General features: G+C 38.5%; 1 long non-coding RNA gene across 1 annotated transcript; it reads left to right on the plus strand.

Moving 5' to 3' along the window:
* Positions 1-28,932: 28,932 nt before the first annotated feature.
* LOC134484409 (uncharacterized) lies at positions 28,933-118,299 on the plus strand. Its single transcript, XR_015647447.1, has 11 exons — positions 28,933-29,000; positions 34,760-34,865; positions 35,559-35,614; positions 48,040-48,368; positions 49,748-49,923; positions 72,543-72,734; positions 73,365-73,939; positions 80,716-80,867; positions 82,919-83,020; positions 83,762-83,965; positions 118,120-118,299. It is a non-coding gene; the product is annotated as an uncharacterized LOC134484409 (long non-coding RNA).
* Positions 118,300-144,179: the final 25,880 nt, after the last annotated feature.

Consider the following 144,179-nt stretch of genomic DNA (forward strand, 5'->3'; position numbering starts at 1 on the left):
ATTGAAAAACAAATAAAAATATTAAGAGCAGTACGGGAAAAGGTCTAGTAACATATAAATGCAAACCTATCAGAATTAAACCAAAATTCTCACCAGATACTATGAAAGCCAGAAGATCCTGGATAGATGTCATACAGACACTAAGAGAACAAAAATGCCATCCCAGACCACTGTATCCAGCAAAAATATCAATTAACATAGATGGAGACACCAAGATATTCTATGACAAAACAAAATTTACACAATATCTTTTTACAAATCCAGTCCTACAAAGGACACTAACTGGCAAACCCCAAAACAAGGAGGAAAGTAAAATCATAGATAAAGCAAGAAATTAATCTTTTCACAACAAAATAAAGAGAAGGGAAGCACACAAACATTAACTAACTTCCAATTGTGAAAATAATATAAAGTGACCATCGCTATTCCTTAATATCTCTCAACAACAGTGGACTCAATTCCCCACTAAATATACACAGATTGACACACTGGTTATGTAATGAGGACCCAGCGTTTTGCACTAGAGGAAACACACTTCAGAGACAAAGACAGACACTACCTCAGAGTAAAATGCTGGAAAAAAAACTTTTCAAGCAAATGATCTGAAGAAGCAAGCTGGAGTAGCCATTATAATATTATATAAAATTGACTTTCAACCAAAAGTCATCAAAAAGCATAAGGAAGGACACTTTATATTCATCAAAGGGAAAATCAACCATGATAAACTCGAAATCATAAATATCTATGCTCCAAAAACAATGGAACCTACCTACAGGAAAGAAACCTTACTAAAATTAAAAGAACATATGGCACCGCAAATAATAAAAGTAAGAGATTTCAACACCTCATTTTCACCATTGGACAGATCACAGAAAGAGAAATAAACAGAGACATAGACAGAATAACAGAAGGTATAAACCAAATGGACTTAAGAGATATTTAGAGAATATTCTATCCAAACAAAAGGATATAAATTCTTCTCACCACTTCATGGCACTTTCTCCAACATTGATCATATAATCAGTCAAAAAGCAGGCCTCAAAGGATACAGAAATATGGAAATAATTTCATGCACTCTACCAGACTACCATGGGCTAAGGTTGTTATTCAATAACAATCGTGAAAGTACACCAACATATACATGGAAGTTGAATAATGCTTTACTGAATGATAACTTGGTCAAGGAAAAATTAAAGGAAGAAATTAAAGACTTCTTATAATTCAATGTAAATGAAGGTACATTATACCCAAACTCTTGGAACACAATGAAAGCTGTGCTAAGAGGAAAACCCATAGCTCTGAGTGCCTGCAGAAAGAAACAGGAGAGAGCATACATCAGCAGATTGACAGCATACCTAAAACCTCTAGAACAAAAAGAAGCAAATTCATGCAGGAGAAGTAGAAGGCAGGAAATAATGAAACGCCGTGCTGAAATCAACTAAGTAGAAAAAGAAGTGACTAATCAAGGAATGAAAAGAACCAATACCTGATTCTCTGAGAAAATCAACAGGATACATTAACCCATAGCCAGAATAACCGGATTATACAAAGAGTATGTCCAAATTAACAAAATCAAATATTAAAAAGGGAGACATAACAGCAGAATCAGAGTAAACTAAAAAAAATCATTGTACTACAAAAACCTAGGTTCAACAAAACTTGAAAATCTGGAGAAAAAGGACTATTTTCTAGACAAATACAAGGTACCAAACCAAAATCAGGAAAAGTAAATCATTTGAACAACCCATAATTTCCAAAGGAATACAAGCAATCACCAAAACTCTCTCAATCAAAAAGGGTCCAGGATCAGATGGGTTTATTGCAGATATCCATCCAAAATTCATTAAAAATTTCATAACAATACTGTCCAAACTATTCCATAAAATTGAAACAGATGTAGTACTATCAAATTGCTTTCATGAAGCCACAATTACTCTTATCACTAAAACACAGAAAGACCCAACAAAGAGAACTTCAGACCAATTTCTCTTATCAATATCGATACAAAAATACTCAATAAAATTCTTACAAAAATAAACCTACAACACATTAAACAATCATCCACTACGATTAAGTAGGATTCATCCCAGGCTTGCAGGGATGCTTTCATATACAGAAAACAAACAACATAATCCACTATATAAGAAACTCAAAGATATAAACCACATGATCCTTTCATTCGATGCTGAGAAAGATTTTGACAAAATTCAACACCACTTCAGGATAAAAGTCCTGGAAAGTACAGGAATTTAAGTCCCATACCTAAACATATATGGTAAACCCGTAGCTAACATTAAACTAATGGAGAGAAACTTAAAGCAATCACACTGAAATCAGGGACTAGACAAGGCTGCTCATTCTCTCACAACTTATTCAATATAGTACTAGACATCTTAGCCAGAGCTGTCAGACACTGAAGGAGGTCAAAGGTATATAGATTGGAAAGGATTAAGTCACATAGCACTGTATGTAGATGATATGATAGCATACTTAGTGACCCCAAAAGTTCCACAAGAGAATTCCTAAACCTGATAAACAATTTCAGCAAAGTGGCTGGGTATAAAAATAACTCTGTATAAAAGCTAAACAAGCGGAGAAAGAAACTAGGGATATGACACCCTTCACAATGGCCCCAAATAATATAAAATATCTCGGGATGACTTTATCCAAGCAAGAAAAGATATGAGCATATGAGCAGAATCTCAAGTCTCTGCAGAAACTGAAGGAGATTTCAGAAGATGGAAAGTTCTCCCATGTCCATGGACTGGCAGGATTACTACAGTAAAAATGACCATTGCACCAAAAGCAATCTACAGATTCAGTCCAATCCCCATCAAAATTCCAATCCAATTCTTCATAGAGTTAGACAGAAAAATTCATAAAATCATCTGGAATAACAAAAAACACATAATAGCTAAAACTGTCCTCAACAATAAAACGACTTCCCTGGGAATCACTATCCCTGAACTCAAGCAGTATTATAGAACAGTAGTGATAAAAACTGTATGGCATTGAGAGAGAGGCAGGCAGATTAACCAGTGGAATAGAATTGAAGACCCAGAAATGAATCTATACACCCATGATCACTTAATTTTTGAGAAAGGAGTCAAAACCATCCAATGGAAAAAAGGACAGCATTTTCAGCAAATAGTGCTCGTTCAACTGGAGGTCAGCATGTAGAAGAAGGCAAATTGATACATTCTTATTGCCCTTTAGAAAGCTTATCTCCAACTGGATCAAGGACCTCCACATCAAACCAGATACACTCAAACTAACAGAAGTAAAAGTGGGGAAGCATCTCGAACACATGGGCACTGGAGAAAATTTCCTTAACAAAACACCAATGGCTCATGTTCTAAGATCAAGAATTGACATATGCAATCTCATAAATCTGCAAAGCTTCTGTATGGCAGAAGACACTGTTGTTAGGACAAAATGGCAACCAACAGATTGGAAAAATATCTTTACCAATCCTACAACAAATAGAGGGCTAATATCCAAAATATACAAAGAAATCATGAAGTTAGACTAAACGGAGACAATTAACCCTATTGAAAAATTGGGTTCAGAGCAAAACAAAGAATTCACAGCTGAAGAATTTAGAATGGCAGGGAAACACTTAAAGAAATGTTCAACATCTTTAGGTTAACGGGAAATGCAAATCAAAACAACCCTGAAATTCCACCTCACACCACTCAGAATAGCTAAGATGAAATCTCAGGTGATAAAAGGTTCTGGCAAGGATCTGGAGAAAGAGGAACACTCCTCCATGGTTGGTTGTATTGAAGAGTGGTCCAACCATTCTGCAAATCAGTCTGTAGGTTCCTCAGAAATTGGACATTGAACTACCTGAGAACCCAGCTATGCCTCTCTTGGGCATATAACCAAAAGATGCACCAACATATGTCAAAGACATATGCTCCAGTATGCTCATAGCAGGCTTATTTATAATAGTCAGAAGCTGGAAAGAACCCAGATGACATCAACAGAGGAATGGATACAGAAAATGTGGGACATATACACAATGGAATATTACTCAGCTATCAAAAATAATAACTTTATGAAATCCATAGGCAAATGGATGGAACTAGAAAATATCCTGAGTGAGGTAACCCAATCACATAAAAACACACATGGGACCCGCGGATCCCGGCCCGCAGCAGCTCTCTGCTCCCAGACCCGGTGAGAGAGAAACCTAACCGCCTGGTCAGGTGGGCACTCCTGAGGCTGCAGAGCGGAAGAGACCACCAACACTGCTCACCCCTGCCCACATCCCTGGCCCAAGAGGAAACTGTATAAGGCCTCTGGGCTCCCGTGGGGGAGGGCCCAGAAGCGGCAGGACCCCGCCGGACCCTGAAGGAAACAGACCGGATAAACAGTTCTCTGCACCCAAATCCCTTGGGAGGGAGAGCTAAACCTTCAGAGAGGCGGACAAGCCTGGGAAACCAGAAGAGACTGCTCCCTGCACACACATCTCGGACGCCAGAGGAAAAAGCCAAAGACCATCTGGAACCCTGGTGCACTGAAGCTCCCAGAAGGGGCGGCACAGGTCTTCCTGGTTGCTGCCGCTGCAGAGAGCCCCTGGGCAGCACCCCACGAGCAAACCTGAGCCTCGGGACTACAGGTAAGACCAAATTTTCTGCTGCAAGAAAGCTGCCTGGTGAGCTTGGGACACATGGAAGCAGAATTTCTCTAGGACCCAGCACGTTCTGTGTTTACCCGAAGTCCCCCACCCGCGGCCTGGTGACCTCAAGACACAGGCCCACAGGAACAGCTGAAGACCTGTAGAGAGGAAAAACTACACGCCAGAAAGCAGAACACTCTGTCCCCATAACTGACTGAAAGAAAGGAAAACAGGTCTACAGCACACCTGACACACAGGCTTATAGGACAGTCTAGCCACTGTCAGAAACAGCAGAACAAAGTAACACTAGAGATAATCTGATGGCGAGAGGCAAGCGCAGGAACCCAAGCAACAGAAACCAAGACTACATGCCATCATCGGAGCCCAATTCTCCCACCAAAACAAACATGGAATATCCAAACACACCAGAAAAGCAAGATCTAGTTTCAAAATCATATTTGATCATGATGCTGGAGGACTTCAAGAAAGACATGAACACACTTAGGGAAGCACAGGAAAACATTAATAAACAAGTAAAAGCCTACAGAGAGGAATCACAAAAATCCCTGAAAGAATTCCAGGAAAACACAATCAAACAGTTGAAGGAATTAAAAATGGAAATAGAAGCAATCAAGAAAGAACACATGGAAACAACCCTGGATATAGAAAACCAAAAGAAGAGACAAGGAGCTGTAGATACAAGCTTCACCAACAGAATACAAGAGATGGAAGAGAGAATCTCAGGAGCAGAAGATTCCATAGAAATCATTGACTCAACTGTCAAAGATAATGTAAAGCGGAAAAAGCTACTGGTCCAAAACATACAGGAAATCCAGGACTCAATGAGAAGATCAAACCTAAGGATAATAGGTATAGAAGAGAGTGAAGACTCCCAGCTCAAAGGACCAGTAAATATCTTCAACAAAATCATAGAAGAAAACTTCCCTAACCTAAAAAAAAAGATACCCATAGACATACAAGAAGCCTACAGAACTCCAAATAGATTGGACCAGAAAAGAAACACCTCCCGTCACATAATTGTCAAAACACCAAACGCACAAAATAAAGAAAGAATATTAAAAGCAGTAAGGGAAAAAGGTCAAGTAACATATAAAGGGAGACCTATCAGAATCACACCAGACTTCTCGCCAGAAACTATGAAGGCCAGAAGATCCTGGACTGATGTCATACAGACACTAAGAGAACACAAATGCCAGCCCAGGTTACTGTATCCAGCAAAACTCTCAATTAACATTGATGGAGAAACCAAGATATTCCATGACAAAACCAAATTTACACAATATCTTTCTACAAATCCAGCACTACAAAGGATAATAAATGGTAAAGCCCAACATAAGGAGGCAAGCTATACCCTAGAAGAAGCAAGAAACTAATCGTCTTGGCAACAAAACAAAGAGAATGAAAGCACACAAACATAACCTCACATCCAAATATGAATATAACGGGAAGCAATAATCACTATTCCTTAATATCTCTCAATATCAATGGCCTCAACTCCCCAATAAAAAGACATAGATTAACAAACTGGATACGCAACGAGGACCCTGCATTCTGCTGCCTACAGGAAACACACCTCAGAGACAAAGACAGACACTACCTCAGAGTGAAAGGCTGGAAAACAACTTTCCAAGCAAATGGTCAGAAGAAGCAAGCTGGAGTAGCCATTCTAATATCAAATAAAATCAATTTCCAACTAAAAGTCATCAAAAAAGATAAGGAAGGACACTTCATATTCATCAAAGGAAAAATCAACCAAGATGAACTCTCAATCCTAAATATCTATGCCCCAAATACAAGGGCACCTACATACGTAAAAGAAACCTTACTAAAGCTCAAAACACACATTGCACCTCACACAATAATAGTGGGAGATTTCAACACCCCACTCTCATCAATGGACAGATCATGGAAACAGAAATTAAACAGTGATGTAGACAGACTAAGAGAAGTCATGAGCCAAATGGACTTAACGGATATTTATAGAACATTCTATCCTAAAGCAAAAGGATATACCTTCTTCTCAGCTCCTCATGGTACTTTCTCCAAAATTGACCATATAATTGGTCAAAAAACGGGCCTCAACAGGTACAGAAAGATAGAAATAATCCCATGCGTGGTATCGGACCACCACGGCCTAAAACTGGTCTTCAATATTAATAAGGGAAGAATGCCCACATATACGTGGAAATTGAACAATGCTCTACTCAATGATAACCTGGTCAAGGAAGAAATAAAGAAAGAAATTAAGAACTTTTTAGAATTTAATGAAAATGAAGATACAACATACTCAAACTTATGGGACACAATGAAAGCTGTGCTAAGAGGAAAACTCATAGCGCTGACTGCCTGCAGAAAGAAACAGGAAAGAGCATATGTCAGCAGCTTGACAGCACACCTAAAAGCTCTAGAACAAAAAGAAGCAAATACACCCAGGAGGAGTAGAAGGCAGGAAATAATCAAACTCAGAGCTGAAATCAACCAAGTAGAAACAAAAAGGACCATAGAAAGAATCAACAGAACCAAAAGTTGGTTCTTTGAGAAAATCAACAAGATAGATAAACCCTTAGCCAGACTAACGAGAGGACACAGAGAGTGTGTCCAAATTAACAAAATCAGAAATGAAAAGGGAGACATAACTACAGATTCGGAGGAAATTCAAAAAATCATCAGATCTTACTATAAAAACCTATATTCAACAAAATTTGAAAATCTTCAGGAAATGGACAATTTCCTAGACAGATACCAGGTATCGAAGTTAAATCAGGAACAGATAAACCAGTTAAACAACCCCATAACTCCTAAGGAAATAGAAGCAGTCATTAAAGGTCTCCCAACCAAAAAGAGCCCAGGTCCAGACGGGTTTAGTGCAGAATTCTATCAAACCTTCATAGAAGACCTCATACCAATATTATCCAAACTATTCCACAAAATTGAAACAGATGGAGCCCTACCGAATTCCTTCTACGAAGCCACAATTACTCTTATACCTAAACCACACAAAGACACAACAAAGAAAGAGAACTTCAGACCAATTTCCCTTATGAATATCGACGCAAAAATACTCAATAAAATTCTGGCAAACCGAATTCAAGAGCACATCAAAACAATCATCCACCATGATCAAGTAGGCTTCATCCCAGGCATGCAGGGATGGTTTAATATACGGAAAACCATCAATGTGATCCATTATATAAACAAACTGAAAGAACAGAACCACATGATCATTTCATTAGATGCTGAGAAAGCATTTGACAAAATTCAACACCCCTTCATGATAAAAGTCCTAGAAAGAATAGGAATTCAAGGCCCATACCTAAACATAGTAAAAGCCATATACAGCAAACCAGTTGCTAACATTAAACTAAATGGAGAGAAGCTTGAAGCAATCCCACTAAAATCAGGGACTAGACAAGGCTGCCCACTCTCTCCCTACTTATTCAATATAGTTCTTGAAGTTCTAGCCAGAGCAATCAGACAACAAAAGGAGATCAAGGGGATACAGATCGGAAAAGAAGAGGTCAAAATATCACTATTTGCAGATGACATGATAGTATATTTAAGTGATCCCAAAAGTTCCACCAGAGAACTACTAAAGCTGATAAACAACTTCAGCAAAGTGGCTGGGTATAAAATTAACTCAAATAAATCAGTTGCCTTCCTCTATACAAAAGAGAAACAAGCCGAGAAAGAAATTAGGGAAACGACACCCTTCATAATAGACCCAAATAATATAAAGTACCTCGGTGTGACTTTAACCAAGCAAGTAAAAGATCTGTACAATAAGAACTTCAAGACACTGAAGAAAGAAATTGAAGAAGACCTCAGAAGATGGAAAGATCTCCCATGCTCATGGATTGGCAGGATTAATATAGTAAAAATGGCCATTTTACCAAAAGCAATCTACAGATTCAATGCAATCCCCATCAAAATACCAATCCAATTCTTCAAAGAGTTAGACAGAACAATTTGCAAATTCATCTGGAATAACAAAAAACCCAGGATAGCTAAAGCTATCCTCAACAATAAAAGGACTTCAGGGGGAATCACTATCCCTGAACTCAAGCAGTATTACAGAGCAATAGTGATAAAAACTGCATGGTATTGGTACAGAGACAGACAGATAGACCAATGGAATAGAATTGAAGACCCAGAAATGAACCCACACACCTATGGTCACTTGATTTTTGACAAAGGAGCCAAAACCATCCAATGGAAAAAAGATAGCATTTTCAGCAAATGGTGCTGGTTCAACTGGAGGGCAACATGTAGAAGAATGCAGATCGATCCATGCTTATCACCCTGTACAAAGCTTAAGTCCAAGTGGATCAAGGACCTCCACATCAAACCAGACACACTCAAACTAATAGAAGAAAAACTAGGGAAGCATCTGGAACACATGGGCACTGGAAAAAATTTCCTGAACAAAACACCAATGGCTTATGCTCTAAGATCAAGAATCGACAAATGGGATCTCATAAAACTGCAAAGCTTCTGTAAGGCAAAGGACACTGTGGTTAGGACAAAACGGCAACCAACAGATTGGGAAAAGATCTTTACCAATCCTACAACAGATAGAGGCCTTATATCCAAAATTAACAAAGAACTCAAGAAGTTAGACCGCAGGGAAACAAATAACCCTATTAAAAAATGGGGTTCAGAGCTAAACAAAGAATTCACAGCTGAGGAATGCCGAATGGCGGAGAAACACCTAAAGAAATGTTCAACATCTTTAGTCATAAGGGAAATGCTAATCAAAACAACCCTGAGATTTCACCTCACACCAGTGCGATTGGCTAAGATCAAAAACTCAGGTGACAGCAGATGCTGGCGAGGATGTGGAGAAAGAGGAACACTCCTCCATTGTTGGTGGGATTGCAGACTGGTAAAACCATTCTGGAAATCAGTCTGGAGGTTCCTCAGAAAATTGGACATTGAACTGCCTGAGGATCCAGCTATACCTCTCTTGGGCATATACCCAAAAGATGCCTCAACATATAAAAGAGACACGTGCTCCACTATGTTCATCGCAGCCTTATTTATAATAGCCAGAAAATGGAAAGAACCCAGATGCCCTTCAACAGAGGAATGGATACAGAAAATGTGGTACATCTACACAATGGAATATTACTCAGCTATCAAAAACAACGAGTTTATGAAATTCGTAGGCAAATGGTTGGAACTGGAAAATATCATCCTGAGTGAGCTAACCCAATCACAGAAATACATACATGGTATGCACTCATTGATAAGTGGCTATTAGCCCAAATGCTTGAATTACCCTAGATCCCTAGAACAAACGAAACTCAAGACGGATGATCAAAATGTGAATGCTTCACTCCTTCTTTAAATGAGGAAAAAGAATACCCTTGGCAGGGAAGGGAGAGGCAAAGATTAAAACAGAGACTGAACGAACACCCATTCAGAGCCTGCCCCACATGTGGCCCATACATATACAGCCACCCAATTAGACAAGATGGATGAAGCAAAGAAGTGCAGACCGACAGGAGCCGGATGTAGATCGCTCCTGAGAGACACAGCCAGAATACAGCAAATATAGAGGCGAATGCCAGCAGCAAACCACTGAACTGAGAATAGGTCCCCTATTGAAGGAATCAGAGAAAGAACTGGAAGAGCTTGAAGGGACTCGAGACCCCAAAAGTACAACAATGCCAAGCAACCAGAGCTTTCAGGGACTAAGCCACTACCTAAAGACTATACATGGACTGACCCTGGACTCTGACCCCATAGGTAGCAATGAATATCCTAGTAAGAGCACCAGTGGAAGGGGAAGCTCTGGGTCCTGCTAAGACTGAACCCCCAGTGAACTAGTCTATGGGGGGAGGGCGGCAATGGGGGGAGGGTTGGGAGGGGAACACCCATAAGGAAGGGGAGGGGGGAGGGGGATGTTTACCCGGAAACCGGGAAAGGGAATAACACTTGAAATGTATATAAGAAATACTCAAGTTAATAAAAAAAAAAATAAAAAAAAAAAGTCCTAGAAAGAATAGGAATTCAAGGCCCATACCTAAACATAGTAAAAGCCATATACAGCAAACCAGTTGCTAACATTAAACTAAATGGAGAGAAACTTGAAGCAATCCCACTAAAATCAGGGACTAGACAAGGCTGCCCACTCTCTCCCTACTTATTCAATATAGTTCTTGAAGTTCTAGCCAGAGCAATCAGACAACAAAAGGAGATCAAAGGGATACAGATCGGAAAAGAAGAGGTCAAAATATCACTATTTGCAGATGACATGATAGTATATTTAAGTGATCCCAAAAGTTCCACCAGAGAACTACTAAAGCTGATAAACAACTTCAGCAAAGTGGCTGGGTATAAAATTAACTCAAATAAATCAGTTGCCTTCCTCTATACAAAAGAGAAACAAGCCGAGAAAGAAATTAGGGAAACGACACCCTTCATAATAGACCCAAATAATATAAAGTACCTCGGTGTGACTTTAACCAAGCAAGTAAAAGATCTGTACAATAAGAACTTCAAGACACTGAGGAAAGAAATTGAAGAAGACCTCAGAAGATGGAAAGATCTCCCATGCTCATGGATTGGCAGGATTAATATAGTAAAAATGGCCATTTTACCAAAAGCAATCTACAGATTCAATGCAATCCACATCAAAATACCAATCCAATTCTTCAAAGAGTTAGACAGAACAATTTGCAAATTCATCTGGAATAACAAAAAACCCAGGATAGCTAAAGCTATCCTCAACAATAAAAGGACTTCAGGGGGAATCACTATCCCTGAACTCAAGCAGTATTACAGAGCAATAGTGATAAAAACTGCATGGTATTGGTACAGAGACAGACAGATAGACCAATGGAATAGAATTGAAGACCCAGAAATGAACCCACACACCTATGGTCACTTGATTTTTGACAAAGGAGCCAAAACCATCCAATGGAAAAAAGATAGCATTTTCAGCAAATGGTGCTGGTTCAACTGGAGGGCAACATGTAGAAGAATGCAGATCGATCCATGCTTATCACCCTGTACAAAGCTTAAGTCCAAGTGGATCAAGGACCTCCACATCAAACCAGACACACTCAAACTAATAGAAGAAAAACTAGGGAAGCATCTGGAACACATGGGCACTGGAAAAAATTTCCTGAACAAAACACCAATGGCTTATGCTCTAAGATCAAGAATCGACAAATGGGATCTCATAAAACTGCAAAGCTTCTGTAAGGCAAAGGACACTGTGGTTAGGACAAAACGGCAACCAACAGATTGGGAAAAGATCTTTACCAATCCTACAACAGATAGAGGCCTTATATCCAAAATTAACAAAGAACTCAAGAAGTTAGACCGCAGGGAAACAAATAACCCTATTAAAAAATGGGGTTCAGAGCTAAACAAAGAATTCACAGCTGAGGAATGCCGAATGGCGGAGAAACACCTAAAGAAATGTTCAACATCTTTAGTCATAAGGGAAATGCTAATCAAAACAACCCTGAGATTTCACCTCACACCAGTGCGATTGGCTAAGATCAAAAACTCAGGTGACAGCAGATGCTGGCGAGGATGTGGAGAAAGAGGAACACTCCTCCATTGTTGGTGGGATTGCAGACTGGTAAAACCATTCTGGAAATCAGTCTGGAGGTTCCTCAGAAAATTGGACATTGAACTGCCTGAGGATCCAGCTATACCTCTCTTGGGCATATACCCAAAAGATGCCTCAACATATAAAAGAGACACGTGCTCCACTATGTTCATCGCAGCCTTATTTATAATAGCCAGAAAATGGAAAGAACCCAGATGCCCTTCAACAGAGGAATGGATACAGAAAATGTGGTACATCTACACAATGGAATATTACTCAGCTATCAAAAACAACGAGTTTATGAAATTCGTAGGCAAATGGTTGGAACTGGAAAATATCATCCTGAGTGAGCTAACCCAATCACAGAAAGACATACATAGTATGCACTCATTGATAAGTGGCTATTAGCCCAAATGCTTGAATTACCCTAGATCCCTAGAACAAACGAAACTCAAGACGGATGATCAAAATGTGAATGCTTCACTCCTTCTTTAAATGAGGAAAAAGAATACCCTTGGCAGGGAAGGGAGAGGCAAAGATTAAAACAGAGACTGAATGAACACCCATTCAGAGCCTGCCCCACATGTGGCCCATACATATACAGCCACCCAATTAGACAAGATGGATGAAGCAAAGAAGTGCAGACCGACAGGAGCCGGATGTAGATCGCTCCTGAGAGACACAGCCAGAATACAGCAAATATAGAGGCGAATGCCAGCAGCAAACCACTGAACTGAGAATAGGTCCCCTATTGAAGGAATCAGAGAAAGAACTGGAAGAGCTTGAAGGGACTCGAGACCCCAAAAGTACAACAATGCCAAGCAACCAGAGCTTCCAGGGACTAAGCCACTACCTAAAGACTATACATGGACTGACCCTGGACTCTGACCCCATAGGTAGCAATGAATATCCTAGTAAGAGCACCAGTGGAAGGGGAAGCTCTGGGTCCTGCTAAGACTAAACCCCCAGTGAACTAGTCTATGGGGGGAGGGCGGCAATGGGGGGAGGGTTGGGAGGGGAACACCCATAAGGAAGGGGAGGGGGGAGGGGGATGTTTGCCCGGAAACCGGGAAAGGGAATGACACTCGAAATGTATATAAGAAATACTCAAGTTAATAAAAAAAAAAAAAAAAAAAAAAAAAAAAAAAACCACACACATGGTATGCACTAATTGGTACGTGGCTATTAGCCCAAATGCTCGAATTATCCTAGATGCGCAGAACACATGAATATCAAGAAGGATTACCAAAATGAGGATTCTTCACTCATTCTTTAAAAGTGTAACAAGAATACACTTGTCAGGGAATAGGGAGGCAAAGTTTAGAACAGAGGCTGAAGGAACACCCATTCAGAGCCTGCCCCACATGTGCCCCATACATATACAGTCACCCAATTAGATAAGATGGATAAAGCAAGGAAATGCAGGCTGACAGGGACGGATGTAGATCTCTACTGAGAGGCACAGCCAGAATACTGCAAATACATAGGCGAATGCCAGCAGTAAACTACTGAACTGAGAACAGGACCCCCGTTGAAGGAGTCAGAGAAAGGACTGGAAGAGCTTGAAGGGGCTCGTGACCCCTTATGAACAACAATGCCAACCAACCAGAGCTTCCAGGTACTAAGTCACTACCTAAAGTCTATACATGGACTGACCTAGAGATGGGCTCCAACCTCATAGGTAGCAATGAATATCATAGAAAGAGCACCAATGGAATGGGAAGCACTTGGTCCTGCTAAAACTGAACCCCCAGTGAACTTGATTGTTGTGGGGAAGGCGGCAATGGGGAGGGTGGGGAGGGGAGTACCCATAAAGAATGGGAGGGAGGGATTAGGGGGATGTTTGCCCGGAAATCGTGAAAGGGAACAACATTCGAAATGTAAATAAGAAGTACTCAAGTTAATGAAAAAATTAAACAATTAAAGTATATTATGTACATAGAGAATGTATTATTATATAGGGATGCTTCATAAAGTGACCTTAATTAATTTTGTTAGCTACAACAGATCTGCGAATTAGGTGAGATTAATGGGAGCACATTATTTGATTTGACCTTAGTAAATTTAAATTAAAGTGGCTATTTTGAAAAATATTAAGCATTATTTACATGTACAGGCTCAGCAATGAACATCTATAAATAAAAAAAAAACTATATATCAAGAAAAAATAATTAAATTCAACTACATATCTGAAAAAAATATTCACAATTGAAGAAACTCAAATCAATAAGAATCCAATGGCAAATATGTATGATCTTTACACATTATGGAAATGCAAAACAAAATTATTTTGAGATTTTTTTCATCCTTTTCAGAAAACTTAGGTTAATAACACATGAGCCAACTTATCTATACTGTGTTATGGAGAGAGGGTAACATTACTATTCTCCTGATGGGAAGGAAACTTCTGTAACAACTTTTGAAATCAGTATGATGTTTCTTCAGGAATATGGAAATGGATGCGCCTAATGATATGACTCGAGGACATATGTCCAAATGTTGATTCATCCTAGGTTATAAACCCTTGATTATTTGGAAATATTCAAGTTGTTCATTAACAAATGAAGGGATAAAAAACATGTAGTGTTTTACAGATTGGAAAAAGGAAAGCATGTAATTTTCAGGACAAGGAATGGATATTGTGAAAGTCTTCATAGATGAGGTAATCCAACATCCCCCTTCTCTGGGATATGATGTCTCCACAGGACCAATTGCCTCCCTTCCCATATATGGCTGATGATGCTGCTGTCTTCTCCATGTGCTCTACAATCTATGTAGCAGAAGCCAGTGACTGACCCAAGTATATTCTAGTTCGTAGTAAATTTCCTGAGCTTCTGAAGGGTAAATGTAATGATTCTGTTGTTCTTCATATTAGGCTCCAATCCCCTTCAGATCCTTCAGGCATTCCCCTAACTCTTCTTTTCTGGCTCTCAGGTTCTGTCAAATGGTCAGGTGATGGCAGAGCCCCTCAGAGGACAGACCTATTACGATCTTAACTGCAAGCACATGTTGAAATCAGGAATAGGGCCAGGATTTACAGTCTGTGGATGAAATTGTTCTTATGGTGGGGTGGTCTCTAAAGGGCCTTTCCTTCAGTCTTTGCTCTGTTTTTGTGTTTGCGTTTTTTGAGGCCTTGGATATTTATAGGATAAAGATTTTGAACTGTGTGGGCAGCACCATTCCTTCACTGGGGGGCATGCCTAGCTACAGGAGGCAGTCTCTAGTGGTTCTATCACTTTGCTGCTTGGTATTTCAACTACCATCATCCCATTAGGTTTATCGGAACCTCTTGCATCCCTGGCACCTGGGACTTTCCTGGGGATACCCAAGTTCACCACCCACCACTGATGCTTATTGTCATACATTCCACTTTTTTTCTGGAATTTTCTCTTGTCTCTTTTCATTGTTGCAACTCCCCCCACTTTGTCTATCATTCTCTACCTCTAAATAAGTCCCTCCGTCCCTCTGCCTTCCATGATTATTTTGTTCTCCCTTCTAAATTGGTTACAAGCATCCACAATTTGGCCTTCTAACATGTTACCCTTCATGTGATAAATGCTCTGTATAGTGGGCAATCTGAGCTTCGGGCTAACATCCACTTGTCACTAAGTTCATCCCATGTTATGTCCTTTTTGATCTCTGTTACTTCACTAATTTCCAGCTCCATCCCTTTGCCTACAAAGTTCTTGGTGTCCTCATTTTTAATACCTGAGTAGTGTTCCTTTGTTTAAATATAGCACACTTTCTCTATTTATTCCTCAGTGGAGTGGAGGTAAATCACACTTGTTTCCAGCATTCGACTATTGTAAGTAAGGCTGCTGTGAACCTGTTCAACCACAAGTCTTTGTTGTATGTGGATCAAGTTTGTGTATATGTGTTGAAGTGAGTGGTAAAGCCCGGTCTTCAGGTAAAGCTATTTGCAATTTTCTCTGAACCTCCACATTGATATATAAAGTGGCTATCAGCTACTAATCCCACCAGCAGTGGTGGAGTGATCCACTTTGTCTACATCCTAGCCTACTCTGCTACTGGATCTGTTTTTTATCTTAGCTATTCTGATTCGTGTAATGTAGAACCATTGGTTCATTTTGATTTGCCTTTTTCTGATAACTATGGATGTTGAACATTTCTTGATGTGTTTCTCAGCTATTTAGATACCTCAGTTGAGAATTCTTGGTTTGGCTCTCTAACCAATTTTAAAACTTTGATATTTGTCTGTCTGGGGCAGTAAGGAAGGGGATATCAATGTGGAGGGGACAACCACTATAAAAGGTGATGGAAGAGGTTAGAGGTGATGGTCAGGAAAGATAAAAACAATTGAAAAGCAAATAAATACCCAATTTAATAAAAATGGAAAAAAGGAACCTTCCACTTCTAAAATCTTACTATTAATAAATATAGCTTTTGAGATTTTAAAAAATTCATTTCCTATGGAAATTAAAATTGCATATGCACAAGGAAGGCAAGTGCTCATAACTATGTGAGCTGGTTATCTGGAGCCTGAGAATTATACTTGTTTTCTAGATCTATCTTTTAGAATATTTTAGGAGTGTTTTTTTAAATCATTTCTATAAAATATCTGAGACTGACACTTCTATGTTGAATATGTCCAATTGTTTTACAAAGATACAGAAAAGTTACTTAATCTTTTCACAAAAAATTGTCACATATATTTCAACACTGACTCAATATGAATTAGGGTGGATAGTATAAGATATTATTAACTTATTTTTTCCATATTAAAGCAAATTCTGTACCTAGTTATTTATTGGCTCTTTTTATTTGTTTTATTGTATGAAATATCAAAATCTACATTTGCATCCCATTATCATTTACATAAAATATTAATTACATTGAATGTAATATGGCCCAGATGCAGTGGAAAATGGGAGAAATATGAGGTAGGCTGAGAAGCGTACAATCTCCTCTTTGTGAAGCTTGGCATTTATCAAAATCAGAAAAGTAGAGTGACTGAAAGTCACATGTAAAAACGAAGTAATTACAAATAGTGTATATGTTGTGAAAATGATAAGGAAGCTTCATATTTAAGATTTTTAGTATTTAAAGGGGAAAGTTACTTTAGATTGCTTTTATTGGATGTCTTTCTGAGGAGATTATTAGGTCTTTATAACAAATGCCCAAAGTACGATAAACTGCTATGTTTATTATTTTAAATTAGTAACACCTGGATTAGACAAATGTTGGAAGAAGTTTCATCCACTATACTCCTGTCTGTTTAGAGATTGGATATGCCAAAATGAAAAGGGTTACCTTCTGTTACTTATTGAATTTTATTTAATTAAATGAGTGTTTTCAAAAAGAAATATTAAAGAATATAACCATAACTGAACAGATTTTTGTCACAGATTATTGTTGTGTTCTCAGTATAGAGTAATTTCATTAGTCATGCAATATTGTTAGTTTATCTGAGTCATTCATCAGATTAAATCATCCAATAACCTTCAGCATGTTCAAGTCAACAAAATCCATATGGTAACCTGTACCAAATTTCAACTTTATTTTCTTTTCTGCTCTATTACACTTTATTGCCATTTTTTCTAGTATTTACCATGGATTTATAAATAAACCTGCTTATGTAATCCACTCAGAGTCACTTGTAAATATTCTTCAACAACTTTCCCTCAATATGAAAGTTCAGGTCTTTTACACTTTTTGTTTAAAATCGCATGAAGCACTTCCTTGTATGAGATCTTCTTCTACAACTCTGCTTTCTATTCCAGAAGTATTCCTCTTATGATTCCTGTCACATAGACAGCTTTCAGTTTTAGGACTGAGTAGAACTAACACATTGTAACAACTTTGTTTTTCTTGTCTAAAGTTTCAATGGAACAAACTGTTGGTACATTATTTACTAGGGGAAAAATAGATCATTTTGTGGTTGGGGATTTAGCTTATTGGTAGAGCACTGCCCTAGCAAGCACAAGGCACTGGGTTCGGTACCCAGCTCAAAAAAAAAAAAAAAAAAAGATCATTTTATTATCTCATATAATGAGCACTTATAAAATGATTGATGTTGAAAATAGTACTGAAATAAGAGAAGGGGATAGTGATCACATTTGTGACAGAGAAATAATAGTTACCTCTATGAGAGCAATGTTAGTAAAGCTTAAAAGAGAATCATCATTAATAATTGTCATGATAGCATATGAGGATTTACTAAGACTTAAATATAGTGATAGGATTTGAGGTAGAATGCAGAGCAGGGTGGAAAGTGACTGAAGATTTGAACATGGATAAAGAGTTTGATGTTATGCATTTAAGGAACAAAGACAAAATGATGAAAGAAGTTGACAGATTAATGCAAAGGAGGTTAAGTATTTCATGTCTGTTATCGACCTGTGTGGAAGTGTCAAATAGACATTTTATTTTAAAGATTATGGCTGATAAATCTCCCTTTAGGTATTAAAATGTGATCACAATTCACATTTTAAATTTTATTATTTTAAAATTAAAAGATATTTTTACCATTCAATACTAATTATTTCGTGACTGATTATTTTGAGTACGTGCTTTGTCTACTTATCATCTGTAATCTTTCATCAATGTAACTATCCATGTATGAATGTATGTATGTATGTATCTATATATCTATATATCTTTCTATCTATCACTCTGATCTATCACATATAGAAATCATTTGATATAGTTTCTACCTCACATAGGTCTAATAGTATCCTGAAATTATATCACATGCTGGAAAAGCTAATTAGTTATGTCTCATGCTAAAACATATATACAGTCACATAACTAAAATAAATATTTGTGATTTTATGAAAAAGATAAAACATTTGATAGTAAAAAAATTAATGACCCATATTGAATCTATTTTCTGAGCAGTACTTTAAAATGAATCTAAATTAATGAAGCAGCTTTTAAAATTCTTGAGTCCTGATAAATATATGAGAAAAATTTCATAAAATTAGAAAAGAGAGTACATTTGTATGTTACATATATATACACATATACACATACAAATATATATATATATATGTATATATATATATATACACTCATGTGGCCACATACACATATATACATAAACATATATATAAACATGTATACAAAATATAAACATATGTCCTTATGTACACATACAAATATATACAAATATACACATACATACATACATACATACATACATACATACATACATACACACATACATACATGCTTTTATAAAGCAAAATACTTGGTTTTAAAAGAATTTGACTAGGCATGATGTTTATGGTTTAGCCAAGTAAGAGAAAAATGATGTTTTTGCTAAATGGCTCTGTCTGAGGAATCATTTCTGCTGGTTTAACATGATGATGGTTCTACCAATCTGAATTCTATGTATTTGGGGATTGAAATGATGCCCTTTGCTTCTCTAACTCACTCATACACTTTCTACAAAAATAAGTAATCCCTTATCACCACAACTAGATGGCATGTGCCTTTAGCCACACATAATAGGAAAATAAACGGAGGAGCTTCATGTCCTACAAACATTATTTTATAAACTTGCTTGAAATCATAGTTTTGATAATTATCATCTTGACCAAAGGAACCATCAGAAATACACATTCACCTTTTTTTAACTAACTGTACTTTCTTTCATACAAAAGTAAGAATAAGTAACTGCAAATGAGGTGCTTTTAAGAGTTTGCAGTACCATTACAGCTCACAGGTTGTTTTTAAACTTTTTATATTGGAAACATATTAAAAGGATCTACTCTGTCTTGATTTTTCTCCTCTGAGCGCATACTGGAATTCCCATTTCAATATTAGCTGCAATAGTTGTAAATGATTGGAATAGTCGCTATCCCTCTGAGGAGAAAATGATGTACAGGACTAATCAGCTACAATAATATGTTTATAGCAGCAGGAAACCTTTCAAACATCTTATATTTTTCAAAGAGAAATCTGGCTATATAGACTATGACAAACAAATAAAGCAAAAGCAACAATGTTTGTGCATCTTGAGTCACTACTAATCTTCAATTCCCTGAGAGAAGCACAGCATAGAACTTCTATCTGTCTAGGCTACTGACAGAAGCCTTGGCTGTTCTACTATGTTGTGCCACTGCTGCTCTTCCCAGTTTGTTATGACAACTCTACAGACCTGAACTACTAGTATATTCATGAAATGTTTGCTAATGGAACAAGCTGCCTATTCCAACTTGAGAACTGAAATTCTGGGATTTCCTCCGATGAACCTTTCTAAACAGGGCCAGCACCCCCACTGCCCATTGCCCCACATCCTTTCTTTTACCTCTGGTGCCTGGTGGGCTACAAGGGAGGTTAAAGCTTTTAAGAGTCATCAGCTAATATTTATATTTGGAAAATATATAATTTTAGTTTGAAGAGCTATCAGCTGTGGGCTCTTCTTGGGCTGTAATATTACTCAGGCATGTGAGGTATGCTGAATGAAGGGACCCTCAGGATGCCAAGTTAATATCAAAGGACAGGTATTTTCTGGTCCTGCATATATCAGTGTATATAAAGTTTTTATCAACAGTGGTAAGAAGCAGGAGGTTTGGGGTCTGGAAGGAGAGAGAAGGAATATGTTTACTATGTTTAAAATGCATGGCTTCTCAGCTCTATGAATTCAAAGAGATCTGGGTCATTGAGGGAGTGACATACACACACCAGAGATGCTGAGCACTATACCAAAAATGGTAAAGTGCTATGTTTTGTGCTGTATATATTTTAATACCAAACCAAACCAAAGAAAACAAAAAGCAAATAAAGAATCATGAGTGTGTATAAAGATCTGCTAGAAGAACTTTGTCTGAGGCCCTCAATATTCAACACTAAATAAATAATGTAAAATAAATGATGAACACTCACTCATGGAGCTGGCCACGAAGTAATATTGGCAATACTATTGTGAAACAGCATTGAAACCCATGGCAAGTGTTCATTGCACAATATGTGGAAAATATTTGCATGCTTTTTTTTTCAGTGGGAACCAAGCTCTGGTTACATGTGTTCATGCATTTGTGTGAATCTTCAGCTTCCTGAGGTCCAGGCTCACTGACCATTGATTTCCTGCTGCAAGGACAGCACTGACAGCAGTGAATCATAATAAGCTGTTGTCCAGTGAATGAAGAAGGAAGTTAGGGACTAAATACCAATCAAAGAGTACACATGGAGGCATCCATGTCTCATATATAGAAGATGAAGGCATTGTCCAGAATCAATAGGATGAAAAGCCTTTGTCCTGTGAAGTCTAGTTTCTCTAGTGTAGGGAATGCCAGAGTGTTGAAGTGTGAGTGGGAAGGCAGTATTTGTAGCAAACTCACAGAAACATGGAAGGGTGGATGGGAGAGAGGGGAACCAGGAAAGTGTATAACATTTGATTTATAAATACTTAAAATATCCCATTAAAAATGAAGACAGTGGGGGAGAAAGGAAGAGGAGCCTATCCTCAAAGGAATGAAAGAGCTTCTAGATGGTGGTTTAAGTTAGAAGATTCAAGAATCTTTGTTATGTACAAAAGGTAAGGGTCAGCAGACTATAGTGATTCATGTTTTTTTTAAAAAGTTATTGAAATAATATTTCCATTTTTTATATGAACACACAGTCATTGGAAAGAAAAATAGACAGCTGGTATTGGGTTTATTGGTTCAGGAATCATTGGCATATCTTCCAACATAGCTTAAACCACTCTCAGAAATATTTTTATGGGATAAGACAGGAATAGAGAGTATTGATTCAGTGTTGGGATACAAGTATCTTCCATGTATTTTCAGTCACATACAAACATCTTTTTAAACTGTGAAAATATAAAATTATTAATTGATTGAATGAAATCATACGGTTTTAATTACTTACATGAAGCAGTTCTGTCTGTGTATATGACTTTCACAATTAGAATAATTTTAGGAGATGAATTCATTTAAGAAATTTTTAAAAGTGCTGTGGTATAGTGGTGGAATACAGCATCTAAAGTCTTATTGTCTGGGATGGAATACTGGCTCTCCATTATCTAATCATAAAGCAAATAAGAATGTAAAGAGACAAGTGCCTCTGAAAAAACACTCACTATAAAATATAAAATGCCCGTATACATTCAAAAGAATACTATAAATATTTTAGATCTTCTAAAAGGACATAAGGATGATCATTTTAGACTGGGTTCATATTGCAATACAACATAGTATATTTAAAATTTAAAGCTCACACGTGTGAAGTTTTGTTTGGTCAGAACTGTTTTCCAGCTAGCATGCTTTAATTTTCTACCTGACATACTGCTTTAATTCTAATCGATTGATTTTTATTGGAACATTTTATGTTGCCAAATATTTGTCTTCTCTGTGATAGCAACAACAATTTGTGTGCAGGTGTATTTGTCAAACATGTAGAACCAGAATAAATCTGATTCGTCATGGTGAATGGAATTACAATAGGAAAAGTTTAGATGATATATATTGATATTAAGTACATGCATAAAGGAAACTCTGTAGTACATATATTTTTGCAAATTTGTTTGTAAATATTTTGAGATAAATATGTAGAAGCATGTTATTTGAGAAAATGAGAATACCCAATTGGTAAAATGCAAGAAAATATAAGATACTTATTCTGAATTGCAAGGTAATGCAAAATCAAAATTAACAAGAGTAATTTAATGGGATGGCTATTCTTTATGCAATATTTCTATGTCACAGAATTATTCCCTTACATTAGTACTGACCAAACTGAATTTTATTTCTTGTATGACAGTTAAAAAATAAGAAATAACACAAATGTTATCCTTTTAAATTATTTTAAAACTTAGTTACCATTAGATACATATCTCCTTTAATTAGGGTAGAATGACTTTTTTCTAAAATGCTTTTGCTAACTTGAGACATTCAAAAATGAATTTTGCTTTCTTTTTCCAAAAGCCAATACCAGTGTACATGAAGAAAGTCCATCAGTAGTGAGAAAGATAATTGCTGAAGTTATTCAATAATGATTTCCTTTGGTAAGTGAAATTATATCCAAGTGTTAGAGAATTAATCTAACTATTGTCATTTCCATCAGTAGATGTAGAAGAAACAATGATATAAACAAATGGAATTCCCTGCTACAGTAAACTCATTAAAGGTAAACCATACCTGCAAGCTATAGAAACTTTTCCAAGCAATTCCAATTGAAATTCTTACACAAATTCTTTTTATAATAAATGTAGTAAGCAAAATACTCCCATACAAACAGTAATATCTTTGGAGTAAAGTTCACATTAAATACAAACTTTCACTCTAGATATAGAGTCTTATTAATTAATCTATTATTACTTTGGAAGGAATAAAAGAGAATATGGATTGTGTTGGGTAGCAGGCAGCAATCAGAAGTCTCAACCTCTTTGTGGTAATCTAATAGATATGAATTTCATTTCTTCCATGAATATTTCAACAAGATTCTTCCCTTTTAATATTCCCAGTCTTTTGAATTGTTTCAACATATCACGGATCCCATAATTGTTGGATTAAAAAGGGTTCACTGTGTCATGATAGTAAACTTAGTCTTAGAAATTCCCTGTTAGTTGCTACCTCTGAATAAGGACGTTTGAATCAGATCATGCAACTTGACTCCACAGAGATGTCATCCTTCTCTAATTAGCATTTGCCCACTTTTGTCCAAAATACCATGTCTTAGCCAGAGTTTCTATTGCTGTTATGAAATACCGTGACCAAAATGGAAAACAGAAAGTTGGGAAAGAAAGTTTATTTTAGTTTACATCTTCTTTTTTAAAATTTTATTTAATAGAAATTTACAATCCAGATCTCATCCCTCTCCCAGCCCATACTCTGACTGTTCTACATCCCATACCTACACCCCACATGCCCATCCGAATGATGCTGACTCCCACACTGCCCCCAATCTCCCAGCCCTCTCCACTCTCTGGGAACTCAAGTCTTTTGAATATTAAGTGCATCTTGTGTTGTGTCCAGAACCAGCACTCCAGGCTTAGAGGCCTCATATTAGCTGGTGCATGATGCCTCATTGATGACTCAGTGTCTGAAAAAAAAAACTGGGGTCCAGCTTAGTTAACATTTCTGGTCCTCCTGCAGGGTTGCTCTCCTCCTCAGCTTCCTCCAGCTTTTCCCCAGTTCGACCACAGTGCTTAGCAGCTTCTGTACATTAGCTGAGTGTAATTATCTGCATCTGATTCTTTCAGCTGCTTGTTGGGTCTTTCAGAAGGCAGTCATAACAGGTCCCTTTTGTGAACATGACAAAGCATGAGTAATAGTGTCAGGGCTTGGGGGCCTTTATTTAATCTGGTTCCCAGATATGGCTGGTCACTGGAATTCCTTTTACTCAGGCTCTTCTCTGGTTTTGCCCTGAAGGTCTTTCAGACAGGAACACATATGGGTCAGAGTATTTATTTATGCATGGCAACCTTATCCCTCACTTGATGCTCTCTCTTCCTCATGGAGGTAGTCTCTACAATTCCCTCTACCCACTCCCGGACATTTCACTGAGTCCGGATAGTCTCTTACCTCTCAGGTCTCTGGAATATTCTAGAGCCACCACCCACAGCCAACATTTTAGCTCCTGAAGTTGCCTCTTTTCATTCATTCTGCTGACACTCAGGGTTTCAGTCCTACTCCCCACCAATAACTTTGTCCCTCTGTCCCTACTGTCTCCTTTCTCACCCAGGTCTCTCACACTTCCCTCCTGTAGTTCATTTCTTCTCTCTCTCAAGTGGGATTGAGATTCTGCACTTTGGCTGTTCAGCTTGTTAAACTTTTATTTTTCCTTTTAGAAAAATTGGATATTTTTGTTTATGTTTCCAATATTATTCACTTTCCAAGTTTTCCAGTCGTAAGCGTCCTATCCCTTCCCCCACCAGTTCTTCTATAAAGGTGTGCCCCCTCACCAACCACTCCCTTTCCCATCACCCCCTGACATTCCCCTACGCTGGGGGTCCAGCTTTGGTAGGCCTAAGAGCTTCTCCTCCCATTGATGTCCAACAAGGCTACATATGCACCTGCAGCCATAGTTCTGTCCATGTACAGTCTTTGAATATTGTTTTAGTACCAGAAAGCTATGGGTCATTGGTATCGTTGTTCTTATGGGATTGAAAGCCCATTCAGTCCTGGTAATCCTTTCTCCAAATTTACTAACAAGAGATTCGTTTACATTCCACTGGTTTGCCAATACCTTCATTTCTATAATTGGCATGCTCTATCTGTGTCTCTCAGTAAAGATCTATATCGGTTTCCTGGCAGCATGCACTTCTTAGCGTCTCCAATCTTATGTAGTTTGTGGCAGATCTATCTATCTATCTATCTATCTATCTATCTATCTATCTATCTATCTATCTACCTATCTCTTTCTATCTCTATCTCTATCTATAATATATATATATTTATATTTATATATATACATATACATATACATATATACATACACACATTAACACACACACACATATATATATATGTACATATATATGTATGTACATATATATATATATATATATATATATAATTTCGTGGCTCCTACAACTATGTGTTAGGTTGGAACTTTAGGATAGATTCTGTGCAACTAGTTCAAAAATGTAGAATCAGCAAAGGCCAATGCCAATCAGACTCCCTCTTGTTATTTTGAACCTATTGAAGTTGAGGTTTCTCTGGACATCAAGCCATTCCTCTTCCTGCCCATCCTCCTGAGTCTTGTGCTTGGCCTGAATAAAGAATCATGGTAAAACCTCCAAAACCCTTAAGTCTGTCCCTGGGAACAGGAAGGTAGATATTATAGAACTGATATCTAATTGGACTAGACATCCACATTCTATCGTCCATGATGTCCTTTGCTTTACTGCTATCTCCTATTTTTGGATAAAATAAGGATTTTGGACTCATTATTTCAAGTAGGTACAAAAAATTTACACTGTTATATTCACTCTATAGATTGGCATGCTTTATTGCTTATTAATTGCAAAAAATGGAATTGTAAAACATAATTTTTGAGTACACATTCAGGAATGACATATATATATATATATATATATATATTCTATAAGAAAAGTAAAATATGAAAATGAAATACAATATTCAGTCAATTAAAGGTCTGTAGGGAAAATACTGGCCTTTGGGAAACAAAGAAAACCTAGGAAATTGAAGTGTATGTCACAGGAACAGACCTGAGTGTAGAATTGTTATCCAGAATAAACTCCTCCACTCCATGTTCCTAGACCTTTTCTACCCATGCCAAGTGCCCGATTAACTTTCTCCATTCAGAGCATGAAACCATTAATGAAGGAAAAAAAGTCACTATGTTTAGAGTGATGGAGTACATAAAGGTTTCCCCTGAGTCACAGGAGAGATACCTGGAAAAGGCACTCCCAAATCTGGACAAGGAAAGGAAAGCTGTTCAGCAGGTAGGCCATGGCAGTTCTCAGAGACATCATCATTAGGCCCTGTCTGAAAAATATCTTGTACCTGGAGATACCTATCTTCTGTGATGTCACAATTGCTGTCGTGACTGCAACTGCCTCTCATATATTCCTTCAGTACCTCTAGGTTTTACTAATTGACTTCTAATTCATAATGAACAGCCATTTGGGAGGGAGAACAAAGAGGATGAAAAGATCAGATATGTGGGGAATGAAGGAAGCTGGCCATCTGTCTTGGTATAAAAAAGGAAGGAATACATGGTCCTCGGTATAGCTCAGTGAGTACCTGGTAGGGATTTAGTGGGAATGCTAAAGAGATAGCCTAGATCTGAGCCTCCAACCTATGGGAATCAGGATATGGGAGCCTCTCAGAAGCATCTGGACTTCCCTGTTTTTATGGTTCCGAAATCTGAGAGTTTATATCATTAATTTCTTTATTCTAAAAGTCAAATGTTGGTAAGGGCACAGTTGCTTTCCTGAGAGCTCATAGCCTTTACTCTTTTTGATAAGAAGAAAAATGTCCTAAGGAAAAAAGGAGAGACAGGTATTTTGTCCTACCTCAGAGTAAACTCCTCTATGTTTTGGATATCTATAGTGCAGTCTGGGAAGCAGCAGTGCTATTAGTTGAGATTTCATCATCTCAGTCTTTCCACTAATATTTCCACTGACTACCACTTTACTTCTCTGTGTCACTAGGTATGATTAACTGTCAGTTTTCTCTTCCTTTATTCCTTTGGATTTTTTTTAATGTTTTAGCAATTTGTATTGCTTTTTTAACTTGATTTTTCTATATTTACATTTAATGTTATTTCGTTTCCCATTTTCCTGCCCATAAGATTCCTACCCGTACCCTTCCCCTTCTTCTCTAACACCACTGACTGTGCCTTCACATTCCCTTGAACTGGGAGACAAACCTAGAGAGGACCAATAGCTTCTGCTTCCATTCGTGATGAACAAGGTCCTCTGCCACATGCAGTTAGAGCAATAGCTCTGTACATGTACATTCATTGAATATTGGTCTAGTACCAGAAAGCTCTGGGTCATTGACATTTTTGTTCTTATGGGATTGAAAGCTCCTTTACCTCTTGAAATCCTTTCTCAAAATTTGCCAACAAGAGGTCTGTTTTAGTTCACTGATTTCCCACTAGCATTAATTTCTGTAGTTGGTATGATCTATCTGTGTCTCTCAGGAAATTATACACATATATATACATTATATATATATATATACACATATATATACATATATATACACATATATACATATATATACATACATATATACACATATATATACATACATATATATATATACATATATATATATATATATATATATGGTTGCTGGCAGAAGGCACTTTTTAGCTACATCAATCTCATCTATTTTGGTGGCTGACTTATATATATATACTTTTGGTGGATCCTAAACGTATGTTGTTAGGTGGAATTGTAACATGGATTCTGAGCAACTAGGTCAAGAATGTAGACTTCAGAAATGACAGTGCCAAATAGACTCCCTCAAGTTCTTATGAACCTATTGAAGTTGAGGTTTCACTGGTCCTCAAGCCATCCTTCTTTCTGCCCATCCTCCAGTATCGTATGTTTGGCCTTCAGAGAGAATCACGGTAAAACATCCAACCCTCAATTCTAGCAATAGGAACACAGGAAAGTAGATAGTGTAGTACTGCTATCAAATAGGACTAGAGAATTCTATAGTCATTATGTCATTTGCTTTGCTGAAAATGGAATTGGAAACAGAATTTTTGAGTGCACATACAGGAATATTAATAAAGTCTCATCGTGGAATGTACAATGAGAAAGTGAAATACAATATTCATTCAATTAAGGTCTGTAGGCAAAATATTGTCCTTTGGGATATAGAGAAAACCTGGGATATTGAACTGTATGTCACAGGAATGAACCTGGGAAAAAATATTATCTAGAAGAATCTCCTCCACTCTATGTTGCTAAATCTTTTCTAGCCATGCTCAGACCCTAACTTTGTCCATTCAGAGCAAGTAACCCCTAATGAAACAAAGAGAAATCTCTACCTTTAGAGAGATGTAGTGTGTAAAGGTTTCCACCCTTAAACAGGAGACTCTCCTGAAAGTGTCACCCTCAAATTTGGTCAATATAAGGAAAGCTGTTTAGCAGGTAGACCATGGCAGTTTTCAGTGACTTCATTAGGCCTCGCTGAAATAACTCTTGTATCCTGGAAAGCCTTAGCTTCTTCTGTGATGTCACAAGTGTCCTGACTGCAACCGCCTCTCAGATATCCCTTCAGGACCTCTAGGGTTCACTAATCGCCCTTTAATGCATTGTATACAGCCATTTGAGAGGGAGAACACAGAGGATGAAGTGATCAGACATGGGGAATATGAAGCTGGCCTTCTGTCTTGGTATGATAAGGGAAGAAATACGTGGTCAATGGGAAATCCCCTTGAGTCTTGGGTAGGGGTTGAGTTGATTCATTGAAGAGATAGCCCTGATCTGAGATTTGAACATATGGAATCAGGAGCTGGGGGCCTCTCAGAAGCATCTCAACTTCCATGCTTGTTATTTTTCTTGGTAGTCAGATAGTTTATATAATTCATTTCTTTATCCCAAAATCCACGTGTTGGCAAGGGCACTATAATTTTTCCTGAGAGCTCATAGCTTTTACCATTTTACCAAGAAGGAAAAGGTCCTAAGGAAGAAAGATAAGGCAAGTATTGTGTCCTCAGTACAGAGAAAACTCCTCCATGCATTGAATTCTAATGATGTAGTTTGTGTCTGGCATTGATATCTGGGAGGGACAAGTGCTTCTTGATGAGACTACATCATATCAGTCTTTCCACTAGTATTACTCTGAATACCATTCCCTGACAGTGACACTTTAAAATTCTGAGTCAATAGTTGTGATTAACTGGAAGATTTCTTTTCTTTTATTTCTTTCATTTTTTTTAAATTTTAAACGAATTGTATTGCTTTTTTAATTGGAAATTTGTAAATTTACATTTAAAATATTATTTCCTTTCCCAGTTTCCTGACTATAATATCCCTTACCAGTCCCCTTACTCTTTTCACTATAACCTCTCTTACTGCCCCTGGACATTCACTTGAACTGGGAGTCAAACGTAGGCAGTACCAAGGATTCTCCTTCCATTGTAACCCAACAAGGCCATCCTCTACAACATATGCATTGGAGAAATAGGTCTGTTCATGTATATTCTTTGAATATTGGTCAACTACCAGAAAGCTCTGTTTAATTGGCATTGTTGTTCATATGGGGTTGAAAGCACCTTCATCTCTTCTAATCCTTTCTCAAAATCTGCAAACAAGTAGTTCATTTTCAGTTCACTGGTTTGACACTAGGGTTCATGTTGTGGTTTGCCCTGAAGTTATCTGTGGTCGAAGCTAATTCCCCGGCCCCAAGGTCAGCTGCATAGTCCTGTACTCAGAATTCAGGTTACTTCACCAGAACCACGACCCCATTGAATTTGTAAAGTATATGTGAGTGGCAGGAACAGGAGAGAAGGAGGGTTATCATGGGAGGAGAAGGAAGAATGTGCGGAAGAGAAGTTTGAAGGAAGAGGAGGAGACTAGAGGAAAAAAGAGAGAAAGGAAGATGACAGATTGAGAAGCCATGGTATGTGAATTTAAGATTCTGCACTGTGTATTTACAGGTCGTTGTTAATGTTCTTAAGGGATGTATGGTACCTGGCTTTGTATGTTTAAGTGGGCTATTATATCTAATCAACTGGATCAAAGATTATTGTGTTGTATGTTTTTTATGTGAGAGTTTGAGTATAGGAAAGTGTGTAATGTCATGAAACACTGCGCAGCAGAAGAGGGATTGTGTTTCTGCCAAGATATCTAGCAGAGAATTTCCGACACTTAGGTTCCAGAGTTAGCAGGGTAGAAGAAAATTTTATTTTTTATTTTTAGATTTTTACATAAACACATTTCTTGTATATAATATGTTCTAGCTCTGTCTCTCAGAAAATATCTATATCTGGTTTCTGGCAGAATGCACTTATTAGATTCATCAATCTTATCCAGTTTTGGTGATATATATATATATATATATATATATATATATATATATATATATATATATATATATATATATTCTCCTTTGTGTGGCTCCTAATGCTACGGGGATAGGTAGAATTTTCACATAGATTCTGTGCAACTAAGTCAAGAATGTAGAATACACAAAGGACAATGCCAAATAAACTCTCTCCTGTACTAATGAACATATTGAGTTGAGGTTTAAATGGACCTCAAGCCATTCCTCTCCCTGTTTTTCCTCCTGTATCTTATTCTTCCTGAAGAATAAATCATGGTAAAATATCCACAACACTCAAGTCTGACCATGGGAACACAGTAAGGTAGATAGTGCATAATTGATATCAAATTGGACTAGAGAACCAAATTCTATAGTCCATGTTCTCCTCTGATTTACTGATGTCTGGTAATTTGGGGAAAAAATAAGGATTTGGGTGTTTATCATTTGAAGTAGGTCCACAATATTTACACTGTTATACTCATTATATAGCTAGGCCACTTTTGTAGCCAAAATTATTACAGAAAATGGATTTGGAAAACAATCATGTACACAATTAAGACAATGAATTAGGGAAGATCCCAGCAGGCAGTACTCAGTGAACCATTGGATTATAAAGAAAATAAAACAGGAAAATATAAAGGACATGTAGCTGGAAAGGGAATGAATCCAGAGAGAGTAGAACAAAGTTAAGGATTGGTGTGATCAAGGTAAATTGCAAACATGTGTGAAGAATAAATAAAAATTCTAAAATAAGAAAAGAAGTTCTGAAAATATATTGAGGATTTTTATATCCTATGGAAGTCATTTTTCCATAAAAGTAGAATAGAGTATCCTAACTTTTGTTAAGTTGCAGAAAAGTCAGTGAAAAAACGTAGTTACACTGGTTTAGTGCATGCTGTCTGCATTATTGAAATATCAAACTGAGGCTCATTAATCTGTACAGTTAACTTATATCACCTGTTCAAATAAAATAAAATGAAACACTGTGTAATGATCCACAAAACCAAACTGCACACTATAGAAGTAAATGCAAACCAAAAAAATGTCCCGTTCCTAACCTCAACAATTTTACTCTTTGAAACTCTGAATAAATATGAATATAAAGGTTCTAACCTGATACATAGCATATATTATGGTGTCTTTGTGACTTATATGGTAAGATTTTTAGAGTTGCACATTGCCATCAATTATGTCATTCATTTTTAAAATCCTAGGACAACAAAATCTAAAATCCTTGGGCTTTGGTCCTGACAGCCAGGGATTGTACTCTGTACATGATCACTTTATATTAATTAGCTAAACTCTGAAAGGCAATTAGGTGCTTCACAAAATTATATTGTTTCATTGCTATGGTTATGATAAGTGTTTCTTGTGAGAATATATATATATATATATATATATATATATATATATATATATATATATTTCTCATGACAAATTTTGCTTTCTCTTCTGGTGTTTTGTGAGCTATTGATGAGCTTAAACCTAGCTTCCTTACCAACCTAGCACTTACAATAGATTATGTTTCAGTGTTGAACATAGACACACTAAAGATAGGGAAAACACTGAAAATAGTATGGGCTTTGTTCACTGTTCCAAAATATCGTTTTCTGACTTCTTCTTCATCATCTTCACCACCACCACTATCACCACCACCACCACCACCACCACCACCACCACCACCACCACCACCACCATCAACATCATCATCACCATCATCATCCAATTTACATGAAATTGAATTTGGAATTTTTTGTTACACCAAAGATGAAATGAGAAGTATTCTGCTTGAAGAAGAGATACTGATGAACACTAACTGCTGTGCAGTCATTTTAATGTCATAAAGACATTGCCAAAGTTGCTTCAGATGATTGAATGAAATGCTAGCATTCTATACAACAGGGTTTGAGAGTCCCTTAGTAATAGAATGGTCTTTTACAGCAAGGTCTTCATTATCAGACTTTGATTTAACCCATCTACCAACAAAATGAAATTGTCCCAGAAATATTATAGTGCCTCTACAGAAAGAGATTTTATCCACTGATACACATCTACTTCTATTTCTTAATTGTCATGTTGACATGGGCATAGGATACAATATGTTCTGATTTACTTATGGCATTTTAGTATTATTTGGGTTAATTTTGAAAATTTCAAAGGAACAAACCTATGCCATGATTGTATCCCATACAATTTTTAATTCGATCTTGAAGAGTTTCAAAAACTGAATGTATATCTTCCATTTAAAAAATTGTAACAACCATCATGTGAAACTCCCACTGAACCTCAGTGGATTGATGTCTCTGGAAGCATTTAAAGACTCTCCTACTGCATTATTGCAACTCTATAGAGGCTTCACTCCCATAGTGGCAGTCCCAGATTGGCTGTAAAAAAATCATTTTCTGTGCCTTGGAAAGGGTTTAAAATTTGTGAAAATGGCGCAGACAGGCCCTAGAAAGTATGTTTTAAAATTATTTTCTTAAAATTAGACTTATTCATGCAATATATTTGAGTTATGACTTGCCTTCCCTCTATTCCCTCCTTCTTCTATTCCTCTCCTGTCATCTGTATCTACATTCTTCCGACTCTCACTAGAAAACAAACAGTCATTTCAGCGATAAAAATAAAATGCAAGTTAATGAACTGGAGTAGAACAAAACAAGCAGATAGAAAAGAACCAGTACAAGGTACAAGAATCAGGTACAGACACAGGGACCCAGACTTCCAATCACACACTCAGGAATTCTATGGAAACATAAAACCAGGAAAATATATACACAAAACATACAGAGTAACAATTAATAGATACATAAACAAATAACATAAGGAAGAAGAAATCATGAAGAAAAAGTCCTGACCCATTATGAGACAAGGAACCTCCAAAGATAAGGGTGAGTTCCCTTAGTGCTTTATACACAGTCTAAACTTAAATTTAATTTTTGTATCCAGTGAGATTCCCTTGGAGAAAAAAAATTAAGTTTTCATTTTCAAATGATTACCCATTGGAGATAACTGCTGGTTTAGAGATAATGTGAAGTGCAGGGCTTGGATTCTTTCAAGGGCTAATTAAGAGATAAGGAGATCTGTGAGTTGCTGTCTTCTGAACATCATGCAGTTGTGACACTCAAGAGGTCACAATCTATCTGAACAGACCCTAAATAATATTGACCCTGCCTATTCAAAGTAACTAAGGACAGTACTGGAGAAAAAAAATGATGTAGCCACTGGTGTCTTATTAGTGGTTAAATGTATAGCTTCACACCCATGTTCACCGAAATGGCTCAGGTTAAATCCAGGGTTTTATGAAACAAATAATAAAGATATGCAAGTGCTATCAGGGTTTAGTCCAAAGAGGGTATGTTGCTTGGGGAGGATGAGGTTGAGAATGTAGAGGGCTTCCATACATGTGTTGTGCATCTACGGAATTGTCAAAGAATAACTTGCTTTCTTAAAACTTCTAATGTAACCACCAAGAAAGTTTGGGAGATATTCTCTCAAGTCTGCTCTATTTGTTTTAAAAATTGGGTCTCATTGCATAGCTCAAATTGACCTAAAACGCCCAGTGTTCTGTCACATGCCTCCCCTGCCCTTATTGGAGGTTTACTATACATGGACAAAATTAAAGGATATATGTAAATCTTCTGTTTATGAAATTTGACAACATAATGCAATATTCTGTTATTTGTTTTTCATTTAACAATATATCTTGAATACATGTACATGGGGAAATTCTTCATGTAACATCAGGCAATTAAGAAATGGTAGTATATTCTTTTGTTTAAATAATAGCCTACCTATGTAATTCAGATTATTTTCATTTTCATTAACTAAAGTTCGTTACTGTAAATCAGCATGAACACTGACTCAGTCACTGTACTCAATGTTGATTATTTACATTGTATTTTGTATAAATTACAAAACACGTTGTTGGAATGATGTCAAGGCTGTTAAGTAATGTAATACTTGTATAAATACTGCCGAATTGCCATCTCATACATTTTGTAATCAATTTTATATGATAGAACCCATAGTATACCATTCAAAATTAATCATGCACATATTTTAAAAACGGTATCAGTCTCTGATTTCTGTCACTTGTTGAATTAGGGTATGGACTGAAGAAACTGAAGGGGAGGGCAGCCTCTATGGGAAGACCAACAGTCTCGAATCATCCCCACCCCTGAGATCTCCCAGACACTTAGCCACCAACCAGGTATCATACACGAGCTGGTTCAAGACCCTGACACATGTATAGCATAGGACTGCCTGGTCTGGCCTAATCCTGGAGCGACGTGAGCCCCCAGGGACCAGGGATGACTGGCAGGATATGGGGAGCATCCTCTTGGAGTAGGGGAGGAGGAAGTGGAATGGGATTAGGAACTGTGGAAGAGGACCTGGAGAGGGAGCAATGGCAGGAATGTAAATAAATAAAATAATTTTTATAATACTTTTAGTCATAAATTCAAATGCTCGTTTCTTTTTAGCATCTACATTGCAATACAATCGTGAAGTTTAGCGTTTTATGCTTACTGAACTGTGTAAGAATTAATCCTTAATTTTCTCTATTCTTATTACTTTGCATCAATTGTGTTTGCATATGTAGGATGCTTACTATTCATAATTTGCGCAGAAAATACATTCATGAATTTTTTTTATTTTAATGATCTGTTATGTGTGAATGTCTGTGTATAAACTTGTGCACATGAACACAGGCACCTGGGGAGACCAGAAGATGTCAGATACCCTGCAGCAGCTTTTACAGCTGGTTGCAAGTGGCTTCATGTGTGTTGGAAACTGAACATGTTTGCTCTAGAGAGTAGTAAGTGCTCTTAACCTGTAAGCTAATACTACAACACTTATTACATAATAAAAACAAACCTATTTATAATTTTCTCATGTATTTCAGGGTATCTTTGAACTTGGGACATCTTGCCACATTCTAGGTGCTGAGACTACATTCAGGCAATTTCCAGCTTTCTTTCCTTTATCTTAGTAAGATGTGTTAGATTAAATATGTTAATATTATGCAGTAAATCCTCCATATGTTTACTTATAGAACCTTGGCTCAGTGTCTGTTTCATTCCTCTGCAATGACTATATTAATTTTAGAGTTCACAGTTCTCTCTTTCTTTACACAATTGATCAGATGTGTTTTTCTTTCATATAGAATGAATAAGAGCCTTTAGTTTTTCTTTGAATAGTTAATGTACTAAGAAAATGTGTTGAAATTCCCATTTTAAGGCAAAGCCAAAACATTATTTCTTTAAAATGTTCCTAGAGATATGTTTTTCTTTTTCTTATTATTATTATTGTTCTCATTAGTCTCATTACTAATATTCTGTGTAAGCTTTTATGTGTTCAAGTCATGTAGTGAATATGGAAATCTTCCAAATATATATGTGTAGGTATCAAATTTAGGTTCTTGTTTTTTCATGGCATAAAATTTTATCTGCTCAGGGACCTCACTAGAACACACTGTAAAACATTAAGGTGACATATAGCTCCAGGCTGCTTTTATATATACAATGTTTCCATCATTTTGTTTTAAAAAATATTTTTGATTATTCTAATATATTTTGTTTTCAATGTCCAGTTGGTAAGTCTAGTATGCTTATTTTATTATTTAAGTAATAATTTAATCATAATTATTATGCACTTGATACCTAGCTAATATGAAATTATCTTATAAAATTGAATAAATGTAATTAGTTCCCTTCAGCATGAACCTTGGTACATAATTTTGTTCATTATTACTATGTATTTGCATAAAACAGAGAATATTTCATTGTCCCAATACTGATGCCAATTTTATACAGTATGACAGCTACCAACTACATGTGACTTTTAATCATTTAAAAGGAGTTAAGATTATATTGTTAAATGATATTTCCATAACATCAAGTAAATAGATTTTTTGCTTCAATTAATTAAACGTGCTACAGCAGGAAAAAATTCAATTTCCTTTTATATGTTAAAATGAAATTTATCTTTACCATTCTCCTGCCTATCAGAAAGCCAATATTCTTATACAGGAAGATTTGCCAAGCACATGGCAGGATAGCCACAAAGGCAGTGCAGTGGCATGAATAGCTTGGTGATAGCCAACAGCTCTCTAATTTTGCTTAAGTCCTGTTCAGTGAACATAGATGGTACTGGTAGTTTATCCACATATATAAGGTTATTGAAGCTGTGGTTATGGGGGAGAATGTACAGCCCCTTACATACTAAAGCCAGTATCATACCTAACAACAATCATAGCCATGTGTCCTTATATACAGAACTAATTACAGTCTCTGCAGCAAAGATCACAGTAAAAATCCCAGCCAATCATATACCCAAAAGATGCCTCAACATATAAAAGAGACACGTGCTCCACTATGTTCATCGCAGCCTTATTTATAATAGCCAGAAAATGGAAAGAACCCAGATGCCCTTCAACAGAGGAATGGATACAGAAAATGTGGTACATCTACACAATGGAATATTACTCAGCTATCAAAAACAACGAGTTTATGAAATTCGTAGGCAAATGGTTAGAACTGGAAAATATCATCCTGAGTGAGCTAACCCAATCACAGAAAGACATACATGGTATGCACTCATTGATAAGTGGCTATTAGCCCAAATGCTTGAATTACCCTTGATCCCTAGAAAAAACGAAACTCAAGATGAAAATATGAATGCTTCACTCCTTCTTTAAATGAGGAAAAAGAATACCCTTGGCTGGGAAGGGAGAGGCAAAGATTAAAACAGAGACTGAAGGAACACCCCTTCAGAGCCTGCCCCACATGTGGCCCATACATATACAGCCACCCAATTGGACAAGATGGATGAAGCAAAGAAGTGCAGACCGACAGGAGCCGGATGTAGATCGCTCCTGAGAGACACAGCCAGAATACAGCAAATACAGAGGCGAATGCCATCAGCAAACCACTGAACTGAGAATAGGTCCCCCGTTGAAGGAATCAGAGAATGAACTGGAAGAGCTTGAAGGGGCTCAAGACCCCAAAAGTACAACAATGTCAAGCAACCAGAGCTTCCAGGGACTAAGCCACTACCTAAAGACTATACATGGACTGACCCTGGACTCTGACCCCATAGGTAGCAATTAATAACCTAGTAAGAGCACCAGTGGAAGGGGAAGCCCTGGGTCCTGCTAAGACTGAACCCCCAGTGAACTAGACTATGGGGGGAGGGAGGCAATGGGGGGAGGGTTGGGAGGGGGACACTCATAAGGAAGGGGAGGGGGGAGGGGGATGTTTGCCCGGAAACCGGGAAAGGGAAAAACACTTGAAATATATATAAGAAATACTCAAGTTAATAAAAAATAAAAATAAAAAAATAAAAAAAACAAAAAAAAATAAAATAAAATGGGGGTAAAGGGGGTAAGAAAAAAAATCCCAGCCAATCAAAAAGCAGGAGAGAAACTTCAAATCCAGTCTCAAGGCTCTATTAACAAAATGTCACTTGATTCAAGGCTGAGGAACATTGCAGAAGAGGGGGCGAGAAGATTGTAAGAGACTAATTTTACTATGAGATGGTGTCTCAAAGTAACACGAGAAATTACACTCATAACCTCTCACTAACATGATCGACTAAACAACACCTGAGGAAGAGAGGGGATGGGGAAGAATGAAAGTTTAGTTTTCTTTCTTTTTCAACTCCTCCTCCTCCCCTCCTCCTCCTCCTCCTCCTCCTCCTCCTCCTCCTCCTCCTCCTTCTCCTCTCCCTTTCCCCGTACCCCTCTCCCTCACCCACCTCCTCTTTCCCCTCCCTGATCTCCCTCCCTCCCTCCCTCCCTCCCTCCCTCTCTCTTTCTCTTTCTCTCTCTCTCTCTCTCTCTCTCTCTCTCTCTCTCTCTCTCTCTCTCTCTCTCCTTGTTGGCTATTTCCTATTTACATTTTGAATGTTATTCCCTTCCCTGTTTTTCAGTCCATAAGCCCCTTAACCTTTCCCCCTACCCTTCTATAAGGGGTTCACATTCCCACCCATGACCTCCCATGCCTCCCCACATTCCCCTACAGTGGGGCTCCAACTTTGGCAGAAACAAGACTTTCTCATTCCATTGTATCCATCAAGGCCTTCCTTTTCTACATCCATTTGGAACCATGGATCAGTCCATGTATAGTGGTTTGGTACCAGGAAGATGTGGTTGGTTAGCATGGTAATTATAATGGGGTTGCAAATCCCTTCAGATCTTTCAATCCTTTCTTTAATTCCTACAACACAGGTCTGGTACTTGATTCACTAGTTTGCAGATGGCATTTGCCTCTGTATTTGACATATACTGTCTATGTCTCTCAGGTGGTATCAATATCCAGTTATTGTCAGCCTGCACTTCTTAGCTTCATCCATCTTATCTAGTTTTTGTGTCTGAATATGCATGGGCTACATGTGGGACAGGCTCTGAAAAGCAGGTCCTTCAATCTCTGTAATAAACTTTGCCTCCTTATCCGCTCCCATGGGTATTTTGGTTCCCCTTTTAAAGAAGGAGTGAAGCATCTGCATTTGGTCATCCTTCTTGAGTTTCATGTGGTCTGTGTATTGCATGATGGGTAATTCAAGCTTTTTGGATAATATCTACTTATCAATGAATGCATACCAAGTGTGTTTTTCTGTGATTGAGTAACCTCACTCAAGATGATATTTTCTAGTTTATAACATTTGCCTATGAATTTCATGAAGTCATTGTTTTGATAGCTGAGTAATATTCTGTACTGCAGATGTACCAATTTTTGTATCCATTCCTCTGTTGAAGTGCATCTGGGTTCTTTCCAGCTTCTGGCTCTTTTAAATAAGTCTGCTATGACCATAGTCGAATATATTTCTCTGTTGTATGTTGGACCAACTTTTGGGTATATGCCCAAGAGAGGTATAGCTGGGTCCTCAGGTCATGGAATGTCCAATTTTCTGTGGAACCTCAAAAGAGTTGTACCAGTCTTCAATCCCACCAACAAAGTGGAGTCTTCCTCTTTATCCACATCCTCACCAGCATCTCCTGTCACATGAGATTTATATCTTAGCCATTCTGACTGATATGAGGTGGAATCTCAGATTTGTTTTGATTTTAATTTCCCTGATGACTAAGGATGTTGAACATTTATTTAGTTGTTTTTTGGCCATTTGATAACCTTCAGCTGAGAATGTTTTGTAATTCACTGTACCCCATTTTCTATAGGGAATTTTTGCTTTCTAGTGCCTTACTTCTTAAGTTCTTTGTATATTTCGGATATTACCAGCTACCAGATATAGGATTGGTAAAAATCTTATCCCAATCTGTTGATTATAGATTTGTCCTAATGACAGTATCTTTTGCTGTACAGAAGCTTTGCTGTTTTATGAGGTCCTATTTGTCAATTCTTGATCTTAAATCATAAGTCACTGGTGTTTTGTCCAGGAAATGTTCTCCAGTGCTCATGATTTCAAGACTCTTTGGGACCTTTTCTTCTATTAGTTTGAGTGTATTTGGTTTGATGTGGAGGTCCTTGATTCACTTGAACTTTAGCTTAGTACATGGTCATAAAAATGGGATAATTTCCATTCTTCTACATGCTGACTTCCAGTTGAACCACCACTCTTTTTGGAAAATGCTATGTTACTTCTTTGGATGGTTTTATCTACTTTGCCAAATATCAAATGATAGGTGTGTGGGTTTATTTCTGGGTCTTCAATTCTATTCCACTGGTCTATCCATCTGTCTCTTTACCAATACCGTGCAGTAATTATCACTATTGCTCTGTTATACTGCTTGAGTTCAAGGGTGATGATTACGCCAGTTCTTTTATTGTGAAGTTCTTTTATTGTTGAGGATAGTTTTAAATATCCTGGCTTTTTCTTATTCCACATGAATTTGCAAATGCTGTTTCTATCTCTATTAAAGAAGTACGTAGGAATTTTGATGGATATTGCATTGAATGTGTACATTGCTTTTGGTAAAATTGTCATCTTTACTATATTAATCCTGTCAATCCATGAGCATGGAAGCTCTTTCTGTCTTCTGAGATTGTCCTCAATTTCCTTCTTCAGATACTTGAACTTCTTATCATACAGATCATTCACTTTCTTGCTTAAATTTACACCAAGATATTTTATATTATTTGGGACTATTGTGAAGTGTGTGATTTCATTTTTTCCTTTCTAAGCCTGTTTATTCATTGAGGAGAGGAAAGCTACTGTTATGTGTGAGTTAATTTTATACCCTGTCAATTTGCTGAAGTTATTTATCAGGTTAAGAAGTTCTCTGGTGGAACTTTTGGGGTCATTTAAGTGTATACTATCATATCATCTGCCAATAGTGATATTTTGATATGTTCCCTTCCAATTTGAATCCCTTTGTCCCCCTTTTGCTGTCTGAATTCTCTGGCTCTGACATGGAGTCCTGTTTTGAATAAGTAGGGAGAGAGTTGGGCAGCCTTGTCTAGTCCCTGATTTAGTGGGATTGCTTCAAGTTTCTTTCCATTTAGTTTGTTGTTAGCTACAGGTTTGCTGTATATTTCTTACACTATGTTTTTATATGAGCCTTCAATTCGTGATTTTTCCAGGACTTTTATCCACAAGGGTAGTTGAATTTTGTCAAATGCTTTCTCACTATCTAATGAAATTACCATGTTCTCCTTATCTTTGAGTTTGTTTACATGTTGGATTACATTTATGAATTATCCTATATTAAACCATCCTTCCATCCCTGGTTTCAAGTCTACTTGATCATGATGGATGATTTTTTTTTGATGTGTTGTAAATTCAGATTGCAAGAATTTTCTTGAGTATTTTATCATCAATATCCATAAGGGAAATTGGTCTGAAGTCCTCTTTCTGTGCTGAGTCTTTTTGTGGGTTAGGTATAAGAGTAATTCTGGATTCATATAAGGAATGTGGTAGTGCGCTGTCTGTTTCAATTTTGTGGAAGAGTTTGGACAGTTTTAGTATGATGTCTTCTAAGATGGTCTGATAGAATTCTACACTGAACCCATCTCGACCTGGGCTCTGTTTGGTTGGGAGACTTTTAATAACTGCTTCTATTTCTTTAGGAGTTATGGGGTTGTTTAGATAGTTTATTTATTCCGGATTTTCTTTGCTACCTGTTATCTGTCTACTAAATTGTCCATTTCCTCCAGATTTTGCAGTTTTGTTGAATATAGGCTTTTATAGTAGAATCTGATGATTTTTTTTAATTACTTCAGATTCTGTTCTTGTGTCTCCGTTTTCCTTTCTGATTTTGTTAATTTGGGTACAATCACTTTGAACTCTGATTAGTTTGGCTAAGGGTTTATCTATCTTATTGCTTTTCTCAAAGAAAAAGTTCCTGCTTTTGTATCGTCCTTTTCATTTCTACTTTGTTGATTTCAGTTCTGAGTTTGATAATTTCCTGCTTTCTACCCCCCTTGGCTTTACTTAGTTCTTTTTGTTCTAGAGCTTTTACATGTGCTATCAAGCTCCTGACATATTCTCTCTCTTGTTTCTTTTCACAAGCACTCAGAGCTATAAGTTTCCCTCTTAGCTCTTCTTTCAATCTATCACATATGTTTGGGAATGTTGTATCTTCATTATTCATTAATTTCTAAGAAGTCTTTAATTTCTTTCTTTATTTCTTCCTTGATCATGTTGTCATGGAGTAAAGCATTTTTAAATTTCAGTGTATATGTGGGCTTTCTGTCAATATTGTTATTGTTGAAGACCAGTCTTAGTGTGTGGTGATCTGATAGAATGCCTGGGATTATTTCTATTTCCCTGTATCTGTTAAGGTCTGTTGAGGGACCAATTATGTGGTCAATTTTGAAGAAAGTTCCCTGAGGTTATGAGAAGAATGTATATTCTTATTTTTTAGGATGGAATGTTCTATAAATATCTGTTAAATCCATATGTTTTATAACTTCTATTACTTTCTCCACATCTCTGTTTAATTTCTGTTTCTAGGATCTCTCCAGTGATGAGGGTGGGGTGTTGCAATCTCCTACTATTATCATGTCAGGTGCAATGTGTGCTTTTAGCTTTAGTAAAATTTCTTTTATGAATCCTCAGGATCTCTCATAAATCATTTTTATCGAACAAATCCAAATGTAAATATAACATTCTGGTTCTTGAGTTGATATTCTGGAAATTTAACTGGAAGAGGCAAGGACTCACTCTCTAACTAGAGAGCTACCTATACAAATAAAGAAACTACTAATGAAAAGGAAGATGCTTTAAAATATTTCAAATTAAAAAATGTAGTCATTTTCTGTGTTGGCTGTGGGAAGGTTGTTTATTTGTTTTTGTTTGTTTGTTTTAATTTAATGTGGAGAAATATTTAAAGTACATCAAAATAAGTGTGAAATGCATCACAATAGAATCCTATGCATTCCAGCATTTTTTTTACAAGAGCAGAGTCCACTGAGAGGTCAAGTATGTACAACACCATTCCTGCTTCATAATTGTCAGAGCTTTAAGTCTAACCCTATCTTCTCTACATTTAGATTTTTATAAATTTTGCTTGATTGGGTCAGATCTAATCTAATAGATCTAATAAGCTCTTATAACTGACTATGTCCCCTGCACTCCTGAGAAAACCATTTATTGTTTTAATTTTTTTTTTGTTCTTGTTTTGGGGAGCTGTGTTTTTCATTAAGATCAATAGAAAATTAATCTACTGATCAATTAGTGAATAGAAAGGAAAATTATGTATTATGGAGAAAAATTTCCCAAAATGCAGTGTACACAAGTGTAAAACTAAATGTTTGTGTGTAGACATGCATACATGCTCATGAACCATGTAGCTTACAAGCATTCCACACCCGATCAACTTAAGTGATTTGGGAAATTAACTTATTCACACAGAAGAAAACTCATGGGGAATACATTTTTTTCTTAGCCATGTTTATAAGTGACCAAATGGTGAAGCAGGATGTAAACAAATACTATTATCCTTCATTGTTTTAATTCATGTACAATCTCTACATGCTCTTATTCTATTGTGTTTCTCTGTGTCTCAGTCTCTGCATGAATATATAGGAACACTTGTGTATGTGGCATAAGAGTGTGTGTGTGTGTGTTGTGTGTGTGTGTGAGTGTGTGTGTCTTATATTGTATTTATGTTCATAGGTGTAATGTTTATTTATTTATAATTTGGAAATACTGAAACCCACATTTGATTTGTGGATCAACTATGTGCAGATCTACTCACATAGCTCAGACATTTCATTATACAGGTGAATAGAGAGAGAGCCTAAGAGGATGGAGATATCTCCTAAACTACTCTTGTCAGAAAAAAAGTGGTTTATCTTTTGGCAAGAAAACCCAAACTTCCACAAAGACATATACACTCCATATAACAGAAAAGGACATCTCATGTGAAAGGAAAAGTTATCAGACTGGGAGAAAAATGAGTTTGCCACATTCCAATATTTGAGGGACATGAGACTGATCTTCAGAAGATATAATGGGAAGGGACAGGCAGAATCCCCAAGGAACCAAACTATGCTAAACACTGGAGCTTCTCATTACATGAGAGGTCAGAGATTAATAAGGATGGTAAACATAATGATAAGAACTTTGCAGTCCATATTCAGTCTCCGTATAAGGCTACAATGTGAAAAAGATGAAAAGTAGTCACCACCAAAGTGCTAACAGAGCTACTTTAGCAGTTACATTGTGAATAACAAAGTGTAACTATACAAGTGTGTGTGTGTGTGTGTGTGTGTGTGTGTGTGTCTTATATGGTATTTATGTCCATAGGTAACATGTTTATTTATTAATAATTTGGAAATACTGAAACCCACATTTGATTTTGGAAGCGAAGAATTATATTTGAAAACAAACAAGGCTGTACTGGAACTGAACAATTTTCCATGTAAGTAAGCACACAGCAGGTGCCATATGCAAAAGTGAGCAAAGAAGAAGGAACTGTATACATACTATGTGTACAGAAATACAGGTAGTTTGGTGGAATTCTAAGATGTTGAGATGAAAGAATAGGACGGAATTCTTATCAAGCCAGGCATCATGTTTGCTCTTAGAATACTCACATTCAAGAGTCTGAGGGACGAAATTAGGAATTTCAGGTTAGCCTAGACTACATATGAAGACAACACATATTTTATTATTTTTTATTTATTTAAATCAATAGTTTGATTGATAGAATATCATAAACAATATTAAGAAAACAGAAATTTCATGCCTACACAGTGATACTCCTGCTAAGATAACATGTTCAATAAAGAGACAGGAACTATTCAGTTACAAATACCAGCTGTCATATTGAAGGTTGTGACATGAGTGGTATGGTGTTGTTTGCTTGATCCTTCTTCACTTTCAAGGCTCATTTTACACACCTTAAAAAGCTTCTCTGACTACCTCGTTACTGTGCAGACATCGAGATGTGCCTTGCCTTTTCTATGTATTAAAACCAGTAATCATTTATTTATCAAATGATTATTTGATTTTACTTTATCTTCAAAAATAATGAGTCTTGAAGAAATGATACCTTTACTGTGTGAGTTTGAATATTCATCATAGCAATCAGAGAATAATCGGGGCCCAACACACACACAGGGTGGTTGGAGAGACTATAACTGTGGCAACAAGTAAGCATAGTAATGAGTGGGTTGATCTGTTTTTCTGCATAACATTGATAACTAGTTAATGATAAGAATGGGTAAAAAAATGAGATAAAGTAAAGGTTTTCTTTACCTTAATTTGAATGATTGCCTATACAGCATGTGAAACTGAACTCAGACCCATGGTAAAGCTTCTGCCTGAGCTTCATTAGCGCCACAACTACAAGTGTGCACCATCTTTGTAAATATTTGGACACTTGGCTCAATGCTTAGCACACTTTGGAAAATCCCCTGGTGTTAAGAAAGAAAGTATTATATATGAAAATCTATGATAATAAATCACTTCTAAGCTTTGATTTTTGTGACTACAGAGAAAGACTTTGACTCTGATGTAAGTGAGTGTCTAAAAGTATTAAAAAATTAATATCTTTCATCTGCAAGAATCCTTCTAATGGCTTACTGCTATCTTCCAGGAGATGAGTTTCAATTGTGTCAATTGCTCTTTGTGGCAGGAAAAGGGCTTGTCTGTCAAATACTTTGAGATTCCTGGAGAATGCTTCATCCTGTTCACCCTCATTCTGCTCCCATATCCTTTGCTATCTACATTAGTCCATCTCTACACACTGCCATGTACTTCTTTCTGGCGAACTTATGTATCCTAGAAATTGTTTACACTGTCTCTGTCATACACAATTTATGGAGAGCCTTGTAAGTGAGATCTGAGTAATCTCTCTGGAGGGATGTGTCACACAGATGTTGTTCTTCACAATTTTAGGTATAACAAAGTGCTGCCTATTGGCAGCCATGGCCTTTGGCCACTGTATGGCCCCACTTCACTATTCAACCCAAATGAGTCATGAGGTATGTGTCCATTTGGCATTTTTTTCATGGGGAATAGGTTGCCTTGTAGGGTTGGGACAAAACTACTTGAGACCCAAATCTAACCACCCACAAGGAGTTGATGAATTCTTGCTCATCTTCCATACCACTGTGACATCCATGCTGAACCCCATCACGTATACCTTAATGAACCAAGAAGTCAAGGCAGCACTGAGAAGAACTCTGGGTCTGATGAAAGTTCTCATAATAAGAAGGTAATTAAAGATCCCAAAGTGCTTTTTAAAAAGGTGCAAAGTCTGTGAAAACAAAACAAAACAAAATCCCTTTGGTCTTTCTTTCTGTCTTGAAACAAACTTTTAGAAACATAACTTTGTTTTAGTGTGTTCCCTTTGTTCCCCACCATGCTTAATTGCAAACAATTGTAATATATGTTTGCTACTAAATTACTTTAGTAGATTAGTCCAGTACTTAAATGTTTTCATCCGGGCAGCGTTTAAACCACATGCTAATGTCTCAGGGTCCTTGAAAATTCTCTGTACCCATTCTTAGCTATTTGGAAATCTTCCACAAATTGTTTGTAAATGATCTCAACTCATTGTGCTACAATTCCATATTCCTCAGTACATGTAAATTCATTGCATTGGACTGGAACTGCTAAGTAGTTCTCGGGACAGTGAATTGTTAGGCTCTGCTTTGTGTAACATTTGGTCAGTCCCTACTTCAGTTCTGGGCACCCAGGCCCTATGATCTTAGAACAGGAGTAGTCTTTCCCCCACTTTTTGATCTATAGGGCAGTGGTAAAGAATTTCAGCCAGATGTTTCTCAACATAAATATCATAGTTTCAGATAAACACACACATACACACATGCACAGACTCACACACAAACACACACACACGCACACACACACACACACAAACAAGCATGCATGAACACATTATACAAGAATTGATGTGGGTTTACAAGTGACAGAATACGAATAGAAAAGCCAGCTAGTGTCAGATAATTTAGATTCAGGTTGCTATTAAACAAGAAAATGAAATAACGTAAAATTAGAATTTGAGTCTTTAGAAATATATTGAAACAAAAATAAAATTCCATTTAAGTGTGCTGAAAATATGGAACACATTAAAAAAATAACCATGACACTAAAACTACAGTATTGTTTTAGGCATGAGTCACCCAACCAGAAAGACAATAATTATATTCTCCTCGGACTCATTGTTCTGAGTGTACTTATAAGCAGTAAGGACCATTCAGGTCAAAATGTTGGTTAAAAAAATGACTGAGATGCTACAAACAAATCCTAAAGTTTTGAAGAGACATACAGTCTTTCCACAGGCATTAAGTAATTCTCCTATTATTTCTATTACTTTAAAAAGAATTACAAAAGAAAATACATTAAAATATTTTAACTATGAAAGTAAAATAATTTAAAATAATTTCATTGCTACATAATTGGGTGTTGTTAAGATGACAGGCATCCTCCTAATGTATAACTGCGATAAGTAAAGCAAAAAACACTTTTTGGTATCTGTGTCAAATACATATAATCTCAACCTATAAGAGAAAAACAACTGGACAAATCCAAATTCAGAGACATTTCAGCAAAGTATTTTTCTCAAAGGTGTAGTCACATAAGATAAAAATAGTAATGAATTATCACAGAATAGAATAACATAAGATATGTAATAACTAAATGTCAACTGGATTTCTGGATTGGATATGGGCATAGATAGTGTACAGTTCTAGAAACATTGTTATTATGATTTGATCAACCTACAAAATTACTTTTAACATTTTTTTCAATTTTCTAATTTTTTGAGAATTAGTCATTAGATTGATTAAAGTATATAAAATTTAGTAATTAGGTTACGATATAAAACCATACTGTTTCCTATCAATTAAATCTCCTTTTCCTGTATTGTTTGAATTCTGCTTTATTTTTTGTATTGATTCATATTATTAATTTATTTATGTCTCAAATGCTGTCATTTTTCCTGTTTTCCCCCACAGATTCCCTTAACCCAATCACCATCCTTTTCTGATTTCTTCTTTCAAAGAGTCAAAACAACAGGAGTTATAAGGCATGTTCAGTCCCTGAATAGCTGTTCATATGGCCATGCATTTGAAAATCTACAACATTGATAATGCAGACATCAGGAAATATCATTCAAAAATGATCTTCAAATATTAAATAATCTCCACTTATCAGCAAACAACTATCAGCTTTACAAAACAGGAAGAATCCAAGAGGAAGATAAAATTGATCAGATAAGAAGGAAATCAGAGAGCAACCTTCCTGGATTCAACACAAGAGAGCCTCAGTTCCTGTAGTGTATTCGGTATGAGTTTATAGAGTTTAGGGGTTAATACCTGGAAATGAACTCCTACAAAAACCAACAACAAACAGACCACAAACTGAAATATTTATAAAAGCCAAACAAATATGTGGAAAGTATTATTTTCAGCTCTATATGAGAATACTAATGTTTAATTGTATATTAATAAAATTTTAATTTAATAACTGCATATTTTATTGCAAATTTTTAAATAAATAGATTTTAAGTGACTCATGTGATCATTAACCTTAGTGGCTTTGATTGCATTATAGATCAATAAAGTGTTTATTTGACTGTGTTTATCACTATGAATATTCACCAAAATCAAATTATGTGAACCAGGAACTGCTCTTCTGTTTTCATAGTTTTTGTTGTACATATGTTAGAGTTTTATCTGCTTATTCGTGTGTGCAATACATCCATGCCTAGTGTCCAGGAGGTTTAAGAGGGTGTGAGATTCCATGATGCTGAAATTACAGCCACTTGTGAACTGTCACTTGGGAGCTAGGGTTCGGTCCTGAATTCTCTTGAAGAACACATAATGTTATTAATCACCAAATCATTTCTTCATCTTAAGCAAATGCCACTTCTTTGTAAATATAGTTCCTAAGCTGTCCTGTCTTCACCATAGACCACTGTTTTCTCAAATGTGATAATTTATTAAACACACACCCACCTGCTTCTTACCTTCATATATATTCACACAAACACACATACAAACAGAAACACACACACTCACACACAGAGACACACGCACAACTGCTCTTACCTTCAAGTTTACTTACATACTTACACACACACACACACACACACACACACCTGCTTCTTACCTTCAAGTAGACTTAGTTATTTTCACATTAATTTGTTTATTTATTCACTTTACATGCTGCACCCTGCCCCCCTCCAGTTCACCCCTCTCACAATCCTTTGCCCATCCCTTTCTCTTTAGAGCAGGAGGGGAACCCTCGGGTAGCTCCTCCCCTTGCATATCCAGTCTCTATGATCACATCTGCTGATACTGAGGCCAGACACAGCATCCTAGATGGATTGGGGTGGGGAGCTAGAAGTGATTTCCAGAAAGAGGCAGAGAGCTGGGGTAAGAGATGCCCATTAATCAATGGGTGTTTCCTTAGCTGAGAATCACAGTCTCAGTGATATGGACCTAAAGAAACCATCTGCTGTCGCCAGAGAGCAACCCAAATGGAATGATAAAGAGACACCAACTTTAGACACAAAATTCATTCTGACCACAAGAAATGAAAGGGCTGTGCATAGAGAAGATAGTGAAAAATGATCAACCAACGGTTAGTGCAGATTGAGACCCACCCCATGGATGAGCACCGATCCCTTACACTATTAATATGACTCTTTTATGCTTGCAGACAGCAGTCTAGCATGGCTTCCCTCTGTGAGATTCCACTAAGCTGCTGACTCAGACAGAAGCAGGCATCATCTAGTCAAACCACGGTGGAGCTTGGGGACTCTGATGGAAGAAGAGAATGAAAAGGATTATGGCCTCTAAGGATATAGGCACTCCACAGGCTTTGTCTTCATGCAGGTACCGAACAGCTAGTATTGGGCCTTCCCAAAACATGCTGTCTGTAGATGGGATATTTGTTTTTAAAATTCATTTATTTATTTACTCACTTTACATCCCAAAATGGGTGCTCCATCTTCATGGGATGCCAACACTCATTGTCCGGGGCACTTATAAAAAGACAAAGCTACACATTTGTTACCTATGTCCTGGGAGCTCAGGTTCAGTCTATGTTCACTCTCTGGTTGGTGGTTCAGTCTTTGGCAGACCCCAAGTGTCACTGTGAGTTGACTCTACTGGTCTTGCTGTGGAGTCCCACATATCATCTGGGCCTTGATTCTTCACCTTATTTTTTAAAGACTCCCCAACCTCCAGCTCTTGTTTGGTGGTGAATCTTTACACTTATTTCTCTCAGCTGTTGGGGGGTGGAGTCACAGAGAGGTCAGTTATGCTAGGATTGTGTCTGCAAGCACGGTAGAGTATCTTTAATAGTGTCAGGTATCGGTGATTGCCCACGGGTAGGGCTCAATCTGAGCTAAACATTGGTTGGAAGTTCCTTCCATGTCTGCTCTATCTATCTTCGTATCTGAAGATCTTGTAGGCTGTGTTCATTTTGGATTGAAGGTTTTGTGGGTAGGTTTTTGTCCTTGTTATATCACTGGGAGTCATTCCTGGCTACAGAAGTGGCAAATTAAAGATCTGTATCCCCACTGCTACAGTCCCCCCAATAGACACCCTGTAGCCTCGCCTTTCCCAGGTCTCTGGCACCTCCTAGAGATGTGCACCCCACACTTGTGATTTCCATTCTCTTTTCCCTGCTTTCCCTATAACTAATTCCTCCAAAGGCCACTCCATTCCCCATCTCCCCTCCCATTCAGTTTCCTCCCACCCTCCACCCTTCTCAATATCTATTATGCTAAATACATTTTAAAGTCAATATTTAGGAAAAAACACTGAGTAAGTGTAGGAAGTATCCCATAAGTAATTGTTGTGGATGTTTAGGGAAGACATGAACATGTTAATTTTTATAGAGGTCAAAATTACTACATATATTGTTAGAAGAGACACTGTCTTCATTACATTCAACATGAAGGAAACCATTTATATATTCTTTTAAGTTATACAAGGGAATCTGTTAAAAGAGTTACACACATCACACAACTTTATTACCTTAAAGCTCCCTTTATTGCAAATATTTACACAATGTAAAGTACAAAGGCTTACACTCATGTGAGTGTACTTTGTTTCAAAGTTAACATTTAGAAATACAGGTTGATGAGAACAGTCATCTCAGACTCAGAGGGGATAAATACATCAGGGAGTCATGTATTACCTTACCTGTGTTCTTTCCTTTATTCCTGCTGAAGACAAATCTCATTTGCAGCCCCTACTGTGAGAGATGGATTAGAAAATGCCTGAGAGTCTACAACCCAGAAAGAAAAAGGACAACATCTCCAAATAGTACACACAGTCAAAACTTTCTTGTAGATCTTAACACTTGAAACAAAATGCAAAGAGAAAATCCATTTCCTAGGATATTACAATAAACAGGAAAGGGTACCTGTAGGAAGCATTCTTAGGGGATTTTAAACTTCTGTACCTAAGAACGAAACTGCCTCCATTTAGGTGAAGATTTGTTTCTTTGGCAAGAAAGTCAGATTGTCTCTTGACGGTTGTGCTGTCTGTTCAATACTAAGGCAACGGTGATGCTTTATGAATGTGAACAGATAAACATACCAGTTTTCACTTCTTCAAAGAATTTCAAGAAGAACCAGAAAGAGAATGTATAATGTTTTAGAAATGAAATATGTGAATTTAAATTAGCCAGCAAAAATATGTTGTTAAAAGTTTCTGCCTACTATTAATAATTTTGACTATTCTTGCTATGAATAAAAAGACGGTTATGTAATGTCTACCAATCCCCAAAGCCTGAAACATTGTGGAAAACTGTCTTATTCCTCCCTAACTTGGTATCTCTCTCATGTTGAAGAGCAAGAAACTTTCTGTACTTGCATGTATTTGCTCTTGGGAGCATGCAAATAAATCTTTCAGTTCCAAGAACAAAGACATGGCCGTCCAATGGGACCCATATGAAATAAAATCTTTCTTCCTGACGTCAATGAACTTTAGCACACCAGTAACAATGCAGATAGCAATATAATGGAATAATCCTGTAATTATAATAATAATAATAATAATAATAATAATAATAATAATAATAAAATAATAATAACAACAACAATAATAATGGACTAAACCCCTCAAGGGATCACGGAGTAAGGATAGTAAAAGTTGAGATGTGTTTTTCAGGTGATATTGTATCCAGGAAAGCAAGTTTCAATAGGACAGACTCGGCACACATGAAAATTACTCAACCTGTCAGGGCCTCACAGAGAGAGTTGAGAACCAGAGTGGTCTTTTAGGACAAGAGAAAGATTCGCCAACCTCCTAAAAAGAAAAGGAATCCAGACAGTCTGTGTGAGGATGGTTAGCTTATGCATGATAAACACACACACACACACACACACACACACACACACCCATACACACACACACACATGCTCTCACATACACACAGATTCACAGAGAAACACAGAAAGAGATATAGACAGTTAGACAAACAGACATACACACAGAGAGACACAGACAGACACAGACAAACACCCAGACACAGACACACACACACACACACACACACACACACACACACTTCTCTTGTCTCCTTCCTAGAGTGTCCAGGGGCACAACATGTGTGTAAGGATGAAGTGGGACCAGGAAATAGTCAGTCAGCAGAAGATTTGTCTGCCTGCAAGTGAATTTTGGTTTCTTCCAAGGATTTCAGTGTCACAGCTCTGTTAGAAGGTATTCAGGGACATGCTATGTCTGTGTGCATATATTTTACTCAGGATGAACAAGGGCTAAATAAACCTTGGAGAGGAGGAAGGGGTTTTCGTGTGCATTTACATCAGTTGCAGGTTTAAGGTACCAGTAAGTCCTCATTTGCTATATCTTTATAATCTCTGTCCCCGCATCGGTCTCTTGTTCAAGGATCTCCACTTTATCTCCTCAGAAATTGACTCCACTGAATGTGCCCCATCCCCACCCCTGATGTCCTACTTGCTCGATTTCAAAAGATTACAGGTTCGTACTCTGTATCTCTGTCAGATTAAATTCTCAGGAACGTGGCCCTCTAGACACGATGAATTAACCAGTGCTTCCATCGAGTTTTCACATTAAACCGTATCCCCTATTTCTGGCCAGTTCTCTCAGCACCGCGCTATCACTCCATCGTCCCCGCTGACCCTCCACTCCTGTCCTCACTCGCCCTCACTCACTCACAGAACCTGTTCCAGTTTTCCTTTCAGAGAGGTCGATGCTTTTCCCCTCACGGGCCTTCTTCTTTCCTGTGTTCTCTCTGCATTTGTAGATTGTAGATAGAATATGATTTATCTCACAGCCGATACAATGCATAGGTAAACGCCTGCCATGTTTGTGTATCTAGATCTCAGTTCCCTCCTGTGCTGACTTTTTTTAGTTTCATCTATTTCCTCTTAAACTTCATGATATCATGCCTTGATCACTATGCTGTCATTCCTCCACCCCAATGATGTCACGCCCAACCACCATGATGTCATGCTCCACACCCATGATGTCATGCCTTTGCCCCTTGCTAGAATGGTTGCATCTATTCACCAGGTAACATTCTGAATGCTGCCCTGTCACCACACTCCTCCAGTCCCCCACCAATTACAGTCCCTCCTTGTACCCTCTCCCCTTCTCCTCTGAGAGAGTGGAGGGAAACCTATGGGTGTAACCTCTCCTCTTGCACATCAAGTCTCTGCAGGCCTAGACTCATCGTCTCCCACCAGGTCCTGAAAACGCAGCCTGGGTAGGAAAACAGAATACACAGACAGGCGATGGGTTTAGTGAACCCACATGAAGACCATTGTGCTCCTCTGCCTCTCTCAGTCCTTCCCTCAGTTCTTCAGTGAGACTCACTGAGCTCCATCCGAACTTTGGCCATGCATCTGTGCACCGGTGTCAGTCGGCTGCTCGGTGGAGCCCTGCAGAGGACAATAACTCTACCCTCCTGTCTGCAAACACAAGAAAGGACCATAAATAATGTAAGTGTTTGCCGTCTGCCCATAGGATAAGTCTCACATCCGGCCACTTATCCTTTTGCCATTCCCTCATTTCCTCTTCCATCTCTGTCCCTGTGTCTTTAATAGAAAGTGCAAATTCTTGGTAAATATTTTGGGGGTGGATTTGTGTCCTTATCCTTCCACCTTAGGTCCTCTGTGGCTACGAAAAGTGACCATTTCAGTCTCTGTATCCCCACTGTTATGAGTCTCAGCTAAAGTCACCCTCCTGGATGCAGGGATAGCCTCACGCATCCCAGACTGCAGAAAAATCATACAGATAGCACCCACCCTGGACAGTCACTGATTTCAGTTTATTTCCTTGGCCCTCTGTCCCTCTTGCCCATCTGTCCCAAGAAATGATTCTCAAACCTCATTTCCCTTCCCATACACTCAGCCACCCAATCCTTTTCTTCCACCTGCCTCCTCTCATTATTTTATTCCTCCTTTTGTGTGAAATTCAAGCATTTTTCTTGGGTCTTTATTCATGTTTACCCTATTTGGTTCCATAGATCATAGTGTGTGAATTCTGTACTTTATGGCTAATACCCTCTTTTACATGAGTATGTACATGCTATTTTGGGTCTCAGTTACCTCATTCAGAACAATAATTTCTCATTCCATCTACTTGACCGAATCTTCACAATGTCCATATTTTTCATTAGCTGTGTAGTATAGCATAGTGTAAATGAACCACATTTTCTGTAGCCAGTATTTGTTTGAGGCGCATCTGGCTTATTTCTCTTTTCTGTTCATTATGAAAAAAGCAGTTAGGAACCTTATGGAGCACATGTCCTTGGGGTATGGCAGAGGTCTTTTCAGATATAAGACCAGGTGTAGTATAGCTGTGTCTTTAGGAAGAATATCCCCCATTTTCTCAGAATCTACTGGATAGATATGCAAAGCATTATACGGATTTGCTCTTCCACCAGCAAAAGCAAGTTGTATCCTGATATTTATCTGCTTCATCAAAGGAGGTTCGCCTCTGACTATCCCCCTATCTTGGACTCAGGTGATCACATATGAACCTTCTTCAAATTTTAACTGGTCAGTAAATACTAGAGCTTATTACTGATAGCCAGAGGGGAAAGTTGGTACTGGAGGTTTGATGGTGGTGTTAGGTAAAGAGGGTAAGAGGGGAAGGGAGAGGGCTGAAGATAAAGAGGAGGAAGTAATGTTGGAAACAATCCATATGGCCTGGAGAATGCACATTTAGCAAGGGGTTTTATGATTGGGGTATAAGTTATGATAATGTTAGATCTACCCAATACACGTTTATAGATTATAATTATAATAAACAGATTGTATGTTTTCTTTATAGGCTCATTGGTTTCTGAAATGCCAACAAGCTTTCCTCTACAGTATTTGTGGATCAAATACTCTGTTAATAGATATCTCCCCTTTTAGGGGCTCTAACCATTGATCCATAGTCCAGTAGACACAGCTGTCTCTTCCTCAGTCATGTCTCTTGTATTTTCTGTGGATATCTGTTTCTTCAGTGATCCATGCCCAGTGTTCCTTTTTCTCAAGGTCTTCAATGATCTCACCCAGAGGAGTTTCAATTTTCTCAACTCGTTCCATCTAGTTGACCACAACTTCACAATGTCCTTATTTTTCATAGCTGTATAGTATTCCACTTCAAATATTTCCTGTTAACAGTGAACCATTGTGAACAGGCTAAAATTTCCCAAGGAAACTTTAAACATTCATTCTCTAAAGCTAGATCTCTTCATCCCATAATGCTTGGGTTGACTGAATGGCATGGCATGAGCAGATTTTTCTAATGGACATCAAAGCCATTTCCTTCTCCAGTAATGGCTGCCATCCCTCTGTAAGAGATTTTTACCCAGGTTATTTTCGGTGACTGATGTGATTTGAAATTGTGACAACATCTGCTTGCTAGAGTGACAGAGATGTTTGAGGTTGACCATGCTTCCACAGCCAGATGCCCTTCACCAGAGGAATGGATACAGAAAATGGCCTATATTTACACAATGGACTACTACTCAGCTATCAAAATCAATGTGTATGAAATTCATAAGCATAATGGATGGACCTAGAAAATATCATCCTGAGTGAGGTTACCTAATAACAGAAAAACACACAAAGTATGCACTCATTGAAAATTGGATATCAGCCCAAATTCTCTAATTACTTATGATACAATGCCCAGACCACATGAAACTCAAGAAGGGAGACCAAAATGCAAATGTTTCAGTCCTTCCTTTAAAGGGTAAATAAAATATCTATATGAGGGGTAGGGAGGCATTGTTTTTAGGAGACTGAAAGAATGGCCATTCAGAGACTGCTGGACATGTGTCACACACACACACACACACACACACACACACACACACACACTCACACACACACATATATATGCACCAAAACTATTATGGATAAAATAAGGATTTGAGAGTTTATCATTTGAATTCGCTACAAAATATTTACACTGTTATATTCACTCTAAAGCTGGGCCCCCTTTGTTGCCAAATTCATTGCAAAAATGGAATTGTAAAACAGAATTTTTGAGTACACATTAAGGAATATTTATAAAGTCCCCTATCAAGGAATGTACAATAAGAAAGTGAAATACAATATTCATTCAATTAAATATCTGTAGGGAGAATACTGGCCTTTGGGATACAAAGAAAATGTAGAAAATTGAACTATATATCACAGGAATGAACCTGGGAATTAATTATTATCTAGAAGAATTCCTCCACTCCATATTCCTAAATCTTTTCTACCAATGCCAAACCTTGACTACCTTTCTCCATTCATAGCATGTAACCACTAATGAAGCAAAGAGATTTCTCTAGCTTTAGAGAGATGGACTACCTAAAGGTTTCCACTGTGTCACAGGAGACATACCTGGAAAGGGCACTCCAAATCTGGTCAATGTAGGGAAATCTGTTTAGCAGGTGGGACATGGCATGTCTCAGTGACATCATCATTAGGCCCTCCCGTAAGTATCTCTTGTAACCTGGAAGCCTCTAGCTGCTTCTGTGATGTCACAAGTGTTGTCCTGGCTGCAACTGCCTCTCAGATACTCCTGCTGTATCTCTAGGGTTTACTAATTGACCTCTAATTCAGAGTAAATTGCCATAGGGGAGGGAGAAAAAAGAGGATTAAGATATCAGTGATGGGGAAAAGGAAGCTGCCTTTCTGTCTTTGTATAAAAAAAGGAAGAAATATGTGATTCTTGGAATAGCTCAGAGAGTCCTTAGTATTGATTAAGTGGGATATCTGAACAGTTAGCCTTGATGTGAGCCTTCCGCATATGGGAATCAGAAGCTGGGAGCCTCTCATAAGCAACTGGAGTTTCCTGTTCGTATCATTCCTGAAAGTCAGAGATTTTATAACATTATTTTTTTTTCTATTAAAAAACCAAGTGATGGGCAGGGCACAGTTGTTTTCCTGAGAGCTCATAGCCTTTATTCTTTTTGTCAAGAAGAAAAAGGTCCAAAGGAAGAAGGGAAAGACAAATATTGAGTCCTCAGCTCAGAGTAAACTCCTCCATGCTTTGGATACCTATAGTGCAGTTTTTGTCTGACACTGATATCTGAGAGAGAGAACTGTTTGTAGTTGAGTCTTCATCATCTCAGTCTTTCCACTAGTATTACTCTGACTATCATTCCATTACAATGACGTTTACATTTCTGAGTCAATAGCTGTGAATACTTCACAGTGTTCTTTAATTTCTTTCATTTTTTTTTATTTTTTAGCAAATTGTATTCCTTTTTAAATTTGGTATATCTATATTTACATTTCAAATCTTATGTCCCTTCCCAATTTCCTTCCCATAAGATCTCTGACCGGTCCCCCTCCTCTTTTATAACCCCCATTATTGTCTGCTTTCAGTTCACTGGTTTGCGACTAGAATGCACTTCTGTATTTGATATGCTCTAGCTGTGTCTCACATGGAAGGTCTATGTACAGTTCCTGTCAGCATTCACTTCTTTGTTTAGTTCTGGACCACAATTTTAATAGGGTTATTTGTCTCTCTGTAGAGTTACTTCTTGAACTCTTTGTATGTATTAGGTAATAGCCCTCTGTCACATGTAGGATTGGTGATATATATATATATATATATATATATATATATATATATATATATAATCTCAAAGGTGTTCTGTTCCTTGATACCCACTAGCAAGTTGCTCAATAAGGGGTACAGCAACAAGGAGTTAGTGAGCAAAGTTCCTCTATTAGGGGCTTTAGCAAGCTGAATGAATCCTCAGGCCTCCATATTTGTTAGGACAGGAATCTATATGGATGTCACACTGTCATTTAGACAGAGTACACCAAAAACATCATATTATTTCCACAGTACAGTATTGAAGCTACTCCATATCACACACATGGCATGCTGAGGTTATTGTTAAACAGAGATGACAGCAATCTCTCCCTCCTCTTGTCAGGAATTTATTCTTCCATAAGGAAAATCAGTGTTTATTGTTATGTTTCAAAGCCTATATAAAGGTCTGATCCTGAAAAAGGGTTTATAAAGTTCATCCTGGTTTTATATGAGAAATTTGGAAAGCCAGATGTATCCCCATAGTATTTGTGACATCTAATAAGCACACAGTGGCATGTGTTGGCTGAAAGAATAACATAGTGTACAACAAGGTACACGATCAGCCTGCTGTAAAAGTTATTCTTTTTCACAGGTGAAAGGCTATGTATCATAGGATTTGTGTATTACAATAGCAGCTGATGACAAGTTTGAAGAAGCATTCCTGAGGGCTCCAATAGATTTTCAACACAGTGATATGCCATGGCAAGTAGGGCCTAGCAATCACTTGACTTGGAAACATCATATAATGTGATGTTTGACAGCTAGGTTGGATGATTCTGGATTATTGCTAAATTAGCACAAAAGAATGTAAATACAAGAGGCCATTCCAGAGCAATGCAGAGTCATTGTGAGGACCTTCACCCAGAAAAAAGAAACTTGATCATGTACTGCAATTAAAGGCACGAGTCAGCACTATCAGGCATCTGAGGACTCTTAAAAATATCTAAGCAACCATACAACTTGTATTTAGACAGATAGTATCTGAATCTGTAACTAACACATCAGTAAACCTAAGAAGCTTATAAAATGTAATTGTAAGGTGTTTGGATGATGTCATAGTTGGTGATTTCATTGTCATGCAAATATGAGGACTTGAGTTTGCATTCCCAACAAGTATGTAAAAACCACCAGTTGCGAAAATAATTTTTTTTTATGATGGCTAAACTCATCTAAGAAGGCTGGTTCAAATGAGTTATGAGTTTTCTTTTTATGTTCAAAGAATGTTTATGTTTTAATCATGTGAATGTGTGCATGCATGTACACACACACACACACACACACACACACACACACACACAGACCCTCACATGCACATGCATAATCCCATGCACACACACAGGTATTTGTGATGTTTATAGGAGCCAAAACGGATTATTGGAAGTCTTGAGGGTGAATTTACTGTCAGGGTGGGGTAGGAAGGCAGATGAGACCCAGAAGAGAGAACAGAGTGAAAAGAAGAGGAACGTGCAATGGTTTTTGGTTCAAAAAGGCATGGACATACCATCTGGTCAATTGGAATCAAGAGAAGGCCAGATAAAACATAGTAATAGTGTGGAATTATAGATAGAAAATAGATTTTAATGAGATAAAGTGTAAATATCTGGGCATTTCGATTTCTCAAAATGGCTTATCTTAATATAAAATATGTGTGTGTGTGTGTGTGTGTGTGTGTGTGTGTTTTATCAGGGAATAAAATGGACAAAGGCAGGGTAAAAACACCAGAATGGGAGTAAATTATTTTTTACAACAAACTACCTCCTTGTTTTTTGTTTTTGTTTGTTTGTTTGTTTGTTGTTGTTTTTGTTGTTGTTGGTGGTGGTGGTGGTGCTAGTGGTGGTGTGTGTTTGTGTGTGTGTGCGTGTGTGTGCATGCGTGTGTGTGTGTGTGTGTGTGTGTGTGTGTGTGTGTGTATGTGTGTGTCTTTTAACAGGGAATTAAATGGACAAAGGCAGGGTAAAAATACCATATTGGGATTAAATTATTTTCTACAACAAATTACCTCTTTGTTGTTTTTTGTTTGTTTGTTTCTTTGTTTATTTTTTGTTGATTTTGTAGTTGTTGTTGTTGGTAGTGGTGGTGTTTGTGTGTGTGTGTTCGTGTGTGTGTGTTTTGTGCTATGTCTTCCTATTGTCTCAAAGCTCCAAGGTCACCTTACAGAGATCAGGGTTAGCGTAAAAAGAATCATATGTCCTAGAGGTCCTGTGGACAGTCAGTGTGCCACAATTGCCTCATATAGCCAGGCTCCCACTGTGACATAAAAAGAGGCATAGATGCTGCTGTGCATTATGCATTAGTCAGACATACTTCCAAGGACAATGCACTCTTACAAGGCTCTTTGGTGATTTCTTGCCTTCCTAACCATCATTTCTCCTGGTGGCCCTTTTGCATACAATCTAGATTACAGTGTTCTAGTACACCAGGAAAGCACCCTTTTGCCTGGTTCTTCCCTGATTTACCAGAAAGCAAGTAGAGGAACTCCACACAAAACTTGCACTCAGGATTCAGCAGCTTTTCCCACCCACTCCCAGCTTTGCATTTTCTCCCCTTAAAGGACTGAAGAAAAGATTCTGTCATCCACAATTGGTAGAAATCAGCTTCGAAAAGTGTCCTAGAAGGTTTCTAGACAGCGAAAATCAAAATATGACAGGAGGTGTGTTCTACAGCTGGCCTCCTTCTCAGCAGACAATCAACAAATATTTCTCCAGGCTCTTCAGAGTCACAGCTCTGTGCCCATGTCTGGGGGGCCCACAGGTGTGTGAGACAAGGGACATAAGTTAGGGATAGGAAGACTGCTACACAGTAAGAAAATCTGTGGGAGAAGTAAGTCATATGGCCAGTAATTCCTTTGTTTTAATTCCCTTCATCTGTTCCCTTTGCATCTGGATTACAGCCTTTCCCAAGTCCTCTCATCCCATTCCCACACTCACATGCTCCTCTTCCATTGCTCCTTATCCTTCACCTTAGAGAAGGGGGATTCCCACATGTGTTCTAACCTGCCATGCTATGCACCCTTTTTTTTAGTTGGGAGACTTTTAATGATTGTATTTCCTTAGGGGCTTTACCTTTATTCAAGTTGTTTACCTGATCTTGATTTAAATTTGAAATTGACTATTTTGTTCTGATTTTCCAATGTTAAGGAGTATATGCTTTTTTTTTTTTTTTTTTTTGAGCTGGGGACCGAACCCAGGGATTTGCGCTTCCTAGGTAAGCGCTCTACCACTGAGCTAAATCCCCAGCCCGAGTATATGCTTTTGAAGTAAAACCTAAGGATTCTTTGAATTATCTCATTGTTCCTCGTTATGTCTTCCTTCATTTTTGTTAGTTAGGAGAATGTTCCTCCACGTTTGAATTAGATTGGCTAAGTTGCTAATTTTCTCAACTCTTGGGACCCTTTTTAATATTACTGTCTTCTTTTTTCTTATTTATTGATTCCAGCCTTGAGTTTGATAACTGCCTTCTGATAACTGCCCCTGTGGCATGTTTGTTTGTTTGTTTGTTTGTTTGTTTTCTTGTAGAGGTCTTCCCTGTGTTTTTAAGTTACTGGTATGTGATCTCTCTGATTGCATTGGAAAGGCCATTTTTGTAGTGATCTTTCCTCTTTGCAATTCTCTCATTGTTTCTCATGAGATTGTGTATGCTACTCCTTCATTTTCACTGAATTTTAGAATGTCTTTAATTTCTGTATGTCCTCTCGAGGCCATCAGTCATTCGGTAAAAAGTTGTTTAATTTACATGAGTTTGTAGAGACTTTTCCTTGATTTTTAATGCCAGCTTTAGTCCATGGTGATCTTTTCCTATATCTGTGTTCTCTTAATGTATGTAAGATATCTGCCTAGGCCCTTCTGACTTTTAGACTTTCTGTTAAAAATTAATATAGTTTTGTTAAGTTTGCCTATGTTTGTTACTTGGGCTTTTTTCTTTGTACCGTTTAATATCATTTTTCTGTATATTAAGATTTGATTATTATGTGGACACATTTGTTTGTTTTCTTTTCTTTTAATCCAACATATTTCTTGTTCTGTAAACTTCATGTACATTCATGGACATCTCTTCCATTGGTTTAGGGGAGTTTTCTTCTATTACTTGGTTGAAAATAGTTCCTGGACTTTCAAACTGAGAATCTTCTCCTTGTATTCCTATTGCACTTAGGTTTGTTTGTTTGTTTGTTTTTTTCTTTTTTCATAGTGTCCCATATTTCCCGGAGGTTTTATATTTAATATTAATCTTTGCTGATAGATTAATTCCATCTGTCTTATATGCCTGTGATTGCTGCTCCCATCTCTTGTATTCTCTTGTTGATGTTTGCATCTATAGTTTCTGTTCTCTTATGTAGGGTTTCCATCTCCAGGGTTTCTTTATTTTATGTTTTTCTTATTTCTTCTATTTTTCTTTTCAGGCCTTGAACAATCTTATTCATTTCTTCACCCATTTGATTTTATTTTCCTATATTTATTTACAGGGATTATTCATTACTTCTTTAAAGTTAGCTAGAATCTTCATAAGATTAGATTTAAGGTCATTTTCTGCTGCAGCTGTGATTTAATATTCAACAGGCTGCTTTAGTATAGTTAGAACATGGTTATACCAATTGCCCTGGGTGTTATTGATTGTGATCTTATGTTGCCCTTTAGCCTTCTTGGTTTTGCAGTTATTATGGATTTACATGATGATTTCTGAGATTATCATTGATGGAAAAGTGCTTTTGGATGCCCCACTCCATTGATTCCTGTTTTCTTTCTGACTTCTGCTCTGAGTGTCCAGAGCACAGGTTACTTGCAAAAGTTCAAACCCAGTAGGGGTCTATCCACAGGTTTTTACGGCCTATGCGGCCTCTTGGGTTTTGGGTCCTAAAATTGTTTCTATGTTACCTAGTATAGGTTTTGTTTGGGAACCCAGTTACCACATTAATCTAGAGCAAAGAAGGTGGAAGTTGTTCTCCAGATAATGGACCCTAGGGAATGGGGTGATATTTAAGGTTCCTGAGTGTGCTTTAAGGGGTCTTGTTACACAAGGAATTGGGGCAAGATCTTTCTTGGTTAGTCCTTGTCAGAGCTGGTCTCCATGAAAGCAGTCAGAGTTGTGCATCAGAAAATGGAGTGCAAGATTCAGGGTGTAGTTTACTCCTGCAGAGTGTGCTTTCAGGGGATTTGCTGGCAAGTGCTTGAAGCAGTGTCTTCCTGTTTGTCCATTGTGCCGGTAGGCCTCAGGGAACACAAGCGTTGTTTAAGCCTTGAAATGTAGTGCTAAAGACAGAGTCTAAATGCATGAAGCTTAATTGAAACCCAAATACTTTACTGGCATTCTTTAACTTTATTCTTAAGATACCTATAAACTCACACACAGTTTTGTTTATGTCCTGTGTAAGTGAGGACTAATTTGTGGAGTAAGTTTGCTTCCACAGCAGTAACAGATATCTTGGATTGAGAAGAATTAAGCACCAAGTACCTGTGACATGATTGGAGGCACCTACTCTATCCTGGGTCTATACCGATTTCACACAACCTAATATTAATCTATGTGTCTACTTATATGTCTAGGTATCTAGGTATCATGGTAGGTAGATAAACAGACAGAGAAGTATTGATCTGAGATATGCATATATATACATAGATATACATATATATACATATATAGATATGCATATATGTGTGTGTGTGTTTGTGTGTGTGTGTGTGTGTGTGTGTGTGTGTGCCTGTATGTGTTTGTGCACATATGGGGAGAGGAGAGATTATTTGAGTGACTTACAGGCTCTGGTACAGCTAATCCAACAATGGCTGGCTGTGAAAGTTAAGGTCAAGAATCTTCCAGTTGCTGTGTCACCAAGAATGATGTCTTAAGTTGTCTTCAGTGGTTTTGGCATTCTTTCGAATTAAGATTTAATGCCAGTAATGAAATAAATTTGCTATCAAGACAGACCAAGCAGGATAAGAACAAGCATTTCTTTCTTCCTTGTCCTCGTATAGGCTTCCAATAGAAGGAATTGACCACATTGTAGCAGGATTAAATATCTGGATTCATGGTGTGTTTTTGTATTTTACATATTCAGACTAGAAGTAGATCTTGTCACTTTGAATGAAACCAGAAGTCCTTCAAAGATATGCCAATTATTTTATGGTTTTAGATAATTCCTGTTGCATTCACGTAGGCAACCGAAAATAGCCATCACGAGTCTACTTCTTGTCAACTTGAGACAACATCATATTTTCCTATATTGTGAATAATTTGTAAATGAAAATAATAACCAGGTTATAATGGTGCCTTGATAAAATAGAATTATCCTACTTACAAATAGAAATGCATTATATATTTAACCAAGTCATAGTTATACTGAATGTGGTATAATTATCAATTCCACAATGTCAAACACGTTATACATTTAGAATAGGTGCAATGGGTTTCATGGCACATTCTTTTAGTATCTCAAATTTGAAATGAATATGAAAATGATTGTATTGTCTTAATTGATATTATATTGCATGATAAAGAAATGGAGGAAAGAAAACACAAAAATCTATAAAAACACTTTATTAACAAAATACGAAGGAATTATTGATTTCAATTATTAATCATTTTCTACTCTAGTTATGGTTATATAGACAACCATGTGTAAATACAACCTTAGGTTGTATTTATAAATACCTTCTTCACTACCCTGTTTTATTTTCTTCCCCAAACAGAAGCACCTCATTAGATACCAATCTCCATGCCTGATGGGTTTGCACCCTTTGTCATTCTGCACGAGTTTGACTATTTTCTTTTTACATTGACTATGAGGACAAACATCTCTCCATCTTTTCCAAGTGCAAGCTGTCTCTCGTTTCTAACAACTGGCCTGATAATGTTTCTGGCAGAGAACCCAACTCTTTTCTAGAAACTGAGAAGTTGAAGTTGACCTAGCTGACCGCATGTTCTTGACTCTTGTTAAACTTTCTTGTTTCCCCCAGCATTAGCCAAATAGGATGCATTTTTGTTCTTGTATACTTTTTCTTTAAAACTGAATCTGGTAATTTGCATTTAGAGTTAGTCTTCCTAAAATATTTCCCTCCAAGCCTTGGTCATTCTGAGTGGTCTTTTGATTTTACCCTGTAATATCGTGAAGCCATAGATTTATCTTTTTGAAATTGTAACCAGTTTGAGCAAATTATACATTTCATCATGTACTATGACCCTGATGTGTGTAGGTTTTTTTCAAGGTGCTACCTGAGGCATTCCACAGGGAACCAAGATAAAGAAACTCAACAGAGTGATTGAGGGACCTGTGATACCCTGGTCTACATTTCCTATAGAAATTTTCATGTATTTTGTTACTTTTAGAAGTAATACTGGATCTAAAACCTTCTGTTGAACACATAGTGATGGCCATTTTTACTGCCTCTAACAGACATCAAGATTCTAGGGAGATGTCTCCAAATGACACTTTTCCCAAGTGCATGATTTTGTTGTAACCACCATTTATTGTCTCCTTATATTCATTTATTTGTTTATGTGTTGTCTATCTCTGTCTCTTCTGACCATTCCTTTATTTGTCACTGTGAATTGAGATTTTTTTATTAAAACTAATAAGCCATTCACTCCTTGGGGATATTATCTTTATTATTTCCTGAAAACCACAAGGAGATGTGTATGGATTCTTTTAGAATGGCCTTCCTTTAAGGTTAAATGGCTGAGTTCAGGGGAAAAAAACACTGGAAATCTGGAAAAGTATGGCAGGGCATCATAAGAACTCCTGGCCATTCTAATTAGTTTCCTTCCATAGATGTGTGCTTAGGTTTATAACAACACATTCCTCTCTCGTTTGCACTTGATTCCTTAAAATTATATCTGTGACAACTTTAAAAATAACCTTCCCACAGGAAATAACAGGAACCAAACCAACCTCCCAAGAGTACACAGGGATTGACCTATAACTCTTGTCACATATGTAGCAGAGGATGGACCTGGAAGGAGAGGTCCCTTATCCTGTCAAGGCTCAATATCCCAGGGTAGGGGAATGTCAGGAAATGGAGGCGGGAGGGAGTAGGTGGGTAGGTGGGTAAGGAGCTCGCTCATAGAATCAGGGGAAGAAGGATGAGATACTTGGTTCCTGGAGGTGAAACAGGGAAATGGAACAACAATTATAATGTAAATAAAAATTAATAAATTATATCAATCTTCCAGTAACCAAGCTTGGAGAGAAAAAACATTAAAAAGATTCTACACATTTTTTAAGATGAGGAAGAACTACATCTCTCCTCTTTCTTTTTAGGATTGGTGAACTCATGCTGTGCATCAGTCAGGCCCAAGTTCCCTTTCCTCTTCTTCTCCTGAAGTATCTCCTTGCATACCTATGATTAATCAAATTAATTTCCTTGTGTTCTGAATACCGGAATATGGCCACAGTATGTGCAGTTTCTGCAATTATTTAATACCCCTTAAGGCCACTTGGCATGCCCATGAACTGAGAGAGAAACCTAGGTAGGACCAAGGGCTTCTCCTTCCATTGGTGCACAGCAAGGCCATCCTCTGCCACATATGCAGTTGGAGCCATAGGTCTGTCAATGCACATTCTTTGAATATTGGTCTAGTACCAGAAAGATCTAACTCATTGTAATTGTTGTTTTCATGGTGTTGAAAGCACCTTCAGCTCTAGTAATCCTCTCTCAAAATGTTCCAACAAGAGGTCCGTCTTCAGTTTAATGGTTTGCCACTAGCATTCATGTGTATAGTTGACCTGCTCTAGCTGTGTCTTTCAGGCAATATCTACACCCGGTTCCTGGCAGAATGCATTTCTTAACTTCATCAATCTTCTCTAGTTTTGGTGGCATGCATATATATATATATATATATATATATATATATATATATATATATATATACACACACACACACACACACACACACACACTTTTGTTGTCTCCTAACGCTATGAGGGTACATGGAATGTTAACGTGGATTCTGTGCCACTTGGTCAAGAATATAGAATCCACAAATGACAATGCCAAATAGACTACCTATTGTTCTTTTGAACCTATTGAAGTTGAGGTTTCACTGGACCTCAAGCAATTCCTCTCCCAGCACATCCTCCTGAATCTTATATTTGCCCTGAAGAAAGATCATGGTAGAACATCCAAAACCCTCAAGTCTGGCCGTGGGAAGATATTTGAGAACTGATATCTAATGTGACTACAGAACCACGTTAGGTAGTCCATATTGTCCTTTGCTTTACTGATGTCTGATAAATTTTGGATAAAATGAGGATTTGGGAGTTTATCATTTCGAAGAGGTAAACAATATTAATCTTATATTCACTCTATAGCTGGGCATTCTTTGTTGCCAAAATCATTGCAAAATATTGAATTGGAAAACAGAATGTTTGAATACACATTCAGGATTCTATGTAAAGTCCACTATGAAGGAATGTACAGTAAGAAAATGTCATACAATATTCTTTCAATTAAAGGTCTGTTGGGAAAATACTGTCCTTTAAGAAACAGAAAACACCTAGGAAATTGAACTGTATTTCACAGGAATGATCCAATGAATAAAATTATTATCCAGAAGATTCTCCTCCAATCCAAGTTCCTAGATCTTTTCTACCCATGCCAAGTCCCTAACTAACTTTCGCCATTCAGAGCATGTAACCACTAATGATGCAAAGAGAAGTCACTTTCTTTATTGAGATGTAGTATGTAATCTTTTCCACTGTGTCAAGGACACACTCCTGGAAAGGGCACCCTCTAATCTTGTCAATGTAAGGAAAGCTGTTCTGCAGGAAGGCCATGGCAGTTCTCAGTGACATCACCATTAGGCTTTTCCTTAAAAATCTCTTTATCCAGAAGAGTCTTAGGTTCTTCGGTGATGTCACATGTGTTGTTGTGACTGCTCTGCCTCTCAGATATTCCTTCAGTACCTCTACGGTTTACTAATTGTCTTCTAATTCAGAGTAAACAGCCATTTGGGAGGTGAACAAAGAAGAAGAAGAGATCAGAGATGGAGAGAATGAAGCTGGCCTTTTGTTTTAGTTTAAAAAATCGACGAAATATGTAGTCCATGGGAACGCTCACTGAATGCTCTCTCAGAATAGTTATGGTTCATTGAAGAGATGGTGTTGATCTCAGCCTTCCACACGTGGGAAGCTGGAGCCTGGATCCACTCAGTAGCATCTAGATTTACTTGCTGGCTATGGTTCATGGAAATCAGAGATGTTTATATCATTAATATCTATATTCCAAATGTCAGGTACTGGGATGGACAGAGTTGATTTTCTAAGAGCTCATGGATTCTATTCTTTCTGCCCAGAAGGAAAAGTTCCTAAGGAAGATGGAAACAACAAGTATTGTGTCCTCAGCTCAATTTAAACTCCTCCAGGCTTTGGATTCCTAGAGTGCAGTTTGTGTCTGAAACTGATATCTGGGAGAGAAAATTGCTTCTAGTTGAGACTTCATTACATCAGACTTTCGACTGTATTACTCTGATTATCATTCCCTGACAAGACCATTTAGATTTCTGAGTCAATAAGTGTGATTAGTTGGCACTTTTCTTTTCTTTTATTTCTTTCATTTTTTTTATTTTTTAGCAAATTTTCTTCTTTTCTTATTGAATATTTCTATATTTACATTTCAAATATTATTTCCTTTTTCAATTTCCTGGCCATAAAATCCCTTATAAGTTCCCCTCCCCTTGTTCTATTACCCCACTTACTATACCTTGAAAATCATATGAACAGGCAGTCAATCCCAGGGAAGACCAATGGCCTCTCCTTCCATTGGTGCCCAATAAGGTCATCCTCTGCTACATACACTTTTGGAGCCATAGGTCTGTCCATGTACAGTCTTTGAATATTGGTTTGGTAAGAGAAAGCTCTGGTTCATTGGCATTGTTGTTCTTATGGGATTGAAAGCCCCTTCAGCTCTTGTAATCCTTTCTCAAAATCTACCAAAATGAGGTCCGTTTTCAGTTAACTGGTATGCCACTAGCATTCAATTCTGTATTTGGCATGCTCTAGCTGGGTCACTGTGTAAAGTTCTATACCTGGTTCCTCTCAGCATGCACTTCTAAGCTTAATCATTCTTATCTAATTTTGTTGGATGAAATTATATATATATATATATATATATATATATATATATATATATATATATTCTTGATGGTCCTTACAGCTATGAGGTTATTTGGAAATTTAGCATGAATGAGCAGATTTAGGTCAAGAATTTAGAATCCAAAAATTACAGTGTCAAATATACTCCCTCCTGTTCTTATGAACCTCTTGAAGTTGATGTTTCCATGGACCTAAAGCCATCCCTCTCCTTGCCCATCTTCCTGAATCTTAGGGTTGGACTGAAAAAAGAATCATGGTAAAATATCCAAAACCCTCAAGTCTGTCCCTGGTAACACAGGAAGGTAGATATTAGAGAACTGATGTCTAATGGGACTACAGAAACACATTCAATAGTTCATGTTGTCCTTTGCTTTCCTGATGTCTGGTAATTTTTGGATAAAATGTGGATTTGGGAGTTTATCATTGAAATGGGAACACAATACTTACACTGTTATAATGACTCTATAACTGGGCCCACTTTTGTTCCAAAACAATTGCAAAATAATGAAATTGGAAAACGGAATTGTTGAGTAAACATTCAGAAATATATATAAAGTTCACTATCAAGGAATGTAAAATTGGAAAATGTAGTAAAATATTTATTCATCTAAAGGTCTGTAGGAAAAACACTGGCCATAGGAAACAGAGAAAACCTAGAAAATTGATTTGTATGTCACAGAAATTGACTGGGATTAAAAATATTATCTAGAAGAATCTCTTCCCCTCCATGTTCCTAATTTTTTCTAACAGTAACAAGCCCCTGACTATCTCCATTCAGAATATGTAACCACTAATGAAGCAAAGAGATGTCTCTAGGTTTAGAGAGATGTATGTAAAGGTTTCCACTGTGTCACAGGAGACACTCCTGGAAAGGGCACCCTCTAATCTGGTCAATGTAAGGAAAGCTGTTTAGCAGGTAGGACAAGGCAGTTCTCAGTCACATCACCATTAAGACCTCAACGAAAAATCTCTTGTAACCTGGAGAGTAGTAGATTCTTCTGTGATGTCACAAGTGTTGTCGTGACATTAACTGCCTCTCAGATATTCCTTAAGTACCTCTACCTCTAGGGTTTACTAATTGGCCTATAATTCAAAGTAAACAGCCATTTGTGAGAGAGAAGATCAAGGAGGAGGGATAGGGAGAAGGAAGCTGGCCTTCTGTCTTGGTATAAAAAGAACAAATATGTGCTCCTTGGTAAAGCTCAGTGAGTCCTGCTTAGGGGTTGAGTGGGTTCCTCAAAGAGATAGCCTAAATCATAGCCTTCCACATATAGGAATCAGTAGCTGGGAGCCTCTCAAAGTATGTAGACTTCCCTGCCTATTATGGTTCCTGGAAGTTATTGAGTTTATATCATTAATTTCTTTATTCTAAAAGCTAAGTCTTGGGAAGGACAAAGTAGTTTTCCTGAGAGCTCAAGGCTTTTCTTTGTGCCCAGAACAAAAAGGTGCTAAGGATGAAGGCAAAGGCAAGTATTGTGTCCTCAGCTCAGTGTAAACTCCTCCATGCTTTGGATTCCTTTAGTGCAGTTTGTGTCTGAAACTGATATCTGGGAAGGAGAATTGCTTCTAGTTGAGACTTCATCATCTCACTCTTTTCACTACTATTACTCTGAGTAGCATTCCCTAACAGTTACCCTTAAGATTTCTGAGTCAGTAAGTTTTTATTCCTTTTCCTTCCTTTATTTTTTATTTTTTTTTTCAGGAAATTTTAATGAATTTTTAATCGGATATTTCCATATTTACACTTCAAATGTTATTTGATTTCCCAAGTTCCTTTCCATAGAGCTTAACTAGTATCCTCCCCTTTTTCTATAAACTCCCCTTACTGCCCCTTGTCATTCTCTTTAACTGGGAGTCAAACCCATGGAGTACAATCGGCTTCTCCTTACATTGGTGCCCAACAAGGCCATCCTCTGCCTCATATGCAGTTGGATCTTTAGGTCTTTCCATGTACAGATTTGAATATTGGTTTGAATGAACCAGAAAGCTCTGGTTCATTGGCATTGTAGTTCTTATGGGATTTGAAATCTCCTTCAGTTCTTGTAAACCTTTCTCAAAATCTACCAACAGGAGGTCTGGATCAGTGCACTGGTTTGCCACTGGAATTCACTTCTGTATTTGACATGCTCTAGCTATGTCTCTCAGGGAAGATCTAAATCTGTTTCCTGTCAGCATGTACTTCTTAGCTTCATCAATCCTATATTCATATCAATCTTATATTCTTATATTCCTTCAGTATCTGCTGTAAACTCATAGATATTTTTCCCCCTTCTAAAACGGACTGAAGCAAGCATAAGTTGGGTTCCTTTTCTTGACCTTCTAGTGGTCTGTGGATGGTACCATGAGTAATTTGAGCTTTTGGGTCAATACACACGTTTGGTGATTGCATACCATGTGTGTTTTTCTGTGATTTGTTTGCTTCACACAGGATGATATTTTCTTGTTCAATCCATTTGTCTATGTCTTTCTTGTAATCATTGTTTTATAGCTGATTAGTAGTCCATTGTGTAGATGTACCATATTTTCTGTATCCATTTCTCTGATGAATGCCATCTGGGTTCTTTCCAGCCTATGGGTATTTTAAATAAGGTTGCTATGAACATTGTTCTGTATGTGTCTTTTTTTATGTCTTCTTTTCGGTATATGCCCAGGAGTGGTATGGCTTGGACCTCAGTTATTGCAATGTCCAATTGTCTAAGGATCCTGCAGACTGATTTCCAGAATGTTTGAACCAGTTTGTAATCCAACCAACAAAGAAGGAGTGTTCCTCTTTCTTCACATCCTTATCATCATCTTCTGTCTCCTGAGTTTTTTTATTACAGTCATTCTGACTTGTGTGAGGTGGAAACTCAGAGTTGTTTTCATTTACATTTCTATGATGACCATTTCTTTACGTTCTTTTCAGATAATTGATTTCCTTCAGTTGAGAAATCTTTGTTTAGTTCTGGAACATAATTTTAATAGGGTTATTTGTCTCTCTGAAGTCTAAATTTTGAGTTCTTTTTATGTATTGGTTATGGCCTTCTATCAGATGGAGGATTGGTATAGACCTTTCCAAATCTGTTCCTTGCGGTTTTGTCCTAAAAGTGTCCTTTGGCAGGCAGTTTTCTACTACAGTGAAGAACTGTCAGTTAGTAAACTAAAACAAGGACTGGCTCCTTACTGACTTCCCTACGTGTTCTGAACAGTAGATGGGGAAACTAAACAACCATGTTATACCCCTACAAGGCATGCCTATCTATAGTCGTGGATCTAGAGAGACCTATCAGAGATTCTGGGCATCTGTCAAAGAAATGTAGGCTGGTGAAGTTTGCAGTTTTCATCCTGGTTTCTGTATCTACAGGGTATGGTGTTGTGAAGACAAGATACCACATGTGCAGCTGTGAATAAGTCTGAGAAGGCTGACTTCTTGGATTTCTGAAGCATTACTAAGTGATCCAGAGGAAATCAGCACGCCCTGCTCAGCAGAGCTCTGGGAATGCTGACACTCTTGCTTCATGTTTATATTAACCTAGGTCAAAAGATCACCTGTCAGGTATGTTCTTGAATATACTTCAGTGTGCTAGCATTGGATTGAAATGAAATACTCTTCAGGAGAGGTGTCGGAAACAACTGAACTCTTCCATTAGAATCAGAGAGATGAGCTGTATTGACCTTCAATTGACTGTGTATGCTTCTGGTCTTTGGCTTTGACTATGCAGATCTATTGTCTCATACATCATTGTTCATGTGGCCAAGTTGCGGGGAAAGTGCGACACACAATTCTTTCCCATTTTCACATCCTCCATTCTAGGGTAATAGATTTTAGAAAAGCCCTTCCCATTTTATATAGTAGACCAACTGACCTAACTTTTCTTCAATACGCTCTTCTCTATTATCTGTATACCGTGTTTGTGTTTGTGTTTGTGTGTGTGTGTGTGTGTGTTTCAGTTTGTGCGCTAAATGGTTAGTTTGTATGCAAGTTGAGAGAAGGATTCTATGTAAGAAATCTCTAAACTGTGGATGGGGCAGCATCCAAATGTTCTCCCACATCATGACCTTCTAGAAAGAGTAGCATAATCTGCAAAAAATAATACAGTTGAAAGTAAAACTTGGAGGAAATGCCCTGGGATGGCTACATTATCACTGTTGACTGTGACATTTTTCTCTTGGCTTCTGTGGCCAGACATGAAGGCTCTGAAGCAAAGTTGCATCCTGTTGATCTGTGAATAAGATGAAGGAGGCTATCAACTGGGTCACATGAAGCATATGAAAAGCGTGACAGCAGCAGCTCTCTGCTCCCAGACCCCGTGAGAGAGAGACCCAACCGCCTGGTCAGGTGGGCACTCCTGAGGGTGCAGAGCAGAAGAGACCACCAGCGCTCACCCCTGCCCACATCCCTGGCCCAAGAGGAAACTGTATAAGGCCTCTGGGCTCCCGTGGAGGAGGGCCCAGGAGCGGCAGGACCCCTGCCTGAGACACCCCGGAACCTGAAGGAAACAGACCTGATAAACAGTTCTCTGCACCCAAATCCCATGGGAGGGAGAGCTAAACCTTCAGAGAGGCAGACAAGCCTGGGAAACCAGAAGAGACTGCTCTCTGCACACACATCTTGGACGCCAGAGGAAAAAGCCAAAGACCATTTGGAACCCTGGTGCACTGAAGCTCCCGGAAGGGGCGGCACATGTCTTCCTGGTTGCTGCCGCTGCAGAGAGCCCATGGGCAGCACCCCATGAGCGAACTTGAGCCTCTGGACCACAGGTAAGACCAAATTTTCTGCTGCAAGAAAGCTGCCTGGTGAACTCAAGACACAGGCCCACAGGAACAGCTGAAGACCTGTAGAGGGAAAAACTACACGCCCAAAAGCAGAACATTCTGTCCCCATAACTGACTGAAAGAGAGGAAAACAGGTCTACAGCACTCCTGACACACAGGCTTATAGGACAGTCTAGCTACTGTCGGAAATAGTAGAACAAAGTAACACTAGAGATAATCTGATGGCGAGAGGCAAGCGCAGGAACCCAAGCAACAGAAACCAAGACTACATGCCATCATTGGAGCCCAATTCTCCCGTCAAAACAAACATGGAATATCCAAACAAATCAGAAAAGCAAGATCTAGTTTCAAAATCATATTTGATCATGATGCTGGAGGACTTCAAGAAAGATGTGAAGAACTCCCTTAGAGAACAAGTAGAAGCCTACAGAGAGGAATCGCAAAAATGCCTGAAAGAATTCCAGGAAAACATAAATAAACAAGTAGAAGCCCATAGAGAGGAGACACAAAAATCCCTGAAAGAATTCCAGGAAAACATAAATAAACAAGTAGAAGCCCATAGAGAGGAGACACAAAAATCCCAGAAAGAATTCCAGGAAAACACAATCAAACAGTTGAAGGAATTAAAAATGGAAATAGAAGCCATCAAGAAAGAACACATGGAAACAACCCTGGATATAGAAAACCAAAAGAGGAGACAAGGAGCTGTAGTTACAAGCTTCACCAACAGAATACAAGAGATGGAAGAGAGAATCTCAGGAGGAGAAGATTCCATAGAAATCATTGACTCAACTGTCAAAGATAATGTAAAGCGGAAAAAGCTACTGGTCGAAATCATACAGGAAATCCAGGACTCAATGAGAAGATCAAACCTAAGGATAATAGGTATAGAAGAGAGTGAAGACTCCCAGCTCAAAGGAACAGTAAATATCTTCAACAAAATCATAGAAGAAAACTTCCCTAACCTAAAAAAAGAGATACCCATAGACATTCAAGAAGCCTACAGAACTCCAAATAGATTGGACCAGAAAAGAAACACCTCCCGTCACATAATTGTCAAAACACCAAACGCACAAAATAAAGAAAGAATATTAAAAGCAGTAAGGGAAAAAGGTCAAGTAACATATAAAGGGAGACCTATCAGAATCACACCAGACTTCTCGCCAGAAACTATGAAGGCCAGAAGATCCTGGACTGATGTCATACAGCCCCTAAGAGAACACAAATGCCAGCCCAGGTTACTGTATCCAGCAAAACTCTCAATTAACACTGATGGAGAAACCAAGATATTCCATGACAAAACCAAATTTACACAATATCTTTCTACAAATCCAGCACTACAAAGGATAATAAATGGTAAAGCCCAACATAAGGAGGCAAGCTATACCCTAGAAGAAGCAAGAAACTAATCGTCTTGGCAACAAAACAAGGAGAATGAAAGCACACAAACATAACCTCACATCCAAATATGAATATAAAGGGAAACAATAATCACTATTCCTTAACATCTCTCAGTATCAATGGCCTCAACTCCCCAATAAAAAGACATAGATTAACAAACTGGATACGCAATGAGGACCCTGCATTCTGCTGCCTACAGGAAACACACCTCAGACACAAAGACAGACACTACCTCAGAGTGAAAGGCTGGTAAACAACTTTCCAAGCAAATGGTCAGAAGTAGCAAGCTGGAGTTGCCATTCTAATATCAAATAAAATCAATTTCCACAAAAAGTCATCAAAAAAGATAAGGAAGGACACTTCATATTCATCAAAGGAAAAATCCACCAAGATGAACTCCAATCCTAAATATCTATGCCCCAAATACAAGGGCACCTACTTATGTAAAAGAACCCTTATTAAGCTCAAAACACACATTGCACCTCACACAATAATAGTAGGAGATTTCAGCGCTCCACTCTCATCAATGGACAGATCATGGAAACAGAAATTAAACAGTGATGTCGACAGACTAAGAGAAGTCATGAGCCAAATGGACTTAACGGATATTTATAGAACATTCTATCCTAAAGCAAAAGGATATACCTTCTTCTCAGCACCTCATGGTACTTTCTCCAAAATTGACCATACAATTGGTCAAAAAACGGGCCTCAACAGGTACAGAAAGATAGAAATAATGCCATGCGTGCTATCGGACCACCAAGGCCTAAAACTGGTCTTCAATAACAATCGAAAAATGCCCACATATACTTGGAAATTGAACAATGCTCTACTCAATGATAACCTGGTCAAGGAAGAAATAAAGAAAGAAATTAAAACCTTTTAAAAATTAATGAAAATGAAGGTACAACATACCCAAATTATGGGACACAATGAAAGCTGTGCTAAGAGGAAAACTCATAGCACTGAGTGTCTGCAGAAAGAAACAGGAAAGAGCATATGTCAGCAGCTTGACAGCACACCCAAAAGCTCTAGAACAAAAAGAAGCAAATACACCCAGGAGGAGTAGAAGGCAGGAAATAATCAAACTCAGAGCTGAAATCAACCAAGTAGAAACAAAAAGGACCATAGAAAGAATCAACAGAACCAAAAGCTGGTTCTTTGAGAAAATCAACATAATAGATAAACCCTTAGTCAGACTAACGAGAGGACACAGAGAGTGTGTCCAAATTAACAAAATCAGAAATGAAAAGGGAGACATAACTACAGATTCAGAGGAAATTCAAAAAATCATCAGATCTTACTTTAAAAACCTATATTCAACAAAACTTGAAAATCTTCAGGAAATGGACAATTTCCTACACAGATACCAGGTATCGAAGTTAAATCAGGAACAGATAAACCAGTTAAACAACCCAATAACTCCTAAGGAAATAGAAGCAGCCATTAAAGGTCTCCCAACCAAAAAGATTGCAGGTCCAGACAGGTTTAGTGCAGAATTCTATCAAATCTTCATAGAAGACCTCATACCAATACTATCCAAACTATTCCACAAAATTGAAACAAATGGAGCCCTACCGAATTCCTTCTACGAAGCCACAATTACTCTTATACCTAAACCACACAAAGACACAACAAAAAGAGAGAACTTCAGACCAATTTCCCTTATGAATATCGACGCAAAATATTCAATAAAATTCTGGCAAACCGAATTCAAGAGCACATCAAAACAATCATCCACCATGATCAAGTAGGCTTCATCCCAGGCATGCAGGGATGGATTAATATACGGAAAACCATCAAGGTGATCCATTATATAAACTAACTGAAAGAGCAGAACCACATGATTATTTCATTACATGCTGAGAAAGCATTTGACAAAATTTAACACCCCTTCATGATAAAAGTCCTGGAAAGAATAGGAATTCAAGCCCCATACCTAAACATAGTAAAAGCCATATACAGCAAAACAGTTGCTAACATTAAACTAAATGGAGAGAAACTTGAAGCAATCCCACTAAAATCAGGGACTAGACAAGGCTGCCCACTCTCTCCCTACTTATTCCATATAGTTCTTGAAGTTCTAGCCAGAGCAATCAGACAACAAAAGGAGATCAAGGGGATACAGATCGGAAAAGAAGAGGTCAAAATATCACTATTTGCAGATGACATGATAGTATATTTAAGTGATCCCAAAAGTTCCACCAGAGAACTACTAAAGCTGATAAACAACTTCAGCAAAGTGGCTGGGTATAAAATTAACTCAAATAAATCAGTTGACTTCCTCTATACAAAAGAGAAAGAAGCCGAGGAAGAAATTAGGGAAACGACACCATTCATAATAGACCCAAATAATATAAAGTACCTCGGTGTTACTTTAATCAAGCAAGTAAAAGATCTGTACAATAAGAACTTCAAGACACTGAGGAAAGAAATTGAAGAAGACCTCAGAAGATGGAAAGATCTCCCATGCTCATGGATTGGCAGGATTAATATAGTAAAAATGGCCATTTTACCAAAAGCAATCTACAGATTCAATTCAATCCCCATTAAAATACCAATCAAATTCTTCAAAGAGTTAGACAGAACAATTTGCAAATTCATCTGGAATAACAAAAAACCCAGGATAGCTAAAGCTATCCTCAACAATAAAAGGACTTTAGGGGGAATCACTATCCCTGAACTCAAGCAGTATTACAGAGCAATAGTGATAAAAACTGCATGGTATTGCTACAGAGACAGACAGATAGACCAATGGAATAGAATTGAAGACCCAGAAATGAACCCACACACCTATGGTCACTTGATTTTTGACAAAGGAGCCAAAACCATCCAATGGAAAAAAGATAGCATTTTCAGCAAATGGTGCTGGTTCAACTGGAAGGCAATATGTAGAAGAATGCAGATCAATACATGCTTATCACCCTGTACAAAGCTTAAGTCCAAGTGGATCAAGGACCTCCACATCAAACCAGACACACTCAAACTAATAGAAGAAAAACTAGGGAAGCATCTGGAACACATGGGCACTGGAAAAAATTTCCTGAACAAAACTCCAATGGCTTATGCTCTAAGATCAAGAATCGACAAATGGGATCTCATAAAACTGCAAAGCTTCTGTAAGGCAAAGGACACTGTGGTTAGGACAAAACGGCAACCAAAAGATTGGGAAAAATCTTTACCAATCCTACAACAGATAGAGGCCTTATATCCAAAATATACAAAGAACTCAAGAAGTTAGACCGCAGGGAAACAAATAACCCTATTAAAAAATGGGGTTCAGAGCTAAACAAAGAATTCACAGCTGAGGAATGCCGAATGGCGGAGAAACACCTAAAGAAATGTTCAACATCTTTAGTCATAAGGGAAATGCAAATCAAAACAACCCTGAGATTTCACCTCACACCAGTGAGAATGGCTAAGATCAAAAACTCAGGTGACAGCAGATGCTGGCGAGGATGTGGAGAAAGAGGAACACTCCTCCATTGTTGGTGGGATTGCAGACTGGTAAAACCATTCTGGAAATCAGTCTGGAGGTTCCTCAGAAATTTGGACATTGTACTGCCTGAGGATCCAGGTATTCCTCTCTAGGGCATATACCCAAAAGATGCCTCAACATATAAAAGAGACACGTGCTCCACTAAGTTCATCGCAGCCTTATTTATAATAGCCAGAAAATGGAAAGAACCCAGATGCCCTTCAATAGAGGAATGGATACAGAAAATGTGGTACATCTACACAATGGAATATTACTCAGCTATCAAAAACAACGAGTTTATGAAATTCGTAGGCAAATGGTTGGAACTGGAAAATATCATCCTGAGGGAGCTAACCCAATCACAGAAAGACATACATGGTATGCACTCATTGATAAGTGGCTATTAGCCCAAATGCTTGAATAACCTAGATCCCTAGAACAAAGGAATCTCAAGAAGGATGTTCAAAATGTGAATGCTTCACTCCTTCTTTAAATGAGGAAAAAGAATACCCTTGGCAGGGAAGGGAGAGGCAAAGATTAAAACAGAGACTGAAGGAATACCCATTCAGAGCCTGCCCCACATGTGGCCCACACATATACAGCCACCCAATTAGACAAGATGGATGAAGCAAAGAAGTGCAGACCGACAGGAGCTGGATGTAGATCACTCCTGAGAGACAGAGCCAGAATACAGCAAATACAGAGGCAAATGCCAGCAGCATACCACTGAACTGAGAATAGGTCCCCTATTGAAGGAATCAGAGAAAGAACTGGAAGAGCTTGAAGGGGCTCGAGACCACAAAAGTACAACAATCTTAAGCAACCAGAGCTTCCAGGGACTAAGCCAATACCTAAATACTATACATGGACTGACCCTGGACTCTGACCCCATAGGTAGCAATGAATATCCTAGTAAGAGCACCAGTGGAAGGGGAAGCCCTGGGTCCTGCTAAGACTGAACCCCCAGTGAACTAGACTATGGGGGGCGGCAATGGGGGAGGTTTGGTAGGGGAACACCCATAAGGAAGGGGAGGGGGGAGTGGGATGTTTGCCCGGAAACCGGGAAAGGGAATAACACTTGAAATGTATATAAGAAATACTCAAGTTAATAAAAAAAAAAAGCGTGACAAGAGAGTATCAGGCCATTGAGACACTGTCCTCCCATTAGAAACATGGAAGTGGTGACAATCACAGGTTGGGGTATCATGTCTGAACTTTGACACCCAGCTAGGCAAAGGTTAACCTGTCAGTTAGCTTCCTGAGTATCATCCACAAGACATGGGTAGGCTCAGATGATGGAATGTTGAAGATAGCTGCTATTCATTGTGAGCTACTTTTCAGGGTAAGTGGAAGACGATTTATCCTCTTGTGACATTGGAGATCAGAGTAATGAATGGGGACAGAGAGGACAAATCTGTGTTTGTTTTGTTTTGTTTTCTGGACAACCATAACTACATTTTCTAGGCTAAGGATTTGCACATGGAAGTCTAGTGTCTCACATTGGTATATACCAATCTTGTATGATCTCAATAGCACAAGTGGTTCCAGGCTTCTTTTTTAGTTACTGGGATTTACAGGCAGTCATTTATGTCTTGTCTCCTAGATTCACAAATTATTTTCTGGCTTCATATACACAAGGCATATTTTTACACTCTGTCTCTCTGTGTATGTGTCTTTCTCTGTCTTTCAGTCTCATCTCTCTTTCTCCTTCTGTCTGCCTCTCTTTCCTGTTTTTCAGCTTTCCTACAACAATCTTTACTAATGATAATATATTTCATTTCAGTTCATGCACTTTATTCTCTCATAAACTCCAGTGTGATCTAAAATTGCTGTCTATTGCAGAACCACAATTAAAAATATAACTGTTGTCCAAATCTACTAGACTAGATTTTAACCACTGAGAAGATGTAGAATATCAACAGCTCCCAACAAGCCTAGGATCATGTATGGAAGGAAAATTTTCAGAGATAAAAGAAATGCATGCCAGGATGACCATGGCTTCTCCTTACAGGGACTACCAGCATCTGGAGAAAGGTAACATGGGGCTTTAATAAACATGCATCGTGTAACAATACCTAGTCTCTTCCCTTATATTACACTTCCCTGTCTGTATTTTCCTAATGGCTGTTGTATATAAATGTAGTAGTTACTGCCTTTCAGGAGTATAGACGTTGTCACATGTGGCCCCCAAATGAAGAATTTGATTTTTCTTCCCTGGCTGAAGCTCCTTGCCAATGATCTACAACAACATTTCCCCCTATGACTTCTGCTTTGTTTTGTGTGTGAGTGTCTGTGTGTGTGTGTGTGTGTGTGTGTGTGTGTGTGTATCTGTCTGTCTGTCTGTCTTTCTGTCTTTGTCTCTGTCAGTCTGTTTCTTCCAGATGATACCTCTCTATACTTCAGTTTCACTTCTTAATTGCTCATTCCAAGATTGACCCATCATGCTTTCTCTGAGTGTTTGCTTTTGATGACTCAAATTACACATATGTTAATCAGTACACCTGTAGCCACAACTGTGTACCATTGATCACATCATAACCACCCTCACGGCTAAGAAAAGCTATTTTTGAGCCTCTGAGGGAAGTTTTTATAAGAATTTAAAACTTTTCTGTATTTTTTACTCCCCTATCCAAACTGTTGTAGTTTGTGGATCTTCCCCAAGTCTTTGCTTAATTGTATTTATCTATGTTCCTGGCCTACTGGGAAGACATCATCCCAACCCTCCAATATTACTAATCAGGAGGAATAGATGAAGAAATTGGAGAAATTGGTCATTTATCTACAGAAGATGTCCCTGAGATGGATTAACTGTGTCGAATCATCGCATCACTGACAAGCATTCTGAACTATGTTCTCAGTTTATTTTCGTCTTTGTCATTTTGAGTGTGCTACCTAAGGTGGTGAGGACCATTTGTGGGCTGTGTTTGAGAATTGACTCTTCACTATTCATGCATGAAGGTGGTAAAAAATACAATAGATCAGTGATATCTCTGGGTTAGAAGGATAGTGATAGAATGTCTTCCTTTGTGTCTCAGGCAAAGATCCTTGAAAGGGCAACTTGGCTTGTTGATTTGGAGAAGAGTTAGTTAATGGGTAGGTATGTGCTGTTGAAGGGGACTCTCTTCTGGATACTCTAGAGTATGCTGGAATTTCCATGGTATTCTCTGAGATGTCACTAGTTTTATGGAAACAGAAACTGCCCTTGTGGTATTTAGTTAGTACTTATTGGTTTACGCACACAAATATTTTTGAGGATGATCAAGCTATTTACAGAGAAAACAGAAAGCATGGAGAGACAAAAGAAAGAGAAAGAAAAAATTAAAATACTTTCTTGTTACAGAAATGGAAAGAATAATTATCTTGTGGTAAATGGCGAGTTAGGGCACTTGGCTGGTTCTGAGGAGCTTCCTAGAGGAGGTGCTCTTGGCTCTGGCCTTGTAGGAGTACGACTTATGATCTGAGGGCTCTGGATTCCTAATGAAGAGAACCAGTTTCAGGAATATCTGATCATTTTTTGGCAGAGAACCAGGAATTGTCAAGCATGCAGCTGGTTTACTATGAGTTTCTTACTTTCATTCTGAATGAGCAAGAATTCCAAGAAGAGCCACAGGAATAAAAATTTTGACTCTCAGTGTAGAGTATTGAATTTTATCTTCAGAGGTATCCTGGACATGCCATTGGAATTTTATGACAAGGGCTTCTACCCTTGACATGCATCAATATCTCTGACTCTTTGTCTTGGACATACATGATTAAGGATTGGGGGTCCTAAACACTAATGACTCCAGGACTTACCTGCATCCCATCAGATATGTACTGAAAATGTCCTCCATTTCTTCATGTCTTGGCCAGATTTTGTTGTTAAGGCCAGGGGGACTGCAGAAGGAAGTGAGGCGTATGTCTATCGATCATGGTTGGGAGAAAGAAAATAGCTAATAGATCCAGCTTGACTAGAGCTTTCCTCCTCTTTCAGTGCTTCCACGTGTCTGTAGACTTCGCCTTTTGTCATACTTTATTGGGGGATTTGCATTTTTTCTCCTGTGTCTGGGCTACTACTATGCATGTTCCCTTGTTTTTATCTACAGGGTCTCCGGGTAAAGCATCATCCCAACCTTCCAGCATCAGTGAGCAAGTGCAACAGATTAAGAAGTTGGAGAAATTGACTAAGGAGCTCCAGAAGATGACATGTGAGTTGGAAAATTCTCGTGCATAGGTAACCATTGCACCAACAGCATTTGAAGAGAAGTACTCATTGTATGCACTTCTTTGTAGATAGTCCTGACCCCTGTGTGATAACCTCAGTTTTCTCAGACCACAGGAAAATGCAACTGTAATGTCCTCATGTACAAATTAATTTTCTTATGTTCCTCTCAGAATCACGACATAAAGAAAGGATAGTAGTGTGATAGGAAGCTATTTTATTTCTCAGAAATGCAGAAGCAGTGGTTTGAATAACTGTCTTGGGTTACGGAAAGTAATGTGTGAGCTCTCATCATGGATTTTAATAGACAGAGAATGTATTTTCTGTCCTCAGACACACAGAAAGTTGGTAAGCTACAGAAGCATAGTAACTTAAACTTAGATAAGTAAACTTTTATTTTTTTTATTTAAAGTTTTATTTTATTTGTTTTCAATGAGTATCTGTAACTCTCAGTCACAACAGAAGTGGAAGTTTAATGCCATTATACATGGTTTTATGCCACTATGATTTTGCTGGTAGTTGAACTCAGGACCTATGGAAAAACAGTTAGGGCTCTTAAATGCTAAATCATCTCACCAGTCTAAATTACTTTTGACGATGATGGTGATGATGATGATGATGATGATGATGATGATGATGATGATTACCATTATTATTATTATACTTAAACTCTAAAGGGATCAAGATTTCCCCTCCTCCAAAGCTCTTTCCCCTCTCCTGTTTCAAGATACCCTACAATAAAGAAGATACCATCACAGCTTCCCATCCTCCCCAGCACTGAAGAAAGAAAAGTTTTACTTTGTCATGGTTATGGACATATTCTTGTTTACTGGGCTCAGAGCTTCAGATCTGATGGAGGGAGACTATGGAAATGGAATCTCCTTTGGAGGAATCTGCTTACCTTGTAGGAATGGGGAAACAGAGAGCAAAAGTAAGATGTTGTTCCACGACTTCATCCCTTGCTAAGAAAAAAGTGTCCTTTTCACAGCTTGGGAACTGGGTAAGCAGTCTAAGCAAGCATGGCTAACAAGCCGAACCAGATGGGTAAACATTTGTCCATTGGATACGAAGGGGGAGCATTTAATTGACTATGCTGACTGTATCTCCTGTCCACTGTGTTCTAATCCCATGCAAGGAAAGTTCGGTGGATTTTGTCTGTCCTGTGTCAGAACAATAGTGTTTTCCATTCTGAATGCTTTCTCTTCACTGATATGAACCTTGAGAGAACAGTGGGAGCCACGGAAAGCCACAGCCAACAACATTCTACATTCTAGAATATCAAGGCCTTCTCATAAGAAACACTTTCTTGTAGTTGTGAATTCAGCAGGGAGGAAAATTACAACCAACCTCTGATCAAGCAGCATAAAAATTAGCATGAGATAAAGAAAGACTTAAAAATGAGTCAGATCTCTGATACATAACAATAAGTGGACCCTGGCACTGTCACAAATAACATTAAGGTTATTTTGTTGAGCAAGAGTTACTCTCCTGGAGTCCTCAGATGTTCATATGTGGTTGAAAATCTGTCACGGAAGACTGTATTGATATCATACTCTAATCCAGAGAGACCATACAAAAAAGTATATTATTCCTTCTGGAGTATTGGTTGAAATTAATTCACATCACACATTTGTATGTGAGGCTTAAATTAATGTTCTACATAGACAAAAGCATTATCTCAATCCTTGCCTTTGTAATTTGTTTTGTTTTGTTTTTTTTTTTTTTAATTTTGAAAATGGCTTAGTATTCTTCAGTTAAACAATTGAACTGAAGTGACTGTTCCTCAGACTGTATACATAGAGAACATCTGAGTAGTAGTTGACATTTTTAGTCGGGGCGTCTCCCCATGAATCTGTTTGTGCCTGAATAAGCATGCATAGACTTATTTCAGTTAAGGGAATCATGTAGTATACAAAAAATTAGAGGATCCATCTGCTGTAAATATTTTCTTTTACTCAGGTGAAGGAAGGTTTATCAAAGCCTGTGTATCAAAGGTTGTAGATATTACACCATCCATAGGAGATAATATATCAAGAAAGATTCTGCAGGGATACAGAGATTGACCTAAATATCCCCACACAATTCTAAGCCAGAACGGACAAGATATCACTTCACGTGGAAATTTAAAATAATCTGATGCTATGGTATGTGGAGTGTTTTAAAGAAAAACCACCTAAAAAGCATATGCATATATAGCAGATGCTATTCAAAAATATCCAGAGGCAGTTTGGAACCTACATTTAGCACAAAGAGATTGAATCCCCACTTCACAGATACTGAATAGAACCACTGAGTATTAAGAAATCTATATTAGAAATCACTTGCCTATCACATGTCTGTATAACTAGGTAGTCACAGCAAACATGACATTCTGAAAGCATAACTTGAACTTTTCAACAATGGAGGGAGTGCATGTAGTGAATGAGGTTTGGGCATGAAACTCAAAAGTCGAAAATAATACTGAGATTTGAGTTTTGAGGACAATAAATACTTAATGACTTTTGGGACAAAATTTGAATCTAAAGACTCCAAAAATTATTTATCAATCAGCTCTGAATCCCTATGGAGATTGGTGGATATTATGAATTTAGTCTGTGCCCCAGAGGTATAGGTAAATGGTGTAATTTGAAGTGATTAGGTATGCTAAAGAGGCATACAAAACTGAGGAGGCCATGGTATCATTGAATAAGTGTGCTTCTCCAAAACGTAGCATGATTTTTTGTGGAGTGACCTAGACACTATACACACACGCGCATGCACACACATAAACACACAGATACACACATACACACATACACACAAACACACACACACACACACACACACACACACACACAAAACCCACAAATAATTGACTTCCTCTGTGCTGTGTGTGGCATGCTGGAATTATCTAAGATATGAAGAGTATTCTCCACAAGTAAGTTAAACCCAAACTCAATGAAAAATTTAGAATTCCTCCTCCTTTCTTGAGAAAGCATTCTGTGCATGAGTAATGCTTACATTTTAAAGTTTAAGAGGGATGACTTGAAAACAGTAACTACTTAATCCACGTTGAAACAGCATTTCAGAGATGTGTAGTGATTTAATTTTGATTTTATGAAACTGCAATTGCTCAGGTCTCATGATTGCAGTATTGAACCACGTCATTCCTAAACATAACTGTAGGGACAGTAAGAGTTTGGAGATTTCTTCAAGTTGAAAAACCTCAGAAATCGTATTAGCAACAACTTAATTCAAAAATGGAGAAACTTGTGCTTGGGTAAGGTCCTAAGACTGAGCAGCTGGTTCAAAGCCAAGGACAAACATTGCATGTAACCAAGGACTGCTGGGTACAGAACCTGTTACTAAAATGGAGAAAGCTAAAGTCTTCAGGAAATATGGATAAGGAAGACTTGAAATGGTAGAAATATATGCTATATATTTAGTGGTACACACTGAGAGGATGAATTTTTGAAATGTTTATCTCCTTAGGAGTGTAAACATTTGAGCTAAGTAAATGCTGTAGCCTAGGTACGAAAGGGAAGTGAGTTTCCATTCAGACACTGGAATTACCTTCATGCCGAACATGAACATGGGAGGGTTTCAAAGAAATGTTGAAGCACATCAAGAGCTTCTGAGCATACAGGAGGAGTATGAGAGGATTAATTTGTTCTTGTTATGAGGGATTTTCTAGTTTATTGTTGGAAATCCATCAAGAGAAGTTCAAAGTCTAGAAACCAAATTCTATATAAGTCTCATATTAGCTTTGGAAGACTGTGACCTGTAAAGGCCTCAAAAAGGCATAGCTAGATTCACCTGTTAAAATGTATTACAATTGGTGACTGACTGCCTTTCCACTATGTTCCCAAGGCCAGCCGCAAGGTACGACTGTGGTGCTAAACCTTCAGCTGGAGAATTCTGCTTAGCTTAATTACTGTGTTTTGTTTTTGGTTTGAGTTGTGTTTGCTTCAGGTATTAGTACTGTTGGTTTGGTTGGAAGTTTTGTTATTCATTCTTAATAAATTTTTGTTCTTTTGGTGAATTTGCAGTTTTGATAACATCATGCACATTGGGTTATGATTGTATCATTAAACCCTTTTTGAAAAAAAATTAATATATATTTTTCAGAATAAAATGTGTTTTTCAACTCATAAGAAACAAGTTTTTTCTTGTGTCGTGTTGCACCCTGTAATCCCAGAAACCATATGTAGAGATAGATGACTAAAATTTGCAGGGTCTTGGGATTCACAATTGTTCCCAGTAAGCCAGAGGTACACATGTGGATTGGCCTTTCGATGTGTCTAGTGTGGCCTAATCTGTATACCAATTTCATGATGGAAAAGGTATCCATACTCTATCCTTGTGGTCATATATTTAGCTACTCCTAAAACATAGTACTTTAGGAATGATCTCATAGAACAAATTAATGAGAAAATCAACAGTATTTGTCTAATGACTACCAGAAAATGAAAACATTCACCAATGTATAGGAAATTAAACTCCGGAATATCTGACGTATTCTGTCTCTGCTTTATTGAGATATAGTCTCAGTGCGAACCACATAGAAGAGATAATGAATTCCATGTTCTTAAAAATCTTTTTTATACTTAGTTTTTATGTTGTTGGCCTTGAATATGTATTTGGTGCCTATTTTGGATAGTTGTTTGGTTCAGATTATTATCATTACCATTATTATTGCTATTATTTCTTTTTTTATTAACTTGAGTATTTCTTATATACATTTCTTTTTTTTTTAAAGATTTATTTTATTTATTATATATAAGTACACTGTAGCTGTCTTCAGATATACCAGAAGAGGGCATCGGATCTCTTTACAGATGGTTGTGAGCCACCATGTGGTTGCTGGGAATTGAACTCATGACCTCTGGAAGAACAGTCGGGTGTTCTTAACCACTGAGCCATCTCTCAAGCCCTCTTATATACATTTCGAGTGTTATTCCCTTTCCCGGTTTCCAGGTAACATCCCCTTCCTTTCTCCCCTTCTTTATGGGTGTTCCCGTCCCCACCCTCCCCCCCTTGTCGCCCTCCCCCCAACAATCTAGTTCACTGGGGGTTCAGTCTTAGCAGGACACAGGGCTTCTTCTTCCTCTGGTGCTCTTACTAGGATATTCATTGCTACCTATGAGGTCAGAGTCCAGGGTCAGTCCATGTATAGTCTTTAGGTAGTGGCTTAGTCCCTGGAAGCTCTGGTTGATTGGCATTGTTGTATATATGGAGTCTCGAGCCCCTTCAAGCTCTTCCAGTTCTTTCTCTGATTCCTTCAACGGGGGTCCTAATCTCAATTCAGTGGTTTTCTGCTGGCATAGGCCTATGTGTTTGCCGTATTCTGGCTGTGTCTCTCAAGAGAGATCTACATCCGGCTCCTGTCGGCCTGAAATACTTTGCTTCGTCCATCTTGTCTAATTGGATGGCTGTATATGCATTGGCCACATGTGGGGGAAGCTCTGAATGGGTGTTCCTTCTGTGTCTGTTTTAATCATTGCCTCTATTCCCTGCCAAGGGTATTCTTGTTCCCCTTTTAAAGAAGGAGTGAAACATTCACATTCTGATCATCCGTCTTGAGTTTCATTTGTTCTAGTCATCTAGGGTAATTCAAGCATTTGGGCTAATAGCCACTTATCAATGAGTGCATACCATGTGTGTTTTTCTGTGATTGGGTTACCTCACTCACGAAGATATTTTCCAGTTCCTACCATTTGCCTACGAATTTCATAAGGTCGTTGTTTTTGATAGCTGAGTAATATTCCATTGTGTAGATGTACCCCCTTTTCTGTGTCCATTCCTCTGTTGAAGGGCATCTGGATCCTTTCCAGCTTCTGGCTATTATAAATAAGGCCGCGATGAACTTAGTGGAGCACGTGTCTTTTTTATATGTTGGGGCATCTTTTGGGTATATGCCCAAGAGAGGTATAGCTGGATCCTCAGGCAGTACAGTGTCCAATTTTCTGAGGAACCTCCAGACTGATTTCCAGAATGATTTTTCATGTCTGCAATCCAACCAAAAATGGATGAGTGTTCCACTCTCTTCGGAATAGTTTGTAGTAAGTTTACATTTTAGATAAACACAAACCTTGTCTTTCACAAAGTGAATTGCTGTTACATTGCGAATAAGCTTAGTTTTAAGTGGTACTAGACAGTAAAAAGCATACTTTTCTGGATAGACAAAACATGTTTTTCACAGTCTCAAACACACATCTTTTGCGAATTCTGTTCGTTCCAAGTGTGAAAAGCTAATAGGATGTTTACTTTACCCATGAACACACAGCTAGTGTTTCACAAAGTGAAATGCTTTTTCTTGGCGAGTAAGCTTAGTTTATGTGGTACTAGACGGTAAAAAGCATACTTTTCTGGATAGACAAAACATGTTTTTCCCAGTCTCATTCACACATTCTTTTGCGAATCCTGTTCGTACCAAGTGGGAAAAGCTAGTAGGATGTTTACTTTACCCATGAACACACAGCTAGTGTTTCTCAAAGTGAATTGCTTTTTCTTGGCGAGTAAGCTTATTTTTAAGTGGTTCCAGATGGTAAAAAGCATACTTTTCTAAATAGACAAAACATGCATTTCCCAGTCTAAATCACACATTCTTATGCAAATTCTGTTCGTTCTGACTGGGAAAAGCGTGTAGGAAGTTTACAATTCAGATAAACACAAACCTTGTGTTTCACTAAGTGAATTGCTGTTACTTGGCGAATAAGCTTAGTTTTAAGTGGTACTACACGGTAAAAAGGATACTTTTCTCGATAGACAAAACATGTGTTTCCAAGTCTCATTCACACATTCTTTTGCGAATCCTGTTCGTACCAAGTAGGAAAAGCTATGGATGGATTGGTATTTTGATGGGGATTGCATTGAATCTGTAGATTGCTTTTTTAAAATGGCCATTTTTACTATATTAATCCTGCCAATCCATGAGCATGGGAGATCTTTCCATCTTCTGAGGTCTTCTTCAATTTCTTTCTTCAGTGTCTTGAAGTTCTTATTGTACAGATCTTTTACTTGCTTGGTTAAAGTCACATCAAGGTACTTTATATTATTTGAGTCTATTATGAAGGGTGTCGTTTCCCTAATTTCTTTCTCAGCTTGTTTCTCTTTTGGTTAGAGGAAGGCTACTGATTTATTTGAGTTAATTTTTATACCCAGCCAATTTGCTGAAGTTGTTTATCAGCTTTAGTAGTTCTCTCTTGGAACTTTTGGGACCACTTAAATATACTATCATGTCATCTGCAAATAGTGATATTTTGACTTCTTCTTTTCCGATCTGTATCCCCTTGATCTCCTTTTGTTGTCTGATTGCTCTGGCTAGAACTTCAAGAACTATAAGAATAAGAAGTGAGAGAGTGGGCAGTCTTGTCTAGTCCCTGATCATAGTGGAATTGCTTCAAGTTTCTCTCCATTTAATTTAATGTTAGCAACTGGTTTGCTGTATACGGCTTTTACTATGTTTAGGTATGGGCCTTGAATTCCTATTCGTTCCAGGACTTTTATCATGAGGGGTGTTGAATTTTGTCAAATGCTTTCTCAGCATCTAATGAAATGATCATGTGGTTTTGTTCCTTTAGTTTGTTTATATAATGGATCACGTTGATGGTTTTCCATATATTAAACCATCCCTGCATGCCTGGGATGAAGCCTACTTGATCATGGTGGATGATTGTTTTGATGTGCTCTTGAATTCGGTTTGCCAGAATTTTATTGAGTATTTTTGCGCCGATATTCATAAGGGAAATTGGTCTGAAGTTCTCTTTCTTTGTTGTGTCTTTGTGTGGTTTAGGTATAAGAGTAATTGTGGCTTCGTAGAAGGAATTCGGTAGGGCTCCATCTGTTTCAATTTTGTGGAATAGTTTGGATAATATTGGTATGAGGTCTTCTATGAAGGTTTGATAGAATTCTGCAATAAACCCGTCTGGACCTGGGCTCTTTTTGGTTGGGAGACCTTTAATGACTGCTTCTATTTCCTTAGGAGTTATGGGGTTGTTTAACTGGTTTATCTGTTCCTGATTTAACTTCGATACCTGGTATCTGTCTAGGAAATTGTCCATTTCCTGAAGATTTTCAAATTTTGTTGAATATAGGTTTTTATAGTAAGATCTGATGATTTTTTGAATTTCCTCTGAATCTGTAGTTATGTCTCCCTTTTCATTTCTGATTTTGTTAATTTGGACGCACTCTCTGTGTCCTCTCGTTAGTCTGGATAAGGGTTTATCTATCTTGTTGATTTTCTCAAAGAACCAACTTTTGGTTCTGTTGATTCTTTCTATGGTCCTTTTTGTTTCTACTTGGTTGATTTCAGCTCTGAGTTTGATTATTTCCTGCCTTCTACTCCTCCTGGGTGTATTTGCTTCTTTTTGTTCTTGAGCTTTTAGGTGTGCTGTCAAGCTGCTGACATATGCTCTTTCCTGTTTCTTTCTGCAGGCACTCAGCGCTATGAGTTTTCCTCTTAGCACAGCTTTCATTGTGTCCCATAAGTTTGGGTATGTTGTATCTTCATTTTCATTAAATTCTAAAAAGTTTTTAATTTCTTTCTTTATTTCTTCCTTGACCAGGTTATCATTGAGTAGAGCATTGTTCAATTTCCACGTATATGTGGGCATTCTTCCCTTATTGTTATTGAAGACCAGTTTTAGGCCGTGGTGGTCCGATAGCACGCATGGGATTATTTCTATCTTTCTGTACCTGTTGAGGCCCGTTTTTTGACCAATTATATGGTCAATTTGGGAGAAAGTACCATGAGGAGCTGAGAAGAAGGTATATCCTTTTGCTTTAGGATAGAATGTTCTATAAATATCCGTTAAGTCCATTTGGCTCATGACTTCTCTTAGTCTGTCTACATCACTGTTTAATTTCTGTTTCCATGATCTGTCCATTGATGAGAGTGGGGTGTTGAAATCTCCCACTATTATTGTGTGAGGTGCAATGTGTGTTTTGAGCTTTAGTAAGGTTTCTTTTACGTATGTAGGTGCCCTTGTATTTGGGGCATAGATATTTAGGATTGAGAGTTCATCTTGGTGGATTTTTCCTTTGATGAATATGAAGTGTCCTTCCTTATCTTTTTTGATGACTTTTAGTTGGAAATTGATTTTATTTGATATTAGAATGGCTACTCCAGCTTGCTTCTTCTGACCATTTGCTTGGAAAGTTGTTTTCCAGCCTTTCACTCTGAGGTAGTGTCTGTCTTTGTCTCTGAGGTGTGTTTCCTGTAGGCAGCAGAATGCAGGGTCCTCGTTGCATATCCAGTTTGTTAATCTATGTCTTTTTATTGGGGAGTTGAGGCCATTGATATTGAGAGATATTAAGGAATAGTGATTATTGTTTCCCTTTCTATTCATATTTGGATGTGAGGTTATGTTTGTGTGCTTTCATTCTCTTTGTTTTGTTGCCAAGACAATTAGTTTCTTGCTTCTTCTAGGGTATAGCTTGCCTCCTTATGTTGGGCTTTACCATTTATTATCCTTTGTAGTGCTGGATTTGTAGAAAGATATTGTGTAAATTTGGTTTTGTCATGGAATATCTTGGTTTCTCCATCAATGTTAATTGAGAGTTTTGCTGGATACAGTAACCTGGGCTGGCATTTGTGTTCTCTTAGGGTCTGTATGACATCAGTCCAGGATCTTCTGGCCTTCATAGTTTCTGGCGAGAAGTCTGGTGTGATTCTGATAGGTCTCCCTTTATATGTTACTTGACCTTTTTCCCTTACTGCTTTTAATATTCTTTCTTTATTTTGTGCGTTTGGTGTTTTGACAATTATGTGACGGGAGGTGTTTCTTTTCTGGTCCAATCTATTTGGAGTTCTGTAGGCTTCTTGTATGTCTATGGGTATCTCTTTTTTTAGGTTAGGGAAGTTTTCTTCTATGATTTTGTTGAAGATATTTACTGGTCCTTTGAGCTGGGAGTCTTCACTCTCTTCTATACCTATTATCCTTAGGTTTGATCTTCTCATTGAGTCCTGGATTTCCTGTATGTTTTGGACCAGTAGCTTTTTCCGCTTTACATTACCTTTGACAGTTGAGTCAATGATTTCTATGGAATCTTCTCCTCCTGAGATTCTCTCTTCCATCTCTTGTATTCTGTTGGTGAAGCTTGTATCTACAGCTCCTTGTCTCTTCTTTTGGTTTTCTATATCCAGGGTTGTTTCCATGTGTTCTTTCTTGATGGCTTCTATTTCCATTTTTAATTCCTTCAACTGTTTGATTGTGTTTTCCTGGAATTCTTTCAGGGATTTTTGCGATTCCTCTCTGTAGGCTTCTACTTGTTTATTAATGTTTTCCTGTGTTTCCCTAAGTGTGTTCATGTCTTTCTTGAAGTCCTCCAGCATCATGATCAAATATGATTTTGAAACTAGATCTTGCTTTTCTGGTGTGTTTGGATATTCCATGTTTGTTTTGGTGGGAGAATTGGGCTCCAATGATGGCATGTAGTCTTGGTTTCTGTTGCTTGGGTTCCTGCGCTTGCCTCTCGCCATCAGATTATCTCTAGTGTTACTTTGTTCTGCTATTTCTGACAGTGGCTAGACTGTCCTATAAGCCTGTGTGTCAGGAGTGCTGTAGACCTGTTTTCCTCTCTTTCAGTCAGTTATGGGGACAGTGTGTTCTGCTTTCGGGTGTGTAGTTTTTCCTCTCTACAGGTCTTCAGCTGTTCCTGTGGGCCTGTGTCTTGAGTTCACCAGGCAGCTTTCTTGCAGCAGAAAATTTGGTCTTACCTGTGGTCCCGAGGCTCAGGTTTGCTCGTGGGGTGCTGCCCAGGGGCTCTCTGCAGCGGCAGCAACAAGGAAGACCTGTGCTGCCCCTTCTGGGAGCTTCAGTGCACTAGGGTTCCAGATGGTCTTTGGCTTTTTCCTCTGGCGTCCGAGATGTGTGTGCAGGGAGCAGTGTCTTCTGGTTTCCCAGGCTTGTCTGCCTCTCTGAAGGTTTAGCTCTCCCTCCCACGGGATTTGGGTGCAGAGAACTGTTTATCCGGTCTGTTTCTTTCAGGTTCCGGCGGTGTCTCAGGCAGGTGTCCTGCCGCTCCTGGGCCCTCCCCCACGGGAGCCCAGAGGCCTTATACAGTTTCCTCTTGGGCTAGGGATGTGGGCAGGGGTGAGCAGTGTTGGTGGTCTCTTCCGCACTGCAACCTCAGGAGTGCCCACCTGACCAGGCGGTTGGGTCTCTCTCTCACCGGGTCTGGGAGCAGAGAGCTGCTGCAGGCCGGGATCCGCGGGTGTGGGACTTCCGGGAAACACAGAACGTGCCCGATACTAGAGAAATTCTGCTTCCGTGTGTCCCAAGCTCACCAGGCAGCTTTCTTGCAGCAGAAAATTTGGTCTTACCTGTGGTCCCGAGGCTCAGGTTCGCTCGTGGGGTGCTGCCCAGGGGCTCTCTGCAGCGGCAGCAACAAGGAAGACCTGTGCCGCCCCTCGTAAGCTTAGTTTTAAGTGGTTCCAGACGGTAAAAAGCATACCTTTCCATATAGACAAACATGTGTTTCCCAGTCTAAATCACACATTCTTAGGCGAATTCTGTACATTCCGACTGGGAAAAGCGTGTAGGAAGTCTACAAATCAGATAAACACAAACCTTGTGTTTCACAAAGTAAATTGCTGTTACTTGGCGAATAAGCTTAGGTTTAAGTGGTACTAGATGGTAAAAAGCATAATTTTCTGGATAAACAAAACATGTGTCTCCCAGTCTCATTCACACATTATTTTGCGAATTCTGTTCGTTCCAAGTGGGAAAACCTAGTAGGATGTTTAGGTTTAGCCATGAACACACAGCTAGTGTTTCACAAAGTGAATTGCTTTTTCTTGGCGAATAGCTTAGTTTTAAGTGGTTCTAGACGATAAAAAGCATACTTTTCAATATACACAAATCATGCGTTTCCCAGTCTGAATCGCACATTATTTTGCGAATTCTGTTCGTTCCAAGAGGGAAAAGCTTGTAGGATATTTACTTTTACACAGGAAAACACAGCCAGTGTTTCACAAAGTGATTTGCTTTTTCTAGGCGAGTAAACTTAGTTATAAGTGGCTCTAGACGGTAAAAAGTATACTTTTCTACATAGACAAAACATGCGTTTCCCAGTCTAAATCGCACATTCTTTTTTTTATTATTATTATTAACTTGAGTATTTCTTATATACATTTCGAGTGTTATTCCCTTTCCCGGTTTCCGGGCAAACATCCCTCTCCCCCCTCCCCTTCCTTATGGTTGTTCCCCTCCCGACCCTCCCCCCATTGCCGCCCTCAACCCATAGACTAGTTCACTGGGGGTTCAGTCTTAGCAGGACCCAGGGCTTCCCCTTCCACTGGTGCTCTTACTAGGATATTCATTGCTACCTATGATGTCAGAGTCCAGGGTCAGTCCATGTATAGTCTTTAGGTAGTGGCTTAGTCCCTGGAAGCTCTGGTTGCTTGGCATTGTTGTACTTTTGGGGTCTCGAGCCCCTTCAAGCTCTTCCAGTTCTTTCTCTGATTCCTTCAATAGGGGACCTATTCTCAGTTCAGTGGTTTGCTGCTGGCATTCGCCTCTCTATTTGCTGTACTCTGGCTGTGTCTCTCAGGAGCAATCTACATCCGGCTCCTGTCGGTCTGCACTTCTTTGCTTCATCCATCTTGTCTAATTGGGTGGCTGTATATGTATGGGCCACATATGGGGCAGGCTCTGAATGGGTGTTCCTTCAGTCTCTGTTTTAATCTTTGCCTCTCCCTTCCCTGCCAGGGGTATTCTTTTTCCTCATTTAAAGAAGGAGTGAAGCATTCACATTTTGATCATCTGTCTTGAGTTTCGTTTGTTCTAGGGATCTAGGGTAATTCAAGCATTTGGGCTAATAGCCACTTATCAATGAGTGCATACCATGTATGTGTTTCTGTGATTGGGTTATCTCACTCAGGATGATATTTTCCAGTTCCAACCATTTGCCTACGAATTTCATAAACTCGTTGTTTTTGATAGCTGAGTAATATTCCATTGTGTAGATGTACCACATTTTCTGTATCCATTCCTCTGTTGAAGGGCATCTGGGTTCTTTCCATTTTCTGGCTATTATAAATAAGGCTGCGATGAACATAGTGGAGCACGTGTCTCTTTTATATGTTGAGGCATCTTTTGGGTATATGCCCAAGAGAGGTATAGCTGGATCCTCAGGCAGTTCAATGTCCAATTTTCTGAGGAACCTCCAGACTGATTTCCAGAATGGTTTTACCAGTCTGCAATCCCACCAACAATGGAGGAGTGTTCCTCTTTCTCCACATACTCGCCAGCATCTGCTGTCACCTGTGTTTTTGATCTTAGCCATTCGCACTGGTGTGAGGTGAAATCTCAGGGTTGTTTTGATTTGCATTTCCCTTATGACTAAAGATGTTGAACATTTCTTTAGGTGTTTCTCAGCCATTCGGCATTCCTCAGCTGTGAATTCTTTGTTTAGCTCTGAACCCCATTTTTTAATAGGGTTATTTGTTTCCCTGCGGTCTAACTTCTTGAGTTCTTTGTATATTTTGGATATAAGGCCTCTATCTGTTGTAGGATTGGTAAAGATCTTTTCCCAATCTGTTGGTTGCCGTTTTGTCCTAACCACAGTGTCCTTTGCCTTACAGAAGCTTTGCAGTTTTATGAGATCCCATTTGTCGATTCTTGATCTTAGAGCATAAGCCATTGGTGTTTTGTTCAGGAAACTTTCTCCAGTGCCCATGTGTTCCAGATGCTTCCCTAGTTTTTCTTCTATTAGTTTGAGTGTGTCTGGTTTGATGTGGAGGTCCTTGATCCACTTGGACTTAAGCTTTGTACAGGGTGATAAGCATGGATCGATCTGCATTCTTCTACATGTTGCCCTCCAGTTGAACCAGCACCATTTGCTGAAAATGCTATCTTTTTTCCATTGGATGGTTTTGGCTCCTTTGTCAAAAGTCAAGTGACCATAGGTGTGTGGGTTCATTTCTGGGTCTTCAATTCTATTCCATTGGTCTATCTGTCTGTCTCTGTACCAATACCATGCAGTTTTTAACACTATTGCTCTGTAATACTGCTTGAGTTCAGGGATAGTGATTCCTCCTGAAGTCCTTTTATTGTTGAGGATAGCTTTAGCTATCCTGGGTTTTTTGTTATTCCAGATGAATTTGCAAATTGTTCTGTCTAACCCTTTGAAGAATTGGATTGGTATTTTGATGTGGATTGCATTGAATCTGTAGATTGCTTTTGGTAAAATGGCCATTTTTACTATATTAATCCTGCCAATCCATGAGCATGGGAGATCTTTCCATCTTCTGAGGTCTTCTTCAATTTCTTTCCTCAGTGTCTTGAAGTTCTTATTGTACAGATCTTTTACTTGCTTGGTTAAAGTCACACCGAGGTACTTTATATTATTTGGGTCTATTATGAAGGGTGTCGTTTCCCTAATTTCTTTCTCGGCTTGTTTCTCTTTTGTATAGAGGAAGGCAACTGGTTTATTTGAGTTAATTTTATACCAAGCCACTTTGCTGAAGTTGTTTATCAGCTTTAGTAGTTCTCTGGTGGAACTTTTGGGACCACTTAAATATACTATCATGTCATCTGCAAATAGTGATATTTTGACCTCTTCTTTTCCGATCTGTATCCCCTTGATCTCCTTTTGTTGTCTGATTGCTCTGGCTAGAACTTCAAGAACTATATTGAATAAGTAGGGAGAGAGTGGGCAGCCTTGTCTAGTCCCTGATTTTAGTGGGATTGCTTCAAGTTTCTCTCCATTTAGTTTAATGTTAGCAACTGGTTTGCTGTATATGGCTTTTACTATGTTTAGGTATGGGCCTTGAATTCCTATTCTTTCCAGGATTTTTATCATGAAGGGGTGTTGAATTTTGTCAAATGCTTTCTCATCATCTAATGAAATGATCATGTGGTTCTGTTATTTCAGTTTGTTTATATAATGGATCACGTTGATGGTTTTCCATATATTAAACTATCCCTGCATGCCTGGGATGAAGCCTACTTGATCATGGTGGATGATTGTTTTGATGTGCTCTTGAATTCGGTTTGCCAGAATTTTATTGAGTATTTTTGCGTCGATATTCATAAGGGAAATTGGTCTGAAGTTCTCTTTCTTTGTTGTGTCTTTGTGTGGTTTAGGTATAAGAGTAATTGTGGCTTCGTAGAAGGAATTCGGTAGGTCTCCATCTGTTTCAATTTTGTGGAATAGTTTGGATAATATTGGTATGAGGTCTTCTATGAAGGTTTGATAGAATTCTGCACTAAACCCGTCTGGACCTGGGCTCTTTTTGGTTGGGAGACCTTTAATGACTGCTTCTATTTCCTTAGGAGTTATGGGGTTGTTTAACTGGTTTATCTGTTCCTGATTTAACTTCGATACCTGGTATCTGTCTAGGAAATTGTCCATTTCCTGAAGATTTTCAAATTTTGTTGAATATAGGTTTTTATAGTAAGATCTGATGATTTTTTGAATTTCCTCTGAATCTGTAGTTATGTCTCCCTTTTCATTTCTGATTTTGTTAATTTGGACGCACTCTCTGTGTCCTCTCGTTAGTCTGGATAAGGGTTTATCTATCTTGTTGATTTTCTCAAAGAACCAACTTTTGGTTCTGTTGATACTTTCTATGGTCCTTTTTGTTTCTACTTGGTTGATTTCAGCTCTGAGTTTGATTGTTTCCTGCCTTCTACTCCTCCTGGGTGTATTTGCTTCTTTTTGTTCTTGAGCTTTTAGGTGTGCTGTCAAGCTGCTGACATATGCTCTTTCCTGTTTCTTTCTGCAGGCACTCAGCGCTATGAGTTTTCCTCTTAGCACAGCTTTCATTGTGTCCCATAAGTTTGGGTATGTTGTATCTTCATTTTCATTAAATTCTAAAAAGTTTTTAATTTCTTTCTTTATTTCTTCCTTGACCAGGTTATCATTGAGTAGAGCATTGTTCAATTTCCACGTATATGTGGGCATTCTTCCCTTATTGTTATTGAAGACCAGTTTTAGGCCGTGGTGGTCCGATAGCACGCATGGGATTATTTCTATCTTTCTGTACCTGTTGAGGCCCGTTTTTTGACCAATTATATGGTCAATTTGGGAGAAAGTACCATGAGGAGCTGAGAAGAAGGTATATCCTTTTGCTTTAGGATAGAATGTTCTATAAATATCCGTTAAGTCCATTTGGCTCATGACTTCTCTTAGTCTGTCTACATCACTGTTTAATTTCTGTTTCCATGATCTGTCCATTGATGAGAGTGGGGTGTTGAAATCTCCCACTATTATTGTGTGAGGTGCAATGTGTGTTTTGAGCTTTAGTAAGGTTTCTTTTACGTATGTAGGTGCCCTTGTATTTGGGGCATAGATATTTAGGATTGAGAGTTCATCTTGGTGGATTTTTCCTTTGATGAATATGAAGTGTCCTTCCTTATCTTTTTTGATGACTTTTAGTTGGAAATTGATTTTATTTGATATTAGAATGGCTACTCCAGCTTGCTTCTTCTGACCATTTGCTTGGAAAGTTGTTTTCCAGCCTTTCACTCTGAGGTAGTGTCTGTCTTTGTCTCTGAGGTGTGTTTCCTGTAGGCAGCAGAATGCAGGGTCCTCGTTGCGTATCCAGTTTGTTAATCTATGTCTTTTTATTGGGGAGTTGAGGCCATTGATATTGAGAGATATTAAGGAATAGTGATTATTGTTTCCCTTTCTATTCATATTTGGATGTGAGGTTATGTTTGTGTGCTTTCATTCTCTTTGTTTTGTTGCCAAGACAATTAGTTTCTTGCTTCTTCTAGGGTATAGCTTGCCTCCTTATGTTGGGCTTTACCATTTATTATCCTTTGTAGTGCTGGATTTGTAGAAAGATATTGTGTAAATTTGGTTTTGTCATGGAATATCTTGGTTTCTCCATCAATGTTAATTGAGAGTTTTGCTGGATACAGTAACCTGGGCTGGCATTTGTGTTCTCTTAGGGTCTGTATGACATCAGTCCAGGATCTTCTGGCCTTCATATTTTCTGGCGAGAAGTCTGGTGTGATTCTGATAGGTCTCCCTTTATATGTTATTTGACCTTTTTCCCTTACTGCTTTTAATATTCTTTCTTTATTTTGTGCGTTTGGTGTTTTGACAATTATGTGACGGGAGGTGTTTCTTTTCTGGTCCAATCTATTTGGAGTTCTGTAGGCTTCTTGTATGTCTATGGGTATCTCTTTTTTTAGGTTAGGGAAGTTTTCTTCAATGATTTTGTTGAAGATATTTACTGGTCCTTTGAGCTGGGAGTCTTCACTCTCTTCTATACCTATTATCCTTAGGTTTGATCTTCTCATTGAGTCCTGGATTTCCTGTATGTTTTGGACCAGTAGCTTTTTCCGCTTTACATTACCTTTGACAGTTGAGTCAATGATTTCTATGGAATCTTCTCCTCCTGAGATTCTCTCTTCCATCTCTTGTATTCTGTTGGTGAAGCTTGTATCTACAGCTCCTTGTCTCTTCTTTGGTTTTCTATATCCAGGGTTGTTTCCATGTGTTCTTTCTTGATGGCTTCTATTTCCATTTTTAATTCCTTCAACTGTTTGATTGTGTTTTCCTGGAATTCTTTCAGGGATTTTTGCGATTCCTCTCTGTAGGCTTCTACTTGTTTATTAATGTTTTCCTGTGTTTCCCTAAGTGTGTTCATGTCTTTCTTGAAGTCCTCCAGCATCATGATCAAATATGATTTTGAAACTAGATCTTGCTTTTCTGGTGTGTTTGGATATTCCATGTTTGTTTTGGTGGGAGAATTGGGCTCCAATGATGGCATGTAGTCTTGGTTTCTGTTGCTTGGGTTCCTGCGCTTGCCTCTCGCCATCAGATTATCTCTAGTGTTACTTTGTTCTGCTATTTCTGACAGTGGCTAGACTGTCCTATAAGCCTGTGTGTCAGGAGTGCTGTAGACCTGTTTTCCTCTCTTTCAGTCAGTTATGGGGACAGTGTGTTCTGCTTTCGGGTGTGTAGTTTTTCCTCTCTTCAGGTCTTCAGCTGTTCCTGTGGGCCTGTGTCTTGAGTTCACCAGGCAGCTTTCTTGCAGCAGAAATTTTGGTCTTACCTGTGGTCCCGAGGCTCAGGTTTGCTCGTGGGGTGCTGCCCAGGGGCTCTCTGCAGCGGCAGCAACAAGGAAGACCTGTGCTGCCCCTTCTGGGAGCTTCAGTGCACTAGGGTTCCAGATGGTCTTTGGCTTTTTCCTCTGGCGTCCGAGATGTGTGTGCAGGGAGCAGTGTCTTCTGGTTTCCCAGGCTTGTCTGCCTCTCTGAAGGTTTAGCTCTCCCTCCCACGGGATTTGGGTGCAGAGAACTGTTTATCCGGTCTGTTTCTTTCAGGTTCCGGCGGTGTCTCAGGCAGGTGTCCTGCCGCTCCTGGGCCCTCCCCCACGGGAGCCCAGAGGCCTTATACAGTTTCCTCTTGGGCTAGGGATGTGGGCAGGGGTGAGCAGTGTTGGTGGTCTCTTCCGCACTGCAACCTCAGGAGTGCCCACCTGACCAGGCGGTTGGGTCTCTCTCTCACCGGGTCTGGGAGCAGAGAGCTGCTGCAGGCCGGGATCCGCGGGTGTGGGACTTCCGGGAAACACAGAACGTGCCCGATACTAGAGAAATTCTGCTTCCGTGTGTCCCAAGCTCACCAGGCAGCTTTCTTGCAGCAGAAAATTTGGTCTTACCTGTGGTCCCGAGGCTCAGGTTCGCTCGTGGGGTGCTGCCCAGGGGCTCTCTGCAGCGGCAGCAACAAGGAAGACCTGTGCCGCCCCTCGTAAGCTTAGTTTTAAGTGGTTCCAGACGGTAAAAAGCATACCTTTCCATATAGACAAACATGTGTTTCCCAGTCTAAATCACACATTCTTAGGCGAATTCTGTACATTCCGACTGGGAAAAGCGTGTAGGAAGTCTACAAATCAGATAAACACAAACCTTGTGTTTCACAAAGTAAATTGCTGTTACTTGGCGAATAAGCTTAGGTTTAAGTGGTACTAGATGGTAAAAAGCATAATTTTCTGGATAAACAAAACATGTGTCTCCCAGTCTCATTCACACATTATTTTGCGAATTCTGTTCGTTCCAAGTGGGAAAACCTAGTAGGATGTTTAGGTTTAGCCATGAACACACAGCTAGTGTTTCACAAAGTGAATTGCTTTTTCTTGGCGAATAGCTTAGTTTTAAGTGGTTCTAGACGATAAAAAGCATACTTTTCAATATACACAAATCATGCGTTTCCCAGTCTGAATCGCACATTATTTTGCGAATTCTGTTCGTTCCAAGAGGGAAAAGCTTGTAGGATATTTACTTTTACACAGGAAAACACAGCCAGTGTTTCACAAAGTGATTTGCTTTTTCTAGGCGAGTAAACTTAGTTATAAGTGGCTCTAGACGGTAAAAAGTATACTTTTCTACATAGACAAAACATGCGTTTCCCAGTCTAAATCGCACATTCTTTTTTTTATTATTATTATTAACTTGAGTATTTCTTATATACATTTCGAGTGTTATTCCCTTTCCCGGTTTCCGGGCAAACATCCCTCTCCCCCCTCCCCTTCCTTATGGTTGTTCCCCTCCCGACCCTCCCCCCATTGCCGCCCTCAACCCATAGACTAGTTCACTGGGGGTTCAGTCTTAGCAGGACCCAGGGCTTCCCCTTCCACTGGTGCTCTTACTAGGATATTCATTGCTACCTATGATGTCAGAGTCCAGGGTCAGTCCATGTATAGTCTTTAGGTAGTGGCTTAGTCCCTGGAAGCTCTGGTTGCTTGGCATTGTTGTACTTTTGGGGTCTCGAGCCCCTTCAAGCTCTTCCAGTTCTTTCTCTGATTCCTTCAATAGGGGACCTATTCTCAGTTCAGTGGTTTGCTGCTGGCATTCGCCTCTCTATTTGCTGTACTCTGGCTGTGTCTCTCAGGAGCAATCTACATCCGGCTCCTGTCGGTCTGCACTTCTTTGCTTCATCCATCTTGTCTAATTGGGTGGCTGTATATGTATGGGCCACATATGGGGCAGGCTCTGAATGGGTGTTCCTTCAGTCTCTGTTTTAATCTTTGCCTCTCCCTTCCCTGCCAGGGGTATTCTTTTTCCTCATTTAAAGAAGGAGTGAAGCATTCACATTTTGATCATCTGTCTTGAGTTTCGTTTGTTCTAGGGATCTAGGGTAATTCAAGCATTTGGGCTAATAGCCACTTATCAATGAGTGCATACCATGTATGTGTTTCTGTGATTGGGTTATCTCACTCAGGATGATATTTTCCAGTTCCAACCATTTGCCTACGAATTTCATAAACTCGTTGTTTTTGATAGCTGAGTAATATTCCATTGTGTAGATGTACCACATTTTCTGTATCCATTCCTCTGTTGAAGGGCATCTGGGTTCTTTCCATTTTCTGGCTATTATAAATAAGGCTGTGATGAACATAGTGGAGCACGTGTCTCTTTTATATGTTGAGGCATCTTTTGGGTATATGCCCAAGAGAGGTATAGCTGGATCCTCAGGCAGTTCAATGTCCAATTTTCTGAGGAACCTCCAGACTGATTTCCAGAATGGTTTTACCAGTCTGCAATCCCACCAACAATGGAGGAGTGTTCCTCTTTCTCCACATCCTCGCCAGCATCTGCTGTCACCTGAGATTTTGATCTTAGCCATTCTCACTGGTGTGAGGTGAAATCTCAGGGTTGTTTTGATTTGCATTTCCCTTATGACTAAAGATGTTGAACATTTCTTTAGGTGTTTCTCAGCCATTCGGCATTCCTCTGCTGTGAATTCTTTGTTTAGCTCTGAACCCCATTTTTTAATAGGATTATTTGTTTCCCTGCGGTCTAACTTCTTGAGTTCTTTGTATATTTTGGATATAAGGCCTCTATCTGTTGTAGGATTGGTAAAGATCTTTTCCCAATCTGTTGGTTGCCGTTTTGTCCTAACCACAGTGTCCTTTGCCTTACAGAAGCTTTGCAGTTTTATGAGATCCCATTTGTCGATTCTTGATCTTAGAGCATTAGCCATTGGTGTTTTGTTCAGGAAACTTTCTCCAGTGCCCATGTGTTCCAGATGCTTCCCTAGTTTTTCTTCTATTAGTTTGAGTGTGTCTGGTTTGATGTGGAGGTCCTTGATCCACTTGGACTTAAGCTTTGTACAGGGTGATAAGCATGGATCGATCTGCATTCTTCTACATGTTGCCCTCCAGTTGAACCAGCACCATTTGCTGAAAATGCTATCTTTTTTCCATTGGATGGTTTTGGATCCTTTGTCAAAAATCAAGTGACCATAGGTGTGTGGGTTCATTTCTGGGTCTTCAATTCTATTCCATTGGTCTATCTGTCTGTCTCTGTACCAATACCATGCAGTTTTTATCACTATTGCTCTGTCATACTGCTTGAGTTCAGGGATAGTGATTCCCCCTGAAGTCCTCTTATTGTTGAGGATAGCTTTAGCTATCCTGGGTTTTTTGTTATTCCAGATGAATTTGCAAATTGTTCTGTCTAACTCTTTGAAGAATTGGATTGGTATTTTGATGGGGATTGCATTGAATCTGTAGATTGCTTTTGGTAAAATGGCCATTTTTACTATATTAATCCTGCCAATCCATGAGCATGGGAGATCTTTCCATCTTCTGAGGTCTTCTTCAATTTCTTTCCTCAGTGTCTTGAAGTTCTTATTGTACAGATCTTTTACTTGCTTGGTTAAAGTCACACCGAGGTACTTTATATTATTTGGGTCTATTATGAAGGGTGTCGTTTCCCTAATTTCTTTCTCGGCTTGTTTCTCTTTTGTATAGAGGAAGGCAACTGATTTATTTGAGTTAATTTTATACCCAGCCACTTTGCTGAAGTTGTTTATCAGCTTTAGTAGTTCTCTGGTGGAACTTTTGGGATCACTTAAATATACTATCATGTCGTCTGCAAATAGTGATATTTTGTCCTCTTCTTTTCCGATCTCTATCCCCTTGATCTCCTTTTGTTGTCCGATTGCTCTGGCTAGAACTTCAAGAACTATATTGAATAAGTAGGGAGAGAGTGGGCAGCCTTGTCTAGTCCCTGATTTTAGTGGGATTGCTTCAAGTTTCTCTCCATTCAGTTTAATGTTAGCAACTGGTTTGCTGTATATGGCTTTTAGTATGTTTAGGTATGGGCCTTGAATACCTATTCTTTCCAGGACTTTTATCATGAAGGGGTGTTGAATTTTGTCAAATGCTTTCTCAGCATCTAATGAAATGATCATGTGGTTCTGTTCTTTCAGTTTGTTTATATGATGGATCACGTTGATGGTTTTCCTTATATTAAACCATCCCTGCATGCCTGGGATGAAGCCTACTTGATCATGGTGGATGATTGTTTTGATGTGCTCTTGAATTCGGTTTGCCAGAATTTTATTGAGTATTTTTGCGTCGATATTCATAAGGGAAATTGGTCTGAAGTTCTCTTTTTTTGTTGGGTCTTTGTGTGGTTTAGGTATAAGAGTAATTGTGGCTTCATAGAAGGAATTCGGTAGGGCTCCATCTGTTTCAATTTTGTGGAATAGTTTGGATAATATTGGTATAAGGTCTTCTATGAAGGTTTGATAGAATTCTGCACTAAACCCGTCTGGACCTGGGCTCTTTTTGGTTGGGAGACCTTTAATGACTGCTTCTATTTCCTTAGGAGTTATGGGGTTGTTTAACTGGTTTATCTGTTCCTGATTTAACTTCGATACCTGGTATCTGTCTAGGAAATTGTCCATTTCCTGAAGATTTTCAAGTTTTGTTGAATATAGGTTTTTATAGTAAGATCTGATGATTTTTTGAATTTCCTCTGAATCTGTAGTTATGTCTCCCTTTTCATTTCTGATTTTGTTAATTTGGACGCACTCTCTGTGTCCTCTCGTTAGTCTGGCTAAGGGTTTATCTATCTTGTTGATTTTCTCAAAGAACCAACTTTTGGTTCTGTTGATTCTTTCTATGGTCCTTTTTGTTTCTACTTGGTTGATTTCAGCTCTGAGTTTGATTATTTCCTTCTTTCTACTCCTCCTGGGTGTATTTGCTTCTTTTTGTTCTAGAGCTTTTAGGTGTGCTGTCAAGCTGCTGACATATGCTCTTTCCTGTTTCTTTCTGCAGGCACTCAGCGCTATGAGTTTTCCTCTTAGCACAGCTTTCATTGTGTCCCATAAGTTTGGGTATGTTGTACCTTCATTTTCATTAAATTCTAAAAAGTTTTTAATTTCTTTCTTTATTTCTTCCTTGACCAGGTTATCATTGAGTAGAGCATTGTTCAATTTCCACGTATATGTGGGCATTCTTCCCTTATTGTTATTGAAGACCAGTTTTAGGCCGTGGTGGTCCGATAGCACGCATGGGATTATTTCTATCTTTCTGTACCTGTTGAGGCCCGTTTTTTGACCAATTATATGGTCAATTTTGGAGAAAGTACCATGAGGAGCTGAGAAGAAGGTATATCCTTTTGCTTTAGGATAGAATGTTCTATAAATATCCGTTAAGTCCATTTGGCTCATGACTTCTCTTAGTCTGTCTACATCTCTGTTTAATTTCTGTTTCCATGATCTGTCCATTGATGAGAGTGGGGTGTTGAAATCTCCCACTATTATTGTGTGAGGTGCAATGTGTGTTTTGAGCTTTAGTAAGGTTTATTTTACATATGTAGGTGCCCATGTATTTGGGGCATAGATATTTAGGATTGAGACTTCATCTTGGTGGATTTTTCCTTTGATGAATATGAAGTGTCCTTCCTTATCTTTTTTGATGACTTTTAGTTGAAAATTTATTTTATTTGATATTAGAATGGCTACTCCAGCTTTCTTCTTTTGACCATTTGCTTGGAAAATTGTTTTACAGCCTTTCACTCTGAGGTAATGTCTGTCTTTGTCTCTGAGGTGTGTTTCCTGTAGGCAGCAGAATGCAGGGTCCTCGTTGCGTATCCAGTTTGTTAATCTATGTCTTTTTATTGGGGAGTTGAGGCCATTGATATTGAGAAATATTAAGGAATAGTGATTATTGCTTCCCGTTATATTCATATTTGGAAGTGAGGTTATGATTGTGTGCTTTCATTCTCTTTGTTTTGTTGCCAAGATGATTAGTTTCTTGCTTCTAGGGTATAGCTTGCCTCCTTATGTTGGGCTTTACCCTTTATTATCCTTTGTAGTGCTGGATTTGTAGAAAGATATTGTGTAAATTTGGTTTTGTCATGGAATATCTTGGTTTCTCCATCTATGTTAATTGAGAGTTTTGCAGGATACAGTAACCTGGGCTGGCATTTGTGTTCTCTTAGGGTCTGTATGACATCTGTCCAGGATCTTCTGGCCTTCATAGTTTCTGGCGAGAAGTCTGGTGTGATTCTGATAGGTCTCCCTTTATATGTTATTTGACCTTTTTCCCTTACTGCTTTTAATATTCTTTCTTTATTTTGTGTTTTTGGTGTTTTGACAATTATGTGACGGGAGGTGTTTCTTTTCTGGTCCAATCTATTTGGAGTTCTGTAGGCTTCTTGTATGCCTATGGGTATCTCTTTTTTTAGGTTAGGGAAGTTTTCTTCTATGATTTTGTTGAAGATATTTACTGGTCCTTTGAGCTGGGAGTCTTCACTCTCTTCTATACCTATTATCCTTAGGTTTGATCTTCTCATTGAGTCCTGGATTTCCTGTATGTTTTGGACCAGTAGCTTTTTCCGCTTTACATTATCTTTGACAGTTGAGTCAATGATTTCTATGGAATCTTCTGCTCCCGAGATTCTCTCTTCCATCTCTTGAATTCTGTTGGTGAAGCTTGTATCTACAGCTCCTTGTCTTTTCTTTTGATTTTCTATGTCCAGGGTTGTTTCCATGTGTTCTTTCTTGATTGCTTCTATTTCCATTTTTATTTCCTTCAACTGTTTGATTGTGTTTTCCTGGAATTCTTTCAGGGATTTTTGCGATTCCTCTCTGTAGGCTTCTACTTGTTCTCTAAGGGAGTTCTTTATGTCTTTCTTGAAGTCCTCCAGCATCATGATCAAATATGATTTTGAAACTAGGTCTTGCTTTTCTGGTGTGTTTGGATATTCCGTGTTTGCTTTGGTGGGAGAATTGGGCTCCGATGATGCCATGTAGTCTTGGTTTCTGTTGCTTGGGTTCCTGTGCTTGCCTCTCGCCATCAGATTATCTCTAGTGTTACTTTGTTCTGCTATTTCTGACTGTGGCTAGACTGTCCTATAACCTGTGTGTCAGGAGTGCTGTAGACCTGTTTTCCTGTTTTCTTTCAGCCAGTTATGGGGACAGAGTGTTCTGCTTTCGGGCGTGTAGTTTTTCCTCTCTACAGGTCTTCAGCTGTTCCTGTGGGCCTGTGTCTTGAGTTCACCAGGCAGGTTTCTTGCAGGGGAAAAATTGGTCCTACCTGTGGTTCCAAGGCTCAAGTTTGCTCGTGGGGTACTGCCTAAGTCCTCTCTGCTGTGGCAGCAACCGGGAAAATTTGTGCTGCTCCTTCCGGGAGCCTCCGTGCACCAGGGTTTCAGATGACGTTTGGTGTTTTCCTCTGGCACCTGGATGTGCACAGAGTGCAGTCTCTTCTGGTTTCCCAGGCGTGTCCGCCTCTCTGAAGGTTCAGCTCTCCCTCCCACGGGATTTGGGTGCAGAGAACTGTTTATCCGGTCTGTTTCCTTCAGGTTCCGGCATTGTCTCAGGCGCAGGGTTCCTGCCGCTTCGGGGCCCTCCCCTACGGGAACCCAGAGGCCTTATACAGTTGCCTCTTGGGCCAGGGATGTGGGCAGGTGTGGGCAGTGTTGGTGGTCTCCTCCGCTCTGCAGCCTCAGGAGTGCCCACCTGATCAGGCGGTGGGGTCTCTCTCCCACGGGGTTTGGGAGCAGAGAGCTGCTGCGGTCCGGGATCCGCCGGTGTGGGACTTCCGATAAACACAGGAAGTGCCCGGCCTTAGAGGAATTTTGCCTCTGTGTGTCCTGAGTTCACCAGGCAGGTTTCTTGCAAGGGAAAAGTTGGTCCTACCTGCAGTTCCAAGGCTCAAGTTTGCTCGTGGGGTACTGCCTAAGTCCTCTCCGCTGTGGCAGCAACCGGGAAGATCTGCGCCGCTCTTTCCGGGAGCCTCCGTGCACCAGGGTTCCAGATGGCGTTTGGTGTTTTCCTCTGGCGCCTGGATGTGCACAGAGTGCAGTCTCTTCTGGTTTCCCAGGCGTGTCCGCCTCTCTGAAGGTTCAGCTCTCCCTCCCTCGGGATTTGGGTGCAGAGAACTGTTTATCCGGTCTGTTTCCTTCAGGTTCCGGCAGTGTCTCAGGCACAGGGGTCCTGCCGCTCCCGGGCCCTCCCCTACGGGAACCCAGAGGCCTTATACAGTTGCCTCTTGGGCCAGGGATGTGGGCAGGGGTGGGCAGTGTTGGTGGTCTCCTCCGCTCTGCAGCCTCAGGAGTGCCCACCTGATCAGGCGGTGAGTTCTCTCTACAATTCCATTTTTTTTGCAATGAATTCGATAACAAACTTGGCCCAACTATAGAGTGACTAAACAGTGGAAATGTTATGTACATACGTCAAATGATCAACTCCCAAATCCTTATTTGATCCTAATATTACCAGACATCAATAAAGCAAAGGACCACATGGACTATACAATTCAGTTCTCTAGTCACATTTGATATCTGTACTACAAAATCTACCTTCCTGTATTCTGATTGCCAGACTTGAAGGTTTTAGATATTTTACCATGATTCTTTCTTAAGGCCAATATAAGAAACAGGAAGATGGCAGGGTGAAGAAAGCTAGAGGAACAGTGAAACCTCAACTTCAAGTACAGGAAAGAGTCTATATAACATTGTCATTTGTAAATGGTACATTCTTGACCTAGTTGTGCAGAATCCATGTTAACATTCCACCTAACCAAATAGCTGGAGGAGGCACCAAAAGTGTGTGTGTGTGTGTGTGTGTGTGTGTGTGTGTGTGTGTGTGTGTGTATGTGTGTGTATATCAGTCACCAGTAATAGATAAGATTTATGAAGCTAAGAAGTGCATTCTGCCAGAAAACGGATTTAGATATGTTTTGAGAGACACAACTACAGCATGTCAAATAAAGAAGTGAATGCTAGTGGCAAACCAATGAACTGAAAATGGACCTCATTTTGGTAGAATTTGAGAAAGGCTAACATGAGCTGAAGGAACCTTCAACCCCATAAGAACAACAATGCTAATGAAACAAAGTTTTCTGGTACGAGACTAATATTGAAAGACTCTACGTGAACAGACCTATGTCTCCAACTCCAGAGAATGGCCTTGTTGGGCACCAGTGGAAGAAGAAGCCCTTGGTACTCTCTTGGTTTGATTCACAGTTAAAGAGAATTTGAAGGGACAGTAAGGGGGGGTTATAGAAGAAGTTGAGAAGGACCGGTTAGGGATCTAATGGGAGGAAACTCTTAAAGGGAATAATATTATAATTGTAAATAGAGAAATAAACATTTAAAAAGACAAATAAATTTGTAAAAATTAAAAAAATAAGGTATAAAAGAAAAGAAAACTGACAGCTAAACACAGCTATTGACACAGAAATCTAATGGGTCACTCTCAGGGAATGGTAGTCAGAGAAATAATACTGGAAAGACTGAGATGGTGAAGTCTCAACTAGAAACACTTCTCTTTCCCGATATCAGTGTCAGACACAAACTAAACAATAGATATAAATAGCATGGAGGAGTTTACTTTGAGCTAGGGACAAAATACTTGTTCTTCCCTTCTTCCTTAGGTCCTTTTTCTTCTTGTCAAAAAGAATAATAGCCATGAGCTCTCAGAAAGAAAACTGCCCTTCCCAACACTTTTGAAATAAAGTAATGATAGAAACTCTCTGAGTTCAAGGAACCATAATATTCAGGGAAGTCCAGATGCTTCTGAGAGTTTCCCAGCTCTTGATTCCCATATGTGGAAGGCTCAGGTCAAGGCTGTCTCTTAAGAGAACCCACTCAACCCCTACAAAGGTCTCACGTAACTTTACCATGGACCACACATTTCTTCTTTTTTATACCAAGACAGAAGGCCAGGTTCCTTCTCCCCATCTCTGATCTCTTCATCCTCTTTTTTTTCTCTCTCAAATGGCTGTTTATTCTGAATTACAGATCAATTAGTAAACTCTAGAGGTACTGATGGAATATCTAAGAGGCAGATGATGTCACAACACTTGTGACATCACAGAAGAAACTAGGGCTCTCCAGGATACAAGAGATTTTTAATGGAGGGCCTAATGATGATGTCACTGAGACTTGCTATGGCCTACCTGCTGAACAGATTTCCTTACATTGACCAGGTTCAAGAGTGCCTTTTCCAGAAGAGTCTCTTGCGAAACAGTTGAAACCATTACATACTACATCTCTCTAAATCTATAGATTTCTCTTGGCCTCATTAGTGGTTACATGCTCTGAATGAAGATAGTTAGTCAGGGACTTGACATGGGTAGAAATCACTTAGGAACATAAAGTATAGGAGATTCTTCTACATAACATTTTTATTCCCAGGTTCATTCCAGTGACATACAGTTAAATTTTCTAGGTTTTCTCTGTTTCCCAATGGGCAGTATTTCCCTATAGACCATTAATTTATTGAATATTGTATTACAAAAAATGTGATCATGTTTTAGTTTTCTTCTCTTGCATAGTGTTGAAAAAGTGATACCCAATACAGCATTAGAGCAAATATTACATAGTAACCTAAAGAAAACAAATTATTCCCAAGGCCAACATAACTTCATTAGTAAGCAATTTGATTTTACAGAGAAATGGTTAAGTATTGTATTATTTATCTTCAAAAATACTCTTATAAGAATCTTTAAAAAAAACCAGTAATATAAACATCTGTATAAAAATGTCATCTGCTTCAAATTATCAGAAAGCACATCTGTGATTGGGAATCATTATTAAATCCTATCAGGAAGCAGAGGGTAAAACTGGTTCAGAAATCAGTCATCAACATTCCAGCCTTTGTGACAGTCACACCATAAGTCTGTGCCGCCATTGTTCTTGATCCCTGACCTTAAAAGATCCCAGCCTTTCTGAACTACCAATTGTTCCATACATTGTTTTTTATAACAGAGTCAGTACGGAAAAGATCTTAGCCAGCTTCACAATCAATTTTATTTTTCCAAATGCTTTTTAAGGGTTGTGGTCCTTTTTAAGGGTTGTGACAATTCTACATTTCCTTGGTCAACGATAGAAGCACTGATCTACCCCAGGGGCAATTGCTAAAAGACCTGGACCACGGTTATTGCAAATGCCAATGGCTCTGCCCTCTGAGTGGTGGGAAGCTCCATGAGGATTTTCATGCTCTTCTTAGATTAAGAGAGAATGATTGCAATAACTGAGTGACACTCTGTGTGAAGTTCTTGTGGGGTTCATGACTCACCAAGGTCCAAGGAGACTGTGCTGAAGAGTGGGCCATACCCCAGTAATTCTAAAGCTGTTTGTAAAGCCTCCTTCACAGGCCTTGGCCATACTCCATGTCAGAATCAATTTTGAACTATGCTTTTACCCTGGATAGAATTTCAAATACTATAAAGAATAGGGATAGTGGGCAGCCTTACATTGCCCTTGATTTAATGGAATTGCTTTATGTTTCTTTCCCTTTAGATTGATGTTGGGTACCGGCCTGCTGTCCATTGCATCTATTATGTTTCTGCATAGGAATCATATCCCTGATTGGTCTCATGCTTTTAACATGAATGGGGGTTGGAATATTTTTGCAAGCTTTTTCAGCATATAATGAGATTATCATGTGGTTTTTCTCTTTCAGTTTCACTTTATAGTGAAATATATTGATGGATTTTCAGAAATTGAACCATCCCTGCCTCCCACTAGAAATTAATAATTACACAGCATAAACTACAGAAAGTATCTCACATTTACATGCATACTCCAATAGCTCCCCAGAAAACAAAAACAAAAAATACAAACAAAAAAAACATGCACCCCACTGAAGAGAAGTAATACTCACATACCTTCTCAAACATCCCAATCGAAAACACAAAAACCAAAAAACATACAAGCAAAAAAACCATGCTTCCGCAACATCTCATTAAAACCTTTAAGCATTAATGTCCTCTACTCAACAGTAAAAGGACACAGGATAACACAATGGATTTAAAAAGAGGAAACATCCTTCTGTTGCACCCAAGAAACACAATCCAGGTACCGAGCTAGACACAACCTCAGACCAAGGGGTTGGAAAAGTTTTTCCAAGCAAATGGACACAAGAAACAAGATGGTGTAACCATTCTAACATCCAGCAAATCAGACTTTCTACCAAAGGTAATGAATAGAGACTGGGAAGGACACTTATTATGCATCAGAGGAAATATCCACCAAAATGGCATCTCAATTCTGGATGTCTATAAGACAAAGACAAAAGCAGAAATATTGGTGAGAGAAATATTGCTGAAGTTTAAATATCACATCGAAGCTCAACATTAATAGTGGGGTCCATCAATGTCCCACTCTCACTAAGGGCAGACCATTGAAACAGAAACTAAAAAAATAAATAAATAAATAAATGATGTCCCTAACACGGGGTTCAATTAAATTGACCACACTGATATCTACAGAATAGTTCACATGAACACAAAAGTATACACTCCCTTTTCAGTACCTCATGGAACCTTATCCTAAACTGACCTTGTTCTCCCACTATAAACAAGCCACAACGGATACAGAAAGACTATGCTAAGCATTGGATCTTCTCAGATCGCCAGGGATTAAAACTGGACTTCAACAATAAGAAAAAATATATAGGGGTTGGGGATTTAGCTCAGTGGTAGAGCGCTTGCTTAGCAAGTGCAAGGCCCTGGGTTTGATCCCCAGCTCCGGAAAAAAAAAATATATATATATATATATATATATATATATATATATATATATATATATATATATACTCATTGAAATTCAATAGCTCCAAACTGAAGAACCACAAGTTCAGAGAAGACAAGAAAAAGAAAAAGCATTCCTAGAATTTAATGAAAATGAAGGCACAGCTTCCCCAAACTTAAGGGACGTAAGGAAAGCAGTGTTAAGGGGAACATGCATATGCAGCACAGGGAGCTTTCATAAAGAAATCAGAGTGACCGCACACTAGCAACTTCCCAGCATACCCTAAATCTCTAAAATAAAAATAAGCAAATACATATTAAAGTAGGGGACAGAAAGAAATGATCAAACTCGGGGTGAGAGTGATCCATCAGAAACAAAGTGAATACAAAAATTAACAAAAAGTAGAGCTAGTTCCTTGGGAAAATCAAGCAGACATACAAAGCCCTAAACAAATAATGTAATAGGAGGTAAGACAGCATCCAAATAACAAAATCAGAAATGAATAGGGAGCCGCATAGATGGACACTGATGAAAGTCACAGAATCATTAGGTGTCAAAAACCTGCTGTCTGCAAAATTAGAATCTCTGAATTAAATGGATGATTGTATCGAAGGATAACACTGACCACAGGTAAACTGAGGTCAGATAAACTATGTGAATAGCTCTACAACACTTAAAGAGTAATTTAACCTTTAAACAGTAATTAAAAGTTTCCCCACTGTAAAATTCCCAGGGCCAGATTGATTGAGCACAGACTTCTACCAGATTTTCAAAGATATCTCAACCTACGCCTAAACACAGAAACAGAAGGAAAATAGCCAAACTGATTCCATGACAGCATTGTTGCCCTGACACCAAAATCACAAATCAACTCAACAAAGAAAGAATTTCAGACGAATTCCCTGACGAACATTGGTGGAAAAAAGACTAGATAAAATGCTTGAAAACAAAATCCAAGGACATTTCAATCCGCCATCCAGCGACATTTAGTAGGCTTGCTCCTGAGGATGCAGGAGTGGATCAGTCGATGAAAACTGATCAAAGAAATCCACCATATTAACAAACTGAACTGAAAAAAAATTCTGCCCTCAGCACTTTCCATTAACGTGGGAGCTCTTTTTGGTAGTTGCATATCATGCAATATATATATATATATATATATATATATATATATATATATATATATATATAGTAACATATTAAATTGTTATATCTTAATATTATAATATATAACTAATATTAATGTATTATATTAATATTAACATTTTGTATTATACATTAAATTATATTAATATGGTAAATATAATTAATATTGATATGTTATGTTACAATATTAAATTAATAAATAGTGATATAATAAATTAAATGAAATATTACATTAATATTTCAAAATTAATATATTAATTATTAATATATTTAATATGAATTTTTAATATGCACTATTACACAATGGTGTGAAGGAGCAGAATTGAAGAAACAAAGAAAAAAATGCAAGACTATCTCTTTAGATGCTGAAAAAGCCTTTGACAGAATAAATCGTCCTTCGCTATTTTGGTCTCAGGGAGACCAGGGATGACAGGCACATACATAATGCAATAAAATACTAAAATAAATACAAAATATTACATAAATGAAATAAAGCAGTCCACCAGTTAATACCAAATATGGGGGGGAAACAAAAGGCAATTCGACTAAATTGGAGAATGAGAACAGACTGCTCATTTCGCAGCATCCTTTCAGAAAGGTCCTTAAATTCCCAGCTAGAGCAATAAGACAACCAAAGGAAGTCGAGGGGATGATATTGGAAAATCAGAACTCAGTGTATCACCATTCACACATCATATAATAGTGAACATATGTGATCCCAAAGATTTACCAGAAATGACCTACATATGAATAACACCTTCAGCCAAGTGGACGGATGAAAAATAAAATGAAAATAATCTGTCATGCAAATAACAGAGAGGCTGAGAAGAAATTAGGGAAGCAATGCCATTCACAATGGGCATATGTGTATATATATATATATATATATATATATATATATATATATATATGAAATATAAAATAACTCTAAACTAGCACATCAGAAACATGTCTGGTGTGAACTCCAAGTCTCTGAAGAGAGAAACTGAGGAAGGTAGCAGAAGACAAAAAGACCTCCCATGCTCATGGACAGGTAGGATTAAGAGATTCAAAGAGGCCATCTTACTTTTGGGTGAAGATACAAAGTTGCTATCTCACTGTCAGGTGTGACATGGTTGCCAAAGTGCATGCACGGCAAGACGCAATCTTGCAGTCATGTGTGGAGTCAAAGACGACATCTTGCTATTTGGGTGTGACATGGTTGCCCAATGAGCACATGTTACCTCATTGGCTGTGGAGGCAGGGTCAACCTGAAACATCTCTAGCTTTCTAACATGCAGATGGTATCACAATTTCTAAATCACATAAGTCACCGAAAATAACCAGGGTAAAAATCTCTAACAGAGGATGGCAGCCACTACTGGAGAAGGAAATGAATTTGGCGTCTGTAAGAACAAACTGCTCATGCCACACCATTCAATCAGCCCAAGCATCATTGGATGAGGAGATCTAGATTTAGATACTGAATGTTTAATGTTTTCTTGGGAAATTTTAGCTGCTTGCTACGGTTCACTATTATCAGGAAATATTTGAAATGGTATACTATGCAGCTGTGAAAAATAAGCACATTGTGAAGCTGCAGTCAACTAGATGGAACGAGTTGAGAAACCTGAAACCTCTGAGTGAGATCATTGAAGACCTCGAGAAAAGGGAACACTGGGCCTGGGTCACTGAAGACACAGAATTCCATAGAAATTAAAAGAGACATGACCGAAGAAGGAACAACTTTGTCTACTGGACTATGGAGCAATGGTTAGAGACCCTACAAGGGGAGAACTCTATTAACAGAAAATTTAATCCAGAAATACTGTTGAGGAAAGCTTGTTGGAATTTCTGAACCCAATGAACCCATAAGAAAACACACAATCTGGTTATTATAATTACAATCTATACATGTGTATTGGGCAGATCTAACGCTATCATAATGTATTCCCCAACCAGAAAACACGTTGCTACATGTGCTTTCTCAAGGACATATGGATTCTTTCCATCATTACTTCCTCCTCTTTTTCTTCAGTCCTCTGCCTTTCCCTCTTACCCTCTTCTGCCTCTCTACCTAACCCCGCAGCCAAACCTCCAGTACCAACTTTCCCCTCTGGCTCTCAGTAATAGGCTCTAGCATTTACTGACCGGTTATAATGGGAAGAAGGTTCATATGCCATCTCCTAAGTCCATGACAGAGGGCCAGTCGGGGGGAAACCTCCTTTGAGGAAGCAGATAAATATCAGGATACAAATTACTTTTGCTGGGGGAAGAGCAAATACTTATAATGCTTTCCATATCTATCCAGTGGATTCTGATAAAATGGGGAATATTCTTCCTAAAGAACCGGCTATACTACATCTTGTCTTATATCTGAAAAGACCTCTGCCATACCGCAAGGACATGTACTCCATTATGTTCATAGTGGATTTCTTCATAATGAACAGAAAATAGAAATAAGCCAGATGCCCCTCAACCAAACAATGGCTACAGATAATGTGGTTCCTTTACACAATGGAATACTACACATATATTAAAAATAAGGACATTGAGAAGCTGCAGTCAAGTAGATGGAATGAGAAAGTATTATCCTGAATCAGGTTACTGAGACCCAAAGTAACATGTACATATTCACTTAAAGGGGGTGTTAGGCATAAACTACAGAATTCACACACTAAGATCTACAGAACCAAAGAGGATAAAGAAGAAGAAAGGGCCAAGAAAAATTCTTTAATTTCACTCAGAAGGAGGAATAAACTAATGAGAAGAGGCAGATGGAAGGAAAAGACTGTGTGCCTAAGGGGATGGGAAGGGAAATGGGGTTTGAGAATCATTTCTTGGGAGAGACGGGCAAGTGGGACAGAGGGCCAAGAGAATAAACTGAAATCAAAGACTGGGCAGGGTGGGTGCTATCTCTGTGATTTCCCTGCAATCTGGGATGGGTGAGACTACCCCTGCGTCCATGAGAGTGACTTTAGCTGAGACTCTTAACAGTGGGGATACAGATACTGAAATGTTCACTTTCTTCAGCCAGAGAGGACCCAAGGTGGAAGGATAAGGACTCAAAGCCACCCCCAAAATTTTGACTCAGAAATTGCCTCCACCATAAGAAACACATGGACAGAAATAGAAAAGGAAATGAGGGAATGGCCAAAGGATAAGTGCCCGGATGTGAGCCTTATCCTAATGGCAAACGACAAACACTGACATTATTAATGGTCCTTTCTTGTGTTTGCAGACGGGAGGGTCGCGTTATGTCCTCAGCAAGGCTCCATCAAGCAGCCGACAGACACAGAAGCAGAGGTGCACGGCCAAATACCGGACGGAGCTCAGTGATTCTCACTGAAGAGCTGAAGGAAGGACTGACAAAGTAGAGGAGCACAATGGTCTTCACGTGTGTTCACTAAACCTGTCGCCTGTCTGTGGATCCTGTTCTCTTACTCGGGCTGCGTTTTCAGTACCTGATGGGAGACAATGAATCTAGTTCTGCAGAGACTTGATGTGCCAGGGGAGAGGTTGCACCAAGAGGGGTCCTCCACTCTGTCAGAGAAGAAGGGGAGTGAATAGAAGGAGGGGCTGTAAATGGGTGGAGCCTGGAGGAGTGTGGTGAAAGGGCAGCATTCAGAATGTTACCTGTTGAATATATGCAACTATTCAAGCAAGGGGCGCAGGCATGACATCACTGGGATGGGGGCGTGAAATCATGGGTGTTGGGCATGACATCATGTGGGTGGGACATGACATCATGAGAGTGGGACATGACATCATAGAGGTGGGGGCATGATATCATCGTGATGAGGGCATGATATCATGAAGCATCATGGAAAATAGTTGAAATTAGGAAAAAAAAAAACACCCCGAGAGTGAACTGAGACCTAGGGAGACAAACATGGCGCACGTTTACCTATGGATAGTATCAGCTGTGAGATAAATCTTATTCTATCTACAATCCACAAATGGAGAGAGGTCACAGGAAAGGTGAAGGCCGGTGAGGGGAAAGCATTGACCTCTCTGAAAGGAAAACTGGAACAGATTCTGTGGATGAGTGAGGGCGACTGAGCACATGAGCAGAAGGTCAGAGGGGAAGAAGGAGAGATAGCGCGGTGCAAAGAGAACCGGCCAGAGTTAGGGGACATACGGGTTAGTGCAGAAACTTGATGGATGAACTGGTTTATTCACGGCATCTAGAGGGCAACCTCCCGAGGATGTAATCTGATAGAGAACGCAGAGTCCGAACCTTCAATCCTTTGAAATCAAGGGAGTAGGACTTCAGGATTGGGGATGGTCACATTCAGTCGAGTCCGTTTCTGAGGAAGTCAAATGGAGATCCCTGAACAACAGACGGATGCTGGGACAGAGATTATAAAAGCTCAAGCAAATGATGCCTTCCTGGTACCTTAAGCCTCTTATCGATGTAAATGCACCCGAAAACCCCTTCCCCCTCTCCAAGATTTGTGTAGCCCTTGTTCAACCTGAGTAAAATATATGCACACAGCACGTCCCTGAATACCTTCTAAGAGAGTTGTGACACTGAATACCTTGGAGCAACCCCCAACTCACTTGCAGGCTGACCAATATTGTGTTGACCGACTAGTTCCTGGGGCCACTTCATCCTTTTGCACCTAAACACTCTAGGAAGCATACATCAGAGGTGTGTGTGTGTGTGTGTGTGTGTGTGTGTGTGTGTGTGTGTGTGTGTCTGTGTCTGTGTCTGTGTGTTTCTGTGTGTGTGTATTTTTATGTGTGTGAGTGTTTATGTGTGATTGTGTGTCTGTGTGTCTCTCTGTGAGTCGGTGTGTGTGTGTCTGTGTGTGTATTTTTATGTGTGGGAGAGTTTGTATGTGTGTGTTTCTTTGTGTGTCTCTCTGTGTTTATGTGTGTCTGTATATGTGTGTATGTGTGTCTGTCTCTTTGTCTGTGTCTCTGTATGTGTGTTTCTGTCTGTCTATCGGTCTGTGTCTCTCTGTGTATCTTTGTGTATGAGTGTGTGTGTCTGTTTGTGTTTGTGTGCATGTGTGTGTGTGCCTGTGTGTGTGTGTGCATGCGTGCGTGTGTGTGTGTGTGTGTGTGTGTGTGTTAGTCATGCACAAGCTAACCATCCTTACACACAGACTGTCTGGTTTGCTTTTCTTTTTGGAAGGTTGGCAAATCTTTCTCTTGTCCTAAGAAAAGACCACCCTGGTTCTCAACTCTCTGTGAAGACATGACAGGTTGAGTGATTTTCATGTATGAGGAGTCTGTCCTAGTGAGAATTACTTTAATTGATACAATAACCCTTGAAAAAAACGTCTCTACATTTACTTTCCTTAGTCTTTGATCCCTTGAGGGGAATATTCCATTATTATTATTATTATTATTATTATTATTGTCATCATCATTATATATCATTATTATTATTATTATTATTATTATTATTATTATTATTATCCCAGAATTATTCCATTATATTATTGTCTGCGCTGTTAATAGTTTGCTAATATTCACTGATGCCAGGAAGATTATTGTTCATGTGGGCCCCAATGGACGGCCATGTTTTAGTTCTTGAAACTGAAAGTTTTATTTACATGTTCCGTAGAGCAAATACATGCAAGTACAGAAAGTTCCTTGGTCTTCTTCATGAGACTGACACCCTCACGTAGTCCTCTGATCTATTTGAGAAAGAGTATTTGGATGAGCAATGGAAAGGTTGGTGACCAAAGACACAAGGTTAGGAGAAATAATACAATTTTTCACAATGTTTCAGGCTTTGAGGATTGGTAGACATTAAATAACCATCTCTTCATTCATAGCAGGAATAGTCATAATTATTAAATAATAGTAGGCTGAAAAATTTAACAACATATGTATGATGACTAATTTAAATTCCATATTTCATCTCTGGAAAATTATGTATTCTTTTTCAGGTTCTTCTTGTAATTCTTTGAAAAACGTGGAAACCAGTATGTGTTTATCTGTACACATTCATAAAGCCTGGCCGTTGCTCTAGTGATGGACAGATGACATGACTATCAGGAGACAGACTGACTTTCTTGCCAAAAGAGTAAATCTTCATGTTCACGGAGCCAGTTTCATTCCTAGGTGCAAATGTTTAAAATACCCTGAGAATGCTTCCTCCAGCTACTGTTTCCTATATGTGGTAATATCCTAAGATGTCGGTTTGTTCTTTGCATTTTGTTTCAAGATCTACAAGAAAGTTTCGATTGTGTATACTATTTGGAGATGTTGTCTTTTATCTTTTCTATCGTTGTATACTGGGTTGTAGACACTCAGCATTTTCTGATCCATCTCTCACATGAGGGGCTGCAAATGAGATGAGTCTTCATCAGGAATAAAGGAAAGAAGACAGGTAAGGTAATAGATGACTCCCTGATGTATTTATCTCCTGTGAATCTGAGATGACTGTAGTCATCAACCTGTATATATAAACTTTAACTTTACAACAAAGTACACTTACATGAGTTTAAACCGTTGTACTTTTCATTTCGTAAATATTTGCAATAAAGAGAGCATTCAAAGTAATAAAGTTGTGTGATGTATGTAACTCTTTTAACAGATTCCCTTGTATAACTTAATAGAATATATAAATAGTTTTCCTTCAAGTTGAATGTAATAAAGACAGTGACTCTTATATCAATATATGTAGTAATTGTGGCCTCTATAAAATTTAATATGTTCATATCTTGCCTAAACATCGACCATAATTACTGAAATTCTTCCTATACTTACTCAGTATTTTTCCTAAATATTGACTTTAAAATGCATTCAGCAGAATAGATATTGAGGCGGATGGAGGAAAGGAGGAAACTGAATGGGAGGGGAGGTAGAGAAGGGAATGTGTAGGAGGAATTGGATATAATGGGTTTGGAGAAACTAGGTATAGTGAATGAAGGGAAAAGGGAATGGAAATCACAAGTGTGGGGTGTGCATCTCTAGGAAGTGCCAGAGACCTGGGAAAGGCAAATCCCCAGGGTGTCTATTGGGTTGACATTCGCAATGGGGATAAGGATTCTTAAAATGCCACTTCTGTTGCCACACATGACTACCAGTAATGTGACAAGAAAAAAAAAAAAAACAACAACAACCAAAAAACCTTCAGTCCAAAATGAACACAACCTACAAGACCTTCAGAGACAAAGATAGATAGAGCAGACATGGTAGGTACTTCCAACCAATGGTTAGCACAGAATGATATCTACCCCGTGGGCAATCACCGATCGCTGACACTATTACAGATACTCTATCATGCTTGCATACAGAATCCTAGCATAACTGTCCTCTAAGTGACTCCACCCAACAGCTGAGAGAAAGAAGTGTAAAGATTCACCACCAAACATTAGCTGGAGCTTGGGGAGTCTTTAAAAAAACAGGTGAAGAATCGAGGCCCAGATATTATGAGGGACTCCACAGGAAGACCAATAAAGTCAACTCACAGGGACTCTTGTGGTTTGCCAAACACTGAACCACCAACCAGAGAGTGAACTTGTACTGAACCTGAGCCCTTAGGACATAGGGAGGAAATGTGTAGCTTTTTTTCTTTTTATGGGTTCCCCCGACAATGGGTGTTGGTGTACCCTGAAGATGGGATGTAAAGTGAGAAAATAAATAAATAAATTTTAAAGACACAGATGTCTCATCTATAGACAACTTGTTTGGGAAAGCCCAATTCTAGTTGTTCGGTACCCACATGAAGACAAAGCCTGTGGAGTGCCTATACCCTTAGAGGCCATAATCCTTTTCATTCTGTTCTTCAATCAGAGTTCCAAGCTCCACCCATAGTTTGGCTAGTTGATGTCTGCTACTGACTGAGTCAGCAGCTTAGTGGAGCCTCTCAGAGGGAAGCCATGCTAGACTCCTTTCTCCAAGCATAACAGAGTGTCATTAATAGTATCAGGGATTGGGGCTCATCCATGGGGTGGTTTTCAATCTGCACTAACCATTGGTTAATCATTCCACTCTCTCTGCTCTATGCACTGCCTTTTTATTTCTTGTGGTAAGAATAAATTTTGGGTCAAAAGTTGGTGTCTCTATCATTCCATTTGGTTTGATCTCTGGCTACAGGAGATGTCTTCTTCATGTAGATATCACTGAGGCTGTGAGTCTCAGCTAAGGAAACACCCATTGATTCAAGGGCATCTCTTACCCCAGCTCTTTGCCTCTTTCTGGATATGACATCTACCTTACCACCCTTATCCATGTAGAATGCTGTGTCTGTCCTCTGTAGCAGAGGATGTGATCACAGAGACTAGATATGCGAGCAGAGGAGATACCTGTGAGGTCCCCTCCTGCTCAGAGGAGAGAGGGCTAGAGGAAGGATTGTGAGAGGGGTGAACGGGAGGGTGGCAGTGTGCAGTATGTAAAGTGAATAAGTAAACAAATAGCTTTGAAAATACCTAAGTATACTTGAAGGTAAGAAGCGGTGTGTGTGTGTGTGTGTGTGTGTGTGTGTGTGTGTGTGTGTATGTAAGTAAGTAAACTTGAAGGTAAGAGCAGTTGTGCATGTGTCTGTGTATGTGTGTAAGTAAGTAAACTTGAAAGTAAGAGCAGTTGTGCATGTGTCTGTGTGTGTGTCTGTGTGTATATATTATATACATATACATATATATATATATACATATATACATATACATATGTGTATATATATATATATATATATATATATATATATATATATATATGATGGCAAGAAGCAGGTGGCTATGTGTTTAATATTAACTTATCACAATTGAGAAAATAGTGGTTTATGCAGAAGACAGGACAGTTTAGGCACTATATTAAGAAAAAAATGGCGTTGCTGAAGATGAAGGTATGATTCGGTGATTAATAGCATTATCTCTTCTTCCAGAGAACCCAGTGCCGATATACACTACCGAGTGACAGCTCACAAGTGGCTGTAATTTCAGCATCACAGAATCTCACACGCTCTTCAACCTCCTGGACACTAGGCGTGGATGAGTTGCACACGTGAACAAGCAGGTAAAACTCTTACATATGTAGAACAAAAAGTATAAAAACAGAAGAGCAGTTCCTGATTGACATAATTTGATTTTTGTGAATATTCATAGTGATAATCACAGTCAAATAAACACTTTAGTAATCTATAATGCAATCAAAGCCACTAAAGTTAATGATCACGAGTCACTTAAAATCTATTGATTTAAAAATTTGCAATAAAAATTTGCAGTCATGAAATTAAAATTTTATTAATATACAAATTAATAAACATTAATATTCTCATATAGAGCTGAAAATAATACTTTCCACCTATTTGTTTGGCTTTTATAAATATTGCAGTTTGTGGTTAGTTTGTTCTTGGTTTTTGTAGGAGTTCATTTCCAGGTATTATCCCATAATCTCTGTTGAGGCTCTCTTATGTTGAATCTAGGAGGGTTGCTATATGTTTTTCTTCTTGTCTGATCATTTTTAACTATGTATATGACAAAGATACTTATGTTCTTGGATCTTTCCAGTATTGTCAAGCTGATAGCTTATAGCTGATAACTTGAGAATATTTAATTTTTGAAGATCATTTTTGAAACTATTTCCTGATGTCTGTACTATCGGTGTTGTAGATTTTCAAATACATGTAAAACAGCTATTCAGGAACTAATCATGCCTTATGTCTACTGTTGTTCTTTCATTTTAGAAGAAGAAATCAGAAAGGGATGGGGGTTGAGGTAAAGGACTCTGTGGGGGAAGACAGGAAGGAGGGCAACATTTGAGATATAAATTAAAAAAATGAATAAATACCAAAAATAAAGCTGAAGTCAAAATGTACAGGAAAATCAAATTTAATTGATAGGAAACAGTACTCTTTTTTTATCGTAATCTAATTCCTCAATTTTATATTCCATAATCCATCTAATGAGTAATTCTCAAAAATCAGATAATTGAAAAACATTAACATATTACAAGTACCACAGTGATTTGAGCAAATCATAAAAGCAATGGTTCTACTACTGTACATGTTCTATGCCCGTATAAAATCCAGAAATCCAGTTGACCCTTAATCATTACATATCTTTGTTTATTCTATTCTGTGATAATTCATTACTATTTTTATCTTCTGTGACTACACCTTTGAAGTGAAATAATTACTTTGCTAGAATGTCTCTGAATTTGGATTTGCCTAGTGTTTTTTCTCTTTTAGGTCGAGATTCTATGTACTTGGCAGAGATGCCAAAAAGTGTTTCCTGCTTTGTTTATCTCAGTTCAGCATTAGGTGGATGACTGGCATCTTAATAACACCCAATTAAGGAGCAATGAAATTATTTTAAATTATTTTTCTTTTGTAGTTTAAAATATTTTAATGTATTTTTCTTTTATATTTTCTTTTAAAGTAATAGAAGTTATAGAAGTACTTGAAGACTATGGAAAGACTGTGTGTCTCTTCAAAACTTTAGGCTTTGTTTTCAGCTTCTCCGTCATTTTTTTCCAACTCTCTGGCCTTAATGGTCCTTACTGCGTGTAAGTAGACTGAGAACAATGATTCTGAGGAGAATCTAATCATTGTCTTTCTGTATGGGTGACTCATGCCTAAAATAATACTCTAGATTTAGTGTCATTGTAATTTATATTTTAAAGTATTCCATATTTTCTGCACACTTGAAAAGAATTCTATTTTTCTTTCATTATACACTATTCTAATTTTATTTTATTTTATTTTATTTTATTTTATTTGGGAATAACAACCAGAATCTAATTATCTGACACAAGCTGACCATTTATATTTGTCTTCTGTCACTTGTAAACCCACTTAATTTTCTGTATAATGTGCAGATAAATGCATGTGTATGTGTGTGTGTGTGTGAGTGTGTGCGTGTTTGTGTGTGTGTGTGTGTGTGTGTGTGTGTGTGTTTATCTGAAACACGGATGTTGATTTTGAGAATCACCTGGCTGAAATTCTTTTCCACTGCCCTCTTAGAAATCATAAAAGGGAGGAAAGATTACTCCTGTTCCAAAATAATAGGCCCTGCGTGCCCAAATCTGACATGTGGACTCACCTAATAGTACAAAAAGCAGAGACTAACAATTTACTGATCTGAGAACTACTTAGCAGTTCCAGTCGAATGCACTGAATTTACATGCACTGAAGAGTTTGGAATTGAAACATAATGTGCTGAAGTATTTTCTTGGAAGATTTCCAAATATGTAAGAAAGGATACAGAGGACTTTCAAGCCCCTGAGACATTAGCATGTGGTTTAAACTCTGCCCATATCAAAATCTTTAAGTACTGGACTAATCTACTAAAGTTATTTAATAGCAAGCAAACATTAATATTTTTACAATTAAGAATGGTGGTGAATATAGAGAACACTCTAAAACAAAGTTATGTTTCTTAAAGTTTCTTTCAAAACAGCCAGAAAGATCACAGTGTTTTGTTTTCTTTCTTTCACAGACTAGGCACATAATTATTATCACAATTTTCTTCAAACCCAGATTTCTTCCTAGTGCTTCCTTGATTTCTTGGTTCCTTATGCTATAGATGATGAGGTTCAGCATGGATGTCACTGCTGTATAGACCAAGAGTTTATCAACTCTTGATGTGTGGTTATATTTGGGCCTCAAGTAATTTTGTCCAAACCCTACAATGGAACCTATTTCCCATGAAATAATTGATAAATGGACACATACCCCATGACTCATTTGAATTGCATAGTTAATCTTGCCAATACCATAGCCAAAGGCCATGACTGCCAATAGACAACACTCAGTTATACTAAAAAGTGTGGAGAAAAACATCTGTGTGGTACATCCCTCCTAAGAGAGCCCTCAGATCACATTGACAAGTCTCTCCATATCGTGGGTATGACAGAGCCCATGTAGCCAATTTCCAGGTTACATAAGTTGAGCAGAAAGAAGTGCATGGGGTGCGTTGAGATGGACTGGTGCAGATAGCAAAGACAATGAGAGCAGGATAAGGGTGAACAGGAGGAAACATTCTCCAGGGACCTCAGAGAACTTGGCATTTGCAAAGCATTTGAAAGACAATACCTTTTCCTGCCACAAAGAGCAATTGACACAATTGACACTCATCTCCGGAAACACAGAGCAGTAAGAAATCAGTAGGATTCTTGCAGATGAGAGATATTATTTTTTTAGTATTTTAGAGCCTCATTTACATCAGAGTCAAAGTCTTCTTCTGCAGTAACAAAAATCAAAGCTTAGAAAAGATTTTTTCTCACATAATTCCATATCTAATACTTTCTCTCTTAACACCAGGGGATTTTTTTAAAGTGTGCTAAGCATTGAGCCAAGTGTCCATATATTTACAAGAGAAGGTGGAAACATGGAGTCCTGCCACTAATGAAGCTCAGGCTCAAGATTTACCTTGCGTTTAAGTTCAGTTTCACATGCTGTACAAGCTATCAATCAAAGGAAGGAAAAAAAACCTTGACTGTATTTCAATTTTTTACCCAGTCTTATCATTAACCTGTCAACAATATTATACAGAAAACCTGATCAAAACACTCATCTCTATGCTTTCCTGATGCCACAGGTATAGTATCTCCAACCATCCTGTGTGTGTGTGTGTGTGTGTGTGTGTGTGTGTGTGTGTGGAGCCCAGATTATTCTCTGATTGCAATTATGTATATTCAAACCCACACAATAAAGGTATCATTTCCTAAAGACTCATCGTTTTTGAAGATAAAGTAAAATCAAAAAATCATTGGATATATAAATGATTACTGGTTTACATACATAAATTTAAAGCCAGGGAACATCTAGATGTCTGCACAATAATGACATGGTCAGAGATGCTGAGCCATGAAAGAGAAGAAGGATCAACCAAACAGGATCATAACCCTTCATGCTACATCCTTCAATAATGCAGCTGTTATCTGTAACTTAATAATACCTGTCTCTTTATAGAACATGTTTTCTTAGTGAGAGTATCACTGCATAGACATTACATTTCTGTTTTCTTAAAATTGTTCATGATATTCTATCAATCACACTAGTGATTTGAATTTAAAAAAAGAGAAAAAAAGAGGTGTTGTCTTGATATGTATTCCAGGGTAACCTGAAATTCCTTATTCCTCTCCCTCAGTCTCTTAAATGTGAGTATTCTAAGAGCAAGACATTGTGCCGAGCTTGATAGAAATTTCTTCCTATTCTTTCATCTCAACATCTTAAAAATCTACCAAATTGCCTGTATTTATATACTCATAGTATCTATACTGTTCATTCCTCTTTGCTCACTTTTGCATAGGGCAGCTGCTGTGTTGCTTGGTTACTTACATGGAAAGCTGTTCAATTCCAGCACAGCCTGGTCTGTTTTCCGATATCATCCTTCTCTTCTTTCTACAGTTACATTCTGTTTTTCACACTGTAACTTGTAAAGTAGCTGTTAGCACTTTGTAGGCTTTTCACCTTGTTCAAATTGTAGTCTTATATGGAGACTGAGTATGGTCTACCATCCTTACCAACCCATGAGCTGTCATGTAATGAGAAGCTCCAGTGTTTAGCTTATTTTGGCTTCTTAGGGATTCTGCCTGTCCCTTCCCGTTATATCTTCTGAAGTTCAATCTCATGTCTCTCAAGTATTGGAGATGTGGCTTACTCATTTTTCTCCCAGTCTGATATCTTTTCCCTTTAAATGACATAACCTTTCCTGTTTTGTAGGGTGTATATGTGTTTGTTGAAGTTTGGGTTTTGTTGCCAAAAAATATTTTTTTCCTGACAAGGGTAGAATTGGAGATACCACAAGCCTATTAAGTTCTCTCTCTATTCACTTGATATAATGGAATTTCAGAGATATGTGAGTAGATCAGTCGCATGGTTGATCAACAAATCAAATGTGAGTTTCAATATTTCCAAATTATAAATACACATGTTACCTATGTTTACAAATTCCATAAAACACACACACGCACGCACACACATATACACACACACACATGCACAAACACTCACATGTATGCCACATACACATGTGTTCCTATATATTCATGCAGAAACACAGACACAGAGAAACACAATAGAGAAAGAGCACATGAAGATTGTACATGAATTAAAATGTTAGTATAAACAACAAAGCAGGGTAACAGTATTTGTTTACATACTGTTTCACCATTTGGTCACTTAAAGACGCGACTGAGAAAACAATGTATTCCCAGTGAGTTTGCTTGTGTGTGAAATAAGTTAATTTCCCAAATCACTCAAGTTGGTCTGGTGTTGAATGCTTGTCAGCTACATGGGTCATGAGCATGTGTGCATGTCTACCCACACACATTTCAGATTTACCTTTGTGTTCACTCTGTTTTGGGGAATTCCTCATAATCATTCATAATTTTCGTTTCTATTCACTAATTCATCACTAGATTAATTTTCTATTGGGGATACTGAAAAACACAGTTCTCCAAACAACAACAACAAAAAAGCAAAACAATACATAGTCCCTCATGGGGGCTGGAGACTTAGTCAGGTATACTAGCTTATTACATCTATTAGATTAGATCTGCACCCATTCATGCAAAAGTTATAAAAATCTAAGTGTAGAGAACAAGACAGACTTAAAGCTCTGACAATTATAAAGCAGGAGGTCTGTTGTACAGACCTCTCAGTAAACTCTGGTCTTGTATAAAAATTGCTGGAATGCAGAGGATTCTATTGTGATGCATTTCACACCTATTTTGATGTACTGTAAACATTTCTCAATATTAAATTAAAACAAACCTCAGCCCACATCCCTGATGCAAGGAGAAATTGAACAGTACTTCTGGACACTGGGATACAGGAACAGTCAGCCACCGGTACCCACGATTCGGGTCTGTACCAAGGCCTGCACTGAATGGCCAAACAGTTCCCTGTACGCAAATCCCTTAGTGGAGAGAGCTGGACCCTCAGGAGTGTGGATAATCCTGAGATGTCAGAGGAGAATACCCAGCTTCCCACCATAAAGACCCAAGAGGGTTTTGCACAGTGCCAACTTTGCCCATGGAGGGTAAGTACATACAGGAACAGTCAGGGTCATGATCATTTGATTCCTGCCTGTTCCTAGAGCTGGAAGAAGGTCTCCAGGAGTGCCTACACATATGGGAACAGAACACCTGTTCGCAGGAAAGGCTGAAAGAAAACAAGAAAAGAGTTCTACCACAGTGCTGACACAGAGGGCTACAGCAGGGTCAAGTCACTCACAGAAGCAGTAAGGCAAGTGAACACCAAAGACAACCCAATAACTAGGGGCAGGCGAAGAAACCTAACTAACAAAAACCAATACTACTTGGCATCAGCAGAGCCCAGTTATCCCACCTAAGAAAATACTGGATATTTAAACACACCAGAAAAGCAAGACTTAGATTTACAGTCACATTTGTTGACAATGATGGAGGACTTTGAGGGGAACCTAAAGAATCCCCTTAGAAAAATGCAGGAGAACACAAGTGAACAAGTAGAAGCCCTTCAAGAGGAAAAAAAAAATCCATGAAAGAATTACAGGAAACATCACCAAACAGGAAGATGACTTGAAAATAGATATAGAAATAATAGAGAAAGTAAAAAGTTGACAAAGATGGAGATAGGAAAACAAAGGAGGAGACAAAGGACCGTAGATACAAGAATCACCAGAAGAATGCAAGATTTAGAAAAGAGAATTTCATGGACAGGTGATTCCATAGAAATCATCCACACAACTGATGAAGATAATGGAAAACAAATGTTCCTGGCCGAAAACATACAGGATATCTAGGATAAAATGAAAGTTCAAACCTGAGGTTAATAGGTATAGAAGAAAGAGAAGACTCCCAACTTGAAGGGCCAGTAAATATATTCAACCAAATTAAAAAAGAAAAGTTCCCTAACCTAAAGCAAGTGATGCCCATAAACAAACAAGAAGCCCACAGAACTCCAATTATATTGGAGCAGAAGAGAAATTACTCATATCACATAATAGTCAAAACTCCAAATGTGCAAAGCAAAGAAAGAATATTAAAAGCAGTAAGGGAAATAGGTCCAAGTGAAATATATAGTCAGACCTATAAGAATTACACCAGACTTCTCACTAGTGACAATGAAAGTGAGAATATGCTGGACGGATTTCAAATAGACCCTAAGAGAGCACAATTGCCAGACCAGGTTACTGTATCCAGTAAAACTTTCAAGGATCATAGACAGAGAAACCTAGATATTCCATGACAAAACCAAATTTATGAAATCTCTTTCAGCAAATCTAGGCCTACAAAAGAAAATACATGGAAAACTCCAACACAAGGAGAGAAAATACATCATACCAAAAACAAGAATATAATTTCCTTGCAATGAAATGAAAAGAGAGACAAAGAAACATAATTCTACCTCTGACTAGGAAAATAACTATCTCTCAACATCAATGAACTCAATTCGCCAATGAAAAGACACAGACTCACAGAATGGATACATAAAGAGTAGCGAGCATTTTGCTGTAGACAGGAAACACACCTCAGAGACAAAGACGGATACTACCTCAGAGTACATGACTGGAAAACAAATTTCAAGAAAATTGCCTGAATAAGCAAACTGAAGTTAGATTATAATATCAATTAAAATTGACTTTCAACTAAAAGTCTTTAAGAAAAAGATAAGGAAGGACATGGCTTTCTAAGGAGGAAAAGGAGGATTATGACATCATAGCCATCAAAGGAAAAATCCACCAAGATGAACTCTCAACCGTATGTATCTATACTCCAAATGAAAGGTGACCTGCATTCATAAAAGAAACCTTACTGAAGTACAAAGCATACATTGGACTTCTCATGATAGATAACAGTAGGAGATTTCAACACTCCACTCTTATAACTGGAGAGATCATGAAAACACAAATTGGACAGAGATGTAGAGAAATTAACAGAAGTTATGAACCAAATTTATTTATCAGATATTTATAGAACATTCCATCCTAAAAATAAAAGGATATACATTATTTTCAGAACCTCATTGAACCTTCTCCAAAATTTACCATATAATCAGTCACTAAACAGGCCTCAACATATGCAGGAAGACAGAAATAATCACATGTATTCTATCAGATCACCACACACAAAAACTGGTCTTCAACAATAACAATATTGTCAGAAAACTCACGTATATGTGGAAATTGAACAATGCTCTACTTTATGACAACTTGGTCAAGGAAGAAATAAAGAAAGAATATAAAGACTTCTTAGAACTTAATGAAAATGAAGATACAACAGTCCCAAACATAAGTAACACAATGAAAGCAGTGCTAAGAGGAAAACTTATAGCTCTGAATGCTTGGGAGAAGAAATAGGAGAGAGCCTATATCAGCAGGTTGACTACACACCTAAAAGCTCTAGAACAAAAAGAAAAAAGTAAACCCAAGATGTGTAGAAGGCAGGAAATAATCAAACTCAGAGCTGAAATGAACCAAGTAGAAACAAAAAGGACTTTAAAAGAATCAACAACACCAGAAGCTGTTTCTTTGAGATATATAAACCCTTAGACAGACTAACCCGTGGTCACAGAGAATGTATCCAAATTGACTAAATCAGAAATGAAATGGATCCAGAACAAAGAATCTGAAGAAATTCCCAAAATCAGGAGATTCCACTATAAAAGTCTATATACAAGAAAACTGAAAAATATGGAGGAAATGGACAATTTTCTAGACAGATACCAGATAGCAACGTTAAATCAGGATCAAATAAAGTATCTCAACGCCCCATGAATCCTAAAGAAATAGAAGCAGTTATTAAAGGTCTCCCAAGCAAAAAAAAAAAAAAACAAAAAAAACAAAACAAAAAAAAAAAAAAAAAACCCAGTTCCAGAAGGATTCCGGGCAGAATTTTATTAAACATTCATAGAAGACTTCATACAAATACTGTGCAAACTAGTCCACACAATTGTAACGGAGCGCTACCAAATTGCTTCTATGAAGCCACAATTACTCTTATACCTAAACCACACAAAGACCCAACAAAGATAACTTCAGACCAATTTCCTTTATGAATATTGACGCAAAAATACTCAATATAATTCTTGCGAACCGAATCTAAAAAACAATCATCCATCTTGATCAGGAATGCAGGGATGTTTTAATATACAGAAAACCATCAATGTTATCTAACATGTAAACAAACTCAAAGATAAGGACACATGGTCATTTCATTAGATGCTGAGAAAGCATTTGACAAAATTCAACCACCCTTCAGGGTAGGGAGCGGCTCGGTAAAATAAAGATGGTGCCCACATCCAGTCCTGTCTTGTAATAATCAGTTTATCCCACATGCGCAGGCTTGTCCCCTTGCCAGGGCAGCTGTAGAATAATGAGGTGATCCGTATCCCTCCTGTGGTGAACTCAAAGGAAGATAGTCGACAGGGTTCCCCCTTATTCAGAAAGCTTGGATGATCGCCCCGCTACTATAAGCAGAACTGTTAAGTGAGGCAGCTCCTGACGGCCGGTGCAGTCTCGAGAACAGTCCCTCTCGAGCTTTGCTTGTTTCTCGAGATCAATGTACATTCGAGTTCGGCCTGCTTCCAGTTCAGGAAGTGTCCATGGTTCTTGGGAGAGAGAGCCATACTCAAAGAGTACAGCTTAACTGATGTTCTCCACGACTCACCATTGGAAAGCACATTCACTGCCCCTTCACGGGGTAGTAGGCCATTTGACATTTCTTGTTCAATTTCCTTAATGACTCAATGGGCAAACGTGTGGAGAGGGACCAGCGAGCCTCATACCGGACTTTACCCTCAGACCATGCACCGCCTATATCCCAGCCTCCACAGCCTGTGAACCCCTTCAGTGCCCTCCAAGATGATTATAACATAGGACTCCAATGGTGGAAGCACTTGAAGGGTTCCCAGCCACCGCCGCCTGGACCCCCTTCAGTGTCCACCAACCAGATTGCAACATCCTATCCCAACTGGGGAAACACTTGAACAGCAGAAACCCGAGGGACTTTGCACCTCCGGGACATCTTAGAAGGACTCGGCACAAGTTCAGATGCACAAAACCTTATGAAGACCAGAGATTAAAAAAACCTGATGCTCGTGTTACAGAAAAGCTACAGAAACTCAAAGATCATATAAAGGCTTCAGTCAATAAGAGGGCCCTAAACCCCAGAAGGGAACTGACGGAGTACAAGAAATGGACAGTTCCACTTCCTTTGAGGGTTTCTGAGGGCATGAGTAATCCACTGACCAAGGTTAGCACATCACTGAGTAACCCACTGGCCAGGGATACCAGAACATCTGCTTTACATCCTGCTACTAGAAAAAGAGTGGCCTCATCTTTAGTGCCCATTCTTGGGAAGATGAAAAAAAAAAAAAAGGCAGATTGTTTACTGGGTTTGAAGAACATGTGGACTATGACGAGTTGGTAGCCAGAGTGCCTACAACATCTACAAAACACAGTAGTGGAGAGAGCAGTGAAAGTCTCAAAGAAGATCACACCGTGCCTGGGCCACCATCTGCTGACTCTTCTACTGACAAACTGGCACAGGTAATTTCCCCACACATTACAGGTTCCCAACATCCTTCCCTATCTAGACATGGAGAACTTGGATCTCCCATTTTTCCCCAAGATGTTCCTACCCACCCAAGACTTTCCGGAAATAACTAAATGTTTCCAATGTTCTATAGGTTTTTTCCACATTTGTCAAGGTGTCCAAAATTCCAACCACACATCCTGAACGGAAAATCATACATTCTCCTCTTCCAGAAGGAGTGTTTTTTTTTTTCAATCATTATTAACTTGGGAATTATTTACTTGGGACATTTCAAATGTTATTCCCTTTCCAGGTTTCCCCGTTAACATTTTTCTAGTCCCTCCCCCTCCTCTTCTATAGGGGTGTTCCTCTCCCGATCCTTCCCCATATTACTGCCTTTCTCCCAAAAATGACATTCACGGGGTGTTCAGTCTTGGGAGGACCAAAGACTTCCCCTTCCACTGGTGCCCCTAATAGGCAGTGATTGATACGTATGAATTTGTAGTCCAGGGTCAGTTCATGTATAGTTTTTGGGTACTAACTTAGTTTCTGGAAGTTCTGCTTGGATGGCACTTTTGTTTATATGGGGTCTCAAGCCCCTTCAGCTCTTTCAGGCCTTTCTCTGATTCCTTCACCTGGGATCCCTTTCTCAGTTCAGTGGTTTGCTGCTGGCATTTGCCTAAGTGTTTCCCATATTCTGGATTTGTCTCTCAGTAGAGATCTACATCTGGTTTCTGTGAGCCTCACTTCTGTCCTGCTTCATCCATCTTATCTCGTTTGGTGGTTGTATATGTGTGGGCCCCATTTGAGGCAGGCTCTGAGAGGATGTTCCTTTTGCCTCTGTTCTATAATGTGCCACCCTATTCCCTGACAAGGGTATTCTTGTCTCATTTTTAAAGAAAGAGTGAAGCATTCACATTTTGGTCATCCTTCTTGACATTCATGTGTTCTGTGCGTCTAGGGTAATTCGACCATTTCGGCTAATAGCACTTACCAATGAGTGCATACCATGTGTGTTTTTATGTGATTGGGTTACCTCACTCAGGATGGTATTTTCCAGTTCCATGCATTTGCCTATAAATTTAGAAGAGTCATTGTTTTTGATAGCTGAATAATATTCCATTGTGTAGATGTACCACATTTTCTGTATCCATTACTTTGTTGAAGGAATCTGGGTTCTTTCTTGCCTCGGTCTATTATAAATAAGGCTGCTATGAACATAGTGGAGCACGTGTCTTCGTTATATGTTGGGACACCTTTTGGGTATATGCCCAAGAGAGGTATAGCTGAGTCCTCAGATAGTTCAATGTCCAATTTTCTAAGGAACCTCCAGATTAATTTGCAGAATGGTTGTACCAGTCTGCAATCCCACCAACAATGGATGGGTGTTCCTCTTTCTCTATTTCCTCACCAGCATCTTATATCACCTGGGTTTTCATCTTAGCAATTCTGACTGGTATAAGGTGGATTCTCAGGGTTGTTTTGATATGCATTTCCCTTTTGACTAAAGATGGTGAAGATTTCTTTAACTGTTTCACTGCCATTCTAAATTCTTCAGCTGTGATTTCTTTGTTTTGCTCTGAATCGCATTTTTCAATAGGGTTTTTTGACTCCCTTTAGTCTAACTTCATGATTTCTTTGTATATTTTGGATATTAGCCCTCTCTCTGTTGTACGATTGGTAAAGGTCTTTTTCCAATCAGTTGGTTTCCATTTTGTCCTAACAACAGTGTCCTCTTCCGCACAGAAGCATTGTAGTTTTATGAGATCACATTTGTCTATTCTTGATCTTAGAGCATGAGCCTTTGGTGTTTTGTTAAGGAAATTTTCTCGAGTGCCCATGTGTTCGAGATGCTTCCCCACTTTTTCTTCTGTTAGTTTGAGTGTATCTGGTTTGATGGGGTGGTCCTTGATCCAATTGGACTTAAGCTTTCTACAGGGCAGTAAGTGTGGATCAATTTGCGTTCTACATACTGACTCCCAGCTGGACTAGCACCATTTGCTGAAAATGCAATCTTTTTTTTCCATTGGATGGTTTTGGCTCCTTTCTCAAAAATTAAGTGACCATGGGTGTATGGGTTCATTTCTGGGTCTCAAGTTCTATTCATCTGGTCTATCTGCCTGGCTCTGTCTCAATGCCATACAGTCTTTATCACTGTTACTCTGTAATACTGCTTGAGTTCAGGGATAGTGATTCCCAAGGAAGTCTTTTATTGTTGAGGACAGTGTTAGCTATTCTGTATTTTTTGTTATTCCAGATGAATTTATAAATTGATCAGTCTAACTCCATGAAGAATTGGATTGGAATTTTGATGGGGATTGGAAAGAATCTGTAGATCGCTTTTGGTATAATGGCCATTTTTACTGTATTAATCTTGCCAGTCCATGAGCATGGGAGATCTTTCCATCTTCTGAAATCTCCTTCAGTTTCTTCAGAGACTTGAGGTTCTGCTCATACACATCTTTTACTAACTTGGATCAAGTCACCTGAGATATTTTATATTATTTGGGGCTATTATGAAGGGTGTCATATCCCTAGTTTCTTTCTCCAGTTGTTTAGCTTTTTTGCAGAGTTTTTTTTTTGTTTGTTTGTTTGTTTTTTTTATACCCATCCACTTTGCTGAAATTTTTTATCAGGCTTATTAATTCTCTGGTGGTACTTTTAAGGTCACTAAGTATAGTATCATATCAACTACAAAAAGTGTTATTCTGACTTCTTCCTTTCCGATCTATTTCCCTTTGACCTCCTTCAGTATCTGCTTGCTGTGGCTAAGATGTCTAGAACTATATTGAATAAGTTGTGAGAGAGTGGGCAGTCTAGTCTAGTTCCTGATTTCAGTGTGATTGCTTCAAGTTTGTCTCCACTTAGTTTAATATTAGTTACGGATTTGCTGTATATGTTTAGGTATGGGACATAAATTCCTGTCCTTTCCAGGACTTTTATCATCAAGGGATGTTGAATTTTGTCAAAATCTTTCTCAGCATCTAATGAAAGGATCATGTGGTTTTCATCTTTTTGTTTTTTTATGCAGTGGATTAGGTTGTTGGTTTTCTGTATAGTAAAGCATCCCTGCAAGCATGGGATGAATTCTACTTAATCATAGTGGATTATTGTTTAATGTGTTGTAGGACTAGGTTTGAAAGAATTTCTTTGAGTATTTTTGCGTCCATATCGATAAAAGAAATTGGTCTGAAGTTCTCTTTCTTTGTTAGGTCTTTCTGTGTTTTAGTTATAAGAGTAATTGTGCCTTCATGAAAGCAATTTGGTAGTACTCCATCTGTTACAATTTTACGGAATAGTTTGGACAGTATTGTTATGAAATTTTCAGTTAATTTTGGATGGATTTCTGCACTACAACCTTCTGATACTGGACTCTTTTTGGTTTGGAGAGTTTTGATGATTTCTTGTTTTCCTTTGTGAGTTTTGGGTTGTTTAAATGGTTTATCTTTTCCTGATTTACCATTGGTACATTGTATTTGTCCAGAAAATTTTCCTTGTTTTCCAGATTTTCAAGTTTTACTGAACATAGACTTTTGTAGTACAATAATATTTTTTTTAAAATTTACTCTGATTCTGCTGTTTTGTCTCCCTTTTTAATATTTGATTTTCTTAATTTGGACACACTCTCTGTATCCTCTGGCTAGTCTGGTTATGGGTTAATGTATCCTGTTGATTTTCTCAGAGAGCCAGTTATTGGTTCTGTTGATTCTTTGTACAGTCTCTTTTTTTCTACTTGGTTGATTTCAGCCCTGTGTTTGATTATTTCCTGCTTTCTACTACTCCTGCATATATCTGCTTCTTTTTGTTCTAGAGGTTTTAGGTGTCTTGTCAAGCTGCTGATGTATGCTCTCTTTTGTTTCTTTCTGCAGGCACTCAGAGCTATGAGTTTTCGTTTTGCACAGCTTTCTTTGTGTTCCAAGAGTTTGGGTATACTGTACCTTCATTTTCATTACAATCTAAGAAGTCTTTAATTTCTTCCTTTAAAATTTCCTTGACCAAGTTATCATTCAGTAGAGCATTGCTCAACTTCCATGTATGTGTAAGTGTTCCTTCCTAATTTTTATTGAAGAACAGCGATAGCCCATGGTTGTCTGATAGAGTGCATGTAACTATTTCTATCTTTCTGTATCATTTGAGGACTGCTTTTTGATTGATTATATGATCAATGTTGGAGAAAGTGCCATGAGGTGGTGAGAAGAATGTATATTCTTTGTTTTGGATAGATTGTTCTCTAAATATCTGTTAAGTCCGTTGGGTTTATACCTTCTGGTAGTCTGTCTATGTCTCTGTTTAATTTCTCTTTCTGTGATCTGTCCAGTGGTGAGAATGTGGTGTTGAAATCTTGTACTCTTATTATTTGCGGTGCCATATGTTCTTTGAACTTTAGTAAGGTTTCTTTTATGTATGCAGGTGCCCTTGTATTTGGAGCATATATATTTATGATTTCGAATTATTCTTGGTGGATTTTTCCTTTGGTGAATATGAAGTGTCCTTCCCTATGCTTTTTGATGACTTTTGGTTGAATGTCAATTTTATATGATATTAGAATGGCTACTTCAGCTTCTTCTTCAGACCATTTCCTTTGAAAGTTTTTTCCAGACTTTAACTCTGAGGTAGTGTCTGTCTTTGTCTCCGAAGTGTGTTTCCTGTAGTGCAAAACGCTGGGTCCTCATTACATATCCAGTGGGTCAATCTGTGTATTTTGAGTGGGGAATTGAGTCCATTGATGTTGAGGGATATTACGGAATAGTGACAGTCACTTTCTTTTATTTTCATAATTTGAGGTTAGTTAATGTTTGTGTGCTTCTCTTATCTTTGTTTTGTTCTGAAAATATTAATTTCTTGCTTTATCTATAATTTTACTTGCCTCTTTTTTTGGGTTATGCCATTAGTGTCCTGTGTAGGACTGGATATGTAGAAAGATATTCTGCAAATTTGGTTTTGTCATGGAATATCTTGCTTTCTCCAGTTGACAGTTTTGCTGAATACAGTAGCTTGGAATGGCGTTTTTGTTCTCTTAGTGTCTGTATGACATCTGTCCAGAATCTTCTGGCTTTCATAGTATCAGGTGAGAATTCTGGTTTAATTCTGATAAGTTTGCCTTTATATGTTACTTGACCTCTTCCCTTACTGCTTTTAATATTTTTATTTATTTTTTTGATTTTGTTGTTTTGACTATTATGTGATGGGAGGATTTCCTTTTCTGTTCCAATCTATTTGGAGTTCTGTAGGCTTTGTATATGTTTATGGGTATCTCTTTCTTTAGATTAGGGAAGTTTTATTGTATAATTTTGTTGAAGATATTACTGTCCCTTGATGTTGACAGTCTTCACTCTCTTCTATACCTGTTATCCTTAGGTTTGATCTTCTCATCGTGTCCTGGATTTCCTGTATGTATTGGGCTAGCTGCTTTTCCATTTTACATTATCTTTGACAGTTGTGTCAATGATTTCAATGGAATCCTCTGCTCCTTAGATTATGTCTTCTATCTCTTTTATCCTGTTGGTGATTTTCACATCTGTGACTCCTGTTCTCTTTCCTAGGTTTTCCATTTCCATGGTTGTCTTCCTTGTGCTTTCTTTATTGTTTCTAATTCTATTTTAACTGCTAGATGGTTTTATTTATTTCCTTCTCCTGTTTTGCTGTTTTTCCAGAAGTACTTTAAAGTATTTTTGAGTACTCTCTTTCAGGGATTCTACTTGTTTACTTCTGAATTTTCTATTGTCCTGTATATTCTTAAGGGAGTTATTTATGACCTTCTTAACATCCTCCATCGTAAAAATAAAATGTGAATTTAAATCTAGATCTTGCTTTTCTGGTGTGTTTAGATATACAGTGTTTGTTTTGATGGGAGAATTTGGTTCTGTTTTGCCTAAATAGTCTTGATTTCTGTTGCTTGTGCTCCTGACTAGCCATCAGGTTGTCTCTACATTTAGCATGTCTTGGTCTTTCTGACAGTGATTGACTGCCCTTTAGGCTCATGTGTCAGGATTGCTGTAGACCTGTTTTCCTGTTTTTTTTTTTTTTTTAACCTAGTTATGGGAACAGATTATTCTGCTCTCAGGCATGTAGGTGGTCCTGTCCACTGGCTTTCAACTGTCCCTGTGGGCAGGAACCAGAAGGAAATTACCATACTTCTCCTAGGTCACTCTGTAGAGGATGGGGTCACAGATGGCACAAAATGCTTTCCTCTTTAGTCAGGAATCTGGGCAGAGTGTAGTCCTCTCTGGATTCCCAGGAGTGTCTACTTCTCTGAAGGTCTAGTTCCCCCACACTCAGGATTTGGTACAGGGAGCTGTTTGACCAGTTCAGTTCATATCCAGGCACAGTCTGGAACATGGTGCTCCTTTAGCTTTACTCCTCCTACATTGCTGTGTCCAGAGGCACTAGGCAGTTTTGTCTTGGGCTAGAGGTGTGGGCAATGGTGGGCAGAAGTGGCAGTCTCTGTGCCTTGTACGCTCGGTATTGCCCAAAATCCTGGGTGATCAGCTATCTCTTCCACAGCATCTAGGATCGGGAGCTCTGGGCAGGGATCACGGAGGTTCAGGAGCCAGCTAGAAACTGGAGTGCCTGGTCCCGAGGTAGTTTTTCTTTTGCTTGTCCTGAGCGCACGAGTCAGCTCACTTTGAGCAGGCCTGAATTCGCTCATTGGGCTGACTTGCAGCTTTCCATGAAGGCTGAAACCAGAAATGTTCTGCCTCTACTGCTCCTAGGTCCCTATGCACAGGAGGCCCACACTGAGCTAGGTCTTTTTTTCTTGATTCAGGAAAGTGAGCAGAGTTCTCAGGAGTTTCTTCCCCTCTCATGGTCTAAGACTTCCTCACCCCACACGAGATTAGGGTGTAGAATACTGTTTGGACCAGTTCATATACAGGAGCAGTTTGGACTGCAAGGCTCCTGCAGCTTGACTGCTCCTATATTCATCTGTCCAGAGGCACTATGCAGTTTCCTCTTGGGCTAGCGATGTGGGCACAGGTGCACAGAAGTGGGAGTCTCTCCTTCCCTGAGATCTCAATATTGCCCACTCTTCTGGGTGATCAGCTCTCTGTCCCACAGAGTTTCCAAAGGAGGTTGAAATGTTCATTACCTATCCTGCAGGTCTCCAGTCTTTCCAATTCTCCTCCATAGTGTGTTGGAGAAGACCCCTCTAATCAAGGGGAGGTACAACAGGCCCCATCAGACAAAGACGCCTGCAAAAGTTCTTCTCTTAAAGGTAATTTCAGTGATTTCTCATATTCCACAAATGGATTAATTCCTGCCTCTCTCCACAAGAGACTTTAATACCTTTGCCACCTGTCAAAGCAGGGCAGAGCTATGTTCACTCAGAAAGACAGTCTATGATGTTCCCCATCTCCACCACAGTGTCTTAAGCAATCAGCTTTCGGTTAAATGAGTTTGAAACCTGATTCTGCTGACAAAGGGAATTTCAGAAATTTCCTATTAAACAAAGAGGACTTTCAATGTACTACACTATTAAAAATGGGTTTAAATCATCACTTATGGTCCAAGGGGTCAAAATGTAGTCACAAATCCCCAAGTGAACCTCATAAGACACATACAAGCCCAAGAAGAGAGAAACCTTTCTGCATGTACACCATTAGATCAAGGACCATTGCCAATTAGAAAGGGCTCTTTAGATTTCCACAACACGCAAGATGTGGTAGAAAATTCTGAGTCTACCCAAGGGTCTCTTGTGCCTTGTGCTTATAAAAAATGGGATGTACTGCCCTCACCATCTCCCCGAGTGCTTCCTATATCCTTATACATCAGAGAATCATTCAAATATCCTGTACCACCCAAAAGGACCCTCCTGACTTGTCATTAGACCAGGAAGAGACAAGTTTATCACAACACACAGTCAATGAGCCATGCAGACTCCATATTTACACAATGTATAGAGAAGAGTAAATATCCCATTTCTCCACAGGGGACTCTAGGTCATTCTGTCCAAAAGGAGAGGCTCCAAAATTTTCCACATATACATCAGAGATGCTAGAATTTCTCAAAACTAAGCAGGATACTCTGAGGAGTACTCTATCTCATAAAGGGATTGTGGGACAAGAAACATCTACTAAAGGCATTCTTCCTACAGCCACATCTTAAGAAACGGCTTATGGATGTGACACGTATACAAAAGATTTTCTTGGATATATTCCATCTGTAGAGAACATTATGGATCCAACCATATGTGAAAGAGTAGTGGTGGAACATAATATGCGAACACCCGTGTCTGTAGCATCCTCGACATCTGAGGAAACCAAATCCTTGGATTCCATTTGTGCAAAAGAATGCATACGACCTCTTCAAATTTCACAGGAGGATATGGGAACTTCCTTGTCTCCTCAAGATCAGCCATCTTCCCCAACTACAGAAGATGCTACACACTCTTCCAAATGTGCACAAAGGGTTTCCTGTCCTTCTTTATACCCACAAGGGGACCCAGAACATCTGCCAAATACCTCAAAGTCTCTGGATTTTACCTAATCTCCTGAAGGGGCCTTGGAACCTGTTTTGCCTATCAATCAGGCTAGATAAACTGACTCTTTTATACTAAAGTCTGTTTCCTCTTTTCCAGCAGAAGTAATTTTTCTTGGAACTTCCTCAATTTCAGAACAATATATAGAAACATCCTTATTTGCTCATGAGACTCTCAGACTTCTCACATATGTCCATGATGCTTTAGGAGAGGTCAGCTCTTCAGAGGAAGCTCTAATACCTAACCCCCATTCTGACTTCAGTCAGGATTTCTCCACATATACACAGTACATTAAGACCTTCCTCACCTGAGGAGGATGTCTTAGGATCTACTGAGTCTGAACACCATTCTTTACAACTATCCCCATTTACCCAAGTAGATTTATTTCACATGTTCACTCTGGGGAGAAATAGTCGACATCCTCCCTCAACCAAAGTGGACCACAGGCATCCAGTTTCTAGAAACAAAGGGTTAAGATTTTATTCTTCTCATGGAGTCTTGAAAAATTTCTCCTCTAAGGAAGACATTTTCAACCATCCCCCTTCTGCCAAAAGGAATCTTGTGCCATCTTTTTCTGCAAGAGAGACACCAAAAGCTACAACTACTCTTCAGGTGAGTCCCACACCTTCTCCATCTGTCCAAAGGGCCTTTGGATTTTCAAAAAATGACGAAGGAAATGTGAAAAGTTACCAATCCATTCAAGGGAATGCTGGACATCCCATGTCGTCCAATGATGCTCAAAGTGATTTTTTCATTGTGCAAATTACACTTCAAAAATACAAAAATTTTTATATTTCCAAAGGTCTGAAGGAATGTCCACATCGAAAAGAAAATCATTTGGACTTTATGCCATTAGCCTAAGTATACTAGAAAAATCACATGTCTTCTAAAACATCTAAAAATCAATCGGGCTCTAGCACTCTTCCTGGGAAACATTTACCATTTGCCATACAATCCACAGGACAATTGAAATCTAAAAAGGGGTATCTACAAACTTTACCAAAAGTCTTCTTCTGCCCAAAAGTCTTAAGGATATTCAGCAACTTCTCCAAGAGCTCGGTGCACCTAGATTTTTATGAACTAAAGTCATCTTCCCAGGGTATTTTCCAAAGAACCACATATTTCTTCTTTTATGTTATACCAAGAAGAGGCCCAGCTTCCTTCTCTGTATCTCTGATGTCTTCATCCTATTTGTTCTCCCTCCCAAATGGCTATTTACTCTGAATTAGAGGCCAATTAGTAAACCATAGATATAAGGAAGGAATATATGAGAGGCAGTGGCTGTCAAGATGACACTTGTGATGTCACAGAAGAAGCTAGGGCTCTCCAGGATACAAGGGTTTTTTTAGGCACTGCCTAATGAAGAGGTCACTGAGAACTGCCATGGCCTACCTGCTGAA

The sequence above is a fragment of the Rattus norvegicus genome, chromosome Y (assembly GCF_021556685.1).
Source record: "Rattus norvegicus strain SHRSP/BbbUtx chromosome Y, alternate assembly SHRSP_T2T, whole genome shotgun sequence".
NCBI classification, from domain to species: domain Eukaryota; kingdom Metazoa; phylum Chordata; class Mammalia; order Rodentia; family Muridae; genus Rattus; species Rattus norvegicus.